Raw genomic sequence first — 141,609 nt, forward strand, 5'->3', positions numbered from 1 at the left:
TGATGTACTTTAAGAATACTGTCTGTTAACTATGCGATCGAAGAGTCTTCAAAAGAATTTAAATACATTTGTACAAGAGAAGAAGAGAGAAAGAGATAGAAAGAAAGAGAGAGAAAGAGAGACAATCAGACAGATAGACAGAGAGAGACAGAGAGAGACAGAGAGAAAAAAAATGAGAGAGAGAGAGAGAGAGAGAGAGAGAGAGAGAAATGTTAATGTTAGAATCTAATATAATATATGGAAAACAATATTATTTGAATAACTACAATTATTTGAAAATTCTCTTAATAAACGTAAATAAGTGGCCGACATAATTTTGGCATGACATGACGTGTAGAAAAAAAAATTACAAAAGATGAAGTTCGTGATTAATGAAAGAAAATTTATCGAAGTAACGCTGTACTTCGTCCTAAGAGTCGCGGAGTATGAAGATTCGATAAGTGTTACGCCACTTTAACGTTGTGGCAAATCTGTTTTCGAGACGAGTGGTAGAAAATGTTGCAATTCTTCTAAGAACATTACTATTCTGAAATCGAAATCTGAAGCAATTCGTAAGAAACATAGAAAACGAACTCTCCAATTTTTATTGTAAGAGAAAAGGAATAAAATGTAAGTAAAACGCGTGATTCGTCATAGTTTCCTTTTCGCAGACGATCGGTTGACCGTTTTTAAGATAAAAATCCATTTGGTGTGATGAGTCCAGATTGGAGGACAGAATCCATGGCAGCGAAGTCTGTTTGGTTACGTTTTTCCATTTTTCTTGTATTTTTCGCCGACGGACACGTTAAAGATTTATTATGCATAGTCGCTATTGTCGCTATAGAACTCTCAGTTTAAATAGACTATTAATTTTTATAATCATCAAATCTCTTAAAATCGGATACTATTACTTATATCTAAAGACTCTAAGCCGAAAATCGGTCGAGTCGGAGTTGATTCACGTCTCACATTTTTGCTTTACGAACCTTTTCATTCTTCTATTTTTCCTTTACAACTTATCTCCTTCTTCGCAATACAGATAATTGAACGAATCGGTTCGAGTTCACCCTTTTATTCCGCATTTCTTTGCTTCAAATTCATGGTCTTTTTCCTCATTTTTCTCTTCTATGTATACGGAAACGCATCTTGTAAATAGTTAATATTAAGTATCTTATTTTCCTCTTATTTTTTTTTTTTTACTTTTTTTTTTTAGTTTAACCTTCTCACATTCTCTATAACAGACAATCAACACTATTTAGACAATAGGAGTGTTTTTTTTGTTATTGATATTAGTGAGACTAACAATGATGGTAATAATTGTACGGTGATAGTAATCTTTAATGATATAATAATTATACTTATATTAATTTTTAGTATATTATATATGCATATATATATATATATATATATATATATATATATATATATATATATATATAGATTCTTCTCCAATTAATAATATAAGTTCACAATAAATTTACGGTAGTCAATATCATAAATTCTCTTTGTTTTTGTTCTATCTTTCTCTCTCTCTCTCTCTCTTTCTTTCTCTCTTGTCCCTGTTTTATTTCAATAACTTAATAATCTCTACGACAATTCCATGAAGGTTTGTCGATTGTCGATCCTTCAAAACACACACACACACACCTTGAAAGCGTTTTAGTGATATCACAGTGATTTCATTGCTCCAATATTATCGATAGAGTTTAGTTTTTCGGTGCCCTGCATGAGATCATGGAAAAAGATTTTTAAAGACGTCGAATTGTTACAATTTAAAGTAAAATATAACGGAGGAAGATTTTAAATAATTCTGTATCGTCGTGTTTATTACAAAATCTATTCAAAAGAATGTTAGAAATATATGAATAAAATAGTAAAAAAATGAAACTTCAATCGATGATCGTTATTAGTTTCGTAATTATTATTTTTTTTGATAGAAGATTAAACTTCGAAGTGGAGCGTTCTTTAAGAAATTTAACGATGATCTCGTGCAAACCGCAAAGTTCTGAAGGTTGTACGTCACGGCGGAGGTTGAAGTTCGGAGGGCACGCACGTACTTCAATGGAAATATTAATCAAGATAAATTCTTGAATCCCTATTAGCGACTTTGATTAGTTGATATTAATAAAAATGATAACATTTAATAATATAACATTACGATAATGACAATAGTATCAATAATAGTAATCAATAATTATGTAATATACGTATGTGTACAATCGTATGTAAATCGTTTCCCTTTGTTTTCCCTTTTAAGATAAATTGTGTACGTGTACAATACTTCGTGTGTGACGTATCATTTGTGATTACAAGTAACAGTAATGATCGTATTGTTATATTATTATTTATTATTTTATTATTATTATTAGATTTCATTATTATTAGTATTAATATTATTGTTATTGTAATTGTGTTATTATTATTATTATTTTATTATTATTAGTACTATATTACTATTATTATTATTATTATTATTATTATTATTATTATTATTATTATTATTATTATTATTATTATTATTAATATTATTATTATTATTATTATTATTATTATTATTATTATTATTATTATTAGTATTATTATTATTATTTTTAATGTTTTTATCCCCTTGTTTTCTTTCTCGTTATTATTTTAGGACAATACGCGCGATAGCTTTGTGTAATGTAATTTATAATAATATATTTAATATATTCATTTGTATTATCTTTGTTTATTAATATCTGATCGGAATCGTCTTATATTAATTCTTTATGTAACGTCGTTCGAGTTTTACCTCTTCGTTTTGGTTGTTGTAGATTAATTATAAATATCTTTTTAATACTTACTGACACACATACAGAGAAAAGATTTTTTTAAATCCCGTTTGCAAGAGATTTGATCAGCCCGGCCTAAGGCGACGAACTTATTGTTAGTACACATATCAAATAATCATAGTTCGTAAGCAATTGCGTTCTTGCGTAAATATAATTACAATTGTATCTTATCGAAATTTGCCAAGAAAGTTTTACCGTTTTTCTTTTCTTCTATCAACTTTAATTTTTTATGCGTTAGTCCTTATCCTTTAATTATCACTTAAATCTAGATCGACGAACACATAACGTTTTGTTAAAAACCAAACTATGAGAGTACTTCGTTCTTTCCTATTTTTAATAGATGTTATTCTCGAAATAATAGTAGTTTTTTTCATTATTCCCAATCGTCTCGTATTATGTGCTATCAATTTTTTAATTACTTAAGAGTCAAATAGGAAAATATAATAAAAAGAACTAAGAAAATAAAGATCGAAGAGAAAGAGAAAGATTTTTAACGAAATATTCTCTCTATTTCACTAGTTCTTCGTTCGAGTCTACTGGTCATCGATCAAGTTTATAATCGTAAAATGCATTTTGATGGATACGAAGCGTAGCATCAAAACGCCGTCGTTTGGGAAAGTCATTCGAACGTGTAAGCTCCAACGAAAACTTCGTCTCGGCTCGCTGAAAAATCTTAAAGCGTGATATATCTCGATGAAGTGTTTTTAGAGTAACATTCTCGATTTCAGCAACGTGTTTTATAGTCGATCGATCATTTCGTTTGCTCCTCTGAACGTGTTATTTTATAACGCGTTAATTTCACGTCTTACCTTTGTTTGATCCGTACGCGAAGTTAAATTATTATTTAGAGATCCTTTGTAATCGTTCGAGCTTGCTATTTTTCTTTCAAAATCATCCATCGGGAATCCTCAAAAGCTAAAGGCGAAAAAAGTGATATTGTAAAAAATATTTTTTTGACGTCGATCCAGTAGAACACGCTTCGTATATATCCATATATATATATATATATATATATATATATATATATATATATACATGTACACATGTGTATATTTTTCTTTTTTATTAGAAACGACCGAACGATGTTTTAAAAACGAATTGAGATTAAAACAGATATTGCTTGAATGCACGTAGCACATGCAAAGATACGTAAGTACATATGTACGTGTACGAAAAAAGACACGAATAATAATTGAAAATCGAGGGCGAAATACGCCAATTTTTCCGATATCGTATGCTTGAAATTCCAAGATTTTTCAAAAAGAAAGAGAAAAGAGGGAGAGATAAAACAGATGAGAGATGCTGTATCGAACACGTCTATGCTAATAATCCGACCAACGAATGTGCCACAGCCTTATCACCGAAATCCATATTGGCTTCCACCCTCTTTCCTTCACTCGTCTCGTACTCGACGATCCGTCAATCACGGTACGTCCTTTTCTTTTCAGATATTCCAAAGGCTATCAAGAGAATGGTACGCTACGTTGAAAATTAAAGTGAGGCGATTTTAATCATATTTGTATAAAACGTTATAATCGATAAGGGAAAAAAATTCATGTATATTAAAACGCGCAAAGAACCGAATCTATTTGCGACTGTGAAGTGTCCTTATATAGTGTGATCCATTCAAGGATAAAGATAAATTCCAAAAATAAAGGCATGAAGAGGAAGAAATGAAAGGAAAATCGTTCTCGTGGAACCTTGTTGTTTGACACATCAAAGGATAACTTACGAAAACGAGTGAGAAACATATTTGGAAAGAAAACTAGGAAGCTTTAGAGGATCATTGAGGAGGAAATAACAAGTATCTACGTACACGTACATAATCGTCGTACATAGTGGTCGTTCACATGCTCTCGAATTTATCGAAGATGAGACGAGAAAGAATTCGTAGCTGATAGTTCATTCTCTCGAAATTGTAAATGGTTTGACTCCATCTTCCTTGCGCTCTGTCTCCACTTTATTTCGCCAAACTATTGCATTAGCCTCGTTCATTATTCATCCCGGCATTGTTCCTGGATCGAGGACGATGAGCTTTTGAATCCTTTGTTAATTTTCGTGAAAAATACTTTACAGTACAAGGTTTCGAGAAAGTACTCACTATCGAGAGGATTCAATAAATTCCATTGCTATGGAATCCATCGGCTGTTATTTGCGAACGTATCCTTGAGATTTCATTGTTTAAGAGAACGTAATAAAATAATTCCTTTCATTTCTCTCCGAAGGTTTTACGCTTCATTCTCAAGAACCTTCCTCGATCCTTCTCGATCTTGAAACCGATTGATCAGGTCGGCATTTCGATCTTTTCCCGCAGAAGAAATTAGTTCGAATTTGAACATTTTGCTATTTGTTATCCTCACGGAGAGAAGCTGTCTTTCATTTGAAAAGTATACGACGGAACGCCCGACGGAAATCTTTGTTGAACACCGTATAAATAAAAGGATTCAAAGCGGAATTCATGTAACCAAGCCAAAAGGCAATGACAAATGCCTGGCTGGGTATATCGAGATCCGGGAACAGGGGTTTTACGATATAAAGAAGGAAAAAAGGTAGCCAGCAGGCGATGAAGCTACCCATGATGAATCCAAGGATGAGGGTAGCTCGTTTCTCCTTCTTTCTGGCTAATCGTCTCTTCTCTCGCTCCGGATCGCGTGGTTTCGACGATTTTGGCTCGATCACGATTTCTTCTTTTCCTTGGTGTTGAGACGTTTCTGCTTGCTCTCTCTTCAACTTACCAGTTGTCTTCCGACCAAAAATTGGCTGGCAAAGACGCAGCTTTAATGGCTTCACCACGGCACACCTCGAGACGACGCCACTGTCCGACGAAGAAGGATCAAACTCCGACACCATGTCTACATCGATGCCAACACTGGGTGCTCTGCATCGTGCCGGCACGCTCTGACTCGATTGACCGTCGCCGTTTACCGACAAACTTGCCTTTAGGTTGCTCTTTTGAACCGGTACGGGTATCGTTACCTGATGACAAATCGGAACACATTGAAATATTACCTCAACTTAACTCATTGAAATAAAATGTAGTCAACGTAAGATCTTTAATAATATGATCAATTACCTTTAAGGTGTCTTTCTCCTCCATTGGTATATTATTACCACCGGCAGGATCGGCCTCGGAGGTGCTGACGTCACTGGCAAAGTCGCAGGTGACGATCGGTATTTGGACTGGTTGATTTTCGATCGTCGCGACGTTTTCCAGGAGCGTCCCGGCGCTACCTCCGGCACTCGCTGTCGATCTCCTCATTTCGGTTGCCGGAGTGCTGTGCGTGAAACTCGTCTGTCTGATATCCGGTGATTCCGGTGGCACCGACATCGGCCGTGGCCGTGGATGTTTCCGAATTCCGCGACGCGCTCGAGCTTTCGCCGCGAAATAGATGCGTATATACACGAAGACCATGATGCAGGAGGGGATGTAGAAACTTCCGAGAGCCGAGTACAGAACGTAACCGATATCCTCTGAGAGCTGAAAGAGAAAAAGTTGGACATTCGTATAGGACACGTGTATATTCTCGCAGAGATCATATTTTTTATAATAACAAATATGATAATCATATCATTCTTTAAGAAAAGAAATGGAAAATAATCAGTAAAGATATAAGAGGATCGCACACGTTCTATTTTTAATTTTCTATATAACAGAACGTAATATTATCTTCATTATAAAATTTATAATCAATGCGACTATGAATATAACTGTACAGCTGTACCATGTATTTTTTCATAGTTAGCAAATAACTCATTATATTGTTTTTTTGCTTGTCTTATTATGTTTCCCCCTGCTTTTTTTTACTTTTTCTCTCTCGCATTTAACCTGGTTACGAGTCAACACTCTCATATGAACGAATGTAGGAAAGATGGAACGATTTTTATGCGAGGAATTTCATTTCTCGGCGTTGGACATTTAATTTCTCTTTCACTCGTTTTCCTCTTTTTCATCTCCTTCTAATCGTAACTCAGGACAGCGTCGCGCGAAATTATAAGCTTTCTTTGGCATTTTAAATCTCTCTCTCTCTCTCTCTCTCTCTCTCTCTCTCTCTCTCTCTCTCTCTCTCTCTCTCCCTCTGTCTCTTTATCTTGTCGTCATAGTCAAATAATTTAAAAAAGTCGTGAAAAAAAATCGAGTTTAACGGAGAAGAAAAAGAAGCAAATATAACGCGCTAGCTGTCTGACCGTGCTAGTCGATGGTACGCAAATACGCGGAATAACCAGCAATTTCTGTCGACGCGAATGAAAATTTATGGTAGCGTTGAAGTCAATATGCAGCGCTGGTTAAGTCGGCCATCCTGGTTCCTTCTACAAAACGAAAACACTTATTCTCATCACTTCTATTGATATAACGATACTGTTTTGTTCCTAATGAAATAATTAATCACTCCAAAATTTCCCGTGAATAAAATTTTCCACGAATGTTAGCAGACTCGTAACTATTTCCAGAAGACTTCCTGCCAACAATATTTTTTATTTTACGCTTTCTTTGTCCATTATTATCATGTGCAATATAAACGTGTTTTAATAAGTACTATTTCGTACGTAAACGAAAAATATTATTGAAAAACATTAATTAAATCCAGTTAAGATTCCTTTAGCCGTGAAACCATAGACGGGTCATCATCCGTTACAGAGTAAATTCGATTTCAACTGTCAATTCGAGAATCAGTTTGGATTTCATCACAAGCTGAAGGTAAATCCATTAAAAATGTATGCTCAACGGATTGCACCACGTACATTTTCAGCGTATAAACGTTTCAAAGAGATACTATCGATTATTAAATTGTTAAATGAACGGCTATGTCGTGTACTTGAAAATTCCAGAGAACAGAGATAAGTAAGATAAAAAAAAAGGAATAGAATCATGAAATTTGTTTTCTATGCGAACGAAATATCATCCTTCTTGTAGTTTGCTCTTCGACTTTTCGTTATCCAACAGTCCTTTTTTCCAGCATATTATCGTATCCCTTTCGAACGGACGGTTATAAGCGAAAGACGGTACGTTTATAACTAATTTCAGCCATCTCCCTCTTCCAACATCAAGAAGATACGCGCCTCCCTTCTGCCGGTGACGATCTCACCATACTCCTTCTTGTTCTTATCGCCATCATCTGGTGCTGATGACGTCTTCGTCGCTTACCACTTGCTCTAATTTTTCCTCTGATCCCAATTACTCTATTTTCCGACCTTTCTCTCTCTCTCGCTTTTTCCCCCTTTTTTTCTCTCTTTCTTTCTGTTCCTCTCTTTTTCTCTTTCCTTCTCTTTTAATCATCCTTTTCTTTTATTTTTCAAGAAACAAAATCAAATTCATCATTCAAAACAGTTCGAATAGTTTTAAACTTTGTCATTTTATTAATTAAATCGCAAAATAACGTTTAACATTTTAAATAATTATGAACGAATGAGATCTTAAATGAATACGTTTTTAGGAAATATTAATAAATAAAAAGGAAAAGAAAAATGAATCTACAGAATTGAATGCGTTCCAAACTAAAAACTTTTGACACGACATGATTTACGTAAAACATTTATAAAAATTCTTTTAAAGGGAAAACATGAAATAAAAAATGAAAAAAGGAAAAAATTGATGGACCGTTGATTCGGTAAAAAATTATATATATCCCGTTCCATTTTCTTCTTATGACACGTAACGTTCATCGATAATTCGACGTCCGAGCATCGTATTTTATAACCGTATGAACTTTTAATACAGTTAAGAAGCTCGTAGATCGACAGCTTCCGAATGATGCGTATTATACCATTATGAAAATAAAGCAAAAATAAAATAACTTTACCGCGATGTATCCGGCGAAGAGAGATTTTTTCTGAATACATTTATTAAAAATAATGCATATTTTTCCGTGATATCGTATCGATTACTACTATTGGTCGTGGTTTACTATCGTAGATAAGAATGAAAACTCCGACCCACATTCGAGGCTATACACTAACTTGTCAAATTCTTATATATACGAACAAAGGATGCAACGAAAGAGATGCAAGTTGCAAGATTACTCGATAAAAAATACTTGAACGATTATTTCATTTTTTCTGACTTTATTTCATTTTTTCAGTGTTTCTTATTGATACACTTTTTTTCTTTTTCTTCTTCTCTTTTTTTCTTTTATAATACTCATCTTTGTGCACGGATGAATAACTAAAGGTAGCATAAATATTATCATCCCACTTTCGTAGAGACGATAAACGACTTTTTAAAATAGTAACGCGAATGTGCCCATGATTAAAGATAATAAAAAAGCTAAGAAAATAAATGAAAAAATAAAGAAAAAAGTGAGAAAGCGAAAGAGAGGAAAAGAGATAGAGAAATAGAAAATATCATCTCTCCATAAAAATAATTCTGATTGTGATCATCTTTACCTCTCTATTCATACATATTTCATCGATAGATAACAAGTTGCCCCATGACATTGTTCAGAATTATAATAAATATATCCGTTTATCTATATTTTTATCTTTTTCCTTTTCCTTCTTTTCTTTTCACGAAAGCTATACCTCCGCGATTATGACATTCTTTGTCGGATGAAATATCGGATGGCAGTCGAAATGAGAATAAGACGAAAGCTTTTTCAAGAAAAATTCACATATGATTAATTTCTGACATGGGCCTTTGAGAAAGAAAGAGTAGAATAATTAGAAGTAAAAGTAGTCTATGTATATCATATACTATAAGTGTGTAGGTTATACTTTCTATATGAAAATGTCAGCATGAAACCTCGAGGAAAACTTTGAAAAGCTTCGGCGCAGTATTATTGAAGATAAAACGTGGCTCGTTTCGTTTTTCTTTTCACCTCATACAATTCTAGGACTTAATTGGAAATGAAAAGAACGAAGAAAAATGGAACGGCTCGATAGAAAGAAACGAAAACGTTTTGTATCGAGAAAATTACATGTCTCGCAAAAATGTAAATAGCTGTGGCGTAATCGATGTGAATGTCAGACGCAGATGAGAATTTTTTTGATATTGGTAAAAACCCACGCGTGAATAAATGCGTATATACTCGATTTGTGAAAAAGAGCTTATGAAAAAGAAGAAATAGAGGAAAAGAGAAAGCGAGAGAAGAAGAAAGAGAGATAAAGAAAAAGAGAAAGAGAGAGGGAAAGATTGAGGAAGATAGGAAGGGAAAAAGAAGGAGAAACAGAGTACGAGTATGAAATTTGATATTAATGCTGATAATAGGACGAGAATTATATATAACTTTTTTTCTTGAGTTATCAAAATTTCATCTTCTTTAAAAACATGATTGTTTCTTTAGAGCAAAAGACAAGCCATTAACACAAATCGATATTATTTTCTCTTTATCCACTATTGAGATCGTATTGTTGCTAATTCATCTTACGTTAGTATGAGACTATTGGACTCGTTAGTATGAGACTATTCCTGCGGCTCGAAAGAAACACATTGTTATTTTAATAGCGCCTGATGAAACTGGCATTCTACTGTCTTTTTATAGTAAATCAGCAATACGAGGATTAAAATACGAAGATAAACATAGCCGTTAAAATGGTTCTTGGTACGATTCTTAATCTCATTGTCGTCAAAATTCTGATCATTTTGTCAAAAGTAATTTGTATTTGCTACGATATTTAAGAGTTATAAAAATACGAACAATTTTACGATCGTCGACAGAATGAAAAGACATAGAATATTTCTTTTGCTTATATATGCAAATACATCTCTCTCTATTCTGTTCTCATTATTCTTGGATTCTTGACAAACTTACGCGTCTTACACGTAGTAAAAATAAATTTTGATCGCCCAAACGGTTCGCAAGCAAAGTGATAAATTCTAATAAAAAAGTAGACCATAATATGTAAATGTACTCGTTGCAATTTTATGTCAATCCTGTGAACGAATAAAAAAGAAGAAGAGAGAGAAAAATACAAAGTAAATGATTGAAGTGAGGGTAAGTTTACGATCAACCCAGAAAATACACACATGTATATATAGATAAGTCAACACACAAAATGTATTTTCGTATTCGCGTGTGAACTTTTGTCGTAATACTTCGTTCTAAGAAATGAAGTCGCACTTATCCCATACTTCCCACATTTTTGTGAGAAATTTATCTATAAAATGTGTGTGTGTGTGTGTGTTGACGCATACGTCTATCAATTGTTCACAATACTTCCTTTTAAGGATCATATATCACTACAGCAAATATCTTCCCTAGAAATTCGTATATTCGCTAAAAAAGAGCATAGATAAGAAACACATTGTCACCTTTGTTCGAACTTAGGCATTTTTTAATTGAATACCCTCAATAATGTGCCTGGCCGGGTAATAAATAAACATCAAAAGTAGATGCTTTGGTGTGATACGATAATCAGATTAAAAAGGACACACATGGGATTGTTTAAACATTTGAGCGAACTATCCTGATTTGCCCCAACCAGTAGGCATCTGTCCTTCCCTTTCCATGTACCGATTTTATTTCAACTCCGCCCTTTTTATTCCCTTTCGTAATCTCATTATGGTCCTCGCGAGAAGTTTCAAGAATGATAATAGATATAAAAAGAAAGCGATCAGTCAGTCAGACAATCAATCTATCGTTGCAAATAATAAGCATTAAATCTGTGTTACTTACCATAAACTCTATTTTTAATTATATTTCACTTACATTCTACCATATCCCACATATCGGAGGGATTACTTTTCGGAATTATAAAAAAATACTCAAAAGCGAGTAAACGAGTAACGTTTGAACAATCTCGCTATAAGGGTCGACTAGTATGAAAGGAGAAACAAATAAATAGATGGATAAATAAATGGAGAAAGAAACTAAAAGAGAGAGACAATATATATATATATATATATATATATATATATATATATATACATAGAGAGAGAGAGAGGGAGAGAGAGAGAAATGACAACCATTTAACTTTCTAAATTTCATCTTAGGAATTCAATATACACCAATTAGCTATTGAATAAACGAATATATTATTGGTTTATCCATAGGTACAATTTGCAAATATTATCCTACCAATCGTTTTTGTATTTTGTAAAATATAATAAAATAATGCAACATGTTATTTCTGTTTGGTTCTGTAAACAATACACGGCTATTTTTGGTTCTGTAAACATTACACGGTTATTTTATTTCTATTGATATATGTATGTCCGTCCTCCGTTGCGTCTCAATATTGACAAGTAATTTTAGTTACATGTAAAAGAATGTCATCGTTCTAAATTTATTTTGCATTAATTACATATTCGGTTCATGATAATAATTATTATTACGTATGGTTTTAATCTATTATTACAGTATCGTTATCTTGAGTCATTTATGTTATTCTACTAAAATTAATTAATTGCATACATATTTGATATATTAATCAATACATTATTGATATATTAATAATATATCAATAATCATATTGTTAATAAAGTCCAGTAAAATTAGAATTATGCGCGAGATCGACATGTGAGATAATCTTATTAATAATGTATTAGAATTTTGGTTCATATAATTTTCAAAACGTAAATATTCTAAGATGAATTTATACTTCTTAAATAATTAAAATTCTTCGTGCAACATGTTTCAAATAAATATATGATATTAAATGCAAGATGGATCGATTAAAATAAACTTTCAATAAAGAGTACGATGATTTTGAAATGTAGAAGACACAATCGTTGACAAAGATATGAGTACTCTTAACCTATCGGACTGGCACATTGACCTAGATAATTTCTTAACAGACACCTGTCGTCATCGAGATAGCTGCAAAAACGCTCTACTATCCTTGTTGCTACAGCCTAATATACGTGTATCTTATATGGTCATCGAGTAAAAAAAGTCAGTCGAGTTCAATGCCTTCTTTCTTATACCTTCCTTATATATAAACACACAGTGTATAAATTCTTGGAATCAATGTTACACCGAACACCGGGCAGAAAACTCTTTACTTGTTTAAGATGACTACTTACAATGTATATATTTTTCTTAAAAATTTTCACGTATCGACGTACGAAATTCAAATACAAGAAATGTTTTTTAGCATATTCGTAAAAGTCAGTGCTCCTTGTTAGTTGATCCGAATCACATATATAAAAATGCTCTAAAGCTTGAAAGCACGTCTGATGGGACGCACATAACGAGATATATACATCAAGAAGGGAGACGAAATCAACGAAAAAAGAGGAGAAGAAAGAGAGAAAGGGAGATGATTCACGTGAAAACATGAGCATGACTGATCTTTTCGAAGCTAACGTGCGTCTATACAAAGTACTTTCAAAGTGAAATCTAATTTATGGAAATTTATAATGCGCAAGCACTTTGCGGTTTTCTTGCGGAAACGCGTTAAGGGAAAAGTACTGTGAGCGAGAGGCAGACAGACAGGAAAGGTCTGATGGAGGAATAAAAGGAGGGAGAGTTGAAAATTCATCGTCCTTTCAGTCTTGAAAGAGGAAAGAAAATGAAATAGAATGAGAGAGAGAGAGAGAGAGAGAGAGAGAGAGAGAGAGAGAGAGAGAGAGAGAGAGAGAGAGAGAGAGAGAGAGAGAGAGACAGAGAGACAGAGAGAGAGAGAGAGACAGAGAGACAGAGAGAGAGAGAGAGAGAGAGAAATATTCGTCAGTACGTGTCATGGCATAGTCACGAACTTTACAAAAGCATTAAGTTTTCGGTCCACCAAGAAATATTAGTCTTTTGAAGCTTGCAGAACCATGTAATTGTCGCCTCTTCTTCGTTTCGTTCGTTATGAATATGTCATTCTCTATCCATCTATTTTTCTCTTGTCTGCGATTCGATCTATCTATTTTCTTTCTGATTATCCAATTGACGAGAAATTTTTAATCATCTGAAAAGAATTTAATTTCCAGAATCACTCGATCATATGATCGATCATATTTTCAATCCTGTTTTGATACAGATCTGATATCAGATCGTTAATGTATCATGTGAATTTAAAAGAATTTGCGACTTTATTTATCATTATTTATTTTTATTTATTACCATTAGTCAAAAAAAAGATGATCTTGTTATGTTACAAATAGCCTTTACATTATTAGGAAAAAACTTGAAGATATCAGTGGCATGATATGTGGCCACTGTGTCACCACAACGAGTTCAACTTCGAAGACTCTGTTGGTTTCAACCGCACATGACCAACCCTGAACATACAACTCTATTCGTATCTACTCGTTCAATGTAAACGCAAAGTTCCTCCATAAATCAAGGTTCTCTGCATCTTCTTGAGTTTACAATTGATAGCTCAGGATATAAAGCGTGTATGTTTGTGTGTGAAAGAGAGAGCTTCTACTTTCTTTGAACTTTCTTCTTGAGCCATTGATAATCGTCTAAACTGTACTTACTATTTCTTTTTCCGCGAACAGTCGATTTTCTCAAAAGCTCGCCTTTCTCCTCTTTGATCATTAAACATAATCCAATTTTTCTTGAAAACGATTTTCTTTAAATCGTATATTTTATTTTTATACAATTTCTTGACCGTTTGCCTCATAAAACGAGTCATCATGATTTATGAAACACTAAAGTTTTAACATGCACATTGGACTTTATAAATCAATTCATTTATCTCTTCTCTCTCTCTCTCTCTCTCTCTCTCTCTCTCTCTCTCTCTTTCTTTCTCTTTCACTTATCTTAAAGAAGAGTATTAAAAAACCGAAAATTAACCATGCGTGAATATCATACAATTTTATTTCTCTAAATAAATGAAACAGAAAAAGAGAATGATTTATGAGATTTAAATATTATTGTAATAGAGACAACGTATATCTATTTCTTTTTCTTTAAACATCTCTTTATCGTAACGTCCCAATGGCACCGAAACTTCATAAGACGATCACAAAAAGATACATCCTACCCACCCATCCTATCTACCAATGGGCCAAAAACTTTTATCTTTTATGTCAGATGCTGGCTACTTGCCTACTCTGGTAATGTGGAGGAAAAAAATTCCTACTATTTGACATCGTCAGACCTCGCGAGCTCCACAGCTTTTGTTTTTAAATATAGAATCATAGCAAGTGAAGTTAAATAGTGAGGGAATAGATTGATTGACGATGAGAATCCGCGTTAGAGAAGTTACTCATCCCTTTGAATTTTTATTGTAAATGCCGGCGTTTACAGCGCACAGTTCTTTGGTTACTTTTACATTCCGAGTCGCAAAAAAGCGTACTATTCTTTTATATCTGCGATCTCCGCCCATATACATTTTCTTCCTCTATTTCTTCTTTGATTGTTTCGTCTTCTCTGTTTTACCCTTTCTCTTTTCTTCACCCTGAGCGGAGAAGTGAAGCAGCTTGTCCTTTGTCTCGACGATATCATCCGAATCGACTTTCGTTTTTCCAATATCCACTTCTTGGACTTTCCTCTTTTTATCCTCTATGATATACTCCCCTTCTTCTTGGACCTCCTTGTCTTAGCGAGTTTTCATCTCCAGCTTGTCTTCTCGAGCAGGCCTATTCGTTTCTATGTACTACCTCAGCCTTTCAACCTTTTCCTCTGACCGACCATCATCTTACCCATCGTTACGAGCTCTCCTTCAAGTCATTGATTCCTTTCTCGTTTCGTCGCTCTTCGTCTCTGAACAGAATTTTATTCTCTCATTCTCTTTCTTTCTTGTATCTATAGCATCACATTCTTTTATTTCTTTCTCGTGGTCTCGCTGAATTGCGATTCTTCACCTTGCCCTTTTATCTTTGTTCTTTACCGATGTATACGTCGTCGATCGCGAATCGTATCTCTTTCGCTCTCTTAGCATCGATAATAAACGCATCAAAAGAATATAAGGAAGAATTTAAAAAAGATACGAAGAATAGCTTAATTTCCGATTGATCCGATCTAAGTGTTGAGATTCCACATTCTCCTCCTCTCCTCTTTACTCTTGAGATTTTTTCGATATCGAATTGAGTAGGTATTGTGATTATAATCGATCCGCTATTGTTTCCGGCTTTATTGACTTTCCGATTTAATAACAAGTCGTGTAAGTATACTCACTTGATAAAATTGGAAGTATCTCATGCGTGCTAACTTGTTGACGAGTAAAATATTTATATATTTCTTGATGATACTCGAAGAAATTCAAAAATATTTCAATTGTTTTCACCGTTCAATGAAAAGTATCATCGTAAATACTAAGATGTACGACAAATGCAGAAGATGCATATAGGAAGCTAGCTATTTATTACGTAGTTCCTTTTGTTTCGGAAAAGCTTCTTTACCATCTCAAGTATAGAACGAAATGTTCGCGTTCTAAAAATCGAGAAAAACTAGAAAGAAAGTGAGAAAGTGAAAAAGAAAAAGAAGAAATAAACAGACGGACAAGCAGAAAATAAAGAAAAAGAGAGAAAGAAATAGAAAGATAGGAAGTAAAAGGTGCTCCATATTACGATGGCGTGGTAAAGACAAAGATGAACGCACATTTTCTCTGATTTTTTATTGAAAAAAGTGATCGTGCCGGATAAAATAAATTCTGTATCATGGTTTGCAAGTTGAGTCAACGGTTAGAAAGACGAATAAAGCAGTACAGATTTCTTCACTATTTCAACACTACAGATACCGAATATGTAGTCTGGACCATCGACCTCAAGATTCTAAACTAAAAGATGTAAGTAAGTGAGGATATTCGATATAAAGCTTTTTTAAAATCTGCCTCTGTTTTTTTTTCTTTCTTTCTTTCTCTTGATTTCGCTTTATCCTTTCTCATGATTCTTCATGAGCTTTAAAGCTATCTCCTATCCTTCGCATAATCGTAGCAAATTGCAAAGTAATATCTTCAAAAACCCCGAACGGAACTGCTCTCGTGTACGATCCAAATGAGCTTTTAGCATTCGCGATCGAGTTTCTCTTTTTCTCTCCCTACCGATAGCATGGCGGCGACAGTCTCGACGCCTTCAACGAGTCCTTGACGTGGCTCCGCACTAAATTCTTCTCCTTCCAGTCGCTAGAATAAAGTTTGAAACAATTAGGAATGGAATCGATAGCTTCTGCATGAATCAGTGTCGAGCATTTAATGCGATTTTTTCTTTCTTTTCTCTGCAATTTCATACTACCAATTAGAGCGTATAAATGATATGACAACAATATTGATGAGCATTGTAAATTTTGATAAAAGTATTTTAAACCATTCGAAAAGTTTTTTTCTTTTCTCGTCGATCAATTATTATTTATTATTAATGAACTTATTTCTATCTTATTCTCTCTTGAGCTCTCTTTATGGAAATAATCTTATCAAAATAACAGCTACCTCCGCGTGTCTTTGCCGATATTGTTATTATATTATTTATTTACATTAGACGAACAAAAGCTCAAGTTTAACGTACATCGAATGATGTTGTTATAATTGTCTTTTTTTCATAGTATAAATCTTGTCCACGATGCTTTTTGTTCACAGGATTGATGTCTGAGCGAATTCGGTAGGTGGTTGTGCAGAGGAACAATGTAATCTACAAAAAAAATTGCACGATCGCAAAGTTTTTCTAACGGGTGACCACAATTTTTACAAGAGGAAACAAAAGCTTTACCTTTTATTACATTTTACTGTTTTTCCAGTTTACGTTCTTTTCTTTGTTTCATTTATTCGTATATATATATATTCGTATATATATATATATATATATACACACACACATAATAGTACATATTATTGTTGGTATACTCCATTAGTAAATTTTAAATAACAATACAAAATAAACTAACAAGTCTTCGGAAAGTCTCTTACGAAAAGCATCGTTTTATAGTGACCAAGATGTAGCCTCTTTCATGAAAAAGGATTATGTTACGCACTTAGCTGATAGATTTGTTTGGCTTTATCATTTGGCGGCAAAAAGAATGGTTATGTGTTTTTTCGTATAGGCTTTTTCGTGAAAATAACGACATTTGAGAAAAAACTAGTTGATCCGGTGAGAATATTACGAACGTTTGTATCATGCATTTTTGATTGTAATTTCATAGTTTTTAGTTCGTGTACCTACGAAAAATCAGAGTGTAGTGTCTGCATTGTCATCCATATGTTACCATACTTCCACAATATTCTTTTTCTTTTTTTTCTCGTTCAGCCATTCGAAAATTCACATATTTGGTGAGTCGTGTTAGCAGCCATTTAATATTTATGTCTAATGTTGGAATAGCCCAAAGTTACATTCAACGAACGTTCAGCTTCATTTGCAATCTATTTCTTTCTGTTTCTTTTTTTGTATCTTTTCCTATCTCAATTCGTGCACCGAAAATCTTTGTCTTTTCGTTTAATCCGGGTGATAGTTTCGCATCGAATAAGTTTAGATCACAAAAGCGAGTTTCAAATATATTAACTTGAACATCGCGCACATGCAAGCTAAATGTAAATTTCTAATTCAATACATAGGCCATCTTTCATACTAGATTTATATACACTTATCTACATACATCTATGTATATTCTATACTATGAATGAAAAATTCTTGTATACTTGTGCACTTGTAAATTTTATTTTAAAAATGAGCCTAAAAATATTGATGAAACGGAGTGAATCTTGATTTTGGGAAAATTCATGTAGAAGGTTTCATGAAATATAGATAATTTTTTCATTTTATATGTTGTATTAGACGTAGCGCTGCGCATTATAATACATTATACGATATTCGCTCAACTTCATATGGTTGTATTAACAAAAAATCCGTAAAGATCCACGCTTGATAGATCCAAAGAATCAAAAAGATTCACCCTTGGACAGAACACATGAGTATATGTGTGCTATTATTAGGTTCTTATGGATAAAGTCAGAATCCCTTAAATTTGGCAAATTGTATATAAACAGTATCTTATAATAATACTTATAATATATAACTTCAAAACTGTAACTTTGCTGATCCTCTTGTATTTATCAACAATAATTGTAAAATAAAGAATGAGGGGAAAGAGAAAAAATAAAGCGCTGGCCCGTACTTAGGCACGCATTATCAGTAAGCTTCAGTCAACTTACGAATAGATGTTTTCAATTTATTAATACATATATAATAAAACAATATTGCCAGTTCGATCGGCAAAAAGTCGAAAATATCACGGTATAAACAATATATATTTTTTCTGTCTGGCAGAATACTTCGCTCGTTATGTGCATGCGCGATAGTCTTCTCAATAAAAGAAAGATAACTATTTTATTATTATTTATCTATTATTAACAAATTATCTCAAAGACTAGGACCTTTTTTATTTAATATATTTGTTGATCATAGAAAAATATTAGTGAATGAATGCAATTTATCATTTTATTTATATGTTATGTCCATATGGTTATACAATTCAATTTTTAGTCAAGAATAGAAAAAATAATGAATTTCATAATACGCAATAAAGGTTAAAAATAAGTTATTTTATTATTATATATCATGACCTTCGCTTGCTCGGTAAAGAAGACTAAGGGCATAAGAAATTTTTTCTACAGTTTTTCTAGAAAGCTTTCCTTTTTTCTATATCTATCCTAGGCTAGAGTATCTTCTGCATGAGGAGGCGATAAGTCGCCATAGGCTTTATCCATCCGTATAGCGGCCTGATATTTACAAAGAACACTTCGTCTTGCCCAAGGAAAAATCATAGCTTAAAAATCTCCAGGAAGTTAACTACTTTTGGTGAAATGCTATCTTTTTTCCCTTTCTCTTCTCTTACTGCATCCACTGGTAAATTTTTTGTTAACTTTTTCAAAATTTTCTAAGTCACTTTCAGTTATTTATAGATAAATCTGTAATTTTGTATACTTGTTTTTTAACGGACATTGAGACGAATTTGGCAAGTACCATGACAAATATTGTTTTCCACTTTATCCGAAATAACATTAAAGGAATATCCTTTGCTTTAATTAGAATGATGTTCGAAACTGATGTCCAACTGCAATATACTTGCGTAGACGGCAAGTAAATAACAATTTAATTCCATCTACGGCATCCATACTGATAGCTAAACATGCATCTATAATTCTCTGCTGTATATCTTCCGATGTTCTTGGAGCTTCCTTATAAACATTTTCTTTTAATGTATCTCATAAAAAGAAAGTAAGAGTAAGATCAGAAAACTTCCAGGAAATTTTTTGTTAAGTATTTGATATCATAGTATAATGTACCGGACAATCATTATGTATGATACTATATCTGATACCTTAACGGCATTTCACGTCAGGTATTGTAAGTCTAGGAATTAAGCATCTATGAATACATTTTCTAGGAATATAGTGTATTTCTGGCTATTTAGGATACCATCGATAAAATAAGATTCAATTATCCAGTTTCCGATCATATCGTCTCATACATTAACGCTTCATAGACTGTTGCTGTTTCTTTATTGTTCCACCTGTTGTAACCAATAAAGATTTTCTGTTGATCAGTAATGCAAATTTTTTGTGTTTACAAAACCATGATTTATAAATGTTCATTCATCCGTAAAGAGTACTTTATTGGAAAATAAAATATTAATATGTTTATCATAATATCCATTGATAAAACTCTACACGATTATGAAAATCCTTCCTATGAAATTCTTAATGTAGCGATACATGTTAAGGATGAAAAGGATAACGATAAAGAAGGAAGATTCTTGTTTGAGATATATTACGATCGTATACAACTCGACGGGAACTAATTTTGCAGTTTTCTTTTTTTGCCACTGCAGCTAAAAACTAAAAACAGTGCCCTCATTTGCGTTATTTGTTTTGGTTTTTGAATTTTTCAAGGGGATTTATTGAAAGATCAAATTAGAAAAAGGTTCAAATGGAGAAAAAATATTTGTTATGATACTTATCCAATTTGTCTCAATATCCGCTAACAAATAGACGTAAAAAATAGATTATAGATTTATCTATACAGAATTGAAGGTGATTTTGAAAATTTTGAAGAAAAAAGTTGACAAAATATTTATTATAATCATCTTAAAGCTTTTCTTGAACCATATTATACCAGACAAATAATTTTCAATCGGTCTACTAACAACAAAATAATCTAAGCTAATCATGTTCCATGGTTCATCCGACTAAGATGCATGCCTAATACATGATCATCTTGGTTTTAGTAGTAAGACGTTTGTTATCTTGTATTGAGCTGAATATAGTTGCCGTTCTGCCAATGCGAATATCGATCTCCGTATCAAGGGAGAGATTGCGCGACACTGTCGATTCTAGATAACAGAACTTACTGATCACTTCCAAAGATGTGTCATTCAGCAGTATAGCTGGTCTTTGGACTAACGTTACTGTCTTCGTGACATTGATAGAAATGTTAAGCAAAACACATGTATAGCCGAACTTGTCCATTAGGCACTGGAGTTCTTAAGTATGGAACTCGTAATGAAGGCTATATCGGCGGTAAAGAGAAAGCTGTCAACAAACAGGTCTTCAAGATTTCACTTGGATCCAAGGAGGAAGATGTTATATAGTTTTCTGTCAGCTCTTAAATGTAATATCCTGTTGGTTGACGCCGAAGGCTATTTTTAAATATTCGCTAAGATGCAGCCTTACCAAACATCTTTGCGCTTATCAACCACTTTATTGACAAACCGACTTTGTACTCGGATATATTGCCGTCAAAGACAACAGCTCCTTTCATATCCTAGAGAAAGGATTTAACGATATTCATGAGTTTTGGTGGACACCCTTTATGTGCCATTTGTGTGAACGTACTTAAATTTTATTATTTTAGGGTGAATTCCATCGCTGTCGGAACTCTTTCTGCGCTTAAATTGTTTGACAGCTTTGTGGTACTTTTCTAGGATGGTACTCTTCTAGGTGAATCATTAAGCTCGTTCCAGGTTACCAATTTAGGAATTTTATCCACAGCTTCTGATTTCATATCACCTGGATGCAAGTAGAAATGGGTATAATGTTCTATCAATCATTCCATTTAGCAGTAGCTGTCAGTGATGACGATTCGGTAGCTTTTTAGAAAGATTGTTTTTTTAGGAACAAGACCGAAAATCCATTTTATTATATTTTTACATCCGAGTACACGGCACTAAAATTATCCGTGTCTGCATACGATTGAATACTATGTAGAACCAGTATGCATATGACATTATGCGTTAGTATAATCCCATGTGTTATGCTTGATTTAGTTCTGCTTACACGTTAGCTTTACATGTACCTTAGGACAGGAGTTGACGTGGTAATTTATGGCAGCATGACAGTTTTGAGCCAAGAAATGATTGTAAAAATATATATCCCAAGAAACAGTCTTGTTGCACGTCATCTCAGTAAAGAATTCAACTATCTCATAGTTCCTGGTCAATTGAAGATCAATTTTTTTTAACGAGGTATGTCTCAAAGAATACATTGTCATACACGCTTTGTCATATACGCTTTGAAAAAAACTTGTATGGATGATTTCACGGAGATTTCTTTCTGGTTAAAACAAGGTCTAGTTGGTAGCAATATTCAGAACGTAAAAGCCTTTAAAATACTTTGCGAGATAATTTATCTTTAAGGTATGTATTAGTAATGCATTAATACATACCTATAAGCTGCTTAACATAAATAAACGTTAACTGTTTTGTCTAGTTTATCAATGCCGTGTTTACCAAGATAGTTCATCTACCAACTTGAAAGTTCTCTAGCCAACTCGAACGTTAAAGTCGCCCAAAATGTCTAGAATAGGATCCGCTCGTCAATCCTATTCATCTGTTGTAGACGGACACACTTTACTTTTGGCACTTACAACACGTTTACTTATAGGCACACTCGATAAGATCGTTAGTTAAACGAAGTTCATCATTAATAAATCATGTACAAATTTCACATGCGCGGAATCTCACCTGCGCATATAATAAACGATCATTATTTTGATGAAAGTAATTATTTTCGTCGAGTATAATTAACGTAGACGCTTCTTTTCTCAAGTCTTTTTTTTTTTTTTTTTTAAGTCAAAAGTACAAAGGATAAGATGAAAAGAAGAGACACTATCGTTTAATTCAGTTACCACTAATTCCACATAGAAAGAGAGAGAATGGTTACTATATATTTCTCTTGTACCCTTAATTCAACGATTTATCAAGAGACTGTGAATGTATTCAGGTATTATTATTCCCATTATACTTTGCATGCGGTGTCACCTAAGCAAATTAATAAGCAGTGAGTATATATCTGTAAATCATGTTGCGCTTGCCAAAATCATGATTTCATGGTATCTCTAATATACACAGTATGTACCGATTATTCTCAACGAATTCCGTGCGTTGCTATAAACCGAATGACTTTCGGTTGTTATTAGTTTCACTTGGTTTGTTGGTACGAAGAGATGCGCACACAGAGAGGGAGGACGATGAAAGGTTGTAACATGTTCAAGAGTATTTAATAAAAAAAGATAGAATAACATAGAGAGAGAAAGAGAGAGAGAGAGAGAGAGAGAGAGAGAGAGAGACGAGTGATCAAAGCAATTGCATATTACGCAGAGATTTGATTTCACATAACTACTATAGAGCTACAACGAAGGAATTGATTAATCAATGGTTTGATGATCCAATAATTAATCCCTTGTGGTCTGATTTAGTTCCGGTATGTACATCCGTTAAGTTTGCGGTCAATAGTCGCACGTAAGTGAGTACTTTTACTAAAATGATACTAACTGAGGTAATTTTTTTTCTTTTATAATTATAGCAATCATTAGAAGAAAATGTAAGAACGAGGAAAACAATTTGAATTTTAAACGAGCCTTCGAAAATCATTGGCGTAGATTTTCTATGTAAATTACAAATATCAGATTCACAGCTTCGTATTTTTTTATTAGTCTAGTAATAAAGTATACAGTATTTTCTCTAAAATACAATTCAACATTGAAATATTCCTTCTGCTTAAATTAATTAATGAAAAACATTAGGAGAAACTTTGAAAATTATTAATAAGAAATAAACAATTTTCTTTTTCATTAATAAAAGAATTCAACTATCTCAAATTACACAGAATAACGAATACAAAAGAATCGTTTTTCAAATCAGTGACACATAATGATTCGAAACGATTGTTGGACCAACATGTCGGTAACTCGTGGCCTCTGAACCAAAGAATTGGTTCGTTCGATTTGGCAATAGTAGTCAATGCTAAAGTAATTATATAAATAGCGACGAACAACTCGTACGTCGAAAAGAATCTTCCTTCATTTTATATTGAATTATCTAATTGAATTCAACAATTAAATTGCCCACTTTATCATGAAATCTTTATTGCGTTAGTTTCTGCATGAATAATATCACGATTTCTCGAAAGAAAATGAGTTGAATTTATCATCTCTTTTCTCTTCTCTTTTTCAATATTATTTGAATTATTATTCCATATTATTTCAAAATACTTATTATTGATTTAAAATTAAGCACACTTTGAAAAATGTTTCGTTTTATCATTTTCTATCGCTATTAAAAAATAACGATGAGAATACACAAACGTACGCCTGTACCACATCGAGCTTTAATTTTTCCTATTTTTTTCCACGGACTTTCACGTCAAAGGCTCCGTGCTTGTCAAATAACGTGTAAAAATCAAACTGAAACTGGTAGATTTTTCTTATTTCTATGTACAAAGCATTTTCATTAACGCCTATATTGTATTTTCTACTTTTTTTCATCATCTATTCTTTCCTCTGTTGATTTCTTTTCAAAAGAAATTAAAAAAAATTAATCAAAAATTAATCTGTATTAAATTGCTAACAATAGTTTTTTCAAGTTTTTGCTATTAATATATTAATTGAACTTGAATAAATCGATATATTCATCTAATACTATTATTAGATAAAAATATAGACGAAGTTATAGTTATCTTTTTTACATTAATCTTTACAATTGTTAAAAGAGTTCTTCTAAATGCTATACAAAAATCTTATAAACATTTTAAATAATATCTGCAGGATTGACTGCCAGTCATCGATGATCTTATAGTATTTGATATTCGTTTAAATATAAATGATTAATTTGCATTATATTTAATAAAATACAAAAAAAAAAAAACATAAAAATGTGTGTTAACTTGTATAATATGAATCTTACAGATGAGAGAAAAGATTCGAATAAATTGTAGAGGTAAGCAAAAGAAATGAAATAAATTCGAACATTAAAAAAGGGTGCGAAAAAGAGAGCGAAAGAGAGAAAGGAAGAGAGAGAAAGAAGAGAAAAAAAGAGGATAGAGAAAGGGGATGATGACAAGACGGTGCGTCGAGGAGTTCAGACCGGAGGCGCCGTTTTAATTTTTAGTAGTTTGATCGAGAAATAGGTCAATCGTGAGAAATTGCATAGGGATCGTGCGATAGACGGTTATGCGCAAATACAAATGAGTAGTGGTCGTTTCTCGCATGAGCGAGAGCGAGAGCTGTATTACACCAGCCGCGGCATAATACGCGTTTTGCTTTGTAATCGTGACCAATACACACTCAACGTGAATAATTATGTGCTCACGCTTTATTCAATTATGCTCGTTACACTCTCTCCGGTAAATACATGATGGACCTAATCAGACCGTATAGAAACACGATGGCAAACGTTATAATTAGGCGATCTCTCATCTCTCCTCTCTCTCTCTCTCTCTCTCTCTCTCTCTCTCTCTCTCTCTCTCTCTATCTATCTATCTATCTATCTCTCTCTCTTTCTTTTTCTTCATTCAGTATTATTGATATTGGTGTAAATCTAAGAAAAAATAAATGTGCTTTCTTCAAAATTTACCAGAGTAAGATTAATAGGGCTTCCCTTGAAAAGCTTGCATTTGCGATTGCAAAGGAACTGAACTATTCAAGTGAAAAAAGTCTATGACAAATCTTTTCATGAAAATTAAGGAATTCTATGCTTTCTATATATAAGAGAGGAGGTTGCTTCTTGTTTATATAATACAAGAAAGACTTCCTATAATAATAAAGGACCCTCCAATATATAACTCAAACGAAATGTTAGAAAATTTTATCGAAAATTTCAAATAAGAAAAACAGAAGTAGAGTAGGAGGAAGGAAGATGTTTCATAGTGGAGGACGAATATAAAATATAGCTTCGTTCGATGAATAAAAGAGAGAGAAAGAAGAAGAAAAAGAGGATAGAATATAAAAAAGAAAGAAGAAAACTTATCGTGCCTTTCTCTCTCTCTCTCTCTCTCTCCCTCTCTTTCTTTCTTTCTTTCTTTCTCGTTAATCTTCGAAAAACGACACGTTTTCCGACCATGATTTATCATCACCTCCCTTCTCTCTTTCTCTCTCTTTCTCCCTTTTATAAATGGCAATAAGATTTTTCGTTTCCTCCGCTCTCTTCTTCTCGTCCTTTCTCTACGCGTCTATCACGAATGAGATTTTTATCTTCTTTTACTTTTTCGTTAATTTCGACCATTGACAGAAAACATTCGTACCTTCCTCAAGATCTTTTTATTCTTCTCTTTAGATGTTTACATGGTCCGTATTTTTTCTCCGATCGAGAAACTCTCGGCACCGTATATGTTTGTATATGTTTATCTGTGTCTCCTCGTTCATTTATTCGCTCCCACAAAACGAACGGCAACGACTGGTAAGAGACGAGAAAGGACAAAACTGGCCCCAGCCGAGCGCGAGCGAGACAGAAGAATCGAGAGAGAGGGAAAGTGAGAGAGATATGGAGAAGGATGATGAAGCTCTGGAGCACACAAGTGGAACGACAATGAAAACGGCGTGTATAGCGATAGGGCGAGATTCAATTATGCACTCGCATGCACTCTGGCTTCCGCCTGCTTGGATAGTCAATTCTTTGCAGCTCGAACTTGAAGATTAAATCGATCGAAGTTGAAAAAAATCAATGTGTAACGAAAGAATTGCAGATTCTCTCTCTCTCTCTCTCTCTCTCTCTCTCTCTCTCTCTCTCTCTCTCTCTTTGTCTCTTTCTGTCTTTCTATCGAAATTCGACGTTTGATTCGATTCAGTCTCGCTGTTAGATAGCAATCGGAAGACAGAGAACGGAAAATGGTCGTTCATAAGTCTAAAAGAAAAAACATTCAAATTAAGTGATTTATATACGAAAATGCACGAGTGTATGCATTTACGTTGGCTCTTTCTCTCTTTCTTTCTCCGTTTAGTCAAATTTTCTACTTCTTTTGCATTGCATTTCCGCGGCATCGTTTGCGAATTTTGTGCTGTTGTAATGGCCGCTGCAAAAGGAAAGAAAGAGAGAGAAAAAGATATGTTTATAAACGAAAACGTTCATCGTAAATAACGAATTAAGCTTGTATGGCTATACATCTTTCTTTCTCTTGTCTCTTTGTTTCTCTTTCTCACAATTATTCTCTACCTTTGAAATATCTAATCTTTAAATAATAGGGACTGTACGTAAGTATATATATTCCAAAGTTACTTAAATAAAAGTTAAAGTGTCAGTACTTTCATTAATGAATTATCCACGATCGTTATCTCTGTCTTTTCCTTTTTTGAAAGAATCAAATTTGAATCCAAAATCGAATTTGAATAGACGTCGAAAACGTTGAACAAAAGATGTATCGTGGATGTCCCTTTTTCCATAAATAAATTTTCTCTGAGATCGCATAAATCTTGTCTTGATATACGTGTTCGATTGTACCTCTAGAAGTTGGCGCCAGGCAACCAACGCCATCCGAGAGCATGCAAAGTACGTAGAAATCTATGTCAGTTCATGCCCATAATATATATATATATATATATATATATATATATATATATATATATATACATACGTATACATCGAATACGTTGGGAAACAGGTCGAACAACGAAAATAGTTCTCGGCGATTTAGGTTACGTTTGTGTCGCGGAGAATGAAAAACGGTATGGTAGGGTATAATAGCTACGTCTTACAGCATACAATATACGTCTTTTATATTGAAAAAAAAAAAAAGAAAAAGAAAGAGGAATAGACAAAGAAAGAACGATTAGAAGAAAACTCATCTTCCGTCGAAAGTAAGATCTTTCTGTAATCTTCGTCGCGAAAAACAGGAGAAAGTCTAACCATGCGATTTAGGAAGGAGGATGAAGATTATACGATGTTACAGACTCTCTTTCCATCATCGACCTTTTCCTTCACCAATGGCGTTTTTTGCGCACATCCATATTTCATGCTCTTTGTGAACACGAAATCTCTAAGTACCTATGTACATATATTTCTCTACTTATATTTGCAACGTCCCCTAAGGATTCTCTTTCTCTTGGAAAATTATTTTTTTTATCCACAACGCATTCGTCTTGATAGTGAAAAGAACGTTGCCTCCTTCTCTCTCTCTCTCTCTCTTTCTATCTCTTTCTCTCTCTCTCTCTCTCTCTCTCTCTCTCTCTCTCTCTATTGTCGTCTACGCAAACCGGTAATCAAGCCCAAAATAAAAAAGAAAAAGCAAAAGAAAATTTACATCACTTTACATAAAATACCGTCTCCGCTTGCTATCATTCATCCATTTTCATTAGTCCGTCTTATAAGAAAAATGTTTGCTTCGCCATTCTATTCGCTCGCTTTTGGAATAAAGAAATGAAAAAGAAATATAAGAAGGAGACGAAGAAGAACATAGAAAAATAGAAAAAAAAAGAACTTAGAAAAATATTGCATTCCATAAAGTAATATTATTTGATGATGTAGTATCCGTCTTTTTGCTATACTTATTGTGTACGATAAATTAGATCTTCGATAATTTAGTATAACAGATATTACTTGTTTCATCGTACTAAGCGTCTATTAAGTCTTTATTCGATATCAAAGAAATTTTTAAGTCAACAATGATATTTTTCGTTAAATTACAATCTTATAAGAATCAATCCAATTATTTCGCTTATTCCATCAGCCGTTTCATTTTCTCTCACAAGTGCGATTTTGCAAAGCGCTGAATATCTTCGATAGGATTTACGTGCGATTCTTTGCAGAACGTGCGTAGCCTTTTTTCGGAAAAATTACTTCTCTAAATTTTCCATATTTTCTATTTCAATCTCTCTCTTCTTCTTCTTCTTCATTTGTCTCTTACTGATTTCTTTCTTCACCTTTCTCTAGACGAGTCTTTGTTGCAAATATCATATTCAAATAATTGTGGTGGTTCTCATTTAGAACGGTCCGATATGATAATAAACTTTTCTAAGACGCAAAAGACGTAACGAAAGTCAACCGCGCGTATATAATCATATCTTAACATTAAATCAAAATGATATTGTTCCTTTCTTTTTTCTTTATTTTCGAGTGAATAAAGAAAATTTTACATAGTCGAATAAATTTTCGATGTGATTTTGAGACTGTAATCTGAATAAGATATTCAAGATGAAACGGACCACAGAGGAAGAGAAAGAGAGAGAGGGGCAGGGAGGGAAGGAAAAATAGAAGGTTTTTTTAGCGCGCAAGAAAATACGTGGAAATTTGGTTAGATGCAAAATATTTTATATGTGAACGAACGAACCCTGAAAATGAAGATAGGAAAAGAATAGTAGCGAGATTCTTATCGTTATCGTTTAAAAAAATGAAGTTGACAGGTCGCCGCGATAAGAGTAGAAAATATCTTACGTAAAATTCGTTATGTTCGGAAAGAAAGGTTAAGCGTACGCTAAACTGAAGAGCAACAAAGCACGAAAGATAAAAAGAAAAGAGAAGAGTGAGTGTTGTCGTGCAAAGAATGGATTTTAAACCGTAAAGAAAAATGTCGCGAAAAAACCAAGAACGATAGCAGTCACGCGATAAGGTTTAGCAGCTTCGAGAAAAAAGACGATTTGCAATTGGTGTATAAAAAGGAAAAAGAGAAAAGTTTCTTCCCAAAACCTTTAGCCACGTTTAATGGCGTCGATAACTTGCGTTAGTTCAATCGATTTTCTAAGAAAAAAAAAGGAAAAAAGAGGCTGTATGAATTGTCGATTTTGATCGATGAGCGAAAAAAACAAAGATTCTTTCTTTGTCGTGAAAATTCGATTTTTATCTTCCATCTTTATGATATCGCTTAAGGCTTTGATAAAAAAGAAAAAGAACCCGTATGACCTTCGTAAATATTTTTAATGCATTCGCTCGGTTGACGTTAATGGCATCAAATGAAACGCCGTTGTTAACATATAATTATAATTCATTTGATGAATAAAAAAATTCCACTGGAAGTGAAATGGCTTTAACTTCATGGTCGATAATGAAATTCGACTGAGGTAGATAATAATAATAATAGTTTAATCGGCGGCTATCGTTCTATCTCTAAATCGGCAATCGATGCAATTATCGAGAAAAATAAAAGGTTACAGAAGAGAGAAAATATAAAGAGCTTTGTTATATCTAAATTTTTCTTCAAAAAATAATAATCAAAGATTTTTAGTTAGATGATAATAAACTTATGAAAATTTTTATCGATGATTAATGCATAACGATAGATTCGTTTTATCGATATCGACCATATTTATTTCTTCCGCATTTAGAATGATTATAAGTGAACAATACTATTATAATTTTTTCGTAGACTCTCTTCCTTCCGATTAATTTTAATTTTAAAGGATTATCACGAGCGTGAAGAGAATTGGTTTACTTGAAAGAGTTTACAATAGATATTTTCTTTTCAGAAACTATCTGTCGAGATTTCCTCTTAAACGAGGTAAATATGCTTAAAAAATAAAATCGAAGCTTGGTCGAACGAAGACGTGAACGTCCAGTGAAGCGTGAAAGCTTTTGAATGCGCATGACATAATCTTAATGAGTTCACGAAATGAATTATGTCAGATAATGCATGAAAAAGTAAAGGATAAATTAAATTATAATGAATTTTTTATTGTTAGAAAATAATCAAATGATTTACTTTAGACGACAAGTTGATTGTTTTAGTTATTAAAAGATTTGATAGACAGAAACGCGAGAGAAAAGGAACAAAAAATGCAGATGTTTCATACATATATTTTCTACATTTATGCACACCCATGTGTAACAATATCAACATGATAGAAAAGCTTCGAGTTAGCTGGAGAATTTCATCTTTGGAATAAGTTATAATTACATTTTGTTTCTATTCTATAAGATAATGTAAATCATCATTTGGTAAGTTTCACCTTGATAACTTCTTTTCTATTTTCTTCTTTTCGCCTCTTTCACTAGCCGAGTTATTCCCCCTCCCTCCCTCTCTCTCTCTCTCTCTCTCTCTCTCTCTCTCTCTCTCTCTCTCTCTCTCTCTGTTTTGAATCCAGAAATACAATCTTCCGCGTACAATGTAGAAATTACAAATGTTATTACGTTATTTCAGACTAGCAAGGCCGTCGTGCAATTACAAAAGTGGGCTCGAAAAGACGAGGAGACGAGGAGAACCATCGGTAAGAGTACTTTGTCGCCATGAATGCAATAAATCTACGGATGATGCAATGAATTCGCGATCATCCAAATTCCATGAAGTTTTACATTTGAACCGGTTTCCTGAAAGCATATGAGCATTTACTGGCATTTAATCTCATAGAATTATTTGGATTAGAAATGGAAAGATTTTTGTGGAACAAAGACTGCATCAATAAATTATGAAAATAATGTAAAATCTCTTTGATTTTACATTTCTTAGCTTACTTTATCAATCTTGACTTTACTTTATCAAATTCACTCGGAAATTTGCAAAGTTATAATTGAAATTTTTACGCTGTATTGGAAAAATTAGTTTTGAGAGAAGAGAGAACAAAAGGAAAAGATAAAAGAGAATAAAGGAAACGCAAATGAATACATAGAACGAATCAACTATGACAAATGGGCCGATTCGTTTAATCTAATTTTAATTTACTGCACTATGCCAATCATCGGCCAAAGATAAACAAAGATAAAGTTGAGTAAACGGTTTTGCATGAATTCTTAGAATCAAACTCAATGGTTAATTGTAATTTGCATGGATTTTTCATTGTACCTTTTGTTTCTTGTCGTCTACGTAATACGAATAATTTTATAAAGTATTAAAAATAAATAAAAATAACATGAATTCTTATATCGATAACGGATTTTGAACGACATTAACTGGTATATTTCGAAATTTTAGTCTTTTCGCTGTAAAAAATGATAGACTACTAACGTAATAGAAAAGTACAAAGATGAGTAGCAAGAACAAATAAAAAAATGACTATCTACACGGAAAATTTGGAACAAATGGAAGTGAGAAATACTTTCGCAGCACTATAAATCAACCCCCTTTGTTCCACCCATCTCTGTCTGTCTACGTCAACCTCGATCTTTCCCTTTATCTCTAGCGAAGAAACGACCAAATTAATCTGGCCATCGATCTACGTTTCGTAACTCCTTTCTTTCATTCTCTTACACGCATTCGCGTCTCTTTTTTTTCTTTACTCATTTTTATCGTTTTTCTCACTTTAATCTCATAACATCCTTCATGTCCCTTTTCCTTATATTTTCCGTTTCATTAGTATACGTTGATCTCACTACTTTGAATACACTGATCTCACTAACTGACTAAACATTACGTATCTGAAAAAATAAGCACATTGTTTAAAAGAATTTTCACTATACTACGATTGTGTGAAAACTACTCTTAGAGTCAAAAGGTTGTCTTTCACGAACAAAATAGTCTTTATTCAAATACTCATTCCGTATACTCTACGTATATCCGAACAGTCTTAAAATAACTTCGACACAAAATGTAGTTCATTATCTACCAAAAGATTCCATGAATATCGAAGAGATCTAACAAAGATATTCTAACGATTTTAATATAAGTCAGAATATCTGCGAGGCATTTTAATATTACTACTAAAATATCCTCAACACATTTTAAAATTTCGAAGATATTCTTTTAGAAAACAAGTAATGTTAAAATTTTCAGCATTTTATAAAAGTAAATAAAAAAAGACTGGTATCTTTTATTAAAACTTCAATACCACCTATACTGCTACATTATAATATTGTAAGAAAAATTATTAGAAATGTTGTTGGAAATATATGGCATGTTAAATTTTACCCTACTGATAGGCAGGCACAATGCTGAGGAAAACAATGTTGTGCTTGACCACTGATCAAATACGAAAATATATTTAATAAATATAAAAGAATAAAAGAAACAATGTCATACGCTGTTCATTGTTTGCTGACCCGTCGGTCCTTTTGTTGTTACGTTATTCTCTGGTTGCTCTCACTTGTTTCAATAATACGTCATTCGCTGGATGTATTCGTTGCGAATTATCGCTGTTTTACTGGTACGTTGTTTCGTTCAAATTCACGATTCAAGACTCTGTCGCCTATTCATTCTCACCGCTTTTTATTATTCTTTCTTTCCCAATCTCTCAGCTCCTCTTTTCTTTCATAACCATACGCATCTTCTACATATATGCACAACTAATTAGTCGAGAAACTTCCATTTTTTTATTCATCTATCAATCGGTTTATCTCACACATACACACACACACGACTAACTAACTCTGAAAACTTTCATCTCTCTATTCATTTTTCGACCGGCATACCTCACATACATGACAGTTCTGAAACCTTCCATATCTTCTCATATCTGTTGATTGGTATATCTCACATACACACACAGATACACATAGATAGATAGCTCTGGAATCTTCTTTCCCACAATATTATATGTAAACAATATATTATATCACATAATAAAAGTCCACTAACCGTAAAGAGTTCTAATCGAAGCTCGTGTTATCAAATATGTATCAACTATGTTTAAAAAATTTATCCTAGAAATTTAACTTTCAGTTTAATTTCTAAAATTAATTTGATTTCAGATCTATTTGGCCGTATTTTACTTGTAAAATAAAGAACAAATCAAATGCGAATTTTCGGTATACTATTGTTCACACTCGCCACAAATTCTGCCGTGGAAATTAACTTATCGAGATTAACCTCTTTCACCTGCTCCATCGAGAATGACACAATCTGCATCGCGATAAATCACTTAGTTAATTTGACTTGTTCTAAAGTAGGTAGCACGATTTCGGTCTCAGACCGAAACAACATTTTTGGAAAAACAGCAAATTATCAGCCATGAACGGTGCTAATCCTTTAATCTCTGCGATTTTCCACTTGCTTCATTACTACAGAAGACAAAATTGCCTTGACGAATAGTTAATAAAAATCCCGCTTCATTTTTATTTCTTTTTGTTTCTTCGAATACATTCGTGAGAGATTTCGAAATATTTCTCCTTCAGTTATTTTTATTACAAGTTAAAAAATTCCATCCATTTGCATTATGCATAAATGTTAACTACAAGCAAAGGTATAATAATAATAATAATAATAATAATAATAATAATAATGCTAATATTTACTATCAAGATGAATTAAAGGCTGGATGACGTTCTTACAATAGAAGAATTGAGAATACAAAATAAATTCTTTGCTGCGGTCACTCAAGCGTACTAAACCGACTAGGTAAACGGACGTCAATATCGTCGGATTCGTCGTTGCATGAGCAAACGGGTTATTTCCGGGCCTGATTCTCTACTTCCGCGTTCGCGTTAACATCCGAATCCGGTTCCGCTTACCATTTCCGCTTTTAATACCCGGTGGAAACAGTTATCTATGAAAGTTCTTCGTTTCTTAAAAAAGCAAATAAGAGTACCCAAACACAAGAAAAGTGTGTTTGATAAATTTCAATGAAATTTATTCTTGCTTATTTTATTTATAAATTACTCCTTACCTGTTCTTATTTCCAAACGATCGATATTAACGAAATTAACATTTTTATTTCATTTATAATATTACTGGAAAGATCATGTAATTTAATTTAAGATATAAACTATGAAATTTAATAAATAAAAATTATTTTACATATTTTATTATATTTAGAGAGAGAGAGAGAGAGAGAGAGAGAGAGAGAGAGAGAGAGAGAAAGGGAGAGAGAAAGAGAGAGAGAGAGCGAGAAAGAGAGAGAAATAGAAGATAAATGCTAATCAAAGTAGTTCTACAACTTTACACGAATTCAGAAACAGAGAAAAAAGAGATTTCGTTTTCCTCTCATTTGCAGACATCAGAGTAGAGGGTTATTTGAGGCGAAGTAATATAAAACAGCTACTTCTTTTTTTTTCGCTTTACGAAAAAAAAGTTACGTCGAACATCAACTTAAAATTAAAAATTAGAATCCTCGTCTTTGAAAGAAATTTTTTTGAGTCGTTTACGAAAGCTACATTTGGCCGGAAGGAAGAAGAGGATTTAATGAGGTGATCGTGAGGAAGAAGCAGGGTTCAGGGAGGAAAGCTATAAAAAGAGAAAGAAAAATCAAAAGTCGAGAAGAGAGTAAATGAACGAGTGGGTACATCATCCGTGTGATTCATCCTCTCTCACTTTATCCCCTTTTTTCATCTCTCTCGTGCTATCCCCATTTCACTTGTCCTCTTTGCTTTCAATCAAATTCACTGCTGACTGACCACATAGATATTTTATTTTAGTCTACTTCACACATCACATACATACGAAATTTCAAATATGAACCTATTTATTGTTCTATCGAAAATGAATCTATTTATTGTTCTATCGAAAATTTTTCCAGATGTATACAATGAAGACGAGAAAAGAAAGTTTCGCGTTATATGGAAAAGAAAAGAAATGGAATTTAAGTTCTAAATGAAAAAAAATTACATAAGAAAAAATATATAAGAATAAATGGTATTGTATATATATATATATGTATATATATATATATATATATATATGTATAATAAATGGAATACGATGTTATGTCAAAAATAAGAAAATCGCGTCTGTTTTTGTAATACAATAGCAGCATTGGCGGAACCATGTGGTGAATGCTGAACGAATGGAGAAGCATTTCATTATACTTGCACCTCCGACACGTTGAATATAGACGATTACACATACACACAGGCTTATATGACGCAAATATACATAGTACGGACCTGGATTCTCTGGGGTTCTCCGACGTCGTCTTTCGTTATTATGCCCATCCATATACACGCGGTAATCGAGCGGTAGATCGTCTCTTCACGTCTACGTGCATCCTAGCCAATTCCTTCAACGAATATGAAAAGGAAGACTAAAGAGGAGACTATATTTTTGTTCTTCTTCGTGGAAACACAACTCGCTTTTGTCACTTTGCGTGACTAATATTCGCAAACGAGTTTTCATATTTTTGATGTGTCTTTTTCATTATTGATCGGGATAAGCGATATCTCGATCCGTTTTTTCTAGTACCCTTATCGACATTTCGAGCGAAGAAAAAAAAATTTTTAACGAGTTTGTTTAATTCTCCCACCCGATTAATATTTATTTATCGTTTACACAACGTTAATTGACAATTATTCAAGATTACTAATTGCAATTACACAAATGGAATATGAATCGTTTTTTCTTTCGGTATCGAAGAATATCTCAAGCGAAAGCTTTGGTTATTTATAACCAATCGATGAGCATCCCACTCGCGAACGTTTAAATAATTGAAACGAATAAATTCGTTGGCAGCGAGCAGTTACGAAAACTAAAGTCTCTTTTCCTTCTTCTTCTAATCATATTGACTATCGATGTAGCGTCACGACGTATTCGTATTTCATTTGAGAGTCACCAAAAGACGTTTTATCGATTTGAAAGGAAAATGTTATACGCTCGGCCGAGTGGCCATTCAAAATTTACATCTCTCGTGGTAGCAGTCGCCTGGCGGCTCGCCAAAAAGCGTCTACTTTTGTTCGAGCGAAGAGACAAATAGACCGTTCATCTGAATTCTTTACTGATAGCCTGAGTTCAAGAAAGGTACCTTCAACGACCGATACAAAGTGACTCTCAACTCTTCGCATCAATCTGATAAAAATGAACTCCCCGAAAAAAGATTTTTCACTATTGATCGTCTCATTTATAATCATGATTTTTTGTCTTTATAACAAAAAGAAAAACAATAAATTGTATAACAATACGATATATTCATAGTTTAATTTTATTACAAAACTTTTCCTCGCTTCCTTTTTTGTTCGCTTCAGTTTTAAATCGCTGCACAATACGATGATGTAAATAAATTGTCGTTATTATTATTGAATCTTAAAATTTAGGAAAACAGTTTTAAACCACAAATATATCTCGTCTAAATAAACGCTTCGCCGAGGGGCTCATTCTCGAAAAAGTGTTTAATCGGTACGGTACGCATTCTAATGTATTTATTCTCTACTTAGGCCATCGCATTTATTTGCATTGTAAAGTGAATGACGTGACGTCAATTTATATATTTTTCTACCACGAGAAATTCTGAAAAGCATTTCCTGCGAAACGAATCGATCGTTTGCATTGATCTTAAAGGGTGACGCTGAACTTTTTATCGACATTTTTTACATACGATCAGAATTAATCTCGGATCCTTTGAAACGATGTGTCAAAATTTCTCTTGGGGAAGTCACATTGGTACGAGAAAATATAAGTATATCTCAAAGTCAATGTTCTAATAAAACATTCGGCAGAGCCGGCGATTTTCACTTCCCTGAACCACTCCCGGAATTTATCGGACGTTCTGACCTACGTCCTATCTTCGTCTACAGGTAAGGAGGTAGTAAAGAAAGAAAGAGAGAGAGAGAGAGAGAGGAGAAAGGGAGAAAAAGAGAAGGAGAGAGAAGGAGATTGCACTTTGGTGGAATAAAGGCAAGTCGGAACGCGAACGACCTAACTCGGTACGCTCAACCCTTGGTTAGAATGCTGAGGGCGGCTTTTGGGTCGATCAGGTTGAATAGGACGGTAGATAGTTACCAAACCGCCTATCAGACTAGTAGAACCTACAGGTTGGCGTGATCCGACGTCTTTGGGCTAACATTTCGACGTAAATACCTGAACGTTAGTACTACCGACACTATCACGAGCCTCACACACCACTACAATTATTGAACATTCTTTCTTTATGTTTATACATGCATTATATGGAAGCACGTACACGCGATCACGTCTACGTGTTAGCACCTTCGCTTGGTAGTTGACTACCAGAAACCTTTTCCGATGTTATCAGCTCTTACTATTTATAAGGGATAAACTTACTACAAAATATAAATAGAGAAAATAGAGATTCGTTGAGAATATATGATTCAGATATGAATATAAGATTTGGAGTTAACCTTTTTTACAATCTTTCTTTTCCATGTAAAACAAAAATGTAGACAAAAGAAAGATGAGAAACGTTATTGAAAATGAGTAAATTCAATTTTCAAAGTTCGATTTTTAATGTAATTAATTTTACTGATGTTGAACAGAAACGTGCTCGAACGCTTTCTAAATAAATGTGAGATTCCACTCGAACATACACATCTTTTCGTATCCAATTCTCTAAATCTTTCTCTTTCTTTTCTCTCTTGTTATTTATCTCATCCTTTTTACTATGAATCTTCAAAGTATTTTCTTTCTTGTCTTAAATATTTGTTTTCCTCTTTCATAGTATTCGGAAAACTTACATTTTTATTCAGTCTTGCAATCTCCCTATTCTCGTGTTATATGTACCTAATTACCTTTCTATAATTTTTTCTATAGACGATTATCAGTTTATTTTTTAAATTTCACATCCTCTAAATTTTGGTTCCTATTGCCAGACGTCAGGAGTAAACTTTGTAGTTTCACTCATGGAAACCGCATCCTCCTCTATCTGTTTAGGAGAAAAGGAATATATATATATATTTTTTTTTTTGTACTGAAAACTAATTAATAAGAATGCAGACAAAAGAACAGAAGAAAAGAGAAATATCATCTATATTAATTAGTTCGAGTGAGCAGAACTATTAAATTAATTAAATAATTGAAAAGATCAGTTCATCGAAACTGCTTTTTCACCGCATTCCCGCTTAAAATTATCTTTCAGCAAAAACTGGTACGCGAGTACGTGTACGGAGAAATACATGAACACTCGATGTCACGAATTCAAAAGTACTTCAATTAAGGACGAAAGAAATATAACTTTGAAAATGTCGGGCGAGCACGGGCCAAGTCGCGTATTCGTGAGAGTCGATTAAATTTAATTTTATCACTCGTTGGCTCTGTCGTTTAACTTTTCAGGTTTATCTTTTTTTCTGTTTTCTCTTAGCATTTCTTCGAATCTTGGAATTTTTCCATGAATTGTATAGCAATATTTATACAATGCAAATACTTCATCCAATTTTTTCGATATTTGTACTCGAAGAAAATGTCATGCAATTATGTTCAATCATATTTGTTACATTATCACAGTTCATTTGGCGTTAAACGATATTTCGTTTGTAGGGATTTTCACAAAAAAATTCAACGTTCAATTTTAGCGTATATCAACGTGTAAATAAAACAGTAAGAGGAAATAATCTGAACAAGTGGAATGATCGAAGCAAAAATTGAAATAGTAAAGAAAATGGAATTTAAGACATACTGAATGCCAAACGTAAAATTTAATGTCTTTTTCGCAATAAGAAAAAGCATATAAGAAGGAATTCCTGCCGTTTTCAAGTAACCAAAGTGTTTCTCGATTTTTTAGGTGCATTCGTCATGGAAAGTCATCCTTTATCGCGAAATCCGTGTTAGGGATTTAGACGGGAAAGAGGTGGGTATTATGCAATGAAGATCTAGCATTTTTCTTGCGTGTTAGCCACGACAGATATAAAAAATAACGAATATAGGTCTTTTCGTGTGAATCTATCCTTCGATCCTTACTTCAAAATAAACGCTTCTTTATTTCAATACATTCTTCTACATAATTCCTTCCTTAATGGGGAATTTCTTTCCTTCTTTCTTTCGTAATTGCATTTCTTCTACGACGAGCCAAACAGCGCAATATATTTCTTTTATTTCACGTGTTGTTCTTAGATCATGTACAAAGTAAAAATTGAAATAATTAAAACATTTATATTATATTTACTACACAGTATATGTGTATATTGAGAGTGATTTTACGTACATAGTTATGAAAAAGTACGAAAATATGGACGAATATTAGAGCAAAGAGAGAGAGAGAAAGAGAGAGAAAAAGAGGGAGATTGGAGGAAGAAGAGGAGGATTTGGAGCGAATATTTCTAAGTGAATTTCTCGTAGCATATTAACTCAGCGCCAACCATTTCTAGGTCTGTACTTTATTACAGTACTCTCTAATGTAATACTGTTAAGCGTAGATATTCCAGTACTTTCTGTATTACGTTTAATTAACAAAGCTTCTCTGCTTGAACGATAGCATGACGTTTTGTCAATTAATCCTCGCCTCTAATCGTTTATCAGATACTCGTATGTTTCACAAGAATGGAGTACTAGAAGATCATAAAGCTTTCAAGAACTAGCTTACTTTCTTGAAACTTCATCAAAAAAATTCGAAAATAGCTTTAACTTCGCTACTTTGCTCTTTGGGTTATATCGGTATAAATTAGATTACTTGCTTCTTCCGGCTACTTGCAAGGTGGTTTACGCTTCATTTGCTTAATATAAATGTTCCCTTGCCTTTTCCGAGTGTCATAACGCATATTAATGTGATAGAAGAAGCAACAGAAAGAACAAAGAGAAATTAATAATGAAGATCTCGTGACGATGAGAATCACATTACGTTGTAATACTCCAATTGCGATCCTTTTCATTTTTCATAGAAGTTAGTTGCATTTGATATTCAACGTGCTCGTTAAAGCGTTTTATTGGACTCTCTTTTTATTATAACTTTAACACGAACTTTTTGCACGTTCATTAAGCTTGTAAATCCAATGTATATTACGCTATATTCTTTTTTAAGTACTTATGAATTTTAGTTCTATAATGAAATAAATCGTGTTCTCTCTCTCTCTCTCTCTCTCTCTCTCTCTCTCTCTCTTTATTTCTAGTGAGTTGATACGAATCAAGAGTAAAAAAAATTCTCTTTCCCTAGATAATGAATCCCACGATTGGTATAACCCTGTCGTGAGAATTAATACATTTCGTTTTTTTATAGTATTAAAAGCAGAAAAAAAAGAAATTGAAAAAGAATGGTAGAGAATTCAGAATACGTGTGATTCCGAGCGCAAAGATGAATTGCCCGTCGTCGTCGTCGTCGTCGTCTTCGTCATTCGGAGTTGAACGAATTATTCCTCCGTTCGTGATACAATTGCAATTTCTTTCTCCCTCTCTCCAGCCGCGTGTGCAAACTTTGTGCTTCTTCGAGAAAAGGAAACGAAGAATGAAAAGAAAGAAAGTGTAAAAAGAGAAAAAGAGTGAGTGGTCCTTTTGTGTTTACCAGCTTCCAAAACCAATCGGAGAGCAGAAGAAGAAGAGTCTCGATTTCCACGCTTCTCAAGAAGTCGATGAAAAAAAGAACGGTCATCTTTCGCGAGCGATGAACTAAGGTGACGTCTCAAAGGAACGATCACAATTACTTTCCTGTGTATCGACCGTAATAAATGTTGAAAGAATAAAAGTAAAGAAAGATAAGAGATGGAATGAGTAAAAGTTCTCGACCGGTGAACCGTGATCGAAATAATAAAGAGCCAACTGAAAGAATTATTTTCATAGAATACGATAGAACGAATAATTGCGATTTTCTTTGACGTGATTAAAAGAAGAATCATAAAAAGAAAAAGAGAAAAAGAAATAAAGAGAAACGAGTAATTAAAAGTCGACGAGTGTACGACGAAACGAGTGGCGTTTCTCTCACGCGTTCTCTTTTTACTCACACTACGCGACTTCTGACAAGATAATAAAAAAGTTTTGAACCGCCGACTATGATGACGACGGCTAACATTACAAGCTTTATATTTTCATTTCCGGAGTTTTTTTTCGATATTATGACAATTTTACTTTCTCTTTCTCTTTCTTTCTATTTCAGAGAAGATGCGAATAAACGAAGAAAAAGAAACGTGAAACTTACAATTTAATTCACTTACATACGTCTTTGCTATCGCCTCTTATTTTTTAATTGCTGTTAAAGGAAAAGAATAAAAATTGAAATTGTACAAAAAGTAGAAAGAGAAACTAATTACTAACAATGAACAAAGAAAAGAGGTGTTAAGTTGTAAGAAATGAATCTTCTTCTTCGCATCCTACAGTTCTCCTTCTCAATTAATTATCAGTTCTCTTATCATTTACAAAGCGTCCGTAGATCTCTTTCGATTCATTTTCTTACATCTAATCGTAAGAAAGAAGATCGATGTTTTGCAATTCTTTCGAAGTAAAGAACGTGTCCATTCTGAGAGTGTTACTAATCTTTCAGAGATCGGTTGAATCGCAACTAAGGATGGTGTGGAAAAAAATATGAAAGAAAGAGACAGTGCGAAAATTAAAGACGCTGTACGAACGCATGATAAGGTCTAATGCCATCGTTTGCGAAGGGTAAATTTAGGTGTGGCTGATTGGAATTGGATCGCTAGGTTAAGCGTTCACGTACGCCTCAAACGCACACCCGATTCTTTCGATAATCCCGCATATATTCTGACGAGCTTTCCACACGAGTTTTCTTTCTCCTCCTTTTTTAATCACTCTCTTTCTCTCTCTCTCTCTCTCTCTCTCTCTCTCTTTCTCTCTCTCTCTCTTTGTCTATCTCTCTCTATGCATCACGGGACCTTTTGATCGATGTTCCACGATTCTTCCTTTTCCTCGCATTAACGACTCAATGCTCCTCGATTTTTCAACAAATTGCATTGTATAAAGCTCCGTTAATATAAAGATAATGGAAAGACGAAATATAATACAAAAGAATAATATTATAAGAGATGGGATGATTGGTAAATAATGTGATTGAGTATTATTTAAAAAATAATAAATTCGATAAATTACCATTGCTTTTTCGTTACTTTTTAATAATCGTTTACTTACACATTTACATCAATATCAATATTTTATCTTGACTCTCTTACACATAATGTTCTCTATCATTCATTCTATACAATATCTTTGGTAGTAACACTTAAAATTGTTAGTTTTGAACAGAACATTATTACGTTCATTTATTCTATAATACAATACTTATTTTTCTTATTTTACAATACTATCAATAACAATAAAAAGGATCATTTTTTGATAATAAACAAAGAATAGAAAATTTGTCATATATTATTATTCGAACAATTAGTTAGATATAGATGTTATTAACTATTTGTTTGAAATTCACAAGTTTTATCGTGATTCGGTGAAGAATAAATTCCTATCCGTCTTCTCTCGTCCATTTGCACTGCTCTAATTAATTCCACTTCCTCTTCCTCTTCATAATTCGAATTTGTCATCCTCCTTCATCGTCACAACCTTCCGTTTCCCCATTGCATTCCTTCGTAATTATCTCTAGAAAATTAACACCGGCTCGTATTCAACGTACACGGAATCACGATTCTACCAAAAATTTTCCAGATCCTAATCAGTCTTTAATTCCATCATTTTATCTTTTTATTATTCTAACACTTGAGAATCACAAATCGAAAAGAAATTGTATACAAATATCTGAATTAACGAAAAACTTCGATGTTCGAATTAAAACATTGTTATGCAATTGTTTAAATTATTTTAAAAAGATTGCTACGATCTAGAATGAAGATGAATATCTAACCATCATTGACGGCTATTATTACGAATATAGACCATTACTTAAATTCGATCTTTCAAATATTATTCAGAAATAACGGATAATGCTTTTCACGAATGTGGATTTCGTAAAAAGAAGCTTGAAGCTATCGCAAGAACGAACCGGATTTTAAAATATATGTAGGAGTGAGAGAGAGAGAGAGAGAGAAGCTTCTCAAAATTCTTTTTTCTTCTCTCCAACTTGCGTCGGTTTTCGATCTCTTAATGGCATCGCATCGACAATCACAACCATACATCGAACCTTCCAACGACGAAGTAATCTATGGGAGTAAGTGGGAGAAGATTTATCAAGTAAATTAAGAAGATGTTTGTGCACATCGAAAAAGGATCCAGAAAATTTGTTCCTAGTACTTTGCCCTTTCCCTATAATTATTTACCCAACGTTTTTTTTTCTTGCTAGAGAATGATTTGTTTCACGGTGCGAAATTATATCCATCAACGAGTTTAGAAAATCAGCTTGAAAGAACTCTTTTTTCTCTTTCTTTTCCTGAAATAATATTTTTTCCTCCGAAGAATTCACTTCCAAGAGATCCATATTCTTTCTCTTCAATTTTCTATCATTATTCGATGGAAGAATTTATACGATCTATATATTAACTCATATATGAAAACAATGAACGTGAAAAGAGTACTGCAAACTCATACGTTATTTATCTTCACTATAATCGTGGTATATTACAATATAATATGTGCCAAAGAAGCTACGGACAAATGTGAACAGTTTACGAATATAGAAGGAGAGATTCATATTTTAATACTGCATTCTATAATACCAGATGCAAATACCCATAACGAGTTTACAAAATAAATATATTCTGTTCTATTCATTTTTTATTTCATCAATCGTGAGATAGCGCGAATAAAATGGATTTAGCTGAATTTGCCGTAGTGGAATCGATTATATATACATGAGTGATCTTCGAATATTATTTTCAACGGTGTCTCGCAATATTGAATTTTTATTCGTATTTTATGGTTAACATTTTGCATTTCGGTTTATGCCTTGATCTTTTTACTTTTTTGAATGCTCAATAAAGAATAGTAAATACATACCTGCTGTATGAAGAGACGTTTTCACGTGTTGTTCCCTTGATGTCATTCGAAAGAAGAGATCTGAACATTCTCACGAAAGAGAAACGCGAAAGGAAGAAAAAAAAGAAGAGAGAGAGAGAGAGAGAGAGAGAGAGAGAGAGAGAGAGAGAGAAATTGAGTGTTAGAACGAAGCTTCAACGGTGACACTTGCATATTGAATAAACGTAGCCTAGAAAGGGAAACTCGCGATGTCAGCTTTCTCTCGACGACGACGACGACGAAATCGCGTTTCCTTGCATTTTGCTGCATTTGATAAACGAGTCCAACGACTGAGTGGCGAAGCCGCAGAGACGAGACGAGAAGAACGTAGAGAAGGAGGAGAAAGATGTGGATACGAGAGAACGCGTGAAGGAACGAATTTAACTGTAGGGAGAAGTGAAAAAGCGCTAGAGTGAGTGAGAAACGACAGAAAATGACAAGAACGTAAAGGCGAATGAAAAACGCTTTTAAGGCTTACTTTAAAGTGGAAGAAAACGGATAGTAGAATACTTGAAGATCTTCCTTTTATATGTTATAAAAATAGATTACGAAAATCGATAATAGTAAACGATAATAACTGAGGTTATATTCGATAATTATTGATCGAAAGAAACGTAATAAAAGGCTCAAAATTTCTTTAATAATTTCTACGGTCGATCGCAACAACTTTTTTGAACATGGTCATAGTTTCTCGATGTAAGATCGAATTATACAGAAAATTTAAGAAGAGTAGAATTAGTTTACGTTCGTATTCTAAACAGCTGAAAGATACTAGATCATGACTAAACGTGCTCTTATGTTTAAACGGTGTTGTAGTAATAAATAGTAGTAGTAAAGTCGAACGAGCTCTCGTTTAAGGAATGTCAGATATTAAAATACCACAGGCTCTTCGGCTTTCGCGTACCAAAACCAGCATTACTCGACGAGCGACGAACACTCGTTTGACTTCCTTCCATTCTTTTCTCTCTTTTTCTTTCGATCTCGATCTTGATCTCTTTTTTCACTTACAAAAAGAACTAGAGCTCATTCATTCTTTCCAATGACTTTTTGTTGACTTTTCTTTTTTTTTGCATTGTATTTCTTAGACTTTTTCTTTCGAAAAAATTTCGGTAACGTGTACTGATGATTCTGACTCTCTGCATGCGACAATTACAAAGATCTTGTTGCAAGAAAGTAAATAAATTTTACTCTTCTCCGCGTTCCTTTCATATGAAGTGATGCACACTTATCATCTTTTCGATATTAAAATTACATAAAATATATTTCCTTGAAAAGAGAGGATTTTTTTCTTTCTCGATATGGCTCGTATTGCAGAGCCGAATCGTACAATTTCTCACTTCTCTTTAAATATGTCTAACCAATTACCGTTCGATCGTTTCAAAAGCCATTACCGTAAAAAAAATTATAAGCTCGAGAATCCACTTTACGAGATTCCAAGAAACTTTCCCATTTCCAATTCTTAGACGTTTTCTCAAAACCGATTTGAACCGTTTTAAAGAAATTTTGCGAAGCTATTCGCCTATTGCTTATATATAAAATTCTTTCTAGTTCGAATATTTGAATACTTTATGCAGCTCGATTAACAGCATTTATGCAAACTCCGATGGTTTCTAATTTTCGAGTCTTAAACACATATATACATCTGTATGTCGAAGTTCGTTGCATCTGTGGATTAATTGAGTCACACTACACTTCGTTTCCTTCTCTGTACAGGAAATTTATGTTTAAGTTTTACGGGAAGTTCTTCGCGCCCATGATGTTACAATCTATGGTGCTATTCTTTCATTCTTTTATCTTAAAGATTTACAAAAAAAAATTTTTTTATCTTCCATCGAAATACTCTGAAAGAACTACTTAGGACTTGGAATTAAAAATTTAGAAAAAAATGTAATCTTTCAGAAATTCTTATTCAATAATACGGATTAACACAGAAAAAATTTTATTATTCTCCGATATTATTGAACCGGTAGTTGTTCGATGCTCCGCTCGTCAAAACAAAATAAAACTAAAACCCAAAATTCAATTTAGTTCGCTTGAGCGAACGAGAACTTAAAACATTTCTTTTTCTCTCTCATTGTTTCTCTCTCTCTCTCTCTCTCTCTCTCTCTTTCTTTCTGTCTATTCATATATGGAACTTCGGTGTTGCATGTTCTGACAGCGCACAGCTCGCGTAAAATTTTATTTACACCAATCCTGCTTCGTCGAACGACTGCTTCTGTAGTTCTGAAATATATAGAAGTTTCATTTCATTTTTCATGGCTACCCCGATCGATCCTGACAGTATTCTCGAACCTTCGTATTACAAAATGTGTTTAAAGAAAAGCGCCTTTCTATCAAATCAGACACTTTATATTTGTAATCATATCTTGTTTTTTATATATAAATAAAAAAGAAAGAAAGTAATACTTGTATTACGATTACGTAAACTTGAAATCTGTGATTGAAAATGTTGGAAACACGATGATGTTTCACTTCATCTTTACTTCTAAACACTGAACAAATTTTACATTGAATCATTTCGACACCATGACTAAATACAACACATAAGATCACATCTTCGTTTTAGTTCTGAGACTGTAGATGCGTCCTACTAGATGGCGATATGGTCCAAGCCAGGACGAAGTTTCCTTGGTAGACTGCAGAACTCTCAACTCTAAATGGGATATTAATGTCCGTCGACGACTCGTTTCACCTTCGTTGTTTACTAGTAGTATATATGTGTATGAGAAAGAGAGAGAGAGAGAGAGAGAGAGAGAGAGAGAGGGAGTTAGAGAGAGAGAAAGAGGAGAGTGAGGAAGTTTTCCACAGGTTTGCTTCAAATTGCATGCACGTAACGTCAAAGACCAAGTGCTCCGTGGTCTCACGACCTATCCGAAATTCATGGTTTGCGCCATCGTAGATAGGAAGGTTGAGAGAGAGAGAGAGAGAGGGAAAGAGAGAGAGAGAGAGTAATAGAATACAGGAAACCCACGTCGTACGTTTCACTTATCAGCATTTAAACCGTATAACCAAGAAATCAATATTCAAACATTGTTTCAACATAACAAAAACTGAATATAGCATAATCCATTTTATCATTTTAAACTTTTTAAAAAGTCGTATGATATTGATAAGTCTGCGTACGCTTCCACAATATTTTTTTTACACTTATAAATATATAATAAAAATACCCCCAGAAATATTATAACTTTAAATTGAAAGTGTGATTATTATATATTCTGCTCAACACGATGTCGAGATGATTTGATGTAAAATTTTGTTTAACGTTTAGAAAGAAAAATGAAAAGAAACATTATAGCATTTTTAATGTTTTCAATCACAGATTTCAAGTTTACGTCATCACAATCCGAGACTTGTCGTTCCTGACAATCAAAGATTGGAAAGTTTCAACGAAGAATAAGTAAAGATTTTTTTTTGATGATAGAATGAAAAAGGAAAAGAAAGAAAAATTTAAGAAAAGGGTGTCACTCGGCAAGAAAATGCCGCGAGACGTTCGCTCCGGCGAACCGAAAGTGGATGTTACTCGCATCGATTTTTCTGTCCGTTCGCCAATAACGCGTCCTGCCGCCATCGCGCGCTCACAGTCAGGAATCCGGCAAGTAAAAGCTAGCAAGCTCTCTCTTTCTTTCTTTTACCCGTATCGAACGGCTCGGCTTTCTCGCAAAAGCATCAGCCCTCCAGGTTCGACCCTCTCCTCTCCTCCCATCAACTCCTCTTTCTTTCTCTCGTCTTTTCTTTGACTTTCCTCCTCTTTCTTTCTCTTTATTTCTCTTCAGCGAAGGGTATAACTGTGCTTTCGTTCCTCCTCATCGTAGTTTCGACGACCTCATCGACCCTCATATTCTTTCTCTCTCTCTCTCTCTCTCTCTCTCTCTCTCTCTCTTTCTCTCACTCTAGCTAATCTCCCGTTTCATTTTCGAGAAAAACGAAACTCAATAGAGAGCAGAAAACAAATGAGAAATAGTTAGTATATAGATTAGTATATATTTCGTACAAAACTCTTTTTTGTTTTCTTTCAAATAAAGTTGATGAAACGTTTATGAAACCCATTCGATAAATTCATCGGGTACAAATCGAATAAGATAAAACGAAATGGTGAGTCGGATAAGGAGTGTTTTCATAAATGGCCGATATTTGACACAATACGGACGCTGCGGATATTCTTTAATAGATATAGTATATGATATTAGGCAGGTACGCTCGATAATAAACTTTTATCCCTTCAAAAGACGAACTCGTCTCTTTATATTTCATTTTGGAGACGAGATAACATTTCTCTTGAAACAAAAATAACTCCCTTTCTCTCTTATCCCATTTAAATTTTTCCTATTTGTACGTCTTGCGTTCCATTTTAACTCGGCATTGTGGATAAAGAATGTTGAGTCATGAAGGAGACGAATAAAGTGCATACCTCGTGCACACGGACTTCTCGTTGTTGCACGAAAGTCATTTATCTTACAACAAACCAACTCATCCGTCTTTGTTTTATTTTATATTCATACGGTCGTAACATTATACGTGAGCTCTATCATGTTATTGCAAATAAGGAACGTTCGATCGTGAATGAATAAAATACGCCTACTTTTCTTGCACCCCATGTATCCGCAAGATAAGTCGAGAGATGCTACACATCGAGAGGGATGTCGACGAGTGTCGCGAGTCTTGCGGTTACCGTTAATACGATACTTATTTGATTCACTCGCTTTTCTTTCAGCAATACTTTTTCTCCTCTTTTTTTCTTCGCAGTATTACTATCAGGCAGAAAGACGCTTGGAGTTTTTTTTTCTCCATTGTATTGACAACAGTGACAGCTTGACGAAATGAAAGATGAATCAAAAGTGGGAGAGAAACTCGATAAATAAAACCTACTTCAAATATCTTGCTACTCGAATATCATTACTCGAATGCATAATTCGATTTTTCTTATTATTTATATAATATGGAGTCTTTTGAAGTATTTTAAGATCTTAAAGAATATTTGAATAAAAATCGATATGAAAGAATATTAAAATAAAAAGAATTAGAAGAATAATCTCATAATCAGCTTCGTTGTCGGTCTCACTATACTTCACTTTTTCATTTCTCTATCTTACTCGAACTTTCACGCTACAGATATTATTCCTTCTCTGTTTCCACCTTCATTCCTGAACAACACAGCATCCACCAGTCGCTGCTACTTTTCATCCGCCTCACACGACCTTCGCCGCTTTTATTGCCGCACTAAACACGCAATCAGCTTGTCGGTACGACCACGACAAAACTAAATTCCACTTTTTACTCTTTCCTTACCTTTCTTCTCATCAACCATCCTTCTTCTTTCATTGAACGATCGATGCTTCTACCTTACGAAGGAGGAAATACTTCCTTCGACGTACCCATATTCACTCTCGGATATGTATATCGTACGAGTTGTACCGGAAATAAGAATACTTTGTTTGATACATGCTTTTCCGAAAAGATACTAGAGAACTATACTTTAAATTGAAATTTTGATGTTTCGGGATTTTATTATTTCTTTTTATCTAGATGATATACCAACGCTATGTCAAATGTCATAGAAGAACGATATTAGAGAAACATTAGCAATTCTCATGAGTCGGATAAGACGCTTGACTCAAGGTTTGACTCTGCTTACCCGACATGATTCGGGTGTTTCTACAAATGTTCATTAAATTAACCGAGTTAGTTCCGTTCCGAGATAATATAACACATTAGTCTCTAAGGAGATGTAGCAAGCATTTCAAGGTTTACAAAATTCCTGATCGTTCTCTCTGTTTTTCTCTCTTTACATCTCTTTCTACTGCTTATACTCATCTAACGTTTTACCTCCCCGTGGGTAACACTTAATTTACAATCTGGTTTTCCTATTCTTAAATGCCATTAGTCGTGTGGAAGTACGATTTGAGATGTGCTTTTTAGGTTACCTCGTTTCCCTTCCCCCCTCTCTCTCTCTCTCTCTCTGTGTCGCTCTCTCTCTCTCTCTCTCTCTCTCTTTCTCCCTCTCTTTCTCTCTTTTTCTCTCGCTATCACGACGAAGCGTATCACTCAGTCATGCACGTACATTATCGTAGCACAGAATAATTCAAATCTTCGCTCAAGCTATGATATATTCCGAACTAGATACGTTCTGAAAATTAAATTGAAATGAAAAAGAGGAAGAAAAATAAATTTAACCGAGCGACCAAGATACGTATATCAAGCAGAATACGTAAATCGTGATCGAAGAAAAAGCAGAAAGACCGAAAGAACAACGAACTTTTCTCTTGTACGATGAGAACTTCAAGACTTTTCTACCTAGCAACCATATAATTTTGCAGGACGCAAGACGAATTTCAATCACCCGAGAGCAGGAACTTCTCATATCGTTTTGAAAGTACTTCTCTTATCTCTCTTTTTATTCATTATCCTTTTTTTTTTATTGAAAATGAATCATAGCATAAAGGTTCACGTGTTTACAACTGTTTTTCTCTTATTTTCAAAGAAAGAAAAATAAAAAACGAAAAAAGGTAAGTGTATATTACATCCTCTATTTTCACTTATGCATAAGTGATCAATTTTTATCAACTATAAAAACGTTGCCGGCTTTAAAAAATCTCGTTGTCTCCGTTTTACTCGACGACGCGTTGTATATATATTGCTTTCAAATATTTCCGAAAATGAAAAATTTTCACGACAGAAAGAGAAAGGGAAGATCTAAGAGAAAAAAAAACAAAAGATCACTGGCAGTTGAGTGCCCGTTCTTTGTTTCGTTCTTTTTTACTCTTTTCAACTTTCAACTGTTTCTTTTCTTTCTATCTCTTTCCCTTTCTGTTTCTTCGTTTTGTAAGTACGTATTTCTGCAGACTTTGATACTGCTTCTCCATACTTGAGTCACAAATTCACGTCATATTCAGATATTACTTCAGCGTTCATTTAGAAAATCAAATTTGTGGTAGCGCTCCGAGGATAGAATCTAAAGTTAACCGCGCACTGGTTACTTTCTCAAAGCAACTTTTTAATTGTTGAAATGGAACGCATTATCTTATATAAGAACTCTTAATGTAGATTTTTACCCCAAATAACAGATTTTTTAGAACGCAAATCAAACGACACAGAGCAAACGACATATGCTACTTTTATGAAAACCATTATGTACTGAAACTGTATAGCAACTATCGTCCATTATGGGCATATAGAGGAAAAGGGCAATTTCTAAATAATCAAACTATTCAATCGGGCATTATAAAAGTTGCCACTAAGCGGCTAACCTAACATTTTCTATCACTTTTACAGTAGATATGTATCTAAATTGGAGTGATTAAAAAAAATAGCTCGTAATAGTTTGATTCGCTTAACATAATCTATCTTTTACATTACATAGGTATATAGTCACGTGTTTGTATATATATACTTCTACACGTACATATATGGCAATTCATAGATATGTTACGTAAGAGGAAGGCAATGCGAGACAGAGACGAAGCGAAGTTGACATAGACCGATATCTCGTGGAGCGAACAAGCGACTACACGAGTCCTACCTTTAACCGATAGCAACGAGCAGGCCAATAGCGCCTGCTGCTTCGAATCTCGAGGCTGTCCATCATACGAATCTTGATGTATCGCGTACAGCCGCTCCCTTCATTACTATCTCCAGCTGTCCGTTAGCCGAAAGAGATCTCACACTTCCATAACGAACGTATTACCTGTCCTTTTCACGGAGAGAATTTTCGATTTTATAATGATTATTATTGACTACGAACAAGATCTCCACGAAAAGATGTTAAAATAGAATCGGGAGAGAGAGAGAGAGAGAGAGAGAGAGAGAGAGAGAGAAGCGCTTCATAAAGTGTGACGTTGAATTTTTTTTTGAGGGTAGAAAGATTTTAAGTCTCCGTGGACTCGTATAAGCGTATTTTCTCTTCCTCTTTTTACATCGGAATGTAAATAAAGCGGAAACGCATTTTGCAAACCTTCTACTACCTTTATCTCTTTCTTTCATCAACTTCCACTCCCTGGACACTTCTTCTCGCAAACAAATAGCCAAGACGGAAGTAAATCTAACTTTTACTATTACATTCTTGATGCTCTCCCTTTCTTGGACGTAGTTTTCTCGAAAAGTTTCCTTTTTCTGGATAAAAATGAATTATTATCAGTTCTCTTATAACCATAAGATAACTATCCCCAAGAACTCTTACTAAATCTAAGATACTATTGACAATATTAAAACTTATATCGTTAAAAGATTATTGTTACAATAGTTTTGACAAATTAGAAAAAGAGAAATCAGAAATAATTACATTGATCTCTATTTGATGAGCCCATTTGTGACCTATTACGACTTTGAGACACTCTCAATTAAGAAATATCATTGTTACGTCTTATGAAAGGAAAAAATGGTCAACGGTAAGAGATAGCTAGTGATTCCAAGTTGAGCTTTATCTTAACGATGAAGAATAGTCCGAAATTGTTCGTATAATATATTATACGAACACGCGTATATGCCTTCCAACGTGTGTATTCGACTTAACGAATCTCTATTTCGATTGAATCAAAATTCTGATAAGGAATAAGCGTGTGTTTATCTTTTTCTCCGAACTTGGAATTGTTAAAGAGTTGCTCTCATAAAAATGAATCACTCGCATGTAGCTCTAATGAAGTCATATTTGTAGTTTCTTCTAAATCAATAAATTAATATATTCTCGATAAATTGTATGTAAATTAACCTGTTAGCTGATTAATGTCTCATGTATTATTGTAGTGTATATAGACTCATGATTAACGTATCATGTTATTATTATAGCTTCTTTAATTATAATAACTCTTTATTTAATAACGTTTAATAAAGTTTTAATTTGTAGGATTCTTATGGTACCAGAGTAAAGAAAATAAAAATAAATAATTCACTTTGTTAACAAACAAAGTATGATATTATTTTAATAGCTCTCGACATTACTTCTTCCAAGTTCAATAATACTCTGCTCTTTCATACTTACTCGTTATATACACATTGCCCTCTTGACTTCTCGATACACTATGATCTCGATCACTCATCCTTTCTTTCGTTTCATACTTTGTCTTGGGATATTATTTTTGCTCCATCTCCACGAGCATTCTCACATTCTTACATCAATCGCTTTTCACAGACACTCAATAGCAGTTCATTCAGAATATACATCAAACATTCACGTTGTCGTCGACCAATCTCTCTCTCTTTCTCTCTCTCTCTCTCTCAAACAAACAAAACTTGTTGTCAAAGCAACGTGTTACTTATATAAAATATAGTTTAAGTTGCCTATGCTTCTTTTATTGTCCTTTCATAAATTATCCTTTTACTAACTTTGATAATTGAAAATGTACAATAAATTACTCGCTTTCTCAAAAGATTACACTTAGGAAGACATTATTTGTGAAGTCGAACACTATCTTAAACCTAATGAAATTAATCAGTCACGTTCAGGGAAAAGAAATTTGAGCGATACGAACATGAAACAATGTCAAAGCAAAAGCACGACAATGCTACTTTAATACATCCTTCGTACTCAAGATCCTTACTTCGGCTTTTCATCGGCAGTAGAAAGGTAGAGCTTCATGTTAACGATCTGAAAACATACGGTTTCGTGCTTCGCTCTTTTCATGCTCCCTACCAATAATGGTTCCTTTGTACTTAACTATCGGAAATAATGAAATTAATTAGTCACAAAGTAAGCAAAACACTGACTCTGTGTGAGAAAAAGAGACACATAGATCAAGTATTGTATTCTATTTGATTATCTTAACGACGAGTTTGGTCTTGTTAAGTATACTCTAGGCAATACATACTGTCCTTATTCACAAGTACTACCGCCTGTACACTAATAGATATGACAGGAATGCTAGAATTCTATGTATCGATCCTCTTCTCGATAAGATATTAACCCTATGGCCTCGAGAGTTTGGTTTTCCGAGTTAGTGCAGCTATTGCTGCTGTCGTTGCCAATGTTGTTGTCGATGTTCATGAAGCAGTTCTGAAAAGAGAAAGGATATGCTGGGCTTTTGTTCTCTTCAGAATATCGATCGTCAGCTGCGAAGATATTACTCCCAAGAAAAGATTCGTTAACGAAGAAGCCTTCCTTCATTCTTTTAATTCAGTCTCGTTTATCTTCGTTTATATTCTTTTAATTCGTTCTTATCTACAACAATTCCTCGTCGTTCTTTTTCCAAGTAAGTGTTTATAAGTAATTTTGAGTTTTCGTGATGTTTTTGATAGAGAGACATGTTCTTAACAATAGCTTTCACTTTTTTTCATCTTCTCGTGTAAATAGAAAATAGTATCTTCTTCGACAAGTAAAGAAAGAGAAAGTGAGAGAGAGAGAGAGAGAGAGAGAGAGAGAGAGAGAGAGAGAGAGAGAGAGAGAGAGAGAGAGAGAAAGCAGTTGTAGTAGCGAAAGGAGACTAGGAAGAAAAATATAAAAATTTTCAAAAATACTAAATGAGAATTTTAATTATTTCTGTTTTTAAATTTAAAAAGAAAATCATTGTTGATTACTTCAATTTGTTGTCAGAACAATTTAACATATTCCAATGAATGCAATATGATACTTATAATATTGACTATCAAACTTAAAGATGAAATGAAATTCTTATTTTATACTTTCTTAGCAACACGTGCAGCGAGATGATAAAAGAACGTATTAGTGTGTTCTGCATGTGTGTGTGTGTATGTGTGAGAGAGAGAGAAATTTCTATCAAAAATCGTTATCTTTAGAATGCTCGCAAATTTCTACATTTATAAAGACAAGCAAAATATGTGTTTTATCTTAACACGTGACACCTTCTCGATAGTCTCACAAAATCTATTTACGTAACCTCACTGATTTCGACGTAGCATTCTCATATCGAAGCGATTCGAAGTCGACGGAAAACCATTCGAGCGATACCACAATTTCTTCTTTACTGGCCGTGTTATCCTTCCCCTTTTTCTCTTCTTTTCTCTATGTCCTCTTGGCACGTTCGCGTCACAGAAAGGAGATTGAGTTTGGGATTTCCGTCTGAAAGGTGGAAGTGGAATAAAGGATTCTGACGCACTTTCGAACGAATGGAACTTTTACAGGAGGTCCTCTATTCTTTATACAAAATGTTAAGTGAGAAACGCGTATTTCTTCTTTTTGTTTTTAAAAAGAGATTTTTATTATACTCGATAGGTTAGAAAGAAAATTCTTTAAACTTTGTTAAATGAAATTAATTATAAACATGTAAAAAAAGAACATGGCTCTCCCGGTATAGATAACATTGAATAATACTTAGGTGTTTTCTTCCTATTGGGTTACACTAGGAATCGGATTACTGTTCAATAGAATCGCCTTATTCGATTAATCACCAGTAAATTCTTGCCACAATCAATATCTAGCCGGTAATAATTATGGAGCGGAATGTTACGCGATTATCATCCAACAGTATTCGCATTGGGATAGTATAATAATCTGTAGTTTATCTTGCACGATATATTTCGCGTTAATCTCACGAAACCTTTCGATCGTAATTCAAAATTTTAGAGGGCCATGTATGTAATTCGAGAAGGTTGAAAGTCTCCACTTAAATGATTTAGAATTTACTTTAACAATTTGCAAGGCGATTCATTATCTCCATTAAAATAAATCAATTATGCACCATATATTAAATTAAATTTATTACATAATATAAATTTATATTGTCGTATAGGGATAATCACCTCCATCGCCTGTGAATAAATCCGCCGCTGTTATTATCATTTTAATTCTACGTTTAACACTTATATGTAAATTCTATAAAGTAAACTGGTTTGGAATTTGCAACTTTTGCGAATTAGTTTCAAATAAAAAATGAATGTGTTCATTGTTTAAAATAGTAAATATTTAAATGAATTTTCTCAGGTTGTGTCAACTTTTAAGGATTGAAGCGAAATCGGAAGTTTGGCGCGAAAAGGATGTATATCCTTGCACCAATATATGGATTTATAGTACAGAAAGGAAGTCGATCGTATCTCAACCGAGTACGAATATCTTTAGAAGCTGAGAAAAGGGACATTGAAAGCTGGACATTGAGAGAGAGAAAGAGAGAGAAAGGAAGAGAAAGGGAGAAAAAGAAAGAGAAAGAAGCAGAAAGAGAGAGAGAGAGAGAGAGAGAGAAAGAGAGAGAAAGAGAGAGAGAGAGAGAGAGAGAGAGAGAAAAAAAGAGAGAGAAGAAGAAAAAGACACCTAGCCAAAAGATTGGCCGACATACCAGGTCAGAGGTTTCAGTGTCCTGGCTCGAATTCCTTATCGTTCCATTCATTCTCCCTCTTCCTCACTCCCAAGCACTCTTTTCTTTTTCTTCCAGACTTTTCTGGACTTTCTTCCGGCCGCACAACTTTCTGTCATGCTCGCGGTAACTACAGGTAGTCGAAGAAAAAGAAGACTAGGACGTCACTATCGTCCATTGAACAGCATAAGGAGAAACGAGAATTCATGAAAAGTAGGTACAATGATTTTTGTTTTTGTCAGAGAAGTTAAATTGTTTAAGAAAATCGTTATTTAATAGATGAGAAAATTCAGAGAAAAAAACTGGTAGTTCAAAAGAAACAAAAATATTCTCTTGCAGTTACTAAGTTATTGTACATAATTAATCCATTTAAGTACCTAAATAATAAGGAAAGTTGCAAGTATCATACTGGAGAAGGGTTTTAAGAATAGAATGGAGGAAACTAAACTTTTTGTTGCTTTTACTTAAAATAACTTACTTCATCATGTATTATATACGTACTTACTTCATCGTGTACTACATACGTATCTATGTACTTACATAGTAGATTAATATAAGTTCTGTTAGCGACAGTATAACCGAAAAAATGAAGATGGGTGAAATGCATTTTCTTAACTAAAAATATGGAAATATATTACGTCCTTCGTTTTTATATCCTAATAAAAGAATCTTATAAGTATATACTCCTATGAATATCACGTAAGAAGTTTGCTGAAAATTAAATACAACGCATATTTATTACAAGTAATGGTATTATTAAAGAACGTGTAAATGAATCATTTAGCTATGCATTTAACTCTGAAATTCTCATTTTTGAAGTTTGTATCGTCAGAACAGTTCGAAACGATTATCGTCAGAAATCCAACTACTCGATGGATCAACTTGTATTATTTATAGTAATTCTGAACGATTGGAAATATTGTACGGTGATATGAAATAGAAAAGTATACGTTATATATATATATATATATATATGTACGTGTATGTGTGTGTGTATGTGTGTAAGATAAACCGATCAGCAGTTGAACAAAAAAATAAAAGGTTCTAGCATTAATTAATTGTGTGCGTATATGTATGAGACAAATTGGTCAACAGAGCGTGATTTATCTTTTGCGAGATACGTATATTTATGGAAAGAAAATTGGAGTTGAGATATTGAGAGAGAGAGAGTGAAAAAAGGCGACAAGAGTGAGTATGCGAGAGAATCTTAAGCGAAACAACGTATCAACGAAACAGCGAGAATGTCTAGCGAGTTATTATGTATCAGTGAGAAAGCTAGAATGACCAACGAGTGGCGTATCAGCGAAACAACGAGAATGTCTAGTGAGTAGTGTACCAGCGAAACAGCGAGAGAAACCAGCGAGAGTGACCAGCGAAGTAAGAATAAGTGTACCACCGAAACAGCGAAAGGACCAGCGAGTCAGCGAATAGCGAATAGCGAATAGCGAATAGCCTGTGATATTGGTTTTCATAGTTTTATATCTAATTAATAGTCGAGCACAATGTTGTTTTCCTCAGCATTGCGCCTACCTATCAGTAAGGTAAAATGGTACGTACTATCATTTTCACCACATTTTTAATTTTTTCCCTACATATATATATATATGTAGGTTGGAAGGTTCTAGCTCTAGTTAGTCGTGTGTGTATGTGTGCATGAGATAAGTAAATCTATCGGCAGGCGAACAAAAAGATGGAAAGTTCTAACATTAGTTGTATACACATGTGTGAGACAAATTGATCAGCAATCGAACAGAGCATGGTCTGTCCTTTGTGAGATAGGTTATTTATAAAAGGAAGAGAATGGGCTGAGATTGGAAGAGAGAGAGAGATAGAGATAGAGAGAAGCATGTGATGCATACGCGTGAATATAAGTGAGGATGAGAAAGGCTACGGGGTGTAAGAAAAGAACAACGAAGACAGTCTTGAGCAGAACAATGAGAAGAGAAAGATCAGAGTTAAGAGGTAAGACTAACAAAGAATAATGAGAAAAGTAACACAGAGTAAAATATAACGAATAAAGCCTGCATTAAACCAGAGAAAGAGAAAAGAGTTGTAATATTTTAGTTATAACATATTAATTATAGTGTCTTTATCAATAAAATACGTATTAAGAGTAAGTGATCCAAATTAGTCAATCTGTATCTTTCAGATAGGGTTGCAAAAAATATTCTACATACACATACATAAATGTATATATATATATATATATATATATATATATATATATATATATATATATATGTTATATATATGTAAAAAAAAAAACTTGTGATTTGATTGTTTTCTTTTTAATATATAAGAAACGACAAAATCGAAGAATTTTTCCGATACCAGAACTATTGATAAATCGATTGTTAAAAAGCTTTTCCTTTTCTTACCATTAAATCCTGTTTTTTCTACAATTTACATAATTAATGAGGTTTTAATGAATTACTGCTTGTTCTTATTGTTACTTAAGAAAGCAGCAACATGGCATAATCAATCTGTATGAATAGTTAAGGAGCTTGTACGGTGGCTTTAACATTCGATTTTCCCTATCTTTTACGGCCTTGTAATGTATGTTTTTGAGAGAAACATGAAAAGTACTTCCTCTTTTCTCGATGAACAGATTTCACATGCAATTCGTTTTGCAGCTTTATGAACGTGCCTCCAGAGTTTTGCTCTTCAATCTGATCTCATCTTTTTATTTACCTTTTCATACTTCCTTCTTTCAACATCCTGTTTCTCACAATCTTTCTCATGTCTTACCTTTTATTTGTACTAACTCGACGGTTCTTTTCGTTAGAAGACGATTTTCTCGGTTTTAAACAAAAGTGATTAAATTGTAGACTTTAATAAAAATATTGTTGCTAAAAAAATTAGCAAGAAGCCATCATGTTTTAGATCATCATTTTTGTATAATTATACGCATAATTTTTTATTAATTATTTATTTTTAATTTTTTGTCAAACAGCTTTTAGAACATTTCGAGTGTATTTCACATTTTTTTCATTGACGAGAGTCCATCTTATCATCTCTCTTTTTTTTTCTTTTTTTACTCTCGTTTGAAAAGTGCGAAATCTTTAGTAGTGTATTTTGTATGAGTCGAATATCTGCGAGCGAGGATGGTATTCGAAGCGCATCGTTGAGTCGCCCGAAGGCAGCTTGCCATTTCGGAAGCTGCTTGCATTACGTAGCTCTTCCTATACGTATATTTGTATCTTCGTACGTATAACTAGAAGAGGAGTCTATATACAACTGGGCGGTGAGTCGAGAGGGACGACGGTTTTATTAAAAACACTCTTTACGTCTGACGAAATGCAATCACTCTGAGCTATCGTTCCATTTAAAAGTAGCATAGCTCGCATGCTCCTGCGAAACGATTCGACGCATCAAGGATGCCTTTAACCTAACATTTTTTAATAAAGTATGCCATATCACTCATTTCCCGTCTCCCTCTCTCTTTCTCTCTCTTTCGTTTGTTTTTGCAAGCTTGAAGCGTTCCTAAGCGGAAAATATAATTTTATTTTACGAATAAGCTGGCTACTTTCGTTTGTAAACTAACATCGGTAAATATTGAGCATTTCGTATGAATGATTTTAGAATGCAGACGGATTCAAGTTAAATATACGTATTTCTTAATTACAAGGGAAAAGCATCCATCCTCGTCGTTGTAACGTGAACGTAGATGTGGATGGTATATTAGTGCCGTATTGGACAAGAAATATAGTATAAAAATTGTCCTCGTATATGGAAAAGACATGAATAACGACTCCTGCTAATTGCTTAGTCGCAATTTATGGCATTTTTCGCGTTGCATATTTATGATCCCACTTGCATTTTTGCCTATATGAGCTTTATTCGAGACGCAAATTTTTCCGTAATGATGATGTGAGAAAAAAATGTCGAAAAATAATATATAACCTGCGGGTATACTTATTAAAAAGCAGCTTATCTCATCTTCACTGGAATCTCAAAAAATTATTGTTCATCTTGGATTTAAATATTCATGTTATCGTATATTTCTCGTAATTATGCATATTTTCACGATATTGTATAAAATCATAACAGATATAAATTAAACACGTAGAAATAAAACTATATCGTTTCAATATATTATTTGATATTATTTCTGTGCGTAACGAATATTCGTGTAAGAGGTGTCGGTTAAATTCCAAAGAGAAAGGAGTAATTCAACATAGGAAATTGAAAAAAAGTTATCGAGAGTGATGAGGGAGATAGAAAGCAAACGAATATTGGAAGGAAAGAAGATAGGAGATGAAAAGGAGGACTAGAGAGAGACATCTTCAAAGGCTGACGTTCGATGGTTCACCGTCAGCTTCCAATCTTTGAACACGATGTGTCAGCTACTTCGTTCTCAAGGTAACGAAGTTAGAACGATCGGATGTGGATCGGATGTGAGAGGCGTTTCAGCAATGAGCAAGCTTAACGACCGATGTACTAATTGTGGTTGTCGTGCGATAATCTTTTTCAAACTCACTCTGTCTCTTTTTCGCTATTACCTTTTTCACAGCATACTATGTAAGAGTCACTTTCTTTTTCTATTGATCCGCTCTAAGATATATCAGATTAAAAGCTAATTTAACGACCAGTTCGCCGAGTACCAACTAACGCGGAATATCGGACGCCTTGCCCTTTTCTCCCTAATTTCATTTCACGGTCAAATTCAATTTAACGGAATTTCTCACAAATATAGAACTAAAAAAATTTGCAAAGATGCCATCTTTCGAAAAGATCCATTTTTCGACTTTTTTAATTAACTACATAGAAGGTCATTTAAATGTTACCAAGTAAAAATAAAGTTTTATCAAGCAAACTGAAATTGTAGCACGTAAAAGGGAGTGAGAAGGAAAACGACAAATGAAGACAAAAAGATAGACAAATAGACATAATTCTACTGGTTCACGTCATATTTTCGTACTTTATGTCATATTTTCACAAATATACACTATTTATAATTCTCTCCTTCGCGTATCAACTTCGTTGTTTTTTCTAGCTTCCTTTATTTCTCTCTCTTTCTCTCTCTCTCTCTCTCTCTCTCTCTCTCTCACTCTCTTTTTCTTTCATTCGTTTATTCCAACTTCTCATTTCTACATTTCTAAAATTCGTTATAGTTACGCGTACAACGTACGATTTTTTTTGTGTAGATCGTAAGCCCTCAATAGCCAGACCATTTCGTGAGGCAAACTTTTTTGCATCGCACTCGTTAGCCAGTACAAGGAAAGATAGTAACTAGATAGTACTCGTTATCATTATCGACGGTCAAAGGACAGCAGAAAAAAGCTGTCTTTTAATCATTTTAAAACATTACCAACCATTGGTACCTATCATCACTTAATAAACGAGCAAAGTACGAATTACATGAATTCAAAAATTGTGTAGAACGAGATCGAAGTAATATATGTGTATCTCGATTTACGTTAAAATAGCAAGAGACAATATTAAATCATCAAATGAATCTCGCCATGGACATTTTAACATGTTTTAATTCGAAAATACTGACGAAAATCGTTGAATAATAATTTTCTATAAAGATCAAGGAGAAAAAAGAAGCGGAGTTTCGATGGTGTAAGAGTATCGATTTTGAAGCAGCCATTTTGTGCACTAAATGAAAGAGAAGAAAGAAGGATAAAGAGAGAAAAAGAAAGAGAGTTAGTTTACTGGATGCCTGGCTGTCACATTCAGTTAATACATCGCATCTGGGTTGTGTTCCTTCTTTTCCATCCTCTAATGTTCTCACCCTTCATGAATTTTCTCGATTTCAAGCTCGTAAAATTTTTTTGGCATTTATCAAGCACCTTTGATTAGGATGTCCGCCCTTTCGCCTGTCAATCGTTGCCAAGTCTCACATTGTAAGAAGGTAAGAGAAAATGACAAAAAGTGAGTTTGATTCGACCTCGATCTGACTACTACTACTCAACACATGCAACATATTAATGTGAGTAAGTATATTGATCTAATTTTTAAAGTGTCAATCCTTTTTCTTTATCTCTTTTTCCTTGTCTTTTGTAAAGGAATCTAATTGAAATAGAAATTGCTGTGATTTTTGAAATTGAGTGATTAAAAGAATTCTATTTCATATATAACGTAGTCTTTATACTTCTTGAATATATGGCTTTTTTCTCCTTTTTTTTATTCTCTTCTATTTATTTACGTGTTAATTGTATTTACTTATTATTTATTTAAATTTTTATATCGTTATTCTTCAACGTTAATATAGATATCAAATCTATTGTATGTGTATATATATATATATATATATATATATTTTTTTTTTGTCTTTTTTGTTTCATCGCTCGACATTGTTTAAAACCAAAGCAAGATACAATTAATATTAATAGTTTCTTACTTTTCCAACTCTCGACCTCGATACTGAATTTTCTTGCATTCCACGAAGTTACTTCATTATGATCGCAATCACTATGTATTATCATTATTACTTCCCAAGGTAAAAGGAGGCGCGAGAAGAAACGCGAAACGCTCGTTGAATCTTCGCGCAATCTCTTCGGAGTAGAAAAGAAAGAAATGTAACGGCTTAGAAGGAGGACCGAACGACGAGAGAAATATTCAGCTCGCGCACTCGGGCCGAGTGCAATAGCGTGTTACCATCGCATCGTTCTTAACTCTTTGTCGAGGGGATTACGTCGAGAAAGTGGGAGAGACGGGACGAAAGATCGGCAAAAAGATTCTTGGATTGAAAAGGAGTAATCATAAATTCTATTCCGTTCTCGGAAGTAAATGAAGTTCGCTCTTTTCTCTCGTTTTAAAGTGTGAAAGGTGAAACACATTCAATAATTAATTCGAATATCGGCTCGAATAATACATTTCATAAATCCTTTTTGAATAATATTCTAACTGGTACGAAATGAAAAAGAATAATACGTGAAATCGTCCTAGAGTATCTATCATTTTTTATTTTGTTTCTAAATAATGGCCGTTACTTGCCATGTTTATAATCTTGACAATTTTGATCGATAAGACTTAAAACGCGATAAATTTGTCTCGTTTCTTCATTTTCTCACTTTTCAGAATACTACAAAGGTTCTTAGGGATCAGTCGGCCATACTTAAGCAAGAGGATCGTTATTTCCGTTTGTTTGATCTCAAATTGCGAGATGAATTCGAGCGAACGCGGAGGACGCTGTTAAAGATAAGAAAGAAAGAAGAAAGAGAGAGAAAGGGATAGTGAAAGAGGCAAGCATGATTAACGACCTGCTTTTACCACTTTTCGCCATGACTGTACACCATCTTCCGACTCTCCGACATCTCTCATTCTCTCTCTTTCTTTCTTTCTTTCTCTCCTAAGTTTTAGGGATTACGAGGCAAGGTCTTGTGAATAAAGTGGCTCGATTAAAATTTTACGGTCTAGTCTTTCATGGCGATCGGATCGCCGTAGCAATTACTTTTTCTGGGTACTCCTCCGATAGTCTGTCTTTTCCTCGCTCTCCCTCCTAGTGTTGGCCATCTCTTTCCTTCGTTCATCAAATGAAACTTTCATTTTGTCCCGTGCGATCACCTGCCTTCTCTTTTTCTTCCTCTTTCTTTTTCGAGATCCCGATGGAAGACCGGATATAACAATGGAATCCGTAATGAGAGGAGGCTTAAAAAATTCAAGGAAGGATGAAAAACCGACTAACTTTGCGTTCGAAAAGTTTCTCATTAAACCGAATAACTCTCTTTTTATATAGATTGATTTTATATCGGTTTCCTCAGACGTTTATTTTTCAAATAGTTATTGGTCAGAAAAAATTTCGTGGGACACTTTTTGATATCTTCAGAATTTTATCTTACGTAATCTTTCGTAATAAACACATAACTTTTCAATCCAGTTTCTTGGTAGATTTATCTCAAACTTATAAAACTATTCTGAATGCAGCTGTCTTCGTCAAAAGCTCAAATACCTTAAAGGAAAAACCAACAAAATTGTAAAATAAAATACTAAAAATAAAATTGTAAAAAAAATATGTATTATAGAATATATATATCTTTAATAGATTAGAGAATTCTGAATAATAAGATTTAATGAATTACCAGAGTAATCTTAAATGCGTCATTTTATGTGGTTTATTAACATAAATAAATAGTTAATAAAATTGCTATAACAAAAATCTATCAATATCACTTCTTAAAGCAGTACCTCTACATCTTGCAAATCCTAAATGTTATTTTTAAAGTATCTAAGGGACATATATTTTATTTTTTTCAAGGAAGATACAAAGATATGTCGTTAATAATCGAAGAAATTCGATTGGTTGATATTGTTCGTTCAAACCCCTATTTCCATAAACGTTACTGTTAACGATTTACAGTCATATTAGATTAATTAAAATAAAATGAATTATAAATGCATATATCTGGTCCACCGCAATTACTATAGTTGTTTCTAAACAACCAAGGGAATAGATACTTTTAATAATACAGGACATCAAGTAAATTAAATCTCTTTCTTTCTCTCTCTCTCTCTCTCTCTCTCTCTCTCTCTCTCTCTGCTTTCTTCGTATTATGTTCAAGAAAGAGAAAGACACTTAATAGAAAGGAGATGGAAATCGTAAAAATCGCTTCGAAATACTTCGATGTGTAATTGACATAGAGCTTAAATAATCGAAGAACATCCTTTCCCGTTAACAGAGTGAGATCGAATAAAAAGCTTGATGAGGTTCTTCGCTCAGGAATAGCTACAAAATCTTGCTTCCATTCTTCCCAATCCCATTCTCTTTCTCATTTTTCTCTCTTTTTTTTTTTGATTTTCGCCTTTTCGACCGTATCTTCGAACAATCATGAGATATTTCGATTAAAACCGTCGCTCAATAATTATCTAATTGATTTGAAAGCTACCACTAGTTTCTTCTCTCTCTCTCTCTCTCTCTCTCTCTTTTTCTTTCTCTCTCTCTTTACTTGATTTCAACCTTTTCTTCGTTTTGCCTAGAACATCACGACTAGTACTAGTACTACATTAAACGTATATTTAATTTCTAGGAGAACCAATAATAGAAATCGGAAAGAACGTTAATTCTGTAGTCGATGAAATATCAATAGACGATGTCGAATTACATTTCCTAGATAATGGAGATGGAAGTAACCAAAGAAAGAAAGAGAGAGAGAGAGAGAGAGAGAGAGAGAGAGAAAAGAGAAAAGTTCGATAAAAATTGAAAATGATCTATGATAAAGATACTTGTAACGATATTTAAATGAGAAATGCTGCTGAATTATATTACTCTCGCTACGAGTTGCTTTTCCTTTCTTTATTATCGAATTGTCTTTTATTCGAGTTACTATGTAACGAATACATTTCTCCAATATAAGCAACCTTGAGCCGGAAATCAATGATTCGATAAATCTTACGATGGATTTATATTTATCTAATAAACTATAAATTAGAATTTCAGCATTACAGTATGCGCAACAGTTGTAAGCGATCAAAAATAGTATTGAAATAAAGAATAAGAGCTCTTTCAAACATTTTCGAGACATTTACGAAAACTTTTGAATAGAATATCAAACGTAATAAACATCGTACTTTAGCCTTTTTCGAAAATAGGTAGCCTTTTTTAAAAGTCTTTAATAAAATTTAAACCGTTAAGAAGCGACGATGCGAAAAAATAGATCGAATAATGAAGTAACAATCGTTCGCAGATTAGTCTTCTTCACTGTATTCTTTTTGAAGACGGTCGACGACCGACCCTCTTTCGCAGAAATCCAATAACGTTTGTCAAGCGACGAGATGGTAGCGTGGCTGTATCAGAACTCGCCGCTCGTAAACCAAAGACCAAAATTGATAGCTGCGACGATACGTTTTTTTTTCGTCGCATACCATTAATTCGTCTCGAAAATCACAGACTCGTAGAGATTCCTCGTCAGAATACGTCTCTCTTAGATCGTTCCGTGTATAAGTGGAATTTCAAGAAGAACGATCGTATCTCGTCGACCCTCGTAAAAATAGATTTTGCAACATCTTATTTATGAGAGAGATATCCATGTCGATCGAAAAATCGATTTTACATCGCGTTTCTTTCTCGAAAATTATCGGCTCTCGGCTGAAAGATTTTCGAGTCCATTCTTCGGGAATTAATCACAAACCAACGTACTAATCGTATTATAGTTTAATCCTATTAAAAGATTTCGTCGCGCGGTCGAAGCGATTGCTTTAAAAAAAAAAAATAGGAAAATATAGGAATAAACTTACACAGAAGGATAAAAATCGAAAAACTGACAATGAGACGAAACGTCTCTACATCTCGAGTTCTATAAAAGTAAATTCGTCGAAACAACGGTTTGCTATTAACTTTCGTAAAGGTACTTCTTTGAAGACTCAACTTCATGACTTTCCTTTTATAGAATCGCGCTTATTAGATGCTTACCGTGATAACTTTTTCTTGTGGGAAAGTTTCATTGAAACCCGATTAACCCTTCTCATCCCTCAACTTTTTCTCCAGAAATTTATTTAATTTATTTCAAAAACTTGGACGTTCCGACTAACGAAATATCGTAATAAATTAAATGAATACGGATATCTATTTCTATCGGCTGCCTTTTCAACGAAAATCCTCTCTTTCGCTCGTAAAAACATCTTGCGGGCTGTGAGTTTATTCGCATTAAATCAGCAAGGTAGGAATCGTGCTCCTAAAAGGAGTCAAAGAAAGAATTTTTCAGAGCGTTTTACAACGTAGTTCGAACATTTTTAAGAGTTTAAATACTTTTTTAGCACGATTTATCGGTAACGATGAATTAGTAGATACGTATTTTCGATAAGATCAAAAACAAAATACAACAACTTTTACTCGATACCTTGAGATTTTTAAACAGGAAAAGAAACTTTTTCGACAAATATCAAGAGTCTCTGAAAGATCTCTTCATTCTTGAATACACCAGCGTTGCTTTGCATCACTTACGAACCGGTCTTTTTCTTTATTTCTCTCCGCCTGTTTTTGTTCGTTTGAAAAAGACATTAAAAAATTGACGTCAGTCGATAATGTTCGACTTCTTTATGTCTTGCATGCTACTAACATTCGATAATCATCACTCGTCTTTCCTGTTCTGATGAAGGTCGAGAGGATTACTTCGATCATGAAAAAAATATTTGTAGGCTGGAACTTATTTGTATTAATTTCAAGTAACATTAATTTTTACGTGTTTTTTAAATTAATTTGCGTAAGTAGATAATTAATAAAATATTATGATTAATTTACTTTTTGATATTTAATAACTAATCCATCCTAACGATATTAAGTTTATTTACAGTATATATAATATTGTGCGATTTTTTCAAATAAAAATAAGATTTTAGCGATAATCAATCCAATTAATCTAGAAATATTCTTCGTGTGAAAATGTATGATTAAAAGAGAAAGAGAGAGAGAGAGAAAGAGGGAGAGAGAGAAAGGGAGAGGGAATATGAATAAGCCAATTTATTATAAATTTAGTTGACAGTCCTGAAATCAATCGATGTGATTAAAGGATACGATTTCCAACGTTTTTGCAAAACTACTTAGCTTTTCTAACAAATCAATCTAGCTCAGAGTCCGATCTGACATATTCTCTAGAAAGTCCGACAAAATCAACGTGCCCCGAAAACCCACATGATATCTCTTTGCCGAGTTCACAATGTGATCTTGCGATAATCGGATGTTCTTTCACATTTATCCGACATGACAAAAATATTTAACGAATCCTTTATCGCGTGAGAATACAAATTAAATTTCTACTTCTTTATTCTTCTATTATCTATCGTAAATATAATCATTAATCGTAAGTATAATCATTAATTTCAATATTTCAAATCCAATATATCAGTGATCTGGATTTTATAAAAGAATGGATAAAACAAATGTGTACTCTCGATTTTTATCGAAAAAGTAAAACGAAAGGATGACATGAAAACATCTCTATTCTGATTTTAAGGTATTAAAAAAAAATTACTCACCTTGCATTTGGGATAATCCTCTTCCGGTGTTGGCCTCTTCCAGCCAAGCAATGGCGGTATACAAACGAGAGCGGATAGTAGCCAGACGAGGGCGATCATAAGTGCCGCCCTGGCCGGTGTTCTTTTCTTCAAGTAATCCACTGCCTGAGTAATGCTCCAGAACCTATCGAGACTTATGAGACAGAGATTCATGATGCTGGCCGTGCAGAGTAACACATCCATCGCTGAGTATATATCGCACCACCAATAGCCAAAGATCCAGTAACCCATGATCTCGTTCGCTAATGAGAATGGCATTATGATGAGACCCAGGAAGAAGTCTGCGACAGCGAGACTGGCAATGAACCAATTCTGAATATTCTTCAGTGCTTTCTCCGTCATAATCGCAATTATTACAAGCATGTTACCAACGACGATTACTACCATCAAAAGGGTAGCCACGATCGAGGCCAGGATGATGTGCGGCAAAGTATATCCCGATGGATACATGCTATCACCGAAAACGATCAAGGTCTCGTTATTATAGCTTTTATTCGAAGTATACTGTAGACTCTCGTTGAAGATGGAGTCGTTGGAGGAAGAGACGGCAAGATCTTTCATAGTGTCGGAGGTTATGTCAAAGAGAAGATCAACGCCAAGGCTCGAACCTCCAGTGAAGATCTCAAAAGTGCTCCTATCGGAGACGCTGGAAATCAAAGAATCTTCCCTTTCGCAGGCATAACCGAGGGGATCTCTTCCTCTCGGCTGTTCACCGATCTCCTTGATTGGATCGTTAGAAGTTTCCACCGACTTGTTTTTTTCCCCTTCTCTTCTACTTTCCTCTATTCGCTCGGTGCCGTTCCAGTCGGTCCAACCGACAGCAAAATCGGCAAGGCGAGTGATCGTTTCTGTCCTCCCTCGTTCTTCTTTCGTTTCCTCGTAGCTTTTCGAGGTGGCCTCGCTGATTGTAGAAAAAGACGTTGAGCCGGCAATTGTCGAACGAGACCACGTCATGTTCTCCTCGAAGACGTTCGTGGACGCCGTTGCCGAGCTACCGGCGTCGTCGATAAACATAATGTTCCCAAGAAGTGGCGGAATCATCACTCGCACCCTCGCCGTGCTCTGCGGATGCTATCTCGTCGCGGTTGAGGAACTTACGTCGGGGGACGACGCACCACCGTCGTTTGAGGACGCCTCTAATGTCGCGCCGATAGAGGAACGCGGATAACAGCTTGCACCAGGTGCCAATTCCAGTAATAACAATAGCAAGAGAGTGGTGGTCTCGTCGCATCTCGAGGTCAGCGCCGTCATGCCCGCTTCGACATTGTCATTCTTATCGAAGATCGAACCAGTCTCTCTTTCTCTCCTTCACCCCTTCTCTCTTTCTTCTTTTAAATTCCTCCTTTACTCGTCGTCTTTCACCTCAAGTGCAGATTTATTACCTAATACGTGAAATTGTGTTTTTATAGATATTAAATTTTTTATTTAATAAAACGTTGAACCATCGTCTACATAAGAATTATGAGATCTTTCATTCTGAAGCTAATATCTGGGGCGGTAAGCGACGCTCGGTGACGCGAATTGTTTCTCAATGAAGGCATCGAAGTGTCCTCATTTCTCTGCCTTTCTTCCTTTTTTCTTTTTGTTCTTTCTGCGTCTCTTCGTTTTTTTACATCATCGTTGTCGTTGTCTTAATCGTAGATTGGCCCTTTAGTTATTGCTTTGCGTGAATCGCGACTGCAGAATTCACTGGCTTACGATGACAGTATCAATACGAACGAACGAAAAAAAATGTATTCATATAGAAAATGAGAGAGAGAGAAAGAGAGAGAGAGAGAGAGAGAGAGGGAGAGGAAGAGAGAGAGAGAGAGAGAGAGAGAGAGAGAGAGAGAGATAAAGAGATAAAGAAAGCGAGTAAGAAGCAAAAGGAGAGAGATGAACATTCGGCGCGTAGGATGGATGTATGAAAGGATCGAGAGGGTAAAGATTAAACTATACAAATGTGTAGACGCATGGTAAAAGTAGAAAGAAGAAAGAGAGGATTAAAATGCGCGTGAAAAATTGGTCCCCCTTTCTAACCTTTCCTTTAAATTAATCTCGGGCATGGATATTTGACACGAACTATACTGAATCGTGTGAAAGAGAGAGAGAGAGAGAGAGAGAGAGAGAGAGAGAGAGAGAGAGAGAGAAGACTTTTTTTGATTCAAGAAAGCCCGATTATTTATCGAAACACTGTGTTCCTCTATCTCTCTCCAATTTTGGCTCTTCGTATTTAAAGGTCTCGACGTTTGAAATAACTTGTACGTTGATTCGCACTAACGACGTCCGCGAGCTAATAATTAATTATCGCACGGGGACTAAAGTCTAAGCATTGGATACCCGTACTGCTCCGACCTGCTTTCCGAATCATATTGGAAGATAAATGCTTCGATATATATATGTGTGTGTATGTATGTATGTATGTATGTGTCTGTGTGTGTGTGTGTGTGTCTGTATACACACATACACACATATATATAATATATATATAATATATATATAACTTTATATATATATATATAAATATATATATAAAGTAAAAGGAAGATCAACAAGAAATTGAATAACGGAAAAAGTGTGCGGATAGAATTATAGACCGCGAGAAAGATTATTTATTGATCGCGTACGCACGACGAAAAACACACGAATCCCAATTCGAAATTCGAATAACTTTCACATTAAATATCCGTGATTCGATCGATTCTCGAACGATATGTTCGACGGGCAGCAGAACATTCGTAATATATATATACATATGCGTATACGTGTACGCAGTAATTGTATGCACAGTCCCCTACATATGGACGCACACATGAAATGCTAACCGAGCGTGTTATATACTTATGTAGAGATCTATCGGTTACTGGTATAAGATAAAACGACAGAAATACGAAATAGATAAGAAGAAAAGGACAAGGAAGAAAAAGAAGTGATATGGGAAGGAAGACGAAAAGAATGAGACTATAATTTTGTCTCTTTTTCTCTCTTCCTCTCTCTCTTGCTCACGCTACAAAGTAATATCGTTTTCAGCGTGACTATTTTACGATGAATAAATCGAACCGATCGGTCCCGTCGATTTTCTCTATGTACACCTATTTACGCGATTACAAAGTCATTACCTCGTAACGAGCAATGTCCTTTTTTTCTCCTACTTACTTTTTCTTCTTTGTACTATATGTATATGTATGTGTATATCTATACAACATGGAGAAAACTTGAAAGAATTTAAAAACGTTCACGACCTCGTAGAGTTTATCCTGTTCCTCGTTTTTTATCACCAGCACGAGATCACTTTAAGGTCGTTAATCCCGCGAAGAACGATAATCACCAGGATCCACCTTTTCGATCACGACGATATTCTTCTGTGCTATCTTTTCTTCCATTGATTTTGATCGTGTCTCTTGTCCTCATGACGTAGCATCCCTTTTGCGCGATTGAATAATCGCTTCTTGTGATTTTATTCTCTTTGTTGACCACCGATTCGTTCTCTAGGAACTTTCCACCGAAGAAACTGACTCAGGATTTACAGCTTATGGCTACATCTTCTTTCTTCTCTCTCTCTCTCTCTCTCTCTCTCTCTCTCTCTCTCTCTCTCTCTTTCTATTTCTCTTTTTCTTTCTCTCACTCCATCTTAACTCGCTTTTTTGTCTTTCAAAGGAAAAACACTTTTCTATGCTAGGAAACTTGCTCAGCTATTGCAATAAACGCGCACTTTAAACTGATCTCACCCTGCAGAACTCTCATATTCTTTAGTCCGATCAGCTTTCTTCTGAAAAATTTTCGATATACCTCTATACAAAAAATACACTGACTGTATGCTTTGTACGATACGGCAAATCGCTGGACACTGAAGAAACGTACGAGTTCAATTGGTAGAAAAGGTAAAAGGAGTAAAGGTGAATAAAAGATAAAAGAAGGAAAAACAGATATCCCGAAGAAAAATACGAAGGCAGATATGAGGAAAGAGAAAGATAAAATACAGAATGAAAAAATCTCTCTTTCGAGCGTTCAACGTCACGTATTCAAACTGTAGTCGAATGTTTTCCTCCCTCAAAGTTTGAGAGGGAGCTTGAGGTATAGTTGGATTAGCCAGTACAAAAGAGAGAGAGAGAGAGAGAGAGAGAGAGAGAGAGAGAGAGAGAGAAAGAGAGAGGAGAGAGAGAGAGAAAGAGAAAGAGAAAGAGAGAGAAAGACCAAGGAAGAGTAAACGACAACACGAAAAAATTGAGTCTCTTCGTGACTCTTGTTGTGCGCGAATGTGAGTGTCGATCCGTACGTGCGTGTATTTCGTTGCTTACGTCGGGACAGTTCGAGGTTGTCTCACGGGTGTTGGGAACGCACTGCAACTGTGGGGGACAAGCTAGGAACTCTAACTCCCTCTCGCGTCATTCGGGGGATGGTGATTTCCTCTCTCTCTCTCCTTTTCTCTCTCTCTCTCTCCTTTTCTCTCTCTCTCTCTCTCTCTCTCTCTCTCTCTTTCTCTAACACTACGAGCAAGGATATCGAAAAGGGTGGTGGGAGATGTGTACGTGTGTGTACGTACGTAGATGTGCGCGCGCGCTTCTCGAACGCGAAGGGTGCAAAAAGTGGGAGTAAAATGAACAAGAGGGTGAGGAGGTAGCGGAGGAAAAGGGAGAAGAGAAGAACCGGCTAGCTCTGTGGAGGCTGACTGGGTGTCTAGAGCGAGCGATCCGTCCGTCCGACGCTGCTAGCGTCGAGGCGCCGTCTGACGGAATTGCTGTTGCTGTGGCGCAAGCGTCGCGACGTCTCACCTCTCTTCTCTTCTGCTTTCTATTCTTTTTCTTCTTTTTCTTCTTTTTCTTCTATTACTTCTCCTCTCGGTTTGCCGACAGTCGACTTTGGAATATTCGCCCATACGAATAAATAATATCAAACGTACATTTTAATAATACTTTTGAGTTACTTATCTCCATCAAAGGAAAATTGATATAATATCGAATTAAATATGAAAAATGATGGATCGTCTTTATTATATAGTATAGATTCTGTGAGAATTAGGGGTTACAACGGTCAGCTAAATAATAATAATGCGTAATACTAGCTAATTGTTTAGGATCAAAGAGAAATCTTCTTCTTTTCTGTTATTAGCTACATTTTACTTCGATCCTCTTAAAATGAAATTATTTTTAGAGCACTTATTTATTTCTATGGTTGCATTATGTATTTAATTTATACTGTTGTAGAACAAAAATCTTTATCGACATTGTTGTTGCATATCATTCTTCTTTCTATTCAACGTGAAATCATCAACAAGACAACTATTTCCTGTTTAAAATATGCTCTTATGTATAATAAATTCAGATAATTGACATCATATGAAAAATATAATGTATCTTGGAAAACATCAGCTCCAATTTCTCACAGTAACAATAGCGTGGAACGTCCGACATCTGATAACACCATGGTTGTTACTTGTTTCACTCAGTTATCTTTATTGCTGGTAACCATATCGCGAAGATTCTCACATAAATCTTCTACGGCTATTATATAGAGGAAAGGAAAATTCATCGTGTTGCTATACCGCGAACCAATCGTGTTTATAGGCACGCTTATGATAACGTTATTACATACGATGATATCCGTTTTTTAAATGTCTGCAGGATGAACTCGCACTCGACACACCATCTAGGACATAGAAAAAAAAAGAATAGATTATTTCTTCGTAAGTCATACCTCATTTTTTCAATTATTCCTCATTATTTTCATAATATTTAATTGTATATCTCGCATTTTAATGGTGCTTTAATGTAATGACACTTTAATAGAATGCATAGACTGATGATGATAACAAAATTTCGTAATATGCGTCCCAAAGCAAGTAAATAAGGATTAAATGAGAAAGCCGCGCTACTAATAGTCGTAGAAAACTGAATCCTGCTTACTCGGTAAATTAGCGTGTTCTTTGTATTGTATTAATGGCGAAGCCGTATAGAGCCATTTCGAGTGCACATCGAAATCCAAGTACGAAATACTCGAGAAAGCTTCTTTCCTTGATATCTCTCTCGATTCTATCGACTATTCTTTTCTTCATTCTTGATAATTCCAACGCGATGAAAAGTAATTAAAATAATTGCTATTATCTTGAAACGATATTATAGCGAACAGGAATGAAAGAAACGAAACAACGAATTACCTACTTCGACTAGCTTCTTATCTTGTCGGAGACATCATTATTCATTTTTTTAGCTCTGGTATTTCATTCGTCAAGTTGCACTGACCGGCCGAGAGCATCAGAATGGTATAATGGAATCCGATGGCATTGAAAGATATTCCCTCCCAACACTAAACTCCCACCATTACTAGCATTACCATCTCCAGTTTTTACACGAGACATAGTAGTTTTAGGTTGCTTCGAAAATGAGCAATAAAAAGTGTTTCACCGTCGAGTTTTCCTTTTGTATCCTTTCAAATCCAACCTCTCACACTCAGATAAATATTTCATTCGGTGAAACATTCTATTCGATTTAATGTCGAAAGAAGCTTTAATTCCTTTCAGAACATTATTTCATTCTTTACGCTTCTCACTCTTACGATAAAACTTTAGAATAGTATTATTCATTCTTGTCTTTTTCTTACTTTGGTATCGACGAAATTTTCAATTTTTACATTGTATCGACACGATCATTTATTTCGTATTCTTACAATAAATTCTGATAGCAGCTAACCTCAGGGCCTTGCTCTATTTATTACACATACTTGCTTGTTCTTCTTACTTGCGAAACTTTGATATTCAAATTACATCGAGGTAACGTCTTTTCATATTATCATAGAAGTCGGGCTAATGCGTAAAATCTAAGTAATAATAATTTCACTTATATTTTCCAATATATCATGATGCTAAACAGTTCAAAGTTAGTTCGATTCAGATGCCTAGCTGCCAAGTCTACTTATATGCTTGCTTGCTTACTTATTAAATTTTTATCAAACAATGTAACATTGCTTTCCCTTATCCGAGAAAAAGAAAAATGAAGAGGGAGAGAAAGAGAGAAGAAAGAAAGTCGAAAATCATGAAAACTTCCTACTTATTAAAAAACTCCTAGCAATCCCTCTACCTCTCAACGTTTTTCCTAGGTACCAAGCGTCATTTTCTTTTGCAAAGATATCCGAACTCTTATCAAGAAGTAGACGAGTTAGTCGTCGGTACAATTCACGAAAAGAAGATCGTCCAAAGTTATCTCGAAAATCCAAATTGCTAATTCTCCTCGACGACGTTTCACTTTTTGAGAGAAAGAGATTTCTCATATTTCTTTCCTACTTCTCACTTTTTTTTCCGATAAGTCAAACAAGTTCTTTAAATTATCTTAAAATTCTTACAAAAGAATAGAAAAACAATTATCCTGCTGATATTTTTGCTTGTATATTCAATCAAATCTCTCTCAGATATTACATTTATTTTGCAGTAATAGTTAAAAGCTATCTTCAAAATCGTGAAGAAAAAAAGCTTAGGCCACACTTCTTCTTTTAGTTCTAAGTACCTCAAAACTTCAATTTTTGCGATCGACCAGCTTAACGATCAAGATTCTTTCTTTCTCTCTTTCTCTCTTTCTCTCTCTCTCTCTCTCTTTCTCACTTTCTCTCTCTTATCTCTCATTCTGATCATTCTTCAACCAGTCTTTTCCCTTTATCTCTATTTCTTTCAAAATGCAGCTATAACCAGCAACAAATACAGGCATCGTGTCAACATTAGATATTTGTAAGTCGATTCTCTCGTCATCTATCTTTCTCTGTCTTTCTAGCACTTTCTCTATATTTCTATCCTCCTCATCGTCCTGATACTCCATCCCACTGTTGTAAAACTTTCTTTCAGTTAAGTTCAGGATATCGTCGTAACTCGGCGGTCCAACATGCAGGCCTCTCTTCAAAAGACAGCGAACATGTATTAGTGGTGGGTATGTATACGTGTATCGGCATTGTTCTCGTTCGGAGGACATGCACTATGGTCTGACAGAGAAACTAGTTACAAACTCCTTCCTTTCGGCTCTGTCCTTACAACAAGATACGGGAACATCCTCCTCTCTAGCTCCCCCTACCAGATGGTTCACTACCACCTTCACTACCCTTTATAAACGACTCTCTTTTCACTCTCTCTCTCTCTCTCTCTCAGTCTCTCTCTTTCTGTCTCTTTCTCTTTCTCTTTCTCTTTCTCTTTCTCTTTCTCTTTCTCTCTCATCCATGTTCTCGAATTCAAATGTTCTCGAATTCTGTTATAACTCCAACATCGTCCATGGCCGATCATGAGTGCGATAACCATTAGGACGTATAAATTAATCGGCTTCCCTACTCTGCTTCGAAATCTTTGGAAGACAGATTATAGATCGAATCAGTTGCATTAAACCGTGCTACAAATCAGAGAATTTATAGCTAATTGCCAGGCTAGTTTGAATATTCTCATACATTTCATCGTATTGTTATTTATAATGTGACATTATACGGGAAAAATATATACTAAGTTTCATGTAGTAAGAAAAATATTTTTCGAGCACACGTTATGATGTACAATTAATCCGTCATAAAAGTATTATAGCGTAATTAACGTGTAATCGTTCTTATTGCAGTGATTATTTCATATCTATTTCTTTTTATCCTTACGTATCAAATCGCTTCTTCCTCTTATTTGTATATTTTAACATTTATTTATATATCTGGATCGTATCATATTATGTATATGAAATATTCATATACGTTCGTGAATATCCAATATTTTTATGCTGTGGCTAAATGACTGAAAGGGTGCATAAAATTGGAATAAATATAAATTATTTCAACACATAACTCCTTCGTTAATAGACCTTGAAAATTTTTATTTTTCAGTCCTGATCGTATCCGTATACAATATCATTAACTCTCTCTCTCTCTCTCTCTCTCTCTCTCTCTCTCTCTCTCTCTCTCTCTCTCTCTCTCTCTCTCTCTCTCTCTCTCTCTCTCTCTCTCTCTCTCTCTCTCTTTCTTTTTTTCTGAGGAAAAGTCTATTCGTTGAAACATCAACAAAAGTCAAATGACCCAACTTAAAAATTTCGAATTAAAGGAACATTTTAAGACGATGTCCCAGTCGACCGAGATAGATTAAAATCTTCCAATCTACCGTCAGATTCTTTCTTAAATTAAATGAAAACAATGATATATTTTTACGATCTAAATTATTAAAACACACTTAGTATCGATCATACGATACGTGTGATGTATTGAACGATGTAGGTCATGTAATAATATTCTCATTTCTTAGGGGTAAATTTGTAATAAAATGAATAAAAAAGATGAAACAAATTTTCGATAAACACCAATATGATCGCGATGCGAAACGATCAAATATGAATTATTGTACGCGCGCACTCTCTCTTATATGGTACTCATGTTGACGATGTCAAGGGCCTTTGACAAATTTTACGCTCGACCTCGTGGCTATCATCGTGCCATTTAATTCAGTTAATGATCATATCGAAATACTTTCGATTTCCTTGGAAAATCATTCAAAATTCATCAAAAGATTTTTTTCTTTCTTTATCGATCTTTCGAAAATCGAAGAAAGTTATACTATGAACTTTTTGTTTACCTACGATTTTCTTGATCCAATTCAGACCGGGCCACAAAACAGTTAGTCAAGGCTATAAACGAGAATGAATAATGTCGAAATCCGCTAGAAAAGAAACTTTCCGACGTAAAACATAAGACGCGGGTCTGTATGCGCTCAGGAGAAAAGTGGTCGGGCTTTTCTTTTTTCCTTTCATGATCCGTTTAAACGACATCTTCGTTTTCCCCGTTTCCGACACTTCTAATTATACCTTCTGAGGTCATTTCCTATGTCTACTTTCGACTTGTTTTCTTTTAATATGCTGAGTTTCACCTTAATTTATCTTTTCTATATAAAGAAGTCGAGATCGATCTTAGGATCTTTCTTATTTCTTGACTATTCTATCCCGCGTAAATCAAATGAAATAGGCTTATGTTTATCGTAAATGTTTGAAGATAAAGAAAACGTGTAATAGGCGGTCCTTTTCCAAAGCAAAATAGGAAAGCGACGTAAAACGAGCGCAATGAATTATGAAAAAATGTAAAAGTTTCGCATACTCGTACGAATCCTTCTATAAAAGTGCGTACTCTGCATGTATGTATATACCTTTGCGGTCTTGTTTTTCTACTCCGTCAACCTGTCGTGCCGTTCTTTTGTTCCGTTCCTCTTGCATACATGTCGCATGCATCGTTTGAATGAAGTTTGCGAAAGTTCTAGATTTTTTTTCTTCTCCACCATAAATCGCACGCAACGAGAAAAAGCATGAAGGTAGGAGGAGAAGCAAGAGGAAATCCTTCGTCGTTCAAAGGCGGTAGGCGAGATATAAAGTTAGAAGGAAGTGCCAGGAAATATACTGGTAAAAGAGATAAAACAACTCGGTGGTTTTTGATAAAATCATTCAGTACTTCGAACTAAAGTTTGAAGAATCACAATAAATAAAACATGATAATGAATAACGTCTCATTGAGTTGGTTATGTTTCATGATCACAACCTTCATAATAAGGTGCCCATTTCTGTTGCCTCGTAACATAGCGTTTTTAATGAAAACTTCTGGCAATAACTTTTCTTGTAAAAATTACACTTGATTTACGTCAAAGCTAGTTCATGACATATCTTGAGAAAATATATTTATTAAATAAATCTTCGATTAATAACTGCAAAATAATCGATGATAATTACTTTTAAATGAACAAATGCTGAAAGCTGATTATAGATTGTACAGAAAGGACTACTCTATTGTACGTAACCAACTCTAGTAACAAATCCTTTGATCCTCTTTGCCACGAAAACGAAAGTTCCAATCAATAATTGGAACGACGATCTATCCTTCTCCGCAAATCGATAAGAAGGATGAAAGCAAAGTGATGGCAACGAACGTTTCCTTCTTTGACATGAAAATACATACGTATATCTATGTACGTGGCTATAACCAAAGTCGAATATCAGTATCTATCCGAAAGCTTTGTTCAAACTAACACGATCGGATCGTGGTTTCTCCTTGATTCTAAACCCCTTCGTTCACTAATACGTCGATCGTGCGAGGCATTCATTAAATTGAGGACCGATTATTGGGAAACCGATAATTGGAAGGACGAAATATCGATCATCCCAAGGAGATCTGTATCCCATTCGATCATTTCTCTTCGATTCGTTTCATCGACCCATTTTCTTCCACTTTTCAACTGCTATTATTTATTAAAAAAGAATTTTAAAAAAATCTTTCATTAAATATCTATTTATAATAAATGAATACACTGTATACATTTTTGAGTAGACTGTATATTCATCGTATATACTGAAATTCTTGTTGCAGCATGAATACGTACAGAGCAGACAGAGTTAATAGACACCATTTACCATTGTACAATCGCCATTGTTTCTATCTCACCGGACCAAGTACCGTGCTATCTACTTTCGTATAATTTCTTTACCATCCACGTACAATTCAGAGATTATAAATATCCGAGCTCCGTAAAATGTCACTTGCGACAATATAAGACGTTTACTCTCGACAAATATACATCTTTGAAATAAATTGTTGTTTTTAATCTTCTCACATATCTTCCAATTATTCCAAACAAGCTGTTCCATTGTTATCTCGTAAACTCTACACCATATTCGAAAGCTCTTCTCTATTCAAGCGAAATCGAACTAAACACAATTCGGATGCATAGAGCTTAACATCCAGCCATCGATCTACGCGTTCTAGAGACACGTTGTACTACTCGATTACATACTCTAAGACGATGCTACAAGTCCTCCGAAACGATACAGAACGTTCAAGGAGCTGAAGGGCCAGCTCGAAGGGTCGACTCGTCGCCCTACTCGTTGACCTACTTTTTCTGGACGAAAGATAAAAAAACTCCAATGGTAGTTTCTCTTATGTAGAAGAAAGAAAGTCCTGAAAAAAAAAGTAATAGAAAGATAGAATTATATTCGCCTATAATATACGTTCTATATTTCACATATGACACATATAGATTAAAGTATAAATTACACTGTAGAATTACGTCACTTGGTACACCTATAGAAATAAATCTACACGATAGTTGAAAGAAAATATGTGTATAACATATATGTTTCATTTCGTATGAATGTAGACTGCGTAGGAACGTATGAGGTGAAAGGAAAAGATAGTTTGCGAGCGAGCAACGCGACCCCTTTCCACGTGTTGCACACCCCTTCACACCACCGTCGAGGTCCAAAGCCACTACTGAGGACCCCGCCCTTGTGACGTCATAGCATACGGCGCTTGCGTATGCGTGTTGCGTATGGCTCACAAACTTCGCGTGTATTCGTGGGCGCAGTGATCGCGCGCAGGATTTCTTCCTGCGTCTCTCTTGCTCGCTCACTCTCGCTCTCTCTCTGTTTCATTTTCTCCCGTCTTCTTCCTCCTCTTCATTCTCTTCGTTGTCCTTCTCATCGAGGAAAGCTACGTGGAGGGGTGTATCGACCTCTTCCTGCTACCAGATTCGCGATTCTTTCCCCATCTATGAAGAGGAGACGGAGAGAGGGAGCAATGACGATAGTGGGAGCACAGTGACGTCACGGATGCTCGAGAGAAAGGATCGAAGGGTAAAGCGAGAGGGTGAGTATACATGCGAGTACGCACGTCGTTCAAGCTAGCCGTCGAATCGAATCGAGGTCGAACGCTTCGCAATACTCCTCGTTATTTTTGTTCGATGAATATTTTCCCTCTCTTTCTTTCTCTTTTTCTTGAAATTATTATTATTTGCAGTATCGCATTCTTCATTATTATTTTCGACATGAATTCGATAGGATAAAGATATCGAATAAAAAATAAACTATAAAAGTTGAGAAGGAAAAGAGATACCTATGGAACTCAAAAAGTAAACGACTTATAGAAAGAATATCCATTCGATAGTTCGTAACATGATGATGTCGAAAACGTAACGTCGATTTTATAGTTGCTCATCTTCCGTAATTTATCGACAACTAAATGCGTTAACAACGAGGTAATGCAAAAACTATATCACCGATTGAATCTCCTCACATTTCTGCCACCTTTAAAAAGGTAAATCAATTTTTTAGAAATTTTCGAAGTTCGAGTGAAATTTTATGCTACCATATAAGAAGATTATAAACGTTAGTAAAGTATACAGGCGGACGATAGACGACGTAAAACTGGCATTCCATAGAACCTATTCGAGTTAACTATAACTATGCTTCCTCTAACATTGATACTCCTCGCTCCTTTACCTTCGACCTCCCTATGCTTAGATAAATACAACGGAAAACAATAATAAACATTGCGACAAATAAACGCTCGAAGGCAGACTCTTGAGAGATGAGTACATGAGCTCGTGAATAGAACTGCAAATACAAGATAATTCCCATAGTCGTGTGATTCGCTTTTTCGCGAATCGGAAAAGCGAACGGGCATTTATGCTCGTATTATCGTCTTTGAGAAAATGGAATCGACAGTGAAATGCCGATGCAGTAGAAATCGTTGACGATTATTTTTCAAACAAATAATCGATCTTTTCGTTTTATTTGAAATAAGAGAAACATGATTTCCAAATTGTTATGTTAGAAATAGATATTTGACATGGTTGAAAGAATTTGACGACTAAACTTTTCAACGACAGACTTTTTCGATGGTTTCATAGTTGGCATACTTAAGGTGATAATGTCGATGGAAAAAGTAGAGAAAAAAATAACTTAGGATTTTGAGTGATCTTTCGTTCGTTCATTGGATTTTCCTTCGATGGTGAATTCGATTGATATAATTTTTTTTCGATGATGAATTCATGAACAATCTTTAGATACGGTATGGCATCGCCGAAAGAATTTCCTGCCCAACTGAATGACGGATAAAACGTTGTACAATTTTCACTTTCGTGTATATATATTTGTAAAAAAAAAAACTTGCAAAACTTATCAACGCAAGCCATGAAATTATGAAATTAATGGAAACGCGATCAGGACACTGCGAGATTAAATTTGGCTAATTCTCGATCGGGATAACTCGCTAATACTCTTTCTATCTCTTTCTCTTTGTCTCCTTCTCTCTCTCTCTCTCTCTCTCTCTTTCTCTTTCTCCGTTGCATAGCGTTAATGAAAGTCATTAATAAATGGATAGATTCTAATTTAATTGCTTTTGGTCGATTGAAGTAATAACAATAACAATAATGATAATTATAATGATGACGACAAAGGACGTAGATGATCCTCGTATAAATTCAACGATTGAATATCGTTCGATGATATTTGATTTTGTAATTATTAGAAGATCGTTCGTGACTTGAATGTCAGGACAACATAAGTTTTTATTATCAGTTGTTATCTCGAAGTATTTCTAGTATTTTCTATTTTTTTGTCGTTCTTCTAATCAATCAATTTATAATCAAACGTTGAGTGCTGAGATCATAAATCGATAGGTATTTACATATGTATCGTTCAGAAGATATTGCTTTAATCTTTGGTTCCATGGCAGTTGCAGTGAAGCTATCGCTAATATACAAGATCTGCATCGTATTTGTAATAATAAGAATTTATGATGGACGTATAGTTACTTTTTCATTAACTTTTATTTAGATATTCTTTCATTTTATAGAAAATTATATTGAAATGAATTCGTTCGATGAACCCGAATTTCATTGTCTTTTTCATGCTATAAGATATTAAATTAATTACTAAAATCGATATAAGCTCAAACATACCTTTAGATTACCTTTTGCTAGATTTAGAATGAATGTGAACCTTGGCTATGTTTCATTTATGCTGTAATATATATATATATATATATATATATATATATATATATATATATATATATATATATAATATAATAACTTGTAGAATGAAGTTATTATCAGCCGATTAACATTGTTACGAATATAAAGAATAATTCTGTAGTTTTTTGTTCGAGTCATAGAAAATCCGCCGAAGGTTCGAAGTTTTCGGTTAGTGAAAATTAATTAAAAAGCTACTTTGACTACTATTAATTATAAGACTTTGGTGTAATCTGTAGAACTTAAATTGAATTTTCCACGCGACAGTCAACCGAAATTCGAGAAAATCTAATTTCGAAGATCCACCGGGATTTCCTTATTACGTCCCATCGTGTATACGTCGAGGCAACATAATTATAGAGACAATAGTATTGCAATAAAAGGATACAGCTAAAGAAAAATGGAAAAAGAAAATGTCGAAGTATTAAGGAAGCCGAGTGGTAAGGGCTCGAAGAAGAAAGAAAAAGAGATATAAAGAAAGCATACTAAAATTAGTAATGCACAATATTATCCTAGGTAGTTTAAGTTTTCTGCAACAAGAATAAAGAGATGCAAAAATTACAAAAAATATTATCTTTTTGTTTCTATACCTCTTTAAGTACATATAGAATATATACATTGATCACCAATTAAAATTTGCGTATGATAAAATAAAAAGATACTGAGGAAACTTTTGAAAACTTGTTTCATATTATAACGAATCATTCAAATTTATTCTCTTTTCTTTCTCCGCTTTTTCAGCGTTATTAAGTATGAGAAAATTTTCACGGTGCAAACTTTGATCATCGATCATGTATGTGTTATACGTTTATAGACACGTTTCAAAATGACTGTGACTAAGAGATACGGTCATTATGAGTTTAATACGGTTATGAAATCCGCTGTAAAGCTTCTCCTTGATGTCTTATATGTATATAGGAGTAAATAATCAATGAGAATTTATAGTCGTTTATTGAGGCTGCATATCATGAAAATATTCCAAATGATAAAATATCGCTATATAAGTATTATAGAGGACAGTCAATGTTCTAGAAAATAATAGAAGATACGTAAGTACCAAAGAGTGAGCTTCGTGATTTTAATCTCACGATAGTTTTGAAAAGATCGATCGGAACGCTTCGAACACGTACTTCACGATATCTCGACGTTCGCGTGCCAAGCTCTTAGCGCGTATCAATGCGTATCCAACGTGAATTGCTTAAATTCATGCGATACTACGTCCTTTCATAGACGGATAGAATCTAACTAATGATGGATACCATGCAAGGCTTGCATAACCTTGTTCCATCGGTATCATAAATCGTGCTACGTCGGCTACATGATGTGTCGGCAACATCGCTATGTATCGCGTGTTCGTATTCTCTTCTCTCTCTCTTTCTCTCTCTCTCTCTCTCTCTCTCTCGCAAATTACTATTCTCACGGGGGTATGAACCCCCTATACTACTAGTAATTTGATTTTCACTGCTTTAATGCCAGTACTTATTATCGGTTAATCACATTTCTAAACTACAACACCGATTGCTTAAAATTGATAATTTCAATGGGTGAAGCACTAATCCTATGAAACATTCCGTATAAGTAAATGGACACGAAGTGACGGTCTGTTTATAAATTAATCCATAAAAACGCACTAAGTCTTATCTAATTGAGATAAATATCGTTATTATAAATTATAAAGGGAAGATCGAATCATCCAACGAAGAACATTATAGTAGAAGAAGCTTTCTAATAATAATGAATATCTTAAAATATGAAGTGAACTATGACATTACATCCTACACGGTTAACGTAAATTGTATTTCTTTACAAAAGAATAGATATATGTATATAATAAGTATTAAACACATATACTTACTTATATACATCATTCGAGAATATTATTACCTGTTTATCGATATCGATTAAACGTCATCAATGTCCCACGCGGATATCTATTATACGACCGAATAGATATATCCAATGGATGCCAATTTTCTGTACGAATGCAGAAAAGGTCGATTCCTTTTATCAGTGCATCGTTTCGAAAGGAGGAAAGGGAAAAATATAGAGGAATCGGACTCTCCATGTAAGAGAACGCGTTCGAGATATCGTCGATTTTCTGTATAAATCTTTCCGGCTTCTTCTTTTTCTTCGTCCGAATTTATATTTGTGTTTTATTGAAATTTTATAATCGAAGATAGGTTACAATATTGAGATTGAAATCAATTGGTAAACTCAAAGAAATACTATTCGTAATTCACGATGCGGCTATACGTTTATTATACCGAAAATTCCTATCTGTAACCATCAACATTACAGCGACAACGTTGATTCCCATCCTATTCGGAATGGGAAGTCTGGAGCAAATAGATTTTTGTACGTGTTACGTGTTAATCTTTGGGTGACATCGAGTACGAGAAAGAGAGAGAGAGAGAGAGAGAGAGAGAGAGAGAGAGAGAGAGAGAGAGAGAGAGAGAGAGAGAGAGAGAGAGAGCACAAGCAATAAAGTATCCTATTTTTCCATTGAAATTCTCGCACGTACACATCACGTCTCGTAAATCAGCCACGTGTATATTCACCGTTAGCGCGTTTAAACAGTGATTCTTTTTTCTCTATCTCTGTTGTTCTTTTTTTTTCGAACAAAAAATAGAATACTTAAGAAAAGCGTGCTGGTTATGGGAAAATTGCTTTCTCCCTTGTATATCTATATATTATCAAAAAGCATCTTAAAAAATTAATAGAAAAAGAAAAACTGTGGAATAAGGAAAAGAGAAGGATGGAAAGGAGAATGAAAGAGGAATACAATGTCCCATGAATCGAGAGAATTCGTAGGAGTGTAAATTATGTCCATAGCAAAATCTATTCAATACGCTTGCTAGAAACTATACCGGGTGGTCTCATAAGTTGTTTCGTTATTCGCTATACAATATATTTTCTCATGGGGAATTGACTCGGTAGATTATCCAAATAAACTTTAAGACCGATCGAGAGATCAGTCGTCGGATATACGAGATTGACTCATTGAATAAGTTATATCTCCTTTGGATCTAAAACGTGTGCGAACAGAATTGATTTGAAATTTTGCTTCTAGTATATACTTAATTCATCGAGTTGAATCGTTTCACATAGATCGTTCAATTATTCTTAACTTTGGTCTTATCTATCTAGGTAATTCATTTGTCGACTCTATCTTCATTCGAATAATTTATGATGTTAATAACGATAAAAATTGTTTCTCTCTCTCTCTCTCTCTCTCTCTCTCTCTTCCCCCCTTTCCCTTCTTAGTTCAATTTATTTCCTAGAAACGAAAATACCTATATCGAAGAAACAATCGATTGCTTCTCTTTTTTCACACATTTCGATTTTCTCAAGTTCATACAGCGAGCGGATGTTTGCTTTTATTCTCGATTCTCGAGACGCCTTCTTATTGTAGCTAACACTAAACTACAAAACAAATGGTATTTACCGGTACGTGCTTTGTCGAAGTTTCGAAGTATCCACGACGATCTTGTAAACGTCAAGCGAGAACATTTTAGTTGCTTCAAAATTGAAGACACGAAGGAACTAAGTACTAAACGATTTGTTAATTATGCGAAAGGAAACTAGAAAATAGACGAGAATAGACTAAGAATGATGGCGAAGAGGACAAGGTTTCTCACGTCTCATCACAGAACCCTCCTTTAATTTGTTTATTCAATAACGCCGAAGTTCAGTATGCTACAAGGAGCATAATTAGCTCTTATTCGCGCATCCAATCAGCCAACTACCATAACCGCTTATGACTTTTCGTACGTTCATACGCAGACTAATTCTGAGTGTTGCTTACGTAAAGCAAACTACAGCTTCCACGTACATATTTATTCCACAAAGCAGGTCAAACATTTGAACTTAACTCGGCGAATGATGAATAATATTATAGATGCATATAATGGTATAATAATATATGTACGTAATAATATACTTTTGACTAAAAATTTTAATTGGTTTTTCACATTTTAAAATAATTTCATTCTTTTGTATTTTCAGTTCACCTAAGAAAAAAAGAAGCTAAATTTGATGAAAAGTAAAAAAAAAAAATTTAATTTACTAAAATTTTTTGATATCTTTATGGAAGAGAAATAAAGCTACGGGCACGACAATTTAGTCGGTACACCCTGTAGAATGAGAAAGCGGGTGTATGCACGTGTACATAGAGAATGTACAACAGTTTTCATCGCGGGAGCTGTCGGTGCCACCGAGGGTAACTTGTTCGGTTCCAACGCGAAGAGTTGAGAGGAAAAAGGTTGTAGGGGAAATAGGTTTTGCTACTGGCATTATTATACACCGTTTCGTGTTCGCGATATGCTAAAATTCAGATGCGACCGCGTAATATTTTCCAATGCTGTTGAAGTACCTATGATCTCGTCAAAGGAATGAGAAAAGAAGTTTTTTCACCTTTCAACCTGGAAAGAGCTTCTTAAATTTATATTTCGCTTGGATTACTGTAACGTGGTCGATTACTGACGTCACTCGCAAACCAAACCACATTCTCAAAGGTGCCGAGTGTTGCACAGGTGACGTGCACGCGCGCATTGCTATAGACGAACGAGTAAAACTAGAGAAAAAGAAAGAGGACAGAGAGAGAGAGGGGGGGTGGGGGGAGGGGAAAATAAGAAGAAAGAAAGACTCATAAATGAAAGAGGATACTTGCTTTTCTGGTAATATGCATAACGTTCTACGCATAATGGGAAATATTTAAATATTCCATTTTGTGACATTTATTATACGCATTTTATACGTATCTATGTATAAATATATTCGTGTATATATTTTTACTAACTCATTGTATCAAATGTGTGACTATATATGTGACATTATGTATGTCTAGTATATTCAGAATAAATCAAGACAATATGAAAACTATTCTGATTACTTGTGACTTGTTAAATATGTAAACTTATATGATTTCGTCTATATTCATAATTATATTCTAGAGACAGAAGTTCACAGGCAGGTAAATAAAACGTAAAATTGACACTGGTCAACGATACAAATTTCGAGCAACGTGAATATATTAGTGGCTACCCAATAAAAAGAACTATTTCAATTATTCATGAATATTTAACGTTACTTTAAGTCTTGTTAAATTACAGAAATACTAGCGAGCAATCTCATTAATGATGTTGCCAGCGACATTCTCTCTGTGATTTCCTCGAAATAACTTTTGAACTGAATATTTACGAATCTGCGAGACGCATAATATTCGATATTAATAATGTTTAATATACGTACATATATATATATATATATACATATATATATACATATATATATATATATGTGTGTGTGTGTGTGTGTGTATTCGTTTAGATAACTCTTTATGTGTTAGTGTGTATGTATAATAGAGGAGTATCGATGTTATAATAATAATGCATTCGTCAAGTAAAGCAAGCGCATATAAATAGTTGATCGAGATCTGTGGTACGAGGTTAATATTAGCGAATTTAGTGGTTTCAATATCAAGTTTATTTTAAGTTGTTGACTTGCAAAGCGAATGTTTATGTGAGAGAGGAGACGAAACTAAAAGTGTACGTGGCGCGTATATGTTAATACTAATAAACAATTCAACTACGAGAGCGCCATTAGTTTTTGCTTCGTTAGCGTTTAAAGGTGTTCACTCAAGCAGAATTGTTTCAATATTTCTTTTCTTTAGTAACGTCGGTATTACGAGGTAAAACATGTCAAATATTTCCATTATACTTATCAAGACCGTCCTAATACTTATATCACGTGAAGCTATAATGCGTATGTGCACGAGTTATTTGATTATCTGCAAATTCAATCGATACGTAGGATTTATCGCGAAGCAAATGTAGCTCGATGAAATACAGAGAAAGAGGGAGAGGAGATAGATAGATAGAGAGAGAGAGAGAGAGAGAGGGAGAGAGAGAGAGAGAGAGATAGAAAGTGATGAATTGACGTCATGAAATGTATCTTTATAATAGAATTGCGCATAAACATTTTTATGAGCAATTTGTAAACTATATTTTCAACTTTTACGTATATATGTAAATACATACGATACAGTACGATCAATCGTTCTAGATAGGATAAAAATGATAAAGCAGATGAGTAACATCAAGTTTAATGTCTTCTGGAGTGGGTTATACATATGACAATACATCTGGGTTGCGAAGAATGTAAATTATCGCATTAAAGGCATCTGTCAAAGAAACATTTTGAACACCTGCGAAAGAAGGAAACATCGTAATTATATATTGAGCTGACTGCATCTACTAACTATCCACAATGACTTCTTCATGTCGGATCTATGTTATGTAAGATAAGCTTATCTTATCTTATTAAAGAGAAAAAATCTTCACAAAAAAATTCATTTTCTTTTCTTTTATGAAAGGAAAAATAAACCAAAGAAATGGTTTATCACCTTTGCAATTTTAATTAAAATTCAGGGAATTTTTAGTTCATATTTCTCCATGCATATTTTGTTAATTGAGTTAACTGGAATAATAACAATACTCGATATATTCAATAATTACTGGTGCTTCAAAATGTTTTATCTTTATTAGAAAAATGAGAGAAATTTCGCGAACAAAAAAAAATATTTTCTGAGTTTTGATAAATCCTGTATAATCGTTACTCATATGCAAATATTGAGAAATATAGTTTTCGAGACCAATCTTGCTGAACAATCGTTATGTTTTTTTTCGCCTACACTTACGCGTACTGCTTTATCGTGCATACAGAAAAGCGACTTTTGTAAATTCTCGAGAGAACAAAGAGAGCTATTCGTGAAAAGAGAATAACCATGACGGGAAGTACAAAGAGAGAAAGAGTGAGAAAGAGAAAAAGGGAAGAAAGAGAAGTAAACTTTTTGTATAATACAAGCGCATTCAACTCGCTCCAAATTCCTTTCTCTTATCTTTCATAACTATATCTAACGGCTGTGCCGTTTATATTATGCCGCTGTACGGCCCCTTCGTATTCACTTTTTACTCATAGAAGACGGGTAAACGTGAAACTTCCGAAGTTAAAAAGAGCATTCACGAGCGATATTTCACGTATCTTTTCTTGAAAGCTCAAGAGACGTTGCTCATTTTCCGAAAAAGATATTTGGATGAAACGATCAATCTTATCGGTGTTTCTTTCTAGACCAAACTACGTTAGCTACAGAAAAACTGGACTAAAGAAAATTATATTAAAACTCTTTAATGCTTTCGAAATTTAATAAGATTCATTGAATACTAGAAAATTTGCCGTTTGGAACGATTGGTCTTTATAGACGTTTCAACAATAAAACTCACCAGCAGTGATCTTGGTACTTTCTCTCTCTCTCTCTCTCTCTCTCTCTCTCTCTCTCTCTCTCTCTCTCTCTCTCTCCCTCTCTCTCTTAAACTAGAAGTGATCCAACTACCCCTTGGGATGCAATTTCTTGAAATCGACTCCAATCACGACGGAATGCAAAACCACGAATGCGGTAATCGAGATGGCTGCTTCGAAGCGAGTGATCTCAATCCGACCATCTGGATGGCTACATATTCGCTTCATCGTCTGATCTTTGTTCGTATTCAAAATCTATCCCGCTTCCAATTAAGAGAACTTCTGCTTTGTCTTGTTGGCAAGATCTAATCGATCATCACTATGACACTTTGAAATTTTACGAATTTCTCTACACATATTATCGTATAAAACTTCAGTGGTCTTTATATACCTACGTCTACCTCTCTAACGTTTCTCGGTTTTATCGTGGTGGAGAAATAACAAACTGTCTGCACATTACTCCCATGTGACACCGTCGAAAGCCCAGAAGCGAAGAACATATAATAATAAATTGCAAAACGAAAAAAATGTTGATGAAACGACTACTATTTGTCGGCCTATCTAAGATAGTGCCAGTTTGTGTCCCACTATATCTCTTTACGTTTCGTTGTGTCCTTTTGTACTCACTCATTGTTAGTGAATACCGATCGGTTGTTTTTTCGTAAGAATCTTTATTGGGATCCTTGGTTAGGATGATTCCCATAATATCAGTTTTTTTGTTTCTATACACGTATGCGCTCGGAGAATAGTTTCCTCATATATACTTATTAATTCTATTACAATATTATACAATAAAAATACAATGCGATATGGGAAGTTGTTAAAGATTCTCGATCTATCCGAAATAATATTGTTGCAATTTGTTAGATTAAAGAATAAATAAAAAATAAACGATTTTAATTAAGTAAATTTATATACTCTATACATGAGAGCCTATGATTAGTTATGGTCAATCTTTCAATGGTCGTTTGAATCAAGAAAAAATATATTGGTCGTGTGATTATATTGCTATACGATAAAAATATAAGAGTATGTAAGTGACTATTTTGAAAATAATCTTTTAATATGTTTGAAATTTTAAATAGAACATTTGCACATTTCACAGAAGTTTTATCTAGTAAAAATTTCAATAGAATTAATTAGATCATATTTATTTTTAATGTATAAATTTTTACATACCTTTAAATGTATAATATAAATTGGCTTCGAACAAATAAATTTCATACGCACATACATTGAATAATTGTATCTCTTACTAATGAATAACTTATATAATTTTCAGATTTATTATTAGAATATTATTTATAAATTGGCAGAATTTGACATTCTGATTCTAATCGAAACTTACTCTATACATTATGTTATACATAAAACTAAATTCAAAACTTAAAAGAGGAAAGAAATTTAAACAGATAGATATCGAACAGTTCATGAAATGACTATATTGTTTCGATGATATTTTAATGGATAAGTTCAAAAAAATTCATTTTGAAACGAAAATTTAAGTAAAAAATATTCCAACGTTTGTGTTTGTTCAAGGTCGAGACGTGGGGCACATAGTAATATAACATATACGTAGAAATATCGATCGGTTTTTCGTATAACATTTTATATTCTATCGTCGTTTGTGTGTGTGAACATGTAATTTTCATATATCTAATTTTATTATAATAAATTGATTATTCCAAACATATTATTATAAAAGAACGAATTATAGAAATTCTTGCATTTTTCATATAGACTAATAATTTCAATGTAATTATTATTTCAACATGTTCAATAATACAATGAGAATACTGCTGAGTTAATTAGCTGTCTACTTCTATACATTTCAAAAGCATTTATTTCTTGTTGATCATAATTTAATGGATAATAAATTAATTTCAAATTGCCGTTTTAATTTATTACCTGTAGGAATGATTTCAAGAAATGTATCTTGTGCAATTTGTGACATTTCCTTTTGTATAATTTAATTTTATTTTAAGCTAATAAGTTCAAAGAAATTAATTGTAGCAATATCAAAGACAAAAATAATATAGAAAGCTATATATTTTAAGATAAGACTTTCTTCTATAGAAAACTGTTAGTAAGCAAATAATTTTACATTTTTTGTTTTTTATAATTAGAGTAAAAATGATTTTGTTTTATTCTCTTTTAATTCATCACTGCGAAATTGTATCATGTTAATCTATTTTCTAATTTCAATCATCTTCGATATTGACTTATATCATTTTCAACGTACTTCATAAATCAATCTTCCTCAATTTTTATCTATAATATGGACAAGTATTTTGAAGCCATTGCAGAACTTCACAAATAGTAAATGAAACAATTCATATCTTTCTAGTTTATTGTGTATCATATATATAAACAACGAACACGATCGTGCATAAATCTTTTTGTAGTTTTATGACATTTCTTTATCTTTTGTTATAATTCTTTTTAATCATATTAGCTCAGGATAGAGTCTTCTTATATAACTATTAGATAATATTATTCATAAACAGCAGATCTATTTTCATTCGATCTTTCATAAAATTAATAAAGAAGTTGATTAATTATAAAAGAGAATAATTTAAGCAAAAATAAAATGCTGTTTCAAAAATTCAAAAAAGATATGTCCTAAATTAAAGCTTTGTCTTTAAAATGAGACCTTGTTCATTAAAATTGGTCAAGAATTACTCTTGTTCTCATTGATGACATAAATGCTGTTTTCGACATTTTTCGCGAAGAAAAAGTTTAGTACCGAGATGCCCTTCGAAATTTGAGGCCAAAGAGAAGAAACTCGTACTTCCATTACGATTTTCATATACTCTCTTGAATAGTGTATGTTTTATATCCGTGAAGTAGCGATTGCCTGCTTGATTGTGTACTTAAATAGCTGATGCTCAGATTTTCTGAACATTTTCAAATGCAAAGAATTACGTTTCACGATGCTCGCACGGAGAATTTACAATAATTCACTCGATCATTTTAATGAGATTTGACCAAATGATTCTATGGCCAAAATAAAGAAATACGTGTCCAGTTGTTTATGTTAATGAATCTGAATTTCTAAAAAATTATTAAATTTTGGAAAAATTTGTAGTTACTTTTAAATTTTATAAACTAAAAAATAAAGATTCTAAAAATAATGTGTAGTATATTGCTAAATATCTAGATCTGATTCAGAAATCGTAGGTTCCAGGCTAAATGATTCTAGTGGTTTTTTTATTGTATCGAAGTAAACAAAAATAATAAACTAACTTATTCTTTTTTCCTTATTTGATAATTTATTAAGGTATTATTATCCATTATCTTATATTTATTTCCTCCACTGATAAAGATTAAAATACAAGTTCGTTTCCACATTATCTACGAGATTTTTCTCCCAACGCTATTTTGTTATGGTTTTCTCTTCGGGAAATTACTTCATATTATTCAGGAATTCACTTTATATTATTACTAGTACTTATATTATGTACATCATGACACATATGATGACGGTAATTTATGATAACAAAAGAAGAAAAATGTATCATTTCACATGGTGGACACACTTTAAAAAGTACTTTTACTTTTTAGTCTCTATTTAATATTTAAACAAAGTATGATATTTGACTTTTATAGATTATATACAATATTTCTTACAATGAAATAATTTCAAATTTTAAAGTGATTCAAAGAATTATAAAATTTACTATAAATTTAATATAAATTAAACGTTGGAGGTACTATTCAATTATTATTTCATTTTTTTTTATTATAAATTTTACTTAAATTCCTCATTCCTAATTTTACAATAACAAATTTAATATTTTTGATTATATTCACATTTTTTTCACCAAATATATTGAATCTTTTTTATTATATCATTTTTACTATATGTATTATATTTATTTTCGCACGTATTTGGTTTGGCTTACATTTATTGATAGTAATATAATATAATCGTATTCCTTTTCAAAAAAGTGCAATTTTGTTCTGTAGATTTTTACGATCCATCAAATATAATTTATTTTGTGATGAAAATACGCATATGGTTTTGTGAACTAACATTTATAACATAAAATGCAAAACCTTCAATACTAGTATACATAAAAAGATTTATTATCATCAAAATATGAAGAATTGTATAAACATTATTAAAATTGATAAAATATATGAATAAGTGTGTAACGGATTAAAAACTATACTACGTATTTTTTATAATAATTATACACGTATACTACTTTGATATTGTTAGATACATGCATCTTTTTTGAAAAAATCAATGTGAGAAACGAAATTATAATGAAAACGTAAAAATTGCAATAAAAATAAAGACTAATGTTAGATTATGAGACAGCTAAAAATAATAATGAAATAAAGCGTGCATATACGGCAACATGTATAGATACATATATTATAGATTTACGTATAAGACCAAGTAAAAGATAGTATTCCACTGACTTATTCATCGGCAAGATATTAATTCTTATCAATCTTTATTAGGACGCAAACTCGGCTCAATTCGATCGAGAGAGTTGTTTTTAGTTCAAACCCGTAATATTGCTCTCTGTTTTTCTCTATCTCTTCTCAGAATCCTTTTATCCATCTATCTCCTATCTTTCTCTTTCTTGTTCTATTCATATTTTCTTTCTTCGTTGCTCTTCTCTTTCTCTCTCTCTCTCTCTCTCTTTCTCTCTCTCTTTCTCTTGCTCTATCCTTTCATCCGTACACACAAACCTTTTCTATATTTACTTTTAATAGGATAGAGAACCAAAAATGCACTCGCGAGATTCAATTTGCAGTCGGTGAAAGTATAATTGATAGGACGTAGACGCAACTCACGGGCTCTCTTTCTCATTGACCTAGTCTCAAAGATTTATTTATTTTCCGCGATTTAAAAAATTTTTTTATTCTTCTGATTAAAGTGTCAACCTTTTTTTTTATTAATAAAAAGAGGAAAAAAGAAATCCCCGAATATGTCATTTACGCGCCAACGATGTTTTCAACACAAACTTTTCTCTTTGGAGCTTCGAAGGAGATGAGAAAGAGCCTTTGTTTTTCTCTTCCCATTCAATGTCAAAAAAATCATTAAAATTGTAACTTCAATTTCAGAAATAATGTGTGCTCTTTTTTTAAAAATAGTACATTGATCGTTTTTTTATCCCTTCGATGCTTGACAATGCATAGAAATTTTGATTTAGAATTTTAAATTCTTATCTTATAACTTCATGATGTAAATACGTACACGTATACGCATAATTAATATTTCGTACCATTCAATGTACTTTATTCGAATGAAAAATAAATAAACATGATTAATTTATGATAACAATCAGTTACGACCAAATAATTACATGCATTATAAAAATTTGAATTCAGAAAAATAATAAACTTTTTCACACTTTTGCCATAAAGAAAATTAAAACCCACAAAAAATAGCAAAAGTAGCAACAAAATGATTTAACGTTCTTGGATATCAAATAAATTCCTTTTTAATTTTTAACCCTCTACGTCATCGCTTGAATTATCAAAATAATGTTTAAAAACTATCGAAGAAAGATAGATAATCGTTGCTTATTTCATCGGACTAGTACGGAATCTGGTCGTTATACAAAGAGCTTAAACAGAGGGAGTATAATAAATGTCCTGGTGCAAGACTCAATGACGATCGTTTCATCCACGCGGTTTCGTTAGCGCAAGTGACATGATCTTGACCGATTACCGTCGCGTTGTGGAAACTGTTAGATTTCACAACCTTGCACCGAGTGTAACCGAGAAACTCGTTAGTCAACGGCGCACGACGTCATTAAAAGAAAGAGAGAGAGAGAGAGAGAGAGAGAGAGAGAGAGAAAGAGAGAGGAAGAGAGAGGAAGAGAGATCGTTGTCATTTCGTTGATTTCCGATCTATGTCGGTCGCTTCGGCGGTATATTTCCACTTGATCTATTAAAGGTTCACTGTTCTCGAAGCAAATCAAATTGTTTTTTTTTTTTTTTTTTATTAAATTATACGAAAAGATTCGACGAAGCAAGTCGAATTAACCGCTAACGTGACGTGTCGAATTTGAGTATTTATAGAAATTGTTACACCACACGAGAGAATTTTCTCGAATAAATAACTCGACCGTCGGGCTTTAAAGTTTTCGTGCTTACAAATAAACATTATTATCGATAATCTCACTGAAATACGAAGTTTTTCGTTGAGAAAATATGCTTATAAAAAAAATAACCGATAATTTTTTTAATGTAAGAGAGAATCTTGCGTATAATAATGGACTCGTAATTGGTAGTCAGTGTGTGTGACTAGAAATGATGCAATGTGCTTCGTATGTTTTTTCAACAGACTGGCCTCTACCGGGCTGAGCACACTCTCACACAATCAGTAGCACGACGTCGACTGACCATGTCGCACGAGTCTTCACACGACGGAATCGAAGCATAGTCTAAATCGTAATACGGAATTTTCGAGTGACCTTTAATATTATTTGATCGATCCATCGAACTCGGCTGATCTTTAAATCTTACATAAATATAAGTGGTCTTGAACTCCATTTCGATTTCGTAAATGAATGATCGATACGTCGAAAATTTATTAACTAAAATGGCGGTGCAAATGACCAAGTGAATCAATTAAATCGATAATAAAAAGGAAGAGAGATGTACGTTTCATATAATATCAAAGAGAAGGTAAAATTACAAATACCTACTCACGCTTTTTCGCCACGTAAACATCGTTCCACAGCCATAATTTTCCTCGAGCATTTTCTCTCTCTCTCTCTCTCTCTCTCTCTATCTATCTCTCTCTCTCTCTCTCTCTCTCTCTCTCTCTTTCTCTTTCTCTTTCTCTTTCTCTCTCTCCTCTTTTTTCTTTTTCGCTCTTATACTCCATCCATATTCGTGTTTATCACATTATTTTAGCAGAACAAATTACCGGACACTGAAAAACAATGTCATATTTATTCTGAATAATTAATAATACGCGCTCTGGCTTTCCGCATAGTTCGAAACCATTACTTTTATAGACTTTTCGGACTATACACTTACGGACTATACACTTCGGACAATATACTTTCCGAGAAAAGAAAAGTTCGCCAAATAAAAAAACTCTTTTCAAAAATTTCCTCTGTGACAATCGAGTTAAATTTCTTCCGGCTGTTAATACTCTGAGAAATTTTTCTTGATTTTTCTCTTTTTTCTTCTCTTCTATTTTTACATTTTTTTTAATTTCCTTACCTCGCACATGAGACCACGCTAATAAAAAAAGAACGCATCGCGTAACAAATTCCACGGCGAAATCAAATTTTCATTCGATAAATCAAACTAATATTATTCACATAAGAAAGGTCTTAGAATTAATCGTAGGTTCTTAGAAGATCTTAGAATTAGTCTTCGGTTTGGACCGTCGAGAAACGAGAGGACGTAAATTTCCTCTGGTCAGCTCAAATAATCACAGGGCAAATTGTCGAAGTTAACGATGCCAAATGCCTATTTATACCGAAGTTAGTGTCGGTCGAGTTAATGAATGTCACAGAGCACGTGCGTGCTCGATCGACGTTAATAAATCATGTATCGATCTCTCTCTCTCTCTCTCTCTCTCTCTTTCTTTCTTTTTCTCTCTCTTGTTTCTCCTTTTTTTACTCCTTTATCTTTATCTAATGCTATCTGTCTTTTTCTCTCCTGTTATATCTCGAATACTGGATTTATCGAGATTCATAAAAAAATATATGATATATAAGAGCTAGTTTTTTTTATTGCGATTTGATCCAATTTACGATAGCAATATTATAATAAGATCTTCGCAAAAAAGATAATGATTACAGAATCTTTATTATTAATCACACACGAAGATACAGAAAAAGTCCTTGATTGTTCGCGAATGTGAATAATGTAATAATATTATTGATAATAATATTAAGTGTCAAAATGAATAAACATTAAATTTATAACTTTGGCGAGAGCGCATTTAAATGGTTTCGAATATCTTGATTTCGATATTGTAGCTAACAGTATGCGTGTGATAGTATACGAAAACATTTACGGTCATTTGAGATCTCATTGTTATAATCGCTGATGTCATTCGATCAGAATCATACAAAAAAATGTCTGGATATTAGCCATTAGCATTAGAAACTCTATAGCTTATTTACTCGAGAATGACCCATTTTCTTTTTCTACTTTTACAAAGAATATAGTTAATGAAAAAAAATATAGATACGTCAAATGAATGAATTAGAATCAAACGTGTGCCTTATTTATGTTTTTTTTTGTGCTTTTTAAAAGCGTCGAAATTTTCATCAACGATTTTATATTATATTATATTTTATAAGTATAAACATTGACGGAGTAGTTACCATAGCAAGGTATGATCGGTATCAGTCTGATATCACGAAATGTCGACAAATTTCAACGACGGTATAAGATAGTCGCATATCAACGTATCGGTTTTCATGATGCGTCAAAATTCGTTGAATTTGCTTACATAGTCAAGTTTCATAGCAAAATATCTTGCAAGATATTATATTTTGTATGTATGAATGCACATACCAATCATGTTTCAAAAAGAATATAAATGTAATTACTTATTTAAATATAATAAACAGAATATTAGCTTAAGTTAAGATCGTGATTAAAATTGACAGGGTTAGAATTAATAAGAAGAAAAGAATTAATGAAACGTTGGATGTCTTAACTTTTTCAACAAGCATCATCAATATAGTTCCTTCTTTCTCTCTCTTTCTTTCTCTCCTTCTCTCTCTCTCTTTCTCTCTATCTATCTATCTATCTATCTTTATCTCTATCTTTTTCTTTCTCCTTATGGAAAAAAAATGAAACATCGCTTCGGTATAACGGCTAGAAAGTTTCGAACGAGACTCCTGCGAAAAGTTTCGCCGCCGAGCAAGGAGAAAAAGCGAAGCATATGCGAGCATCTGGTGTTATCAAAAACGTCTCTAATGCGCAACGCGGTAAGCCGGATAATCTGTCAGACATGAAACGTATCAAAGTTTTTTACGATCGAGCATCCCACTTCCTCTCTCTTTCTCTCTATCTCTCTTTCTCTTTCTTTCTCTCTCTCTCTTTCTCTCTCTCTCTCTCTCTCTCTCTCTCTCTGTCCCTCTCCCTCTATCTCTATCTTTATCTTTGCCCAATGTTTCAGGGTCATTCGACGAGAAGAAAGTTTCGATCTCTGCTTTAAATAGATCTTTTGCTCGATAAGTTGAAAGCTTGTTCGAGAAAAGAACGACTCCTTTCAATCTTCATTTTCATTTTATCTTTGAGTTGACAATTTTCGTCATTCAACGTTGTTACAGTGATAGTTTTCGTCACGTATTATACTCCATACTATGCGATAGTATATTTACAAGAGTTTATACCCTAGTTCGATAAACTTCTCCTCTCTTTCTCTCTCTCTTTCTCTTTTTTATAGACTACAGTGTTTTCACCATCTCATTTCCGTCAGAAACGTTCGAGTGGATTTGCATTGTAAAGCCAACGCTCTCTTAACGTCCTATGTACGCAATTTTGCCCGTTTGCAGCGTCAGTACAAAATTATAATATCTGTTCTTCTCCTGCTCTTCTTTTTCCTTTTCCTTCCTTCTTCGATAATCATAGTAGCTATCAGCAAGAGTGGCCAAGTCTAAGAAACCGATCTGTGACTCGAGTTTCTATACGGTGCTAGTATAATCCGAGAAAATGTATGCGACATAGAAACGACTCGCGAAGCTCGTTACGAAGGTAAAGAGAAGCAGTGTTGGAAGGAGAGCCAAAGTGGTTCGTAGATACTTTCAACCCTGACACACGTAACATAGCCTGGACAAGTCTTGGGAAGCAAAGCTCGTCGACTTTTTCGTCGACGATCAAGCGACTCTCCAAACTTTCTCGGCATCTCTCTCCAAACTTTTTAATTAATCTCCCTAGCCGTGAGCGCCAGGAGGTGAAAGGTCCCATTGGCGAGCGGCTTTAAGCCAGCTTGACCTAGTCGACGTCGACTTTGCACACCCTACAGTCTTGAGCGTACGTTATTTGATCGAGAAAAAGAAAGGAAAAACGTTTACTTAAATCTTTTTTCGTTGCACGAACGTTATCGCTTTCTTATTTCATTTATTAACTCGTCACATTTGAATATTAATTCTTAAATTTATAATTCAATATTATCGTTATCCTTGATATTATTATTCTCAATTTTACTCGATAAAGACACGACTTTAAAAATATTTGTAACGAAATACGTTTCGGATGAAAAGAACCGATCTAATGAGTCGTTTCGTTCAGGTAATAAGGAAAATATCTATGAAAAAACACTACGTCTTTATTAATACTATTGGCAATAAATATTGAACGTTAATTAAATTGTTAATGTAATATTTTCAATATAATAATGTAATATTTGCAAAATATTTTCTCGTATTGTAAAGACAACGTAAAGAACATTTCGTGTTGAGTGTATGCGATTTGCATCACGGATTCATATTTCGAAATGATCAGTCGATACTCTCGATCGTATAGGCTATATCCAGATATTAGTTTGAAAATTCGTTCGCTCTTGGATATTCACGGGAGGATTATATTATCAATCAATCGTCAGGAGCACACTTTTCGAAGCTTCGATTTTATTTATAATGAATAACTCTGCCAGGTGACATGCGATATTCGCTCTCCACTGAGATTATAGAAATGTTCGAGATATTCGAACGTTTTCTATACTTCAACGTGTAATTCTTGTTATTTCTCTTTTATTTTTTACGATGATACATCAAATCGATTAAAATTATAATGGACAGTATCTTGTAGTAATACGAAATTTCATAACAAATATTGCATTAGTGACAAACATGACTCTATCATCATTCCGTATTCGTGATATTTTTTCTGAAGAAAAAAAAGTGCGATGGATTTTCACGAAAATCAATTAATGGACTCGAGTACTCGAGAAATAGCAAAAATACGCTCACAGATAATATGACGTAAAGAAATAAAAAAAAAGACTATATTATGTGTTCCCAAGAAAACAAGGTAATGTAATCTATCCGATGATCTCGCGCGATTCATCGTTCTTCGAGATCGTTTGACGCAAAACGACAAGCAGTACGAGTTGTCTGGGAGAGAAGTGTAACGCGGCGCCACGACCAACGCAGGAGCAACGATGCGTCAACTTCGAGCCACGTGCTAACCACTCACCGGAGGTTAAGAATAATCGAATATACGTTGCGTCATATTGCGAATTTAAAGATTAATTTGAAAATAAATAAAATACGGAACTGGCTAAACTTGTTTATTCGCAATCAGTATTATATAAGTATAGAAAAATATAAATATTTGCTTTTTATTTTTCCGCATAATAAGTTATAGGATGTTTACTGATTATCTCAAAAAAAAAAAAAAAAAAAACAGAATGCTGATGCATCGCTAATGAATTTTCATAAATTTATCTTCACGTTCTTCTGCATGTATTAAAGTAAATCATAATTATAATATCTACACGGGGATATTTAAAAAGAATAAAAATGTTTTCAAAAATAGTTAACAAAAATATGCTCATCCACGACAGGAGATTGCGATCGTATCTTTATCAAGTCGTATATTTCGTTTTATCGGAAATCGGACTCAACGGCTATGACATGCGTTTTGCACGAAACAAGCGCGAAAAAAAAATGAGAGAAAGAGAGTACACGTAAAAATAATGCGTTTTGATAAAATATTGATAGAAAGAAACAAGAAAGGAGAAAAAAGACCACCAAAGATCATTACTCGTTGAGCAAGTAATAATTCTCAGATCGGATTAAATGCGATCAGAGTTCGAATTGCGATTCGATGCTGATTACAACACGGCTTATTATCTACCGTAACTCAGAGTAGATTATATTGAAATGTAATCTACCGAATTGGCTCGTACTATGATAAATTTTCTAATTTCAATACATTAATATTACATATAGTTTGGAAAAGGATAAATGTGAGATGATAAATGAGAGAAAAATGAAAGAAAGAGAAGAAATTCGATATCGTGACCGTTGCCTTGAGAGAGCAGCCTAATAATTAATTTGAGTAAGAATAGGAAAAGAGTAAAGAAAGTCAAATACAATGACTGAAACGAAGTACGATTTGCGAAAATTTTCTTGATATCTAATATAGTTGTCACGTGAACTCGAAACGAATGAACTACCAAACGATAACGAATTTTCTTCCTCTTTTTTTCTCACGTATTCACAAAATTACAGTACGTACGTGTTTTCATGAAGTAAAAGGTAGAGAAAAAGAAAATTTTATTTGCGTTTTTAGATTCCGAGCTTGCTTTCTTTGTTCTTATTCCTTTTTCGAAATTCTATTGAAAAAAGATAGAAAAAAAGAAAGAGAGAGAAAGAGAGAGAGAGAGAGAGAGAGAGAGAGAGAGAGAAATATCGATGGAAGAACTGCTTTAATTTTCCACTGTAAGCGAATCATTTAAATGACGCAGAAGCGAAGAAAATTTACATATTAATCGAAGAGTTCCGGAGACGCGCACCAGATTTTGAATAATTCCTGAAATCCGTGTAAAAGCGAAGGCTCTGCCAGAAGCTGCATCACGTAAATGAGATAAGAGACTACACTTAGCCACTATTCTACAACTACCGAAACGAGTTTCGATTGGTTTTGTGATACCTCAGTTCTTTCGTAAAGCTATGGAAGTCAAGGTGAATTCAAAAATTTACCGAATCTTGAATAACTACATAGTCTCGTTATAATTTTCAATGAACTCTTTTTTTCTTCTTTTTTTTTTCTCGAGACGAAGAAAAGTATTATAAATTTAGTTAGAAAGTAAATTTCAACAAAAGTAAATCCTTAACGATTATTCAAGCTTCTTTCGAAGGCGTCTTGAAAATCAAAAAAGGAAAGCCATTTTCTCTATCGTCTTTTTCCACGTTTACTCTCCTATTCGTAGAGTATTATGAGATATACAGCGTCTTTCATTTTGATCAATCCGTACAATTTATTTCCGAAAATAAACGTAACACGGAAAAATGACTTAAAGGAAGTACACTAGCATCTTAGGAAGATGCAGTGGCTTCAATATTTTCCGGATTGCCTTGGTTTAGATGATAAGGAAGCTGAATTTTCTTTTGTGAGAATAGTACCGACGATAGTTTATTCTTGACTCTAATAAATAACACTGAAAGCAATTTTTTTATTATTTTTATAACACATCGCACATTATTTTTATTAATTATTTTATATTCTTTACTAATAATCAATACAAATATTGAGTTAGTCTATAAGTAATATCGGAATTTGTAATATTATATATATATATATATATACATATATATATATAATATCTCGGATTAATTGTGTGAGGTGATAAACGAAAATATGTTTCTCTGTGAACAAAGTTATAAATCTTTATTTGTTAATTACTACTTATTTACTATTTACAGTCTTACCTATGAACAAAGAAACGACAATTTACGTTTATTATTCACACTGGTTAAATTTTATACTACACTCTCGTGCTACTTCTCTCGTCTACATTTTATTTCTTATTGCCTGTTTCTCTCCCAAATCTTAACGGCTCGATTTGTAGGTAACAAAAGAATTTGTAGATAACAAAAGACAAAGGAAGGGCAGGGTAAATCTACCTGAAGAAAGTATACTTTCTTTACATATATATATATTTCTTTTATATACAATATATTATATTATTTATATATATTAATATATATATATATATATATATATATTATATATATATTAATATACATATATATATATATATATATATATATGTATATTATATATAGTATTGTATGTATGTATATGTTTATATATAATATACAACTTTCGACATTACTTATTGACCAAACTAATAATTTTTGTCCTCTTCACGTATATTCGTGAGTTGTTTTAGTTTCTTCGGTGATCTACTGACAAGATCGAAACACAAGAATTCGATCGGGATTCATAAACTTTCTGGGCTATAGATCCGAATTTAAAGCTAGTAAACTTCGACTTTATTTGATATATTAGTCTTCAGTAGCAAATTTATCTTTGGAAATACTATAAACTCGTTGTACTGTTGCCTTAACTCGTTTCTATTTGTTCTATTTGTTCCACAATAAACAAGTCTCTTGTCAAACATACGATCGATAGATAAGAAATAAATAAATTATTTATTCGTGTCTATAGTGATTTTTATTTCTCGTCTTATTCATAATGATAAACGTATTATAAATTTCTCGACAAGAAGTTCAACAATGATCAAATAATAATTTCTTATAAAGATTATTAATTTTAAATCTGGCTTAGAGATTACAATCTCAAAGATTCATTATGAGATCGCAGTACATTTGAGAAATGCAATCATTCAAAAATTATACTTCGAGTTTAATTTTTTACAGAAAAACTATATTAATATACAAAAATATTTATTTTTATCAATTTATTTTCAATATTGATATTTAAACAAAATATCAATATTCCATATTGAGAAAATGAGAAACACAGTGTTTTAAAAAGAAAATTTTCATATATCATATATATGTTTTTGATTAACTGCAAACTCTGGAAAGTTAAAGTGTTTTACAAGCGACTAATTTATAAAGATTTGTGCAAAAGTCATTAACGCGTAAAGCTCGAGCGGGAACTACGGGAACAGGTACGTAGTATATACAATATACATATATACATATTAAGGCGTCAGTATGCAAACTTTTGCGTTGCTTTTTTCTTGTCGGATAAACAAAATCTATTCTATCTTGTTAGATATTTGTTTCGAAATCATGAATTTCTTATTTAATTAGCGATCTTAGAAATTCTAGAATTTAGAATTTATCACCCATCCACTGCTCATTACGACCATCTATCACCTCTCTGTTGACAAACGGATAATTTCATTAAATATGCATTAGATTATCATAAGAAAGACGTAAGGCGATATATCAAGAGGGAACCGACATTGTTTTCGAAAAATGAAAATTTTCCATTTTTTCTAGCTTTCTTCTTTAGTGAACAAACAACCACGATTATGATCGTAACGTAACGATCATAAATTAACAAATGAGTGCTAATCGTCACGACAATAGAAAAACGTGACGACTCTTTCGTAATACTTTATCTTGACTACAAAATTTTATATACGACAATATACATCTAAAAAATATATTTTAATATACACCTACGTTAAATAAAACGAAGAAAAAAGTATAATAAATAGTTTTACGAACGGCCATCGTATTCCGTTCTTAGTATACATAAATACATTTAACAATTATCGTTTCGTGACTCGGACCTCACTGGTATAATGTATATCCGATAACGAAATCGTAATGTGAACGTTGCTTTCGGTATACTTTATTTCTCTTTCATTTTCACGAAAAATTCTTAGAACATTCCTTAATGAGAGTGCTCAACTCGTTGTATTACATCAAATTAAACGTGACCGTGAAACTTTCAATTTTAATCTTTCTTTTGCTTGTAGGTTTTATAAAAGTCTAATAAAAAAATTAATCGTACAAGAATCGAGGCTATAAACGTCCAAATTTTCAACGTTATTACGACAGTCGGACGTTTGCTATCAAGTGGTCTATAATTTATTATGTATGGAAAACTTTTTGATTAAGATTAAATAGTTTTTGTTGATCGTTATCATCGCGTAATCGCTATCGTATCCGTTTCCGAGAAAGCGTTAATACTTATAAAAGAGAACGATAGAGTCGCATTTCTGTCTCTATCTCATCTAACGACTTCCGTTGGATCGAAGAGGGCCAAAGGAGCCATTTCTTGAAACCTATTCTTTATATAAGCTAGTTAACATTCACGATATTATATTTTAACATTTGTTTGAAAAAATATCTGAAATTTATTCATTGTTATACATATACGCATTAATTATTAGGAGGATATTTAAGTATTGTCAACTTTATTTAAAGGATAATATTACCTAGAATTTTTTTCGAATAATCCGAAATAAAATTATTCAAAACACCGGACAAACATACGAACTTATGTGAATTAATTCGACAGTTAACACGTTAAAATTTTTATGGTTCGTCATTGAATTATATTGTAATATTCATCGGAGGGATTATTTTTCGTTACAGATGCTTTGTGGACGGTATAAGATCAAAAAACGATTCGTTTATTAAATGACCGTTAATGATGGTTCTCCGATCTGATTATCGAAGTATTCCCGCAGCCAGCACGTTTCAGTAATAATGGAAATGATCGAACAATACGTCAGGATTCTTCATTGGCCGTTTAATCGGGCATAAATCGTTGTTACATCAATTACTGGACAGTCCTCGTGATGCATCGTAATATAGAACATTGTAGAACAATTAAACGCCCTGCTCGAATCGTTATGAGAAACCAAACTTATGGAACGCAATGCGATGTCAAATTATCAAGTAATGACGTATACCACTATATCTGGTTAATAATGCGCTATTATGCAATGTGAATAATTATAACCGGTAGTGTTCGCTCCATTGCCCAGTCAAAAAGCAATTTTGTATTTTCTATCCTCTTCTCCTCACATCTCTCTTCTCTCCGTTTAGAACCTACACGTAACAATAAAGACGATCTCACATGCTACGTTTAATCTTTTTGTAGCTTGATCGAATAAAATAATTTTCCCCTTGGGCAAGGATATCATGTAGAAATATCATAGGAAATTGGCGATTTTTTTATAAGAACCGATAAAAGAAATTCTATTTCCCGTTCTCCTAACCTTTATAGCTCCCTAACTTGTTTAAATGAAATTTCATTTCACCGGTGGTTAGAACGTTATCGTTGTTTCTCGTTAAATTAATAACTTCGAGACAAACCGCTGCATATTTTTTGTTTACGCATAAGAGATTTTAACCTCATAATCTATCTCAAGATGATAGGCGGTGAATGAAAACACGTAATAGCCAAACGGTAAACAAAATCAATGAGAACGATCCATTTCGTAAATCTGTGTTGTGTTGATCGCAACATCGAACGAAACTTTTGTAATATATTTTTTCTATATATAGTTCATAAAATTTTAATGAATAAATTTTATAGATTCGTACCATTCTTTCAGCATGAAAAACAAAAAAGATAGATCATTTCGGCTCGAAAAAGTGATTGTGTAACGACTGGAATGTGTTTAGTAAAGAAAAGTTATCTGCGTTATCAGCAGCCATCAGTCCAATTTATAGCTATTTTTGTAAATTTTAAGATGGGCCATGCGTACCTTCGTAATGAAATTCTTTGTAAAACGGAGCTAATTATGAGTGTGTTGAAATTTGCGACAAAGCGAAGTTACGAGCTCGACACGTAACGTTATATGGTCGGTTCTCTTTGGTCTCTCGCATTGTTTGAGCAAATAACGCGAACGAGCGAACTCACAAGGACGGCTCGCGTTACTGACGTTCGATCGACAGCAATAATATAAATTTTACGATTCGGGAAGTTCCATTTTTCTTATAATAAAAATCTCGCGAAATTTATGCTCTATAAACGAGCAAAAGCAATGCAAAGCAAATTTTGGTCAGAAAGACATCAATTAGGTGCTTAAATAAATGTGAATGCTATTATCAAGCAATTATATATGCTTTGTTTCTATCCTTTAATTACAAAGATTATATTGTCACGGATCACCAACAACCTATTACAGCAATAAATGCACTCGTACATAAACAAACGAAAAAACACGATTGTAAAGAACAAGCAAATTTTCATCATTCCATTTATCAGAATAAATTATATTACGTTCGTTTCATTTTGAGAAAATTAATAAATTTTTATATATTATTATTGAATGTATCGTTAAACGATCTCCAGTTTTAATAGTCATCGTTAAATTATATCTACTTCTGTCGTTTGTCGAAAAATCAAACACTTTTTTTTTTCTTAATTAATGTCATTGATAAACAAATGCTCTCTTTATATTAGACTACATACATTGTCGACCATTTAATTAATTATTTTGTTTCTTTTACGCTACAAAGAAAATAAATATACTAACATTGCGAAATAAGAAAGACGTGCTGAAAAACCGTGTTATTTAATTAATTAATGATTCCACTCAAGTGTAATCAAAATACGTGTATTTTCTCAAACGGAAACATATCAGTCTTATAGTTGACTACTCTTGGCACATATACATATATATATATATATATATATATATATATATATATATATATATTTTAGTCGGTTTTTCAAGGAAGATATAAAACCATGATAGAACGTAACTCTCGGAATTAAACCCTTTGATACTTAACATTTAAAATTTAGAACGGATAGCAAGTAAAGTAGGTATCACTAACATAGCTTCGTAGATATCTAACAAAAAATTAAAGTAATATAAAAAATCGAACTCCGCTTATTACCGGTAGGATTTCGAGCTAGGGAAAATAATCAATGTAGTTGCAATTTATACAACAGTTAATATCGTCTCGTGGTTGACGAGGGCTTCGCGAAAGCATAGAGCAAAAGCCCATATGCAATTTGTACGTCCTAGCATTACTAATTTTTTCCCATTCAATCTTGCTTCTCTTGTTTACCTCTCTTTTCTACTGGAAATTGTTATATTATATTTTTAGTTTTTAAGCTAACTGATTTAAGCTTCTGAAACAGCACATCGACGATATTAAATTTAGTACAGTAGTAGAGACAAAAAAAAGAGAGAAAGTCAGAAAGAAAAAGAAAGAACATGCCCCGATAGATCATAAACTGGCTTATGACCGAAAAAAGCCGATAATACGAGAAGTAACTTGTACATCGAATTTGTTTTCGTGAATTACTTCGAGTGAAGCCATTAAAAAAATTAAACTAGATTCACGTTGATACAATACGATGCAAGGGTCAATATAATTCTTCTAATATTGCGACACTACTTTATGAATTCCAAAAACTAAATTCCAAAAACCTTCATCGTATTATCATCCTATCCTTTTTTACGTCTACAGACGTAAAATATTCTAAAGTTTCTACGAAATATATTAAGTTCAACAAAATTATCATTCACTCGCTTAATTAATCACATGTTTCTATTAGTTTCAACAAAGAAGCTTCTTAAAAAAAAAAGGCTTTTTAAGGATTTCATTTGAAACTTTTTCAAGCTTATCGCGCTAATAAATATGTTCCTCGAAAGCCTGGCGATTATCTTTCATCATGATGACAAATGAAACAAATGACGGTGGCATGCTCTGATGCCAGGTAAAATAGACAACGATAACAACTGGTCGATTAAGCTTGCAAACCATCAAATATTTACCGAGTGACTCTCGCGCTCGTGTATCTATCTTTCCCTCTTTCTCTCTCACTCCTTTGCTTTTCCTTCATTAACTCAAAGAGCACGTGGATCGAGGCTGAAAGTTTGTGTGCTCGATGATCCTCGTCTCGACATTGTCTTCGTCATCGTTGTTGTCGAGATTCCGACGAAGTCAAAGTCTCGTAACAAGATTCTTCTTAATATCTTTATCGCCAGTTACAGTGTACAAGGTCACTTTCAATCATGACACAAAAACATTATGTCTATGAAAAATTTAGGAAATTCATTCATCGTAATGCTATGATACAGTTTATTGTTTGGGCATCAAGAACTGAAAGAACAGGCATTTATGACGTAAAGTTTAAAGACTAATCAAGCTTAGACCCGGTTTAAATTAGGTATATATACATAATACATAAAACAAACTGTTCCTATCTATTTTGTTCTCTTCATTATTTAATTTTGCTTCATTATACTTCGAAGATTCGAATAAAATATCTTCGTGTTTCCAAATTATTCATTATTAACATTAAACACTCACATCACCTAATATAATTAGCAAATTAGCTTAGTACTTAACGTGTATTGTAATTCCAGGTGATAAAATACAAACGCTCGAATGACGTATTGAACTCTTTATACACGCGTAAACTCACTCAGTCTGACCTTGAATCGTATGTTTCAGCGACATTCGCTTCGTAATTGTTTCAACTAATGCAGTAAATATGTATTACGAAAGAGTCACGCTTTTCATTGTCGAGTATTGCCGCCCTATCTTACAAAAATACTTGTTAAGAGACTCCCTAGAGTTACTTGCAACGAAAAAAAAGACGGAACGAGTAACGAAAACGGAAGTATGAAAGGATTAGGTGATTTCCTATTATTATCATTGAAGGAAAAAAATAGAAAAAGAAGAGGTCCGACAAAAATTTATTACTTCCGGTAATTTATTGTGTAGAATAGTCTGTATAACAATGTTTAAAGCATCAAGAACAAATATTAAGAAAACACATTTTGATATATTCTACATTGAATAGTTGTATAGTACGAATCTCAATTTAAAAGATACTATTGTTCGCAAAAGGCGAGAAAACATTTTGTCTCATGAATACAACGAGAAATGAATATCGAGTATGCTTTACGAAGAAAAGAGCGTCTCTAAAAGATACGATGCTAAAATAAGAAAAAATGTAGGTATATAATACACAGTATCGTTTCGCTCGAGTTGATTAACCAGATCAAAGTTATAATCGATCGGAATTTTTGACTTGACTCTTAAGAAACTTTTAGTCATATTTATCATGCTTGACTAAACTTTTCACATCTCTATCTTTTATCTATATACTTATGCTTTCGTTTTTCTACATAGAACTTTCTACTCCGTCTTTTCTCTCTTTCTCTCTTTCTCTCTCTCTCTCTCTCTCTCTCTCTCTCTCTCTCTCTCTCTCTATTATTATCGGAGCAAAAGCACAATCATGTTGAAAGAAGTTCGTTTTTATAATAAAAGGGTCATGAAAAGAAATAAAACGAACGCATATGGAATAAATGAGAGAGAAAGAAAAAGAGAGAAAGAGAAAGAGAAAGAGAAAGAGAAAGAGAGAGAGAGAGAGAGAGAGAGAGAGAGAGAATGAGAGATAAAGATAGGATGCAACGTAAAGAAATGAACAGAAACAAAAAAAAGGGAAGATAGAAAAAAACCACAAGTAAAAAATAATAAGTTCTCGTTCTTTTCGTGTTAACGACACAAAGGAAATGTCCTCATTGATCACAAAGATACCACTTGTATACAGTATCGAAAAATATGTCATTGCACATTTCTTCGTTCGCTCGAAAAAGGTGTATTAAGAGAAGGTGGATAAAATGTGATGAAAATTAGGTTCGTTAAAAAAAAGGAAAATGGAATGGGGCCAAGATGATAAGCAAGAAAGAAAGAAAGAGACAAGTTTCATGAATTTGTAGCACCGTTTTGTTGTACTATTCTCGCATTTTTAGAAATCTTTCTGCAAAAATGAGTACATATTGTATACGAATATATATATATAGTTATCTGTATGTATTGTATACTCCTTCATAAATGGCTCATTCGTCGTAGTTATAAATTCAAAAATTTGTTTCATTTGTTAATTCCGTGTTTCACAAAGACAACTTGTGAAGTTCTGATATTAAAGAATTGTGCCTTTAATTACACGTTGAATAAACATCCTGAATTATAAATATATGTGTCATCTATTTTAAGGATACTTTTACACATTCGTTTTCAATCTGGTAGTGAGATGAAAATGATATGTACTCAACAATTGTGGTTCATCACAAATGTTCAATTTACCGGCGTCATCACGTGCAATATTCGTTGTAAACAAGCTTATCGTGTCTTCCGACAGAGAGAAAGAGAAAGAAAGAAAGAGTAAAAAAAGATACTGTATCATATATGTATATATTATGAGAGAGAAAGAGACAGAGAGAGAGAGAGAGAGAGAGAGAGAGAGAAAGTACACGTAACAAACTTCATTCCAATTATGGTAAAATATGATAATAACTTGATAAAATTTGTTTTACCATAAAGAAGAAGTAGTAAAGTATTCTCTTTCTTATATTATTGCGTTACAACAAATATTTCTATTTAAATAATATGAGAACACAAACTCAATATTTTTTCGTGCTTTCATGAAAAAAAAAGTTCAGTATCGGTAAAGCCTCCTGTACATAGGTCCGCCATTGACAAAAAGAAAATTCATGAATAGTAAGCATCCATTGCACATCTTTTCGACGAACATACTGAATCATCTCTCTCATATACTTCTTCATTTTGCAAAAACACGCGAAAGAGATAACGCTATTTTTTGAATCGGCTTTTATTATTAAATGTAGGTCGTGTTCCTTCATCACACGTTGTCCGTGCCGAAAAAGTAGATGAAAAAACAAAAAAAAGAGAACAGAAAATGCATCGAGGTATATTCTCTGTAGTTTTCCCTATCATTAAAACGTACATTCGCGAAGTAAATGAAACACAGAAGAAATATTAACTATCTTTATATGAAAAAAAGAATTGGAAAATTCACTAAACCGTTTTGTTCAATTTTCATGTAAATTTTCATATAAAAGAATATTCGTTCGAAACACGAATCTACTTCTGTACGAGTGTACTTCTTTCCTTCCGGACAAATATCGTTCAAACATGGATACGAATATCAAGTCGAAATAAATCTTATTACTACGTCTCTATCGGTCTTCCAGTATCCATATTCTGGAAAGAGGAATGCTTTTCTTTTCTTTTCTTTTTATTCCTTCCCATCTGTGATCACCGATTTTAGCAGGTACGCATATGATCTTGAGACTTTTTATAAACGGAGGCATCTTGGAAAGGTTTCAATTAATCAAAATGAAAACCTAATGAATGATCTACGATGAAAGGTAAAGAGAACGAAAAAAAATCAATCTTTGGGCATAATTTCATCAGTTTACTATCTTTGATGAGTGTCTGTGTGTCTAATGAGAAATCTAAAGATTTTTTACTTGCGTGTTATACAAACATCAAGCGATCTTAATGCAAACATTAATTAAATCGATTCGAGTTTCTCTGTTCTATTGCAAGGTAACGCCGTTTCAATCAAAATGTTAGAACTAATCAGACTCGATCGACGAAATAGTATCAAATTACCCAATAAAAGATCAAGAGGGTAAGGTTTTCAACGCATCCACATAAAGAATCACAACAGCTTTTTCTTCAAAAAAAAAACGTGTCGATTTCGAGAATTAACATTTGTTGGAATGGAAAACTTTGAAACTCTAATGGGACGAATTATAAAGACTCCACGAATGATAAAAAGAGATCCAAATTTTCTTCCATTTAACAGTCATGGATTTGCTATCATCATAGCAAAACATATGATAACGATACGAACATATTCTTCTTTGGAGAATAAAAAGTAAAGAGATTTGAAAAAAAAGAATGAATAATAAAAAGGTATTATAAATTAAAGTTACACATCGTGAAAGAGCTCCGAACGATAGTCAGTTGACAGCCTCACGAGAATAATTTTGATGCTACTTCTTTTTTTATCTCGTCAGACAACGGTCACATGAGTAATATGAATCACATGAGTCCATTTGATAATGATTATGTAGATACTTGTTTGCACAAGCTGACAAGTTGGCGGGATCGTGAACAGGTCAATCGTTACGATTAGTTCTCTTACATGGTCGTCGCAAGTTTCTGCGAGTTATACATCGATGTGCCTGATAAACGATGCAGGAGATAAGAAAGTGGAGAGAGAAAGAAAGAAGAGGGGGCAATATAGTAGATACATTTTTTCAGATTTCTTTCCGTACACTCCCACTTCTTTTTTATAACCAATCGGCCTATCCTTCTCTTTCCTTCTCTATCTGAATCGTGTTTGACACTCTTCTTCCCTCTCTTTTCCTTTCTTTCTTTTACTTCATCTCTATTGCTCTTTGTCTAGGTCGTTAGCATAATAACGTCAAGTGTTTTACCTCGATAGTAGTCAGTACGTGCAGTTGTTCTGTTCGCATCACATCGATCACATTGAGTCACGCTCATTTCGCCAAATTACATAATCCACAATACTCAATACTTCCTACGTTCGAGATACACACGAGTAGGTATATAGATGAATCTATATATATATCCAATATATGTATATATATATATGTAGATTCATCTCACACGTTTGCGCATTGCCGAAGAGAACAGATATTAAGAACAAAAAGTGGAAGAAGAAGGAAGAAAGAAAAAAAAAAGAAGACCTAGCCACGTGACTTTTTCGTTCACAGACAATCTCACGAGTGATCTTGAGAGATAGACTACTAAGCGGCTCTTCGAAGGTACTTCTTTGCACTCGAGACTCGAGTACTCTCGATCCGGATAGTTAAAATCGACCTCGTGGTATTCTTCACGAAGACAACAAGTTCGTGAGTGAAACGGACGTCACCACGACATTTCAAGATGACTATCGAAGCGTCTTCGATGATAGTCGACTATCTGATCTTTATTGCTTTTATCGTTATATCCTTCGTCCTACCATTGTGGGGAAAATTTCGACGAAAAACGAAAGAGACCAAGGCAGATTATGTCTTCGCTGCTGGACATATTTCCATGGGTGCAATGATGTTATCCATTGCTAGAGGTACATTAGGTGTTAGGAGTTTCCTCGGTTATCCTTCCGAACTTTACTATAGAGGCAACGCCATGTGGGAGACACTATATGGCATGCTCTTGGCATACCCCATCGTTTGCTATATCTTCGTGCCGATTTACTACGATCTTGGGATCACTTCAGTTTATCAATACTTGGACATGAGGTATCTATCTTATTTGTTAATAACAAATGATGAAATTATCCTCATATCCTCATCTTTAATCACTGTTAAAAAATGTTCAGATTCAAATCGAAGCTGGTAAGATGCATTGCAAGCTTTTCTTACGTGATACGAAGTTTGTTGAATTTAGCAGTCACAGTTTTCACACCGTGCGTTGCTTTAAAAGCTGTTATCGGTTTACCTTACTGGGCCAGCATAATTGGTATCGTCACGATATCGGTAATTTTTACGTTAATGGTATGTCTCAATGGTGAACCTAATAAAAAATAACTTCATGTTTCCAAAATTTATTATGATTGATTTTGCAGGGAGGTTTGAAAGCTGCCATTTTATCAGACGTTATACAGGGACTCATGATGATAGGAATATCGATAGTTTTAATCGTTCAAGGTACCATAGAAGTACCAGGTGGGGTTAAACAAGTCCTTAATGTCACTATCGAACGTGGTCGTTGGGAATTCTACAAGTAAGTATACATATCTTCTAAATCAAGAATTTTTCTCCGTTTCGTATTCTTGTTTAACACAACTTTGTGTTCTTCTATTATTATTACTAATAGCTTTGACATGGATCCTACGCTACGTGTAACGACAGTATCAGCAGTGCTCGGTCAGCTTTTCATGAGTCTATCTATTTTCGGATGTCAACAGAATTTCGTTCAGAGGTACTGCAGTATGAAAAGCAAGAGAGAAGTTGTGAAGTAAGAGTCATTTAATACTATTCTATAAAAAAAAAAATTTGAGCTTATCGTATAGTGAATTTTTTAAAAATAAGTCTATTAAAAGAGAGTCTTGGATAAATCTAAAATAACTATAACGTTATATATCAAAGATAACAAAATTAATTATGATAATTAAACAGAGATGTATCGATTAATAGCATTTCCATACGCATGTCCATAAATTATTTTTGGATTAAAATTGCTTTTTTGAGTAATCAGTAATAGGTCTGTTTTCAAAAAGTAAAAAATAGATATTTGATTAATGATTATGCATTAGCATCTTCCACTTCCTGATAAGTAATTGCCGGTGAGGTATTAATACGCGGGACTCCCAATGAACGAAATGAAAATGGCGATGTTAATAGTTTTTACATATGACTATACACGTTATTATGATATTACTTCTTGTAAAAAATTACAATAATAACAATAATCGACGAGCGAATTATCACTACGCAACTTTGTTTGTTGCGGAATATCATTGAAAACTTATTTTTATTATTTCACAGTAACTATGTTCTTTTCATTTTTACTTGTAAAATATTCTTTTCGTGTTTTCAATACATCTTTCTTCACAAAATAACAAACCAATTAAGCCATTAACAAGTTGTACTTTTTATAAAAGGTAGTAATTCTTAAATATTTATCTTGAAACCTTTTCGTCAACAAAACAAATGCTTACAGAGACTTCCTACTGTTTTCTCAACAAGAACATCTGGAAGGAAAATAATTATATCCAATGTGAACGCGTTCGCATGCTCGTTAATTACGTTTCTGAACATTTGGATCACGAGACGAAGAAGAATCATTATACCGAAATCTTTTTGTCATCGTACATTATTTTATTTTATTTTATAAATCTATTCTCTCACGAAAACGTCAATTGATAATTCTTCTTCAGCATGTAGCTCGATAAATCATGTTGAAGATATTTCAACGAGGTCATTTAAAAATTATATAATTTTGTTGATAAAAATAGATATAGTCAATAATTTTCAACATTATTAGTTAAACTGTTGTCTATAATGGAAAAATCGTTAAAATTTTTTACAGTATAATTTTATGAACTTTTCATATATCCATAACGTCAGTAATGTTAACGATAGCAAATTAGAAAATATGTTACAAATATGAGAATAAAAAAAAAAAATTACGGAAAGTAAATACGTTATCTATTAACATGTCGTGCCTGTATTCTCCTTGAAAAGATTATTCAAAAGTGGATTAAACGGCATTCTCAAACGTCGAAATAATTCGTAAGCTATCTTTCACTTGCGAAACCCACTCAACTACGTTGCTTCTCCCTTGAGAATTAAATAATTCGATTCGTCGACGCGAAAGTTTCCTAACTCTCACTTGATTCTTGTTTATCTACAATGCGATAATACAAATGATAACTATAACGATGATGACCTTCATAGAAATAGTCGTATGAACGACATAAAAAAAGAAAGAAAGAGAGAGGTGGATACCTATTTGAAAGTAAGAAAACAGTGCCGCAGGATTGTATTTTTTAATAATAAACAAGTAGCTAGCGGCATTGTTTGTTTCATTAAATATAGAAATGGTTGGAAAACGCGGGTTTTCGAGCAGACCACTAACAAATGAAATGCAATATAAAGCTGAGAACGGTTCAAATTGCTACTAAATTCAGACTAACCAATCGGTCAAAGTGAAGAAAATTGTAATTGTCCATTAATGTATCGATCTATTTTTCCTCTGCATTAAACGTTTTTATTATAAAATAATATATAAGATTATTAGGCTACAAAGATGGTGGTTTTCGGGTGATTGTTTCGAAACAAACTTGTTTGAAAGTGATTGAAATCGCATCATTATTGCTTCTATAAGAAAAGAAAGAAGGAAGAAGAAAAGTTCGTCCTTTGAAACAGTTAGATCGTACTTTCAAATTTTTCAAAAATTGCTCTCCTTCGATGTAATCGATGTAATCGATGGAACCATTCGTCGAGGTAAATGGCACAAGGCCAAAACTTTCAGTATGAAATACTCGACGTCCAATAAGGTCGATAATATCAATTCAGATTCGATCAACATACGTTCTTATCCATGAAAATCGAACTCCCGCGTATAAATCTTTCGACTACGTTATTCGTTGGAAGAACACATACGCGAAACTTGGCTCCAATCAAGCCGAGAACCAAGATAATCCACTGAGTAAAGTCGAATATAATCCGAACCTAATTCCGTACTAACTCGAGTTAGATTCTCCTTTATCTGCTTCTACCTCTCTTTCTATTACTCTTATTTTCCTAATCGTAACCTGAATTTTCATATATTCACAAACTCGAAACAAATGTTTTTTTTCTCTTTCCAGGACTATGATGGCAAACATACCGACCATTGCTGTTCTCTTCTCGCTTTCCTGGGTGGTGGGAATGGTGATCTTTGCCAACTACGCCGACTGCGATCCTTTCAGTTTAGGTTATATCTCCAAGTTTGATGAGATTGTGCCGTTCTTCATACAAGACAAATTCCTTAACATGCCAGGTCTATTAGGTTTGGTAATGGCGACTCTCTTCAACAGTGCTCTAACAATAGCTGTCTCAAACTTGAATTCTCTGGCAACGGTAACGTTCGAGGACTTTCTAAGTCAAATTCCAGCACTGAGTAATCTCAAAGATACAATGCAGCTACGAATGATCAAGATAATGTCCGTCTTCTATGGAGTACTAATAATCGGTATCAGTTTCGTCGTAGCTATGCTATCCGGAGTGATAGAATCGTCGATGCTAATGACATCAGCTACTTCCGGCCCTCTATTAGGCGTTTTCATTCTAGCAATGCTCATACCGTGTGCTAATTGGAAAGGTGCAGCCGCAGGAATGATCTTCAGTCATTGTACAACACTTTGGTTGACCTTTGGACATCTCACTGTGGAAACGAAAGATGATATATTATCCTTGTCAACGGAAGGCTGCCAGAATGATACATTCTCATCTTGGATAACAAAACCAAGCAATATGTTAAATTCCGTATCAAACGTATCAGCAATTGTCAACAATCATAATATCGAACCATTGAGTCTGTTAAACAAAGAAACCTCCGAAAATCCATTAATCTTTATTTATGGGATTACTTATATGTATTACGCTCTGATTGGCAGCGTATCAACGGTTGTAATCGGAATAATAGTCAGTCTATTCACGGCTAATCCCAAAGAAGACACTTACGAACTACACTTGCTCCATCCTATAGCGTACAAATTGTCGAAGTTCTTCCCGGGTAAAGAGAGACTCTATGCAAGTAGTACACGTCTCGACAATGGAAGCAACGCAATGAATGCTACTTCTTCCTGCTCTATTACATCGATTTCAACTGGAAACGAGAAGACAACTACAGTTCATGGAATGCTAGATAGTGACGGAAAACTTCACTTTGAACACGATTATATCCAAAAACTAAGCGCTCTGAAGGGTGTAAACTCGTTGGAGGTTACGAATGAAATTTTCAAGGGAACGAGACTATGAGAATGCTCATTAATAACTAGTCCAAAATTCATTTCGTTGATCACACTCGGTGTCATGATATTGTGGACGTGCAAGCTTACTGCCAGACTGTGAAATCAAGTTGAGTATTGAACGATATATAATTCCGATTGAAATATTCGAACTCGACCGACACTTAGATTCGACGTGCCATAATAGAATAGACACGCCGTTCTCAAATTCCAAAAAATGATCGACTGTCAGAACGTATACGATCAAAGACGGATTATTTAACGGATGTAAAATTTTAATATGCCTTCCTGTACGATACCAAACACAGCCGAATCTTGATCGAAGGCACAAAAAGCGTTCTAGCTTCGGTGAAAGACTGACGATCCGGTCGTTGACCGGTGATATTCACTTTTCTGCCATTTTTTTCTTCTTATTGTTCTTTATCACGATATATAAGAAATCCAAACTTTGGAAGGATTTGCGATTATATTTTCGGGATGAAAAATATTCATCGACTCGAACGAATTTCACGTCTAGATACTTTTTTGCTATTATAGATATTTGATCATTTGATATTATTTAAAATGAGAGAAAAAAAATATTGCGAGTTCGAGCTTGAGTTTAATTAAATTTATCATAATAATCAATTGCAAACGATGAAAGCGTACGTATATTTGATACGCAAATTTTAGTTTGCGCTTTTTAATTTGATTTTATTTCTCCTTTTTTTGTTTTGTAAATATCGCAGTGTGCGCCATAATTGAACAATGAATGAAATAAATTCTATAATGCCATAAATGTCTATGAATTGACATCAATGAGCATATTTAGGTTTAATAATTCTAATTCTACTATTTTACAATAGTTCGAATATATATATATATATATATAAATAAATAAATATATAGCGTAGAAAATTTGTTAATGTTGGATGAGATAATGGATTTTTGCTAAATATGTATAAATGTAGATTTTGTACCAAATTAACGTTTATTATTCTTAAATATAATCTTCACAATTGAACATAGAATGTTTCAATCTACCCAATATATTCTATAGCTTGTTATACGCACGGTCCATAATTAAGATAATTAATTATTAATAACAAAGCCAGCTGAACGCACAAAGCTGTTGTGTATTATGATTTACTTTATGCTTTTGAAGAGAGTGTTTCCTTCAGTATAGAACGACAGTACCTTCGAATAAATGCTGTTGGTTGATAACTCAAATACTTGCTCGGTCGATAAAGTAAGTAGCAATCGACAAAATCTGCTTAGTAGATAACGAATAGGAATTACTTCGGTTAATTTTTATCTTATAGATATGGCCATGGTCAATGAGATTTCCTAGTTACAAGATTTTTTCACTATTTCAATCTCTATGTATATATATATATATATATATATATATATATATATATATATATATATCGAAAATGCGCATTCTCCTACCAGTATTTCGACTAACATGTTGGTAGCACTGTTATACTATGGTATATATATAGAACGATGCGGCTGGTTATCGATTGGGCTGACAAAGGCAGATTAAAACCTTCTGTTTTCAACTCTAACACCAAGCGTCGAAACAAAGCCCCCATATCTCCATTTTTTTCTTTCTCTAGTTTTTGAATATTCTGGTAAAAGATAAATTACATTTTTGTTCGGAAAAAATAGTTACCGAAAAGGTGGAAAAAAGTATGCAATTCGTCGGTTTTACTTAAAAACAAAAATAAATAAAATTACATTGCATTATCAAAAATAAGAATCTATTTTGAAGTATGCTCTTAAAAACGATAATAGAGTAGTTTGAGATTATGACGTATCACGAAGTCTTTAAAATGCAAGAACTGTAGTTCGGTATTGAAATTTACAGCGAAAAGGCGTGATTACGACAGGCGGTAAAGTTGAAAGCGCTCTACGGGGAAGGTCACGAAACTGTCAGTGCGTGGAAACTGTAGAGCCGACGATGACGTACCACTGCCATCTCCATTGGTGTAGTAGCAGTGGTAATGGCAGCAGTAGCGGTGATAGCGACAAAAGCGTGGCTGGTTATATTCGTGGAAAGCGACGAGGCGGAAGGTTTAGTAGTCGAAAGACCTGTGCTGCATCAAGTTGTTTGTTATATCGTTTCTTCATATAACAACGTTCGTCATTCATTTTCCTTTCTGCACGACAAGATAAGTCAATCACGTGGTCTATCACCTGGTGATAGGTTCACCTTCTTTACGTTCAACTTTATCAAGTTGGAATTTGACCGAAGGTCAAAATATGTTTGATTTATTTGGAATTCTGGATTCGTCGTAGCGTCTCCAAGCGATCGTCGATTCGTCTCCCTTCTAGATACCCCTTCTACCTACCTTCGTTTCTCATTTGTTGACATTTTTTTCTTTCCCTTCTTTTGTTAGACGAATGTTACAATCGGACAGACAACCGTGGTAGTAAGTTAGGAGTGAAACTCCGATATTATATATATACCAGAATTTTCGATCAACACGCGACTTCTCTCTTGCCAGTGAAATACGCTTCTCATCATGGCAGTCGAGTCGAGGTGAGTTTTCCTTCCAGTCTTCTCTTTCGATGTATGTGTCGTATTATACGAGTATATATACCACTCTCTCACAATCATCACTTCTACTACGTAGATGCGCGAAAGAAAGAACGCCATTCATACTCTGAGCGCGCCGGTTCGATGCTCCCGCAATCCTCTTTTCCCTTCTTTTTCTCTTCCTTTTTATTTTTTAGGGACGGTATGTCTCACCGGCTGTCAAATCCTTTGTTCACAAGCTAACCTCTATACCTGTCAGTCGACCAAATTCCGTACTAATCTTTCAGATTTCTTGTTCATAGAAAGTATATTTAAAACAAGCAACAAGGACAGACGATAATTTTGATGTCTTTCTCGCAATAAAATTACGAAAAAGAAATAAATTTGTATGTATGGTGCGTTTGACCATGAAAATTGGTACGGATTAATTTATAAAGAGTATTTTTTGAATAAATTTTTCTCGAATCATGTATTTAGCTGTTTCCTACTATTCTTTTTCATGTTATCATTATTTCACAACATTAATTATAAACAGTATAATTTAGAAATAATCTTATTTTTATTACTGCACATTTCCACTTTATCTTTTCCTTCTTCGCCTTTTTCTTCCTGAAAAATAAAGTATTGCAAGTGTATGCGTAATTAAAGCCTATGTAAAAATATATGATCATAGCGATGTAGTAAATATCACCTTATTTACGAGAGCTCGTAATAAATATCGAACATTGAAATTTTAATGTCCGATGAAATACAAATCTTTTAACACATTGTTGATCAGCAATTTTACTCAGAATTTATATCATGTCATCAGTTATTATTTCGTAATTGGATGTGGAAATGAAACAATATAAATAAACTTTTTTATAATGGTTTAATATAAATAAATTTTATTTAATATTTAACTTTTAATATTTCTTTTTGGTATAATAAATGGTGTAGCAATCACCTATATGTAATGGTACACAACAGGTTTAAAAAAAAAAAGAAAATTAGAACCTTTGACAAGCCACGGTTTTCCACAGTGTTTTCTTTCTTAGTAATATTTCAGCTGTAGAAACGCTGTTATAATAATAATCTTGATATATATGATGCCAATGACCAAAGGTATGGATCCAACATAGATGATATGGTTTCTTGCAGCTTTTTTCCTTGTCTCGAATAAATTTCGAAGTTGCATAGAAGTTGATATATTCGTCAAAGTTTATTAGTAGATGTTTTTTTTTTTTATATATTTATCATAAATCCACTAGTTATTATTACAAGGTAAAATAATATATATATATATATATATATATATATATATATATTATTTAAAGAGATACGGTTATCGTCCTTTAAATTATGATTCCCTTTTTTGATTTATTGAAAACTTGTTTCGTTCGATGGTTGTTCGTGTAGACTAAGCAGATCCACGCACTGAAATAATATTTTGTATATTATTCCCTTTAACCTTATCTTCGAGAAAAGTTGCTATCGTTAAAGCGAGATAGGCAAATTATAATCGCATTTTACTTTACAAACTCGATATCTAACACTCTCTTTCTCTTTTTTTTGTTTATCTATTCATCGTGTAGGAAAGCATCCTAGAGATTTCGAGTTTATCTGCTTAAAAGAATATTTTCTATTATGTATCTCCCATACGTTTATACATAATATTGTAACATAATATTTTAATCTAATATCAGATAACACTAGGTAGTATTGGATAAACGTTCTTATCGGTTTTTATCATTTCTTTTTCCAATGCTTTATCGATAGATATTTACATTGGTAGCACACGTAAGACTATCACGTAACATTTGTGCATATTGTTAATATAAATGCAAATGCATTGTACGCGACTATCTCCGAGCATCGTCACCAGGGAGCCTAGTTAATAATTACTTTTAACAGTTAGTCCAGTAACTTGTTACTAAGTAGAATCTCTTCGCGAATTTCATCTCAAACTCTTATAGTCGTATTTAATAGTTGTTTTCTTGGATCCCTGTTGAAAATTTTAACGAACTCTTCATGACTTCGAGACACGTTTTATTGATTACGGCTTGATGGTCGAAGACCATGTGACCATTCGTTGTATGTCTTCTGTCGAGAAAAGGAAACAAGTCACGGATTTTACAAGACAAGCTTATCTCAGAATGAAATTTTTATCATCATTTTTTTTATATCAAAGCCATTCAATTTTCTTGATGTGATATATAAAATTTTTTGTAATGCGATATATAAATTGAGTAAGCATAATGTAATTAAATTAAATATTTTAATCTTTATTCGCACGTCGATCTCTATCAGTTCATATTCTAAGAATAAAATTATTGGCTTATGATAATTAAAATAATATAAGTATTTATATTATTTTATAAATTTAAATTATATTAAATTTAATTTAAATTTATAAAATAGATATTTTCGACTGTATTTCCACTATAAATTGTCTAAATAACGTAGAAATACTACATCGATTATAGTGCTCGACGTGGTAGTGGATTTATTCATCTCACTATTTAATTTTAAATTGAATTTTTTCTCCAAGAATGTGATCGATCATTGTGCTTCTTTTAGACCAAAATTAATGTTGATATTACTATATGATAATTACTACTCTTCCAGCTCTCATATTTCAATGTTTAACTTGACTTATTCGTTATCTATGCGAAATCTGCCACGAGCCAATGTATCGGTCTCGTGCGTTATGATTTTTTTTAGTAAGTTATTCGCAGACGCGTCTATGTCAAATCGTCCGTGGAATTTTTCGCATGTACCACGTAGATAAGCCTGGCATTAAAAAGATTAAATTGTACAATAAAAATTAGGAATGTTTATTTTTATTTTGTTTTTCATCCATGTCTCTGATAACAGCAAAATCATCCATGTCCACAGAATGAACCCGCAGACTTTGACGATTAAACATATAAAGTGAAAGTATTCTTTTATTATAAAATCAGTTAAAACTCTGTCCAATGTTTATAATCAATTAAAATTCAGCCTTCATCTTATAAATAAGTCAATGAATTGTTTTCGATTTTAATGAAACTTTGGATTATTATCTTTTATAACGGTATAGAGTCCGTTAATGTTCGTGACTCATGATAAAAGTACATACATCAATTGCCATGATTATGTTCTGCCGTTTTTATAAATACGATCTATCTGAAAATATCTCCTTGAGATTTGTGAATATTAATGGCTAAAACAAGTACTAGTGATAAGTGATTTCTTTTGACAATCATGGCTTTATTATTTTTTAATAGAATTTTAGATGTTCGTCTTCTTAAAGGCATTGCTGTTTGATTGAAACCGTTTATCTAAATAAATAAGCTGCACCAACACATTCGGTGCTCTTTTGTTTTACTATATTAAAACTCACAAAATTACACAATTTTCGACAAACATTTGCCAACACATAATATACTGCAAAATTTACAGTATCCACTGCGCAAGTGCATGACGTATACGAGGTAGAAGAGAAAATAGGAACGTTTCTTTTTTTTCCGTTTCTAGCTTTTTATGACTAAAAAATTTTTTTCTGTCAATGTTGTCATACGGAAAAACGAACCAAGTTAGATGCTCTCTTGCGCTGCATAAAATGTTTTACGAGCATGTAAAGTTAATATAACAGATCGATAGAGAGCTGCAATTAACGTATGTGTACGTAATATGATATATTCTCATTTTCATCAACGACACACTCTAGATCGCCATTTTTTCTTTTATGAATTTATGTTATATTATACGGTGATTTAAAGATTAGTTATGGTTTACATGTTTTTTTTTTGTTTTTTGTTCTCGTTTTTTCACGTTCTTTCTTTATATTTTTTATAGTTCTATCGAAATTATGTTTCAAACAGCTTGGATTGTCATTTCGGTACTGTAGGCTTTCTTTTTTCTCTTTTCTTTTTTTACAAAGAAAAATATACAGAAATAAATAAGTGAAAATTTGTGAAAAATAATCTAACAGAAGATTATGAAAAGATTTATAAAATACTCGATTGAAAGAATAATGTTGTATTTTCATAAGAGATGAACCATGAACGTGAATTACGTTTTCATGACGTGAACTACGACTCGTGAACGTGCTATTATAAAGATTTCCTGTGATATCAACATCTCTATGATTCAGTCATGAGAGAATAAAACCGGTTTGATTTTCTGTCATGATAGTAACAAGCGTGAAACAGAATGTCTAGGCAAATAATTATACTTCTCAATTATTAAAACATTAATGTATTAATCAAATTATTACATATATATTAATTATTATATATATTAATTAAAACATTAATATGAGCCGTTTATTTTGAAAGTGGCCTAAGTCCATTTATCTTCAAATCGAGATATTTAAGGGTTTGCGTTTTAATGAATTTAAAAATATATGTATAGGATACTAATGAGTCATACTACTTAAGTTTATCTAAGGGTGTTAAATTTATAGTTTCTATTAAAATAGTGGCAATTATTAAGTGAATAATATGCGTTTTCTTATCAAGAATGGAGTTAGGCCACTTTCAAAATTAACAATCAGATTCATTATAAAATTTGAAGGTGCCCAAGTCGATTCAACATAATTTAAGATGCTTCAAATTGAAAAAAACAATATTCAATTTATTTTACATATCTTTAAAACACTTCGAAAACATAATCTATACGATTCAAAACATTTTTTAACTACATAACGTACAAAATTACAAACATAAATTTATTACAAAACAATTTACTACTCATCTAGATTTTGTGTGTGTGAAAGGGATTTGAAAAAATCATGATGTTCCGGTGGTATATATCGTAAGAGGTCAATTATGTCCTTCAATTTTGCTGTTGTAATTTGTCTAATATTTTTATACAGTGGTGTCAATACAATATTTTCGAACTTTCTTGGTCTATCCTGACGTGGTAATATATTCAAGACTTTAAAATTTTCATTTTCATTCATTGATGTCTTATAGAAAATTTTATACGGTTTATTTCTGACAAAACGCATCCAACATATTTTTAACCAGTTAATGTTTCTATTTTGCCCGGTGCACATGTTACTGTAAGCTATAATGTGTCTTTCTATAATGTGTCTTTTTTTTTTTAGACGAATATTGTTCTATAATTCTGTTTCTTTTTCGATTTCTTTTTAAATCATTAGTTATTATTTCTTTTTCACTATCTGAACTAAATGGTCTTGTTCTGTTCTTCCCCATGGGTGAAATAATTTCTAAAATTTAATATTAAATATAAAATTAATAATAATAAAAATTATTAATTAATTATTAATTTATAATTTTTATTTAAGTATAAATGGAGTTAGGCCACTTTCAAACTACACGGTTCAATTTTTGAACTAACTCTGAAAACTTATGTGCAAGAATTATCATATTTGCTCGGAATATAAGCAATTTGAAATGCTTTACTGATAAATAACATAAAGTTGTACATGTAATTATGGCATCTGAAAAAAATTGACAAATGGAGTTAGACCACTTTCAAAATAAAAGGCTCATATATGTTAATTAAAATATTAAAAATTCTATGTGAATACTTCACGCTTTCCATTAGACATAAAAATATCTGAAGTGATTCACGTGTATAATTTACGAATCGGCTTTTTTTTAATCGGTTAGTTTATCATCTACTACAGTAGTATACAATAAAAGGGATTCGGTTAAAGGGTATTAGGCAAGTTTTGACATTCGGTTTTGTCAGTAAAAACCGCATGCGGCGATTCGGTGAAACAAACGAATCAGTCGTTAGTGGTGCATATATCGTAAATGACGACGTTCATACGAATCAGAGATTCAATTGTTCTATCGGTAGATGCAGCATTAAACCAAGTCTATCGATGTTCAATTATTCCAGTAAATAAAGCAAAATCAAACAAAAAAGTTCCAAAAGTTGAAAACCTAATTGTGTGAACTTCAATAAGCTCGCGAGAAAATTTTCTTGATGCAGGTAACATAAAAGATACTCAATAAATTTAACCACTTGCGGTGCAAAGAAATTCACGGTTGCGAGTGTCAAAACAGTCGAGTGCAAATCACTTAGGGGCGCAAATAACATCACTGGGTTCACTATCACTTTCCATTTTACAGTCTGGGGTCAATACTGGTAACTTTACACGATGAAGTGTAAGCAGAAACTGTGTCTTGGTAAAGAATTTCATTAACAGTTGACGTGCCACGCATGTCATTTTGTATTGAAAACTGTATATTTTAAATTAATAAGAAAAAAAATGAAGGCACATGTTTACTTTAGAGTTAAATTATTGCGAATTGCTCTCGAGAGTAATAAGACATGGACACGTATTCATTCAAGAAATATGAATGCCTTGAATTCTGATTAAAGATCATCATATATATTGAAAAGATTAATAGTTCGTATATCTATGAGATTTAAATAAAAGTATCAATTGTTGTCCGAGATTATTCATCTTACGGAAGATTAATCTTAAAATAAGTGCGTAGATAGACTTAAGACAAAAAATCATTAATTGTCAAGGTATAAAAATTAAACGTGATAAACGTTTTTAGACTAACTTTAGAAAGAAAGAAGAAAAATGGCATGACGAAATAATGACCATTAAAGGAGTAGTAAAAAAAATGTGTTTTGTGAAAAGGTTACTCGAATACTGATGGATAACTTAATTTCGTAACTTAAATGAGTATTTAGTTTATGTATTTCGAACTTTCAACGAAGAAAATATATTGCGTTAAAAAACGAAATAAAACATACGCAGTATTTTACAAATTTTATATTAAAATTCTTTGAATAAAAAAGCTTTTAATTTTGCCTTTTTTCCTCTTCTAATTTTTCTTCTCATGCAAACGATTGAATTTCCTTACGCAGTATATGTTTTTAGATATTTGGTTTCATTGGACGTGACGACTCGCTTCCGTCATACGGTTCCGATTGTAAACGTTGCAATTGCGATCGAACCATACCTTTTTATTCGCTTTGTCAAGTTCGCGGGGTGGCACACAATGCATGCAACGCGTTAAACGAGCATAACTCACTATATACGTATAGAATATTAAATGGAGTGAGACAGAGACCCAACGATAATTCATTGCCAGTTTGAATCGTGACATTCATTTCTCGTCCATAGCGAGAAATCGCAAAATCAACGAATCGAATAAAGGAGTGAAAGAGAAAGAAAGATCCTGCGCGAACGCAGGACGTTATTTTACAAATAGAAAATGGACACGTATTGATAATCGGTTAAGGCGGAGAAGTTATCGTTTCGTTCATCTTTCAAAATGGAGCATCGGATACGAAAGAAAGATGAGACGAATAATATTCCATTATTGTTGGTATTAATAGATCTCGTTTTCTCCTCGTCTTATTTATCTCCATTTCAATGGCTCGAAAATGCAAATATCGAGATATCGGACGGTTTTTTCGATATACAAATGAATTTTGTTTACAATGGAAACGATCTTTTCATTCTGCTTGCTTTGAATTTGAATTGTATACTTTTGCGATATTACTTAGACAGAAAAGATAATTTTGTAAAATTTCAAAACGTTGAATATCTTGATATTTAAATATTAAATTATTCACATAATCTATTTTTAAAATTTCTTTTATAATATTTAGAAGACTAGAAGTACATATACTTTATAATAAGAATAAACTTGTATACTTTTAATAAAAAAGGGAGTAAAATCTAATATAAACAGAATGACAATGAATTTTCCTGTATTTTATATAAAAAGAAAAGTATTTTTGAAAAATATTAAACGAATACATTGATTTGTGTAATATTTAGTCGGAACTCTACTATAAAGTTTTATTTTGCCAAATTTCTTTCATCTCTCAAAGAGATAAGCGTGTATGTATAATAGCTTATAACCGAATAGCTATACACTAATCGTCTTTTCGGCAATCAATAAGATGACAATCTGTTTTAGATGGATGCCGTGTCAGTTGAAAATTGAACCGAATATCTGCAGCTGCGACTACGATGGTATAATCTTGGTCTCCGGGAGTGCGCCTGGTTTCGATGAGCCAGAACCGTTCAAAACGGTCCTCTATAGCGCTGCACAGATCGATTCCGCCCTCGGTGTAATTGGTGCTGTCTTGTCGATCAACCTGCCTGCGAAAAGACTTATTTATAGTCCAACTGGACCACTCAACATGGATTATCATGATGTACGAAGCTTTGGCGAGGCCGCCACGAAGGGTATCGTACGGTAAATTTATAAACATTAATTTAATTTTCGAGAAGAACGATTTGAAAAATTAATTGAAAATGTATACACTTATGAAAGATGTCTTCTAATAAATTCGACAAAATCGATTCTATAACATATATATACATCAGTATTATTTAAGTCCATAAATAAAAAGAAACTTTTCTTTAAAAAAAAGTCTTTTTTACACAACTTTACGTTCTGAGGATATAGTAGATATGTGTCCTTTTGAAAAATCGCAATTGAAAATTTCAATAAAAAGATGATGAATCGTATACAAATACGATAAATTAGATCTTCAGCTAAGTGCGTAAATTTCAAGAATGGATTTAGATCGCTATATCGGTGTACTTTTTATATTAAGTTAAATCGTTTTCGCCGATTAACAGGTTAAAGAAATTATATAGATCATTAATAACAAGGAAATATCTTCAGAACTAGAAATCACAAAGATTTGCAAGATCGTATTAAAGGGTTCATTTTTTAAATATTTTTCTACTGTATTATTAACAACAATTTATTAAAAAAGTTTTATTATAAACAAATTTGCAAAAACAATTTTTTACAAATCATAACAGAAACCAATAATTCTGAAATCGATCGCGAAGAAGAAAAGTAAGGCAGTTTAAAGAAGATAACAATTCATTGCAAGACAAAGATTCTACTAAATGGACATAAATAAAAAAGGAACTCTCATCAAATATATTATTAGTGTATTAGTTATATACAGATATAGAATAGTAACTTTAAATTTTAAGATAGCGATAAAGATAATTAACTTTCACAGGAAGTAAGAAAGACTAATTTAATGGAATCATTAAGAAATAGGTGTATACTGGAAGCAGTGGCACCTATGATGTCGACAGACGTTATTCGCAAATTTCCTTGATTATCACCAAGACAGGAATTTCATTTTTCAAGAAAATTCCACGAAAATCGAATGAATGGATCGCACGGAATTTCGTTTGCACATCCAGATACATTTACGTGCGAATTCGTGTAAAAACGTACACAGACATATTTCAATGTAATAGCGTACTGTCTCACGAACATATACACATAGAAGTAGAATCCAATACGCAAGCTAAGTGTCGAAACGTGAGTATTCGGAGAGGTAATTCTCTCTCACTTTCTCTCCTTTCTTCTCCCCCTTTTCTCTCTTCTCTCTCTTTTTTTCTTTCTTTTTAGTAGAACAGGCAATTCTGGAATGCGAGTGAAGGTGTCTAAAATCAAGCAAATGTAATATCGAAATCTCTTTGATTAGTTACTTTGGAAGAATATGGTGTGCATTAAAACGCCACAGTCAGTTAGTGGCACGAACCGATTTTCTCCACCTTCCTTTTTTTCATCGGACAACGAAGAGAATCGCCGAAAGCGACGATCCGAAAACAGATATCTCATTTTTTAGCGTTGACACATCATCGTTCTCGTTGCCGGATTTAATTATCTTCATTTCGTGCTGGAAGAACGACTATTCTTCCCGCGTTTTCTATTTCCGCGTCACGCTTGGACACAGCTAGACAAAAGAGCGTGTCGAAATTCTGCGCATAATCTATAAATACTAAAAGAGATAGAAAGAAATGAGAGAATGACGAGAGAGAAAAAAAGAGAAAGAGAGAGAGAGAGAGAGAGAGAGAGAGAGAGAGAGAGGAAGAGAGAGAGAGATAAAAAGAGATTCGTTGAATTTTCGTAACATCGATAGTTCGAAACATGTACCGAAATGTTTTATTAGCAGGTTAAACATTTAAATGACTGCATGTTGTTCGACATTAGTGAATTCTTGCGGATAATATCCCGTGTGCGAGAAAAAACGTCCTTTTCTCATTCGAAGATCATGAGAAATTCCTTTGAAACGACAAATGAATCTTTTTATTAGACTTCGTATACGAGTGCAACTTTAATTACATAACTGAAGGCGACAAATTAATGGCGCACCACCATCAAATTGTATAAACTTTTTCGTGCTTGGAACATGCGTAAAAATAAATTGGATAAACATACTATGCAATTTTCGATTGAAATCCTAAATGTAAAAGCAGCAATTTTAACAAATTGAAACGAGAATAAAGATTTTTGATTGTTGACACTAAACACTATATCATGGTCACTAGTCAAACGATACTGCTCAAAAGCGATCTCGATATACCAGGAATTAATGGGAATTTAACTCCCACCGTAAACCACGCCGACACGGAAATAGATTTGTCTTTGGACATCGTAAATATAAAGAGTACAGAAAACATTGTACAAGAGAAACATACACATTTAACGTTTTAACCTTTTGATTTAACAAAAAGATATGATATTGCATCGGTAATATGCTGTTGTATTTAAATGAGTTATCGATAGAGAGATCATTTAATTATAACATTTAGTTATAACAGAAGCCAATAGATAGGGAAAAAATCCATTTATCTCCAGTCACCAATCTAATCAGATAATTTTGTTCAACAGAGCTCTCAAAGCTGGAGTGAGATGTCCGTTGCTAGCACTTTTACCAGATGTCCGTTTCGAAAACGTTGAACTGGTGACATTGCTCGGTGCTCTGGAAGGTCTCTATGTGGTAAGTAATAGTCAAAAGAGAGAACAACATTTCATTCTCGTCAATTTGTTTAATAAGAATTGAAAGAAATCTGTAAACAGTGTTAAAGCGTGTAATGTATAAAGGGAATACAAGTGTGTATACTTGAATAAATACATAGAACCTTTTACGAATATAATAGAAAAGACGTTTTGCGTGTGCGTGCTGTGTTACAAGCGAAAATACATTTTCGAGATAGCTTGTTTTGTGTTTACTGATTCATTATCAGAGGAAAACCGTTTAAAGCGTTGAGGGCAAAGTCGATGCAGCCATATATGCAGCTGCGTTCACACAATGGGAAAGCCTGTCTGTAATAGTATCTCGAAGGAATTGCTATCGCTTAGCAAACTTAGTTCTGAGAGAATTGTTTGATCTATCTTCCTCTCTCTCTCTCTCTCTCTCTCTCTCTCTCTCTCTCTCTCTCTCCTCTTTCACTCTTGGCATTTATCCTCGTAAACTCGTGGATACTAAGGTATATCACACACGTGACATTAACCAATGAGTCGAGACGCATCTCACAGCTAATTCTAGTCAACCGTTTGCTTCATCTTAGTGAAAGTTTGTCCTCGATCAAATCGATTAAAATATAAAAAATTCTGATAGACCAAGGATAGGTCGTTAGAAAAATTTTCTTTGTAAGTAACATTCTCCTATTATCTTTCAGTTAAGCTAGAAGAATGGCTAAAATGTCGAAAGTTTATGCAAGGTCACGTCGTAACGCAAATATTGGCAAAAGATAACGGCGCACGCGTATTTTCACCAGCAGCTCACAGAAACTTTCGACAAATGCAGTGCACGGTTAAAAGCCTGAGAGTAGTGACACAAAACTTCTAACAAGTTCTTACTCGCTCTCTTTATCTATCCCTCTCTCCCTCTTTCTCTCATTTTCTACTTCTTTTTTTTCTCTCTTTCTCTCTCTCTTCCCTTGTTGGATGTTGTATCATTTCCTTCTTACCCACTTGAGCAAAGAAATCCTTTCTTTTTTATTAAAAAAATAAAATTCACTTCCTCTTAAAGGAACATATACGAAACTTAGATCGAAAGCTTCTTTATTTGAGGTGATTGAGACTTGTAACCTTTTGACATATAAATGAAATAGAATTCGATACGATTAAGAATATTACTTAATATATATCAATTTTTACAAATAAAATTACCACCTATATTATAGAATAGGAATTCTTAATCATATGTTCACGGCACAAATGTGCCCACAGAACTATTTGCATGCAGCCGCGATAAATTATTAAATATCAGACAATAAATTATAAATGAAAAATATTACTATTTATATAGTTATAAATATATATAAGTGGGTTTAGGTCAAAGTATTTGAAAAACAATAAATGCTTTTATTAAAACGAAGATATAAGCAGGTTCTCTACTGTCTTCCGAGATATACAAAATTCCTCTCGTCTGTACATTCGGCCGACACTCAATGCTCGATAAAACTCAACTACTCTACTCTGTTCTACTCTCTTTATACTCTCTACTCTATTTTGTTTTGTTATATTCTGTTCTCTTTATACTGATGCTAGTCTTTATATTGATTATCATTTTTTTTCACTCGCTCATCGCTTTCTTTCATCCATGTATATCTTTTAGCATACGGGTCTAAAATATTATCATTTGAGCATGTCATGAATGTTGTTATTAACATAATTAACAGTATTAGTGCAAATCCTTTATCACATCGAATGTTGAAAGCCTTACTAAAAAAAATGAATCAACCGAATCTAATCTTATCTTGCACACAAATATGAAATGATTTACTTAAAGTAAAGCTTTCGAAATACTTTTTATTCTGTTAAAAGAGATTAAAAATTTTTTTAATTCAAAAGGTCAAACATTTAAATAATTGAATGACATTTATTGAATTTTGCTTTTCTAACGAATATTTAAAAAAAAATTAAAATATTTTAATATTGAACTTCAAGGAAGAAATAAACATTTAGTTGGAATGATTAATTTCGTAACAACATTTAAAAATAAAATACTATTTTGGATATTTAAATTAAAAGAAAAAATATATATATATATAGGATATAAATATAGGACATTTTTTGAAACGCTACCTGGAAGATACGGACTGACTAATTCAGATCATTTACTCTCGATTACTTCATTAATACAGATACTGTAATTAAGGTGTTAAAACTTAAAATACTATGGCTCTTTTCTTTATCTCTGATCTATTCAAGGCTTTACTCATTACTCTTCGTTGGTTTACTCAAGATTATACGCGATACTTTTAATTCTGCTCTATGATATTTCTTCTTTCGTTGGTCTACTCAAAACTTGGTCCACTCAGGACCTTCGTTGTTACTCCTCGCTTGATCTACTCAAGACTTTTCTTCCATTGTTCTTTTTCGATTACGTACACTCCACAGTCTTTCTCATCCTCACTCACATTTGTGCACACGCATTTGGTAACTTTTATCGCTCTTTTATCCTGTTCCTTTATTTCGTTGCCTATCTTACACACGCTGCATTTCCATCTCACTCACTCTCTCAATATCACAGAGAGAGAGAGAGAGAGAGAGAGAGAGAGAGAGAGAGAGAGAGAGAGAGAGAGAGAGAGAGAGAGAGAGAGAGAGAGGTATGAGAAGGCTTCGTAGGAGAAAAAACGAACGAATAGATAGCATTCCAGAAGCCTGGTAGCCGGCTAGGCGACCTAATTAGCGAAATACTCGAACGCTCTAGCAGCGGCGACGCAATTCGAATTCGTAGCCTTCTTTCCTAGCCACCATCTCGCTCCCTTTCCCTCGACGAGGACGAATAGGAGGCATCGTTTTCCAAATACCGGAAAACGCCTTTGAAATTCCGACAGCGCGTAATCTGAACGTCGTTCTAAACTCTTTTTGTCTTCTTTTCAGCGAATTCTGAACATGACTCGACTACAACGGATTCGTCGGAATATCGGGTGTTTAATACCAGTACATTATTTCGATAAGTTATACGACATTAGAAGCACCGATATCCGACGTAAATTGCTTTTGCCCTTTTTTCCCGGCTTGTCGACAAAAACATCTGTGAAATTCTATTTCTGTTCTTTTCCCATTCTTTTCTGAGCTTTTGGCAAAATGTTTTTCTTGTCTTGTAAACTTACGGATTGCTTGATTTTAATTATTTTTATCTCGACTTTTTTCCTTCTTTTTCTTTTAAGAGATTATTATCTCTTTGAATAATAACGAAGTATGTTACTCCGAATTTGCGAATTTAAAATTTAAACAGCGATTCTTTGTCCAACAATTTTGTTTATTCGATGCAATTAACTAAAAAAACAAAAAAAACCGGTGAAGAAGTTCTCGTGGAACTTTTAAGTTTTAAATGTTGCTTATAATCATAAATTATCGATCCTTCGAATTCAGGCTGAACCAACAAAAGAATATCGTTACAATTTTAAAGTTGCTCCTCGTTTTTTTGTCAAAAAAGAGGCTCTCCGTAGATATCGGTTATTACTTCCATAAATCTTATCCCATGAGATTTCTTTACTCTTTCGAACATCCTTTGCGTAAAGATAACGTAGTACCTTCTTGATCTTTTTTTCCTAGCAATCGACTTCGCGAAGCAACGAAATCGTACGACCGTGCATAATTTCTTACGCAGAAATTGCAGTACTGTTTTTGTAATTTACGAATCGGATCGAAGAAACAAACTTTTTAAAGAAATAAAAAAAGACCAGACACGTCGAATCTTTTTAATGTATATTTTCTACATTTTCTAGCCTCTCGAGGTAAGAGAGATATGTCCTGAACGTTGCTACAAGGCGTGTCAACTAGCAGTCTGGAGTCCAATTTGCAGCAAAAAACTACAGGGTATAGTGAAACTAGCCTCAGCCTTGGAAAGTGGCAGATACGTCGCAAGGGACATCGGTAAGTCCTCTTTCCTTTGCTTTCTTTTTTGATTGAATACAGTTCACTATCGCCAACGGCATGCCCCACCGGTCCAAAATCCCTTGCAAGTTTATCGGGCGAATCGAGTAACTTTCTCAGTCGAGTAAGAAAAAGAAAAGTATCTCTCTTGATTCCTTTTTCGCCGCAGGAATTTCAACCTTTGGACGATCTCCCAGCTTTAAGGAAAATTTGTCCGAGCAATTGAGTTTCTTGTTATTCGTATGCATCTTCAAATTGTTTCATTTAAAATCAATCATGCCTTTGAAACATCTATTTTCCTCGAAAGAAAATATATTGCAGTTCTTGCTCAACAATGTAGACTTCGATAGAAAATAAACTTTGAAAAATATTCTAAGTTATTTATTTTTTCTTATCTATGTCTAGTTATCTATTTCTTCAGAAAAACAATGACGTAAATATCCTTAATTTAGTTTTCTAAGTGTTGTTGATAAAAATAAGGTTGACTGTAGGTGTTCCCCAATTTACTACGTTAACATCAACTTTTCTACACTTTGTACATTCACCTTCAGTACTAGTAAGAATGAAAAGAAAAGAAAGATAATTCAATTTCGTAGAGTAATCTATAACAACCTACCTCTCGGGATTTGGCCTGAATTTAAATCACCCGTCTGCTAATATAAAGAATAAAATAATAACTCTAATAGCGTATCTTTTAACTTGGATAGGTAAACAATTCTGATATAATTTTTATCGGAAATGCTTTTAGCCTTACTGCCTAATGTTTAAGATCGATTTTCAGCTTCCTTATAAGAACGCCGTATAAATATGCAACGAACGTCGATATGTTTACCAAGTTGATCGATGTTAAACCATGTAAAACATTCAAAACGTTTAACAGCATTTGTATATGTAAGAAAAAGAATATACGACCGCGTAAATATGTACAGATTCATTTAATTTAGAAAAAATATTTATCCACTAGAAAGTACCAAGAAAAAGATCGTGAAATTCATTACGACGAAAGTGCATTCAATCGAAAGATTTAACAATGTTGCAAGAAAACGAATAATGCTATCGACATTTTTTCTTTTGTTACCCTGCTTACGTGCTTGTTGATACGTCGTCGAACAATGAAATAATTTTCCTTGTTCAATCATCTGGAAATAATAATATTGGCTTATTTTGTTTTGGTAAATAAATAAATATATTAATTAATTGATAGGTGGAGCTGATCCAGAGAGAATGGCACCGCCGAGAGTGGAAGAGTACTTGGCCGAATTGTTTTGCGGTTCGAATGTGACAATGCAGGTGATATCTGATCAGGATACCTTACTTCAGGAGTATCCTCTCTTTGCCTGTGTCAATCGGGCAGCCTCGGTAATACCGCGTCATGCCGGCAGAATCATCTTCCTGACTTACGAACCACAGAATCCTGCCTGCGTTCTAGAGACTGTAATGCTTGTAGGCAAAGGTGTCACTTACGATACCGGTGGTACGGACATTAAATGTCAAGGGGCTATGTACGGAATGTCGAGAGACAAGTGCGGGGCTGCTGCTTGCGCGGGATTTATGCAGGTTTGAGTTTAATACTTTCAAGGAGAAACATTTTTTCTTTAAAAATTTCATGAACAAAAAGATTTGATCTAAATATAATTTATATATTTTAACAAATAAATATATAGAAAAATAATGTTATTCAGGTAGTGAATCTTTTACAACCACCGACAGTGAAGGTAGTAGCTGCACTGTGCGTACTCAGAAACAGTGTCGGTGAGAATTCCTATGTTGCCGACGAGATAATAACTGCAAAATCTGGAGTGAGAGTACGCGTTGGTAACACAGATGCCGAAGGTCGGATGGCCATGGCTGATGCGCTTTGTCATATTAAAGAAATGGCACTTTGCTCGGTGAATCCTCACATCTTTACTGTGGCGACCTTGACCGGTCATGCTCATTTATCGGCTGGTACTGGATATTCCGTAAGTACTTTTATTAATTTACTTTTATCCTTTCTAAGTTATTATTTTCATTGATATCATATTTTCACTGATCTCGATGATCTTAAAGATTGCCATGGACAACGCCGTAGCTAGGCTGGTTAGTAACGCAGAAAAGCTTCAAGCTTCAGGTGAGACAATAGGTGATCCCTTCGAGATATCCAGAATACGCAGAGAGGATTTCCGTCTCCATGAGGGACGTTCGGAGGGAGACGACGTGTTACAGGCAGTAAACAAATCAAGTGTGAGAACGGAAAGAGGTCATCAGGGACCTTCGGCCTTTCTGATTATGACCTCTGGCTTAGACAAAGTATTCACTAAATTTTAATTATAACAAAAACACTTTATTATTTTTTGCTCGTATTTATTTATGATCGAATGGTCATGAATTACTTTTAGAATGGTACTCATTCCGAGAAGCCGCTAAAATACTGTCATCTGGATATAGCCGGTAATGCCGGTGATATTCCAACTCAACCAACAGGTTCACCGATCTTGGCATTGGCTAAACGATTTCTTCTGGATAAAATTATGCCTTCCTAGGGCAACAAGAAGAGTACAAAAAAGTGATAACGAGTATATTTTTCAGGACCTCTGGAAGACTATCTACCTTTCCCCATTATTTCGAACGACTCATATTTCTTAATGTTATCCCACGTTTTTTCCAAAATCCTTAATCTTTACTTTATTCCAGTTTTCGATTATTAACGAATTACTTTCGAAGTGATGAACGCATATTTTTTTTCTGGTTAATATTTAAAATTATATTTTTCAAGTATCGTTATCGATGTGACTGCCAATTAAAGCAATATAATATGTACTGTCACTTTCTTTCAGAGATGAATATTTTATTGATAATTGACAACACCGAGAGTATTAATGACAAATTTAATAATTGTTTCATTATAATGACATTTAAGACCTTTTGATGCTTAAGACTTGTTTAGTTTTTATTTTTCCTTTTCGATATCGATTACAGCATGGGGCTTGCAGCTGTTCACCCTTAAAGTACACGCACATCGACATACACGGTCATTTGCCGCGTCCACATCACCTACCTTACAGCGGAAATCCTGTATTGGCATTGTCCTATTGCTACCTAATCCAAGGAAAATGTCTCACAGTACGCAACGATCTACCTTTCGAGATGCAATACGTTTGCGAAGTCGATTGCAAATCTGTCCACATACCACCATGTCAACCTTGCACGATTCCCTGCGAGCCTGTTCCTATACCCTGCACAGCTTCTCCTTGCGGTGGATGTCTTCCAGATTCTTGCTATCCACCCTGTCAACCCTGCCAACCATGTCAGCCCTGTCAACCATGTTCTACCTGCCCAGAACCAGTAACAGTCTTAGAACCTATGTGTCAACCGAATGTTCAAAGAAAGAACTAATGACACTTTGCTATATATTTTGTTTTTTTATAATAAAATATTTCAAAAACTTTTTGAGCGCATTTGCTTATTTTACATCATCATTTTTGTAACGTAATATAAAAATCAGTTATATAATTTCATGATGTATTATAACTTGAAGTCTTTTTTTATTCAATTCTTATGTAATTAAATAAAATGTAGATTATACATTTCACAAAGTGCGTTTGGTATTATATATTTTCAATACAAGATAAGTTAATCTTCGAAAGATAAAGTAAAGCTACCAAAAACATGATTTAAGTATCTGTAATAAATTAATTTTAATTAATATCTTTTAAGATTTTATTTTTAAAAAAATGATAGAGTGGATTGAAAATAACAATATTTGCTTTGAAACATTTTGATATCTATAATCGTTTATAAATAATAAAATGTAAACAAATAATATCTTCAAAAATGTTTTGTGCTTTCTAAAAGTGAAACAATAATGACATAATTGCATTTTAACGAACAAATTTTCTATTTATATACAAAACTAAAGCATTTCAAAACAATTTTTAAATTTTTTGTGTATAATTTTTGTGATTATTTAAACAAATTTTAATTTTTTTCTTGAGTACAATGGTGTTTCATAAAATTTTTTGACATATATTAGGTGGACCGGAAAGTAATGTCGCTTTCTTAAATTAAATTCAAAAACGAATAAATTTTTAATAAGTTTTTATTTTTAATCACAATCAAATATCGATATGCGCAGAAACGACATTACTTTCCGGTCCCCCTAAAACAACTGCTTAGGAGGAAAAATAGAAAAACAATAAAAAGCCAAAATTTTATATTGGTAACGGACAATGGAAAAAATAGAGTATTTCTTAAGAGAAAATTCTCTACATAGCCATATAATTTTATAATTTATTGAATTTTCGAATTTATAGAATTTTTTCTTATAAGAATTGGTAAAAAACAGGCATATTGGCTGTTGGTAAAGTAGGTTTCCTTCATCCATAGAGTATAAAGTATTTTATCGGCCGTGTACTTTTTACAAGTATAGTTTCAAAATTTGTCCTGCATAAAATTTGTATTACCAGCATATGCTTGTATTTTTGATATATCGAAATAAGAGCGTGATTTCTTATATCGATAATGTAGACTTCTGTATCCCGCGCATATTAAAATTCTCACATCAATTTATTACAAAAACAATCAGATATTAACTCTAAATTTTATTGACAAAGGGTATACGGTAATTCAATTTTTACACATACTTAAAGAAGGATATATATATATAGATTTGTATTAATCAATTGCAAAATTCCAGACAATTCTGCCTCTTTTCGAAACATAAATTCTTATGCATTATCATTGAAAAATTATTGAATTGAATTGAAATCAATCTAATCGAGAAAGAAAACAAAAAAAGGAAAAAAGAATCGATTAGAAAAATCGATCATTCTTCTCCGCTCGTCCTTTCGGCTTACTGCACGAAACGCAAAAGGTGCAAATCATAAGCGTGAAACGCTCATGGAAGGGAAACTTAATTACGGGCACGTCCTTTCTTAATTAAGAGAAAATGTTTGGCGTATCTTGACGAGATTACGGTGTGCGAGGCGGGCTTCCGTTTGCTGTGCGCCAGCGTGCGCGTTCTCTCACGATCGAAGGCCCGATCCAAAACAAACCTCGGCATTCTCTTCGCTCGAGCGACTACCGCATTGATTAAACGACAAGCGAGAGAAATCGCTGTTCGCAATGAATCGTTCGACACGAGATATCGCGTTCATTTGTAGCGTTATATAAACGTTTAAAAAATACATCACTTCTTTTTTCACTGTTTCATATGACTGATCTTTTATTAAAAACTTTGAAGAATTAAATGGTTGAGAAATAAAAATTTTAAACATCTTGAAAGTAAACAAAA

At 33.5% G+C, this 141,609-nt stretch overlaps 4 protein-coding genes across 16 annotated transcripts; 3 read left to right on the plus strand and 1 right to left on the minus strand.

Annotated features, from left to right (window-relative positions):
* Nucleotides 1-2,555: 2,555 nt before the first annotated feature.
* Nucleotides 2,556-73,109, minus strand: LOC124957773 (alpha-2B adrenergic receptor). Of its 4 annotated transcripts, none has more exons than XR_007103731.1 (4): nucleotides 68,369-72,821; nucleotides 5,866-6,270; nucleotides 4,894-5,768; nucleotides 2,556-4,807 (listed from the first exon to the last, which is right to left on the minus strand). XR_007103731.1 is itself a non-coding variant. In XM_047515069.1 (4 exons), the coding sequence occupies exons 2-4, from the start codon at nucleotides 69,446-69,448 to the stop codon at nucleotides 5,169-5,171; spliced, it is 2,085 nt and encodes a 694-aa protein (XP_047371025.1). In that variant the 5' UTR covers nucleotides 69,449-72,155; nucleotides 72,930-73,109; the 3' UTR covers nucleotides 2,556-5,168. The 4 variants fall into 4 exon arrangements, 3 of the variants coding, with proteins under 3 accessions (XP_047371025.1, XP_047371027.1, XP_047371026.1); XM_047515069.1 differs by adding an exon at nucleotides 72,930-73,109 and having other exon boundaries at nucleotides 2,556-5,768; nucleotides 68,369-72,155; XM_047515071.1 differs by having other exon boundaries at nucleotides 2,556-5,768; nucleotides 68,369-70,100; nucleotides 71,506-72,821.
* A 23,688-nt stretch (nucleotides 73,110-96,797) lies between these two features.
* LOC124947153 (sodium-coupled monocarboxylate transporter 1) lies at nucleotides 96,798-119,205 on the plus strand. 10 transcript variants are annotated; one of them, XM_047488897.1, is made up of 6 exons: nucleotides 96,798-97,121; nucleotides 114,324-114,969; nucleotides 115,050-115,224; nucleotides 115,296-115,453; nucleotides 115,547-115,687; nucleotides 118,044-119,205. In XM_047488897.1, the coding sequence occupies exons 2-6, from the start codon at nucleotides 114,614-114,616 to the stop codon at nucleotides 119,194-119,196; spliced, it is 1,983 nt and encodes a 660-aa protein (XP_047344853.1). In that variant the 5' UTR covers nucleotides 96,798-97,121; nucleotides 114,324-114,613; the 3' UTR covers nucleotides 119,197-119,205. The 10 variants fall into 10 exon arrangements, with proteins under 10 accessions (XP_047344853.1, XP_047344858.1, XP_047344859.1 ...); XM_047488902.1 differs by having other exon boundaries at nucleotides 114,355-114,969; XM_047488903.1 differs by having other exon boundaries at nucleotides 114,362-114,969.
* A 2,029-nt stretch (nucleotides 119,206-121,234) lies between these two features.
* On the plus strand, nucleotides 121,235-138,870 carry LOC124947154 (putative aminopeptidase W07G4.4). The gene is made up of 8 exons (XM_047488907.1): nucleotides 121,235-121,713; nucleotides 129,600-129,881; nucleotides 132,336-132,444; nucleotides 136,190-136,337; nucleotides 137,542-137,894; nucleotides 138,020-138,298; nucleotides 138,387-138,626; nucleotides 138,716-138,870. Exons 1-8 carry the CDS (start codon nucleotides 121,697-121,699, stop codon nucleotides 138,857-138,859), a joined length of 1,572 nt encoding a protein of 523 aa, XP_047344863.1. The 5' UTR covers nucleotides 121,235-121,696; the 3' UTR covers nucleotides 138,860-138,870.
* A 373-nt stretch (nucleotides 138,871-139,243) lies between these two features.
* Nucleotides 139,244-139,764, plus strand: LOC124947155 (keratin-associated protein 16-1-like). Its single transcript, XM_047488908.1, has one exon. It carries the CDS (start codon nucleotides 139,245-139,247, stop codon nucleotides 139,710-139,712), a length of 468 nt encoding a protein of 155 aa, XP_047344864.1. The 5' UTR covers nucleotide 139,244; the 3' UTR covers nucleotides 139,713-139,764.
* The last annotated feature ends 1,845 nt before the right edge of the window (nucleotides 139,765-141,609 follow it).

The sequence above is a fragment of the Vespa velutina genome, chromosome 2, assembly GCF_912470025.1.
Source record: "Vespa velutina chromosome 2, iVesVel2.1, whole genome shotgun sequence".
Classification (NCBI taxonomy): Eukaryota; Metazoa; Arthropoda; class Insecta; order Hymenoptera; family Vespidae; genus Vespa; species Vespa velutina.

What these genes read in the sequence shown, in the direction of transcription:
- LOC124957773 (XM_047515069.1), bottom strand. Translation starts at nt 69,448, where the DNA reads ATGATTCCGCCACTTCTTGGGAACATTATGTTTATCGACGACGCCGGT. An exon ending in AGGATTATCCCAAATGCAAG is followed by an intron (nt 6,271 to 68,368) that starts GTGAGTAATTTT and finishes TTTCTCTTTCAG; the next exon opens with CTCTCAGAGGATATCGGTTA. An exon ending in AGGAGAAAGACACCTTAAAG is followed by an intron (nt 5,769 to 5,865) that starts GTAATTGATCAT and finishes ATTTGTCATCAG; the next exon opens with GTAACGATACCCGTACCGGT.
- LOC124947153 (XM_047488897.1), top strand. Translation starts at nt 114,614, where the DNA reads ATGACTATCGAAGCGTCTTCGATGATAGTCGACTATCTGATCTTTATT. An exon ending in CGGTAATTTTTACGTTAATG is followed by an intron (nt 115,225 to 115,295) that starts GTATGTCTCAAT and finishes TTGATTTTGCAG; the next exon opens with GGAGGTTTGAAAGCTGCCAT. An exon ending in GGTCGTTGGGAATTCTACAA is followed by an intron (nt 115,454 to 115,546) that starts GTAAGTATACAT and finishes TATTACTAATAG; the next exon opens with CTTTGACATGGATCCTACGC.
- LOC124947154 (XM_047488907.1), top strand. An exon ending in GCCACGAAGGGTATCGTACG is followed by an intron (nt 129,882 to 132,335) that starts GTAAATTTATAA and finishes TTTGTTCAACAG; the next exon opens with AGCTCTCAAAGCTGGAGTGA. An exon ending in CTCTGGAAGGTCTCTATGTG is followed by an intron (nt 132,445 to 136,189) that starts GTAAGTAATAGT and finishes TACATTTTCTAG; the next exon opens with CCTCTCGAGGTAAGAGAGAT.
- LOC124947155 (XM_047488908.1), top strand. Translation starts at nt 139,245, where the DNA reads ATGCTTAAGACTTGTTTAGTTTTTATTTTTCCTTTTCGATATCGATTA.